Here is a 142,977-nt window from a genome sequence, read left to right as displayed (position 1 = left end):
GGTGTTCTATATTTTAGGGAGAGGGTTGAGGGATCTGGGAGCACTGCTGGGAAGGTCTAATTTTGATTGCAAGTGGTTTGAAGAAAATCCGTGGTGGAAAACAGGGGTTTGGGTCTAGTTGAGGGGTGCGTTTTGGCACGATTTTAACTTAGGCCTCTGCGAGATAGCAGTATTGCATGTTTTTGGGGGGCTGTTTGGGGTGTTCTAGATTTTTGGGGGTGGGCTTAGGGGTTTGGGAGGCACAGTGGGAAGGTCTAATTTTGAATGCAGGCGGTTTGAAGAAAATCCATGGTGGAAAAGGGGTGTTTTTGGGGGCCTAGTTTCAGAGTGCGTTTTGGCACGATTTTAACTTAGGCCTCTGCGAGATAGCAGTATTGCATGTTTTTGGGGGGCTGTTTGGGGTGTTCTAGATTTTTGGGGGTGGGCTTAGGGGTCTGGGAGCACTGCTGGGAAGGTCTAATTTTGATTGCAAGTGGTTTGAAGAAAATCCATGGTGCAAAAGGGGGGTTTGGGCCTAGTTTCAGAGTGTGTGTTGGCACGATTTTAACCTAGGCCTCTGCAAGGTAGCAGTATTGCATGTTTTTGAGGGGCTGTTTGGGGGTGTTCTATATTTTTGGGAGTGGGTTGAGGGCTCTAGGAGCACTGCTGGGAAGGTCTAATTTTGATTGCAAGTGGTTTGAAGAAAATCCATGGTGGAAAAGGGGTGTTTTGGGCCTAGTTTCTTAAGTGCGTTTTGACTCGATTTTAACTTTGGCCTCTGCGAGGTAGCAGTATTGCAGGTTTTTGGAGGGTTGTTTGGAGGTGTTCTATATTTTTGGGAGTGGGTTGAGGGGTCTGGGAGCACTGCTGTGAAGGTCTAATTTTGATTGCAATTGGTTTGAAGAAAATCCATGGTGGAAAAGGGGTGTTTTTGGGGGCCTAGTTAAAGAGTGCGTTTTGGCACGGTTTTAACTTAGGCCTCTGCGAGGTAGCAGTATTGCATGTTTTTGTGGGGCTGTTTGGGGGGTGTTCTAGATTTTTGGGGGTGGGTTTAGGGGTCTGGGATCACTGCTGGGAAGGTCTAATTTTGTTTGCAAGTGGTTTGAAGAAAATCCATGGTGGAAAAGGGGTGTTTTTTAGCGGTATCGCATGTTTTTGGGGGGCGGTTTGGGGGTGTTCTAGATTTTTGGGAGTGGGTTGAGGGGTTTGGGAGCACTGCTGGGAAGGTCTAATTTTGATTGCAAGTGGTTTAAAGAAAATCCTTGGTGGAAAAGGGGGGTTTGGGCCTAGTTTCAGATTGCGCTTTGGCACGATTTTAACTTAGGCCTCTGCAAGGTAGCAGTATTGCATGTTTTTGGGGGCTGTTTGGGGGTGTTCTAGATTTTTGGGGATAGGTTTAGGGATTCGGGAGGCACAGTCGAAGGTCTAATTTTGGTTGCAAGCGGTTTGAAGAAAATCCATTGCGGAAAAGGGGAGTTTTTTAGAAGTATTGCATGTTTTTGGGGGGCTGTTTTGGGGTGTTCTATATTTTTGGGAGTTGGTTTAGGGGTCTGGGAGCACTGATGGGAAGGTCTAATTTTGATTGCAAGTGGTTTGAAGAAAATCTATGCTGGAAAAGGGGTGTTTTGGGCCTAGTTTCAGAGTGCGTTTTGGCACGATTTTAACTTAGGCCTCTGCAAGGTAGCAGTATTGCATGTTTTTGGGTGGCTGTTTGGGGTGTTCTATATTTTAGGGAGAGGGTTGAGGGATCTGGGAGCACTGCTGGGAAGGTCTAATTTTGATTGCAAGTGGTTTGAAGAAAATCCGTGGTGGAAAACAGGGGTTTGGGTCTAGTTGAGGGGTGCGTTTTGGCACGATTTTAACTTAGGCCTCTGCAAGGTAGTAGTATTGCATGTTTTTGGGGGGCTGTTTGGGGGTGTTCTAGATTTTTGGGGAAGGGTTTAGGGGTTTGGGAGGCACAGTGGGAAGGTCTAATTTTGATTGCAAGCGGTTTGAAGAAAATCCATGGTGGAAAAGGGGTGTTTTTGGGGGCCTAGATTCAGAGTGCGTTTTGGCATGATTTTAACTTAGGCCTCTGCGAGATAGCAGTATTGCATGTTTTTGGGGGGCTGTTTGGGGTGTTCTAGATTTTTGCGGGTGGGTTTAGGGGTCTGGGAGCACTGCTGGGAAGGTCTAATTTTGATTGCAAGTGGTTTGAAGAAAATCCATGGTGCAAAAGGGGGGTTTGGGCCTAGTTTCTGAGTGTGTTTTGGCACGATTTTAACTTAGGCCTCTGCAAGGTAGCAGTATTGCATGTTTTTGAGGGGCTGTTTGGGGGTGTTCTATATTTTTGGGAGTGGGATGAGGGCTCTAGGAGCACTGCTGGGAAGGTTTAATTTTGATTGCAAGTGGTTTGAAGAAAATCCATGGTGGAAAAGGGGTGTTTTGGGCCTAGTTTCAAAGTGCGTTTTGACACAATTTTAACTTAGGCCTCTGCGAGGTAGCAGTATTGCATGTTTTTGGGGGGCTGATTGGGGGTGTTCTATATTTTTGGGAGTGGGTTGAGGGGTCTGGGAGCACTGCTGGGTAGGTTTAATTTTGATTGCAAGTGGTTTGAAGAAAATCCTTGGTGGAAAATAGAGGTTTGGGTCTAGTTTCAGAGTGCGTTTTGGCACGATTTTAACGTAGGCCTCTGCAAGGTAGTAGTAGTGCATGTTTTGGGGGGCTGTTTGGGGGTGTTCTAGATTTTTGGGGAAGGGTTTAGGGGTTTGGGAGGCACAGTGGGAAGGTCTAATTTTGAATGCAGGCGGTTTGAAGAAAATCCATGGTGGAAAAGGGGTGTTTTTGGGGGCCTAGTTTCAGAGTGCGTTTTGGCACGATTTTAACTTAGGCCTCTGCGAGATAGCAGTATTGCATGTTTTTGGGGGGCTGTTTGGGGTGTTCTAGATTTTTGGGGGTGGGCTTAGGGGTCTGGGAGCACTGCTGGGAAGGTCTAATTTTGATTGCAAGTGGTTTGAAGAAAATCCATGGTGCAAAAGGGGGGTTTGGGCCTAGTTTCAAAGTGTGTTTTGGCACGATTTTAACCTAGGCCTCTGCAAGGTAGCAGTATTGCATGTTTTTGAGGGGCTGTTTGGGGGTGTTCTATATTTTTGGGAGTGGGTTGAGGGCTCTAGGAGCACTGCTGGGAAGGTCTAATTTTGATTGCAAGTGGTTTGAAGAAAATCAATGGTGGAAAAGGGGTGTTTTGGGCCTAGTTTCTTAAGTGCGTTTTGACTCGATTTTAACTTTGGCCTCTGCGAGGTAGCAGTATTGCAGGTTTTTGGAGGGTTGTTTGGAGGTGTTCTATATTTTTGGGAGTGGGTTGAGGGGTCTGGGAGCACTGCTGTGAAGGTCTAATTTTGATTGCAATTGGTTTGAAGAAAATCCATGGTGGAAAAGGGGTGTTTTTGGGGGCCTAGTTAAAGAGTGCGTTTTGGCACAGTTTTAACTTAGGCCTCTGCGAGGTAGCAGTATTGCATGTTTTTGTGGGGCTGTTTGGGGGGTGTTCTAGATTTTTGGGGGTGGGTTTAGGGGTCTGGGATCACTGCTGGGAAGGTCTAATTTTGATTGCAAGTGGTTTGAAGAAAATCCATGGTGGAAAAGGGGTGTTTTTTAGCGGTATCGCATGTTTTTGGGGGGCGGTTTGGGGGTGTTCTAGATTTTTGGGAGTGGGTTGAGGGGTTTGGGAGCACTGCTGGGAAGGTCTAATTTTGATTGCAAGTGGTTTAAAGAAAATCCTTGGTGGAAAAGGGGGGTTTGGGCCTAGTTTCAGATTGCGCTTTGGCACGATTTTAACTTAGGCCTCTGCAAGGTAGCAGTATTGCATGTTTTTGGGGGCTGTTTGGGGGTGTTCTAGATTTTTGGGGATAGGTTTAGGGATTCGGGAGGCACAGTCGAAGGTCTAATTTTGGTTGCAAGCGGTTTGAAGAAAATCCATTGCGGAAAAGGGGAGTTTTTTAGAAGTATTGCATGTTTTTGGGGGGCTGTTTTGGGGTGTTCTATATTTTTGGGAGTTGGTTTAGGGGTCTGGGAGCACTGATGGGAAGGTCTAATTTTGATTGCAAGTGGTTTGAAGAAAATCTATGCTGGAAAAGGGGTGTTTTGGGCCTAGTTTCAGAGTGCGTTTTGGCACGATTTTAACTTAGGCCTCTGCAAGGTAGCAGTATTGCATGTTTTTGGGTGGCTGTTTGGGGTGTTCTATATTTTAGGGAGAGGGTTGAGGGATCTGGGAGCACTGCTGGGAAGGTCTAATTTTGATTGCAAGTGGTTTGAAGAAAATCCGTGGTGGAAAACAGGGGTTTGGGTCTAGTTGAGGGGTGCGTTTTGGCACGATTTTAACTTAGGCCTCTGCGAGATAGCAGTATTGCATGTTTTTGGGGGGCTGTTTGGGGTGTTCTAGATTTTTGGGGGTGGGCTTAGGGGTTTGGGAGGCACAGTGGGAAGGTCTAATTTTGAATGCAGGCGGTTTGAAGAAAATCCATGGTGGAAAAGGGGTGTTTTTGGGGGCCTAGTTTCAGAGTGCGTTTTGGCACGATTTTAACTTAGGCCTCTGCGAGATAGCAGTATTGCATGTTTTTGGGGGGCTGTTTGGGGTGTTCTAGATTTTTGGGGGTGGGCTTAGGGGTCTGGGAGCACTGCTGGGAAGGTCTAATTTTGATTGCAAGTGGTTTGAAGAAAATCCATGGTGCAAAAGGGGGGTTTGGGCCTAGTTTCAGAGTGTGTGTTGGCACGATTTTAACCTAGGCCTCTGCAAGGTAGCAGTATTGCATGTTTTTGAGGGGCTGTTTGGGGGTGTTCTATATTTTTGGGAGTGGGTTGAGGGCTCTAGGAGCACTGCTGGGAAGGTCTAATTTTGATTGCAAGTGGTTTGAAGAAAATCCATGGTGGAAAAGGGGTGTTTTGGGCCTAGTTTCTTAAGTGCGTTTTGACTCGATTTTAACTTTGGCCTCTGCGAGGTAGCAGTATTGCAGGTTTTTGGGGAGTTGTTTGGAGGTGTTCTATATTTTTGGGAGTGGGTTGAGGGGTCTGGGAGCACTGCTGTGAAGGTCTAATTTTGATTGCAATTGGTTTGAAGAAAATCCATGGTGGAAAAGGGGTGTTTTTGGGGGCCTAGTTTAAGAGTGCGTTTTGGCACGGTTTTAACTTAGGCCTCTGCGAGGTAGCAGTATTGCATGTTTTTGTGGGGCTGTTTGGGGGGTGTTCTAGATTTTTGGGGGTGGGTTTAGGGGTCTGGGATCACTGCTGGGAAGGTCTAATTTTGATTGCAAGTGGTTTGAAGAAAATCCATGGTGGAAAAGGGGTGTTTTTTAGCGGTATCGCATGTTTTTGGGGGGCGGTTTGGGGGTGTTCTAGATTTTTGGGAGTGGGTTGAGGGGTTTGGGAGCACTGCTGGGAAGGTCTAATTTTGATTGCAAGTGGTTTAAAGAAAATCCTTGGTGGAAAAGGGGGGTTTGGGCCTAGTTTCAGATTGCGCTTTGGCACGATTTTAACTTAGGCCTCTGCAAGGTAGCAGTATTGCATGTTTTTGGGGGCTGTTTGGGGGTGTTCTAGATTTTTGGGGATAGGTTTAGGGATTCGGGAGGCACAGTCGAAGGTCTAATTTTGGTTGCAAGCGGTTTGAAGAAAATACATTGCGGAAAAGGGAAGTTTTTTAGAAGTATTGCATGTTTTTGGGGGGCTGTTTTGGGGTGTTCTATATTTTTGGGGATAGGTTTAGGGATTCGGGAGGCACAGTCGAAGGTCTAATTTTGGTTGCAAGCGGTTTGAAGAAAATCCATTGCGGAAAAGGGGAGTTTTTTAGAAGTATTGCATGTTTTTGGGGGGCTGTTTTGGGGTGTTCTATATTTTTGGGAGTTGGTCTGGGAGCACTGATGGGAAGGTCTAATTTTGATTGCAAGTGGTTTGAAGAAAATCCATGGTGGAAAAGGGGTGTTTTGGGCCTAGTTTCAAAGTGCGTTTTGACACAATTTTAACTTAGGACTCTGCGAGGTAGCAGTATTGCATGTTTTTGGGGGGCTGATTGGGGGTGTTCTATATTTTTGGGAGTGGGTTGAGGGGTCTGGGAGCACTGCTGGGTAGGTTTAATTTTGATTGCAAGTGGTTTGAAGAAAATCCATGGTGAAGAAAGGGGTGTTTTGGGCCTAGTTTCAGAGTGTGTTTTGGCACGTTTTTAACTTAGGCCTCAACAAGGTAGCAGTATTGCATGTTTTTGGGGACTGTTTGGGGGTGTTCTAGATTTTTGGGGATGGGTTTAGGGGTTTGGAAGGCACAGTGGGAAGGTCTCATTTTGGTTGCAAGCTGTTTGAAGAAAATCCATGGTGGAAAAGGGGAGTTTTTTAGAGGTATTACATGTTTTTGGGGGGGCTGTTTTGGGGTGTCCTATATTTTTGGGAGTGTGTTTAGGGGTCTGGGAGCACTGATGGGAAGGTCTAATTTTGATTGCAAGTGGTTTGAAGAAAATCCATGCTAGAAAAGGGGTGTTTTGGGCCTAGTTTCAGAGTGTGTTTTGGCACGATTTTAACTTAGGCCTCTGCAAGGTAGCAGTATTGCATGTTTTTGGGTGGCTGTTTGGGGGTGTTCTATATTTTTGGGAGAGGGTTGAGGGATCTGGGAGCACTGCTGGGAAGGTCTATTTTTGATTGCAAGTGGTTTGAAGAAAATCCATGGTGGAAAAGAGCGGTTTGGGTCTAGTTTCAGAGTGCGTTTTGGCACAATTTTAACGTAGGCCTCTGCAAGGTAGTAGTATTGCATGTTTTTGGGGGGCTGTTTGGGGGTGTTCTAGATTTTTGGGGAAGGGTTTAGGGGTTTGGGAGGCACAGTGGGAAGGTCTAATTTTGATTGCAAGCGGTTTGAAGAAAATCCATGGTGGAAAAGGGATGTTTTTGGGGGCCTAGTTTCAGAGTGCCTTTTGGCACGATTTTAACTTAGGCCTCTGCGAGATAGCAGTATTGCATGTTTTTGGGGGGCTGTTTGGGGTGTTCTAGATTTTTGGGGGTGGGCTTAGGGGTCTGGGAGTACTGCTGGGAAGGTCTAATTTTGATTGCAAGTGGTTTGAAGAAAATCCATGGTGCAAAAGGGGGGTTTGGGCCTAGTTTCAGAGTATGTTTTGGCACAATTTTAACCTAGGCCTCTGCAAGGTAGCAGTATTGCATGTTTTTGAGGGGCTGTTAGGGGGTGTTCTATATTTTTGGGAGTGGGTTAAGGGATCTGGGAGCACTGCTGGGAAGGTCTAATTTTGATTGCAAGTGGTTTGAAGAAAATCCTTGGTGGAAAATAGAGGTTTGGGTCTAGTTTCAGAGTGCGTTTTGGCACGATTTTAACGTAGGCCTCTGCAAGGAATTAGTAGTGCATGTTTTGGGGGGCTGTTTGGGGGTGTTCTAGATTTTTGGGGAAGGGTTTAGGGGTTTGGGAGGCACAGTGGGAAGGTCTAATTTTGAATGCAGGCGGTTTGAAGAAAATCCATGGTGGAAAAGGGGTGTTTTTGGGGGCCTAGTTTCAGAGTGCGTTTTGGCACGATTTTAACTTAGGCCTCTGCGAGATAGCAGTATTGCATGTTTTTGGGGGGCTGTTTGGGGTGTTCTAGATTTTTGGGGGTGGGCTTAGGGGTCTGGGAGCACTGCTGGGAAGGTCTAATTTTGATTGCAAGTGGTTTGAAGAAAATCCATGGTGCAAAAGGGGGGTTTGGGCCTAGTTTCAGAGTGTGTTTTGGCACGAATTCAACCTAGGCCTCTGCAAGGTAGCAGTATTGCATGTTTTTGAGGGGCTGTTTGGGGGTGTTCTATATTTTTGGGAGTGGGTTGAGGGCTCTAGGAGCACTGCTGGGAAGGTCTAATTTTGATTGCAAGTGGTTTGAAGAAAATCCATGGTGGAAAAGGGGTGTTTTGGGCCTAGTTTCTTAAGTGCGTTTTGACTCGATTTTAACTTTGGCCTCTGCGAGGTAGCAGTATTGCAGGTTTTTGGAGGGTTGTTTGGAGGTGTTCTATATTTTTGGGAGTGGGTTGAGGGGTCTGGGAGCACTGCTGTGAAGGTCTAATTTTGATTGCAATTGGTTTGAAGAAAATCCATGGTGGAAAAGGGGTGTTTTTGGGGGCCTAGGTAAAGAGTGCGTTTTGGCACGGTTTTAACTTAGGCCTCTGCGAGGTAGCAGTATTGCATGTTTTTGTGGGGCTGTTTGGGGGGTGTTCTAGATTTTTGGGGGTGGGTTTAGGGGTCTGGGATCACTGCTGGGAAGGTCTAATTTTGATTGCAAGTGGTTTGAAGAAAATCCATGGTGGAAAAGGGGTGTTTTTTAGCGGTATCGCATGTTTTTGGGGGGCGGTTTGGGGGTGTTCTAGATTTTTGGGAGTGGGTTGAGGGGTTTGGGAGCACTGCTGGGAAGGTCTAATTTTGATTGCAAGTGGTTTAAAGAAAATCCTTGGTGGAAAAGGGGGGTTTGGGCCTAGTTTCAGATTGCGCTTTGGCACGATTTTAACTTAGGCCTCTGCAAGGTAGCAGTATTGCATGTTTTTGGGGGCTGTTTGGGGGTGTTCTAGATTTTTGGGGATAGGTTTAGGGATTCGGGAGGCACAGTCGAAGGTCTAATTTTGGTTGCAAGCGGTTTGAAGAAAATCCATTGCGGAAAAGGGGAGTTTTTTAGAAGTATTGCATGTTTTTGGGGGGCTGTTTTGGGGTGTTCTATATTTTTGGGAGTTGGTTTAGGGGTCTGGGAGCACTGATGGGAAGGTCTAATTTTGATTGCAAGTGGTTTGAAGAAAATCTATGCTGGAAAAGGGGTGTTTTGGGCCTAGTTTCAGAGTGCGTTTTGGCACGATTTTAACTTAGGCCTCTGCAAGGTAGCAGTATTGCATGTTTTTGGGTGGCTGTTTGGGGTGTTCTATATTTTAGGGAGAGGGTTGAGGGATCTGGGAGCACTGCTGGGAAGGTCTAATTTTGATTGCAAGTGGTTTGAAGAAAATCCGTGGTGGAAAACAGCGGTTTGGGTCTAGTTGAGGGGTGCGTTTTGGCACGATTTTATCTTAGGCCTCTGCAAGGTAGTAGTATTGCATGTTTTTGGGGGGCTGTTTGGGGGTGTTCTAGATTTTTGGGGAAGGGTTTAGGGGTTTGGGAGGCACAGTGGGAAGGTCTAATTTTGATTGCAAGCGGTTTGAAGAAAATCCATGGTGGAAAAGGGGTGTTTTTGGGGGCCTAGATTCAGAGTGCGTTTTGGCACGATTTTAACTTAGGCCTCTGCGAGATAGCAGTATTGCATGTTTTTGGGGGGCTGTTTGGGGTGTTCTAGATTTTTGTGGGTGGGTTTAGGGGTCTGGGAGCACTGCTGGGAAGGTCTAATTTTGATTGCAAGTGGTTTGAAGAAAATCCATGGTGCAAAAGGGGGGTTTGGGCCTAGTTTCTGAGTGTGTTTTGGCACGATTTTAACTTAGGCCTCTGCAAGGTAGCAGTATTGCATGTTTTTGAGGGGCTGTTTGGGGGTGTTCTATATTTTTGGGAGTGGGATGAGGGCTCTAGGAGCACTGCTGGGAAGGTTTAATTTTGATTGCAAGTGGTTTGAAGAAAATCCATGGTGGAAAAGGGGTGTTTTGGGCCTAGTTTCAAAGTGCGTTTTGACACAATTTTAACTTAGGCCTCTGCGAGGTAGCAGTATTGCATGTTTTTGGGGGGCTGATTGGGGGTGTTCTATATTTTTGGGAGTGGGTTCAGGGGTCTGGGAGCACTGCTGGGTAGGTTTAATTTTGATTGCAAGTGGTTTGAAGAAAATCCTTGGTGGAAAATAGAGGTTTGGGTCTAGTTTCAGAGTGCGTTTTGGCACGATTTTAACGTAGGCCTCTGCAAGGTAGTAGTAGTGCATGTTTTGGGGGGCTGTTTGGGGGTGTTCTAGATTTTTGGGGAAGGGTTTAGGGGTTTGGGAGGCACAGTGGGAAGGTCTAATTTTGAATGCAGGCGGTTTGAAGAAAATCCATGGTGGAAAAGGGGTGTTTTTGGGGGCCTAGTTTCAGAGTGCGTTTTGGCACGATTTTAACTTAGGCCTCTGCGAGATAGCAGTATTGCATGTTTTTGGGGGGCTGTTTGGGGTGTTCTAGATTTTTGGGGGTGGGCTTAGGGGTCTGGGAGCACTGCTGGGAAGGTCTAATTTTGATTGCAAGTGGTTTGAAGAAAATCCATGGTGCAAAAGGGGGGTTTGGGCCTAGTTTCAGAGTGTGTTTTGGCACGATTTTAACCTAGGCCTCTGCAAGGTAGCAGTATTGCATGTTTTTGAGGGGCTGTTTGGGGGTGTTCTATATTTTTGGGAGTGGGTTGAGGGCTCTAGGAGCACTGCTGGGAAGGTCTAATTTTGATTGCAAGTGGTTTGAAGAAAATCCATGGTGGAAAAGGGGTGTTTTGGGCCTAGTTTCTTAAGTGCGTTTTGACTCGATTTTAACTTTGGCCTCTGCGAGGTAGCAGTATTGCAGGTTTTTGGAGGGTTGTTTGGAGGTGTTCTATATTTTTGGGAGTGGGTTGAGGGGTCTGGGAGCACTGCTGTGAAGGTCTAATTTTGATTGCAATTGGTTTGAAGAAAATCCATGGTGGAAAAGGGGTGTTTTTGGGGGCCTAGTTAAAGAGTGCGTTTTGGCACGGTTTTAACTTAGGCCTCTGCGAGGTAGCAGTATTGCATGTTTTTGTGGGGCTGTTTGGGGGGTGTTCTAGATTTTTGGGGGTGGGTTTAGGGGTCTGGGATCACTGCTGGGAAGGTCTAATTTTGATTGCAAGTGGTTTGAAGAAAATCCATGGTGGAAAAGTGGTGTTTTTTAGCGGTATCGCATGTTTTTGGGGGGCGGTTTGGGGGTGTTCTAGATTTTTGGGAGTGGGTTGAGGGGTTTGGGAGCACTGCTGGGAAGGTCTAATTTTGATTGCAAGTGGTTTAAAGAAAATCCTTGGTGGAAAAGAGGGGTTTGGGCCTAGTTTCAGATTGCGCTTTGGCACGATTTTAACTTAGGCCTCTGCAAGGTAGCAGTATTGCATGTTTTTTGGGGCTGTTTGGGGGTGTTCTAGATTTTTGGGGATAGGTTTAGGGATTCGGGAGGCACAGTCGAAGGTCTAATTTTGGTTGCAAGCGGTTTGAAGAAAATCCATTGCGGAAAAGGGGAGTTTTTTAGAAGTATTGCATGTTTTTGGGGGGCTGTTTTGGGGTGTTCTATATTTTTGGGAGTTGGTTTAGGGGTCTGGGAGCACTGATGGGAAGGTCTAATTTTGATTGCAAGTGGTTTGAAGAAAATCTATGCTGGAAAAGGGGTGTTTTGGGCCTAGTTTCAGAGTGCGTTTTGGCACGATTTTAACTTAGGCCTCTGCAAGGTAGCAGTATTGCATGTTTTTGGGTGGCTGTTTGGGGTGTTCTATATTTTAGGGAGAGGGTTGAGGGATCTGGGAGCACTGCTGGGAAGGTCTAATTTTGATTGCAAGTGGTTTGAAGAAAATCCGTGGTGGAAAACAGGGGTTTGGGTCTAGTTGAGGGGTGCGTTTTGGCACGATTTTAACTTAGGCCTCTGCAAGGTAGTAGTATTGCATGTTTTTGGGGGGCTGTTTGGGGGTGTTCTAGATTTTTGGGGAAGGGTTTAGGGGTTTGGGAGGCACAGTGGGAAGGTCTAATTTTGATTGCATGCGGTTTGAAGAAAATCCATGGTGGAAAAGGGGTGTTTTTGGGGGCCTAGTTTCAGAGTGCGTTTTGGCACGATTTTAACTTAGGCCTCTGCGAGATAGCAGTATTACATGTTTTTGGGGGGCTGTTTGGGGTGTTCTAGATTTTTGCGGGTGGGTTTAGGGGTCTGGGAGCACTGCTGGGAAGGTCTAATTTTGATTGCAAGTGGTTTGAAGAAAATCCATGGTGCAAAAGGGGGGTTTGGGCCTAGTTTCTGAGTGTGTTTTGGCACGATTTTAACTTAGGCCTCTGCAAGGTAGCAGTATTGCATGTTTTTGAGGGGCTGTTTGGGGGTGTTCTATATTTTTGTGAGTGGGATGAGGGCTCTAGGACCACTGCTGGGAAGGTTTAATTTTGATTGCAAGTGGTTTGAAGAAAATCCAAGGTGGAAAAGGGGTGTTTTGGGCCTAGTTTCAAAGTGCGTTTTGACACAATTTTAACTTAGGCCTCTGCGAGGTAGCAGTATTGCATGTTTTTGGGGGGCTGATTGGGGGTGTTCTATATTTTTGGGAGTGGGTTGAGGGGTCTGGGAGCACTGCTGGGTAGGTTTAATTTTGATTGCAAGTGGTTTGAAGAAAATCCATGGTGAAGAAAGGGGTGTTTTGGGCCTAGTTTCGGAGTGTGTTTTGGCACGTTTTTAACTTAGGCCTCAACAAGGTAGCAGTATTGCATGTTTTTGGGGGCTGTTTGGGGGTGTTCTAGATTTTTGGGGATGGGTTTAGGGGTTTGGAAGGCACAGTGGGAAGGTCTCATTTTGGTTGCAAGCGGTTTGAAGAAAATCCATGGTGGAAAAGGGGAGTTTTTTAGAGGTATTACATGTTTTTGGGGGGCTGTTTTGGGGTGTCCTATATTTTTGGGAGTGTGTTTAGGGGTCTGGGAGCACTGATGGGAAGGTCTAATTTTGATTGCAAGTGGTTTGAAGAAAATCCATGCTAGAAAAGGGGTGTTTTGGGCCTAGTTTCAGAGTGCGTTTTGGCACGATTTTAACTTAGGCCTCTGCAAGGTAGCAGTATTGCATGTTTTTGGGTGGCTGTTTGGGGGTGTTTTATATTTTTGGGAGAGGGTTGAGGGATCTGGGAGCACTGCTGGGAAGGTCTAATTTTGATTGCAAGTGGTTTGAAGAAAATCCATGGTGGAAAAGGGGTGTTTTTTAGCGGTATCACATGTTTTTGGGGGGCGGTTTGGGGGTGTTCTAGATTTTTGGGGATGGGTTTAGGGGTTCGGGAGGCACAGTGGAAGGTCTAATTTTGGTTGCAAGCGGTTTGAAGAAAATCCATTGCGGAAAAGGGGAGTTTTTTAGAGGTATTGCATGTTTTTGGGGGGCTGTTTTGGGGTGTTCTATATTTTTGGGAGTGGGTTTAGGGGTCTGGGAGCACTGATGGGAAGGTCTAATTTTGATTGCAAGTGGTTTGAAGAAAATCCATGCTGGAAAAGGGGTGTTTTGGGCCTAGTTTCAGAGTGCGTTTTGGCATGATTTTAACTTAGGCCTCTGCAAGGTAGCAGTATTGCATGTTTTTGGGTGGCTGTTTGGGGGTGTTCTATATTTTTGGGAGAGGGTTGAGGGATCTGGGAGCACTGCTGGGAAGGTCTAATTTTGATTGCAAGTGGTTTGAAGAAAATCCATGGTGGAAAAGAGGGGTTTGGGTCTAGTTTCAGAGTGCGTTTTGGCACGATTTTAACTTAGGCCTCTGCAAGGTAGTAGTATTGCATGTTTTTGGGGGGCTGTCTGGGGGTGTTCTATATTTTTTTGCGGAAGGGTTTAGGGGTTCGGGAGGCACAGTGGGAAGGTCTAATTTTGATTGCAAGCGGTTTGAAGAAAATCCATGGTGGAAAAGTGGTGTTTTTGGGGGCCTAGTTTCAGAGTGTGTTTTGGCACGATTTTAACTTGGGCCTCTGCAAGATAGCAGTATTGCATGTTTTTGGCGGGCTGTTTGGGGTGTTCTAGATTTTTGGGGGTGGGTTTAGGGGTCTGGGAGCACTGCTGGGAAGGTCTAATTTTGATTGCAAGTGGTTTGAAGAAAATCCATGGTGCAAAAGGGGGGTTTGGGCCTAGTTTCGGAGTGTTTTGGCACGATTTTAACTTAGGCCTCTGCGAGGTATCAGTATTGCATGTTTTTGGGGGGTTGTTTGGGGGTGTTCTATATTTTTGGGAGTGGGTTGAGGGGTCTGGGAGCACTGCTGGGAAGGTCTAATTTTGATTGCAATTGGTTTAAAGAAAATCCTTGGTGGAAAAGGGGGGTTTGGGCCTAGTTTCAGATTGTGCTTTGGCACGATTTTAACTTAGGCCTCAGCAAGGTAGCAGTATTGCATGTTTTTGGGGGCTGTTTGGCGGTGTTCTAGATTTTTGGGGATGGGTTAAGGGGTTTGGGAGGCACAGTGGGAAGGTCTAATTTTGGTTGCAAGCGGTTTGAAGAAAATCCATGGTGGAAAAGGGGAGTTTTTTAGAGGTATTGCATGTTTTTGGGGGGCTGTTTTGGGGTGTCCTATATTTTTGGGAGTAGGTTTAGGGGTCTGGGAGCACTGATGGGAAGGTCTAATTTTGATTGCAAGTGGTTTGAAGAAAATCCTTGGTGGAAAAGGGGGGTTTGGGCCTAGTTTCAGATTGTGCTTTGGCACGATTTTAACTTAGGCCTCTGCAAGGTAGCAGTATTGCATCTTTTTGGGTGGCTGTTTGGGGATGTTCTAGATTTTTGGGGAAGGGTTTAGGGGTTTGGAGGCACAGTGGGAAGTTCTAATTTTGATTGCAAGCGGTTTGAAGAAAATCCATGGTGGAAAAGCGGTGTTTTTGGGGGCCTAGTTTCAGAGTGTGATTTGGTACGATTTTAACTTAGGCCTCAGCAAGGTAGCAGTATTGCATGTTTGTGAGGGGCTGTTTGGGGGTGTTCTATATTTTTGGAAGTGGGTTGAGGGGTCTGGGAGCACTGCTGGGAAGGTCTAATTGTGATTGCGAGTGGTTTGAAGAAAATCCATGGTGGAAAAGGGGTGTTTTTGGGGCCTATTTTCAGAGTGAGTTTTGGCACGTTTTTAACTTAGGCCTCTGAGAGGTAGCAGTATAGCATGTTTTTGGGGGGCTGTTTGGGGGTGTTCTAGATTTTTGGGGGTGGGTTTATGGGTCTGGGAGCACTGCTGGGAAGGTCTAATTTTGATTGCAAGTGGTTTGAAGAAAATCCATGCTGGAAAAGGGGGGTTTAGGCCTATTTTCAGAGTGCGCTTTGGCACGATTTTAACTTAGGCCTCTGCAAGGTAGCAGTATTGCATGTTTTTGGGGGGCTGTTTGGGGGTGTTCTTTATTTTTGGGAGCGAGTTGAGGGGTCTGGGAGCACTGCTGGGAAGGTCTAATTTTGATTGCAAGTGGTTTAAAGAAAATCCTTGGTGGAAAAGGGGGGTTTGGGCCTAGTTTCATATTGCGCTTTGGCACGATTTTAACTTAGGCCTCAGCAAGATAGCAGTAATGCATGTTTTTGGGGGCTGTTTCGGTGTGTTCTAGATTTTTGGGGATGGGTTTAGGGGTTTGGGAGGCACAGTGGGAAGGTCTCATTTTGGTTGCAAGCGGTTTGAAGAAAATCCATGGTGGAAAAGGGGTGTTTTGGGCCTGGTTTCCGAGTGCGTTTTGGCACGATTTTAACTTAGGCCTCTTCAAGGTAGCAGTATTGCAGGTTTTTGGTGGGTTGTTTGGGGGTGTTCTATATTTTTGGGAGTGGGTTGAGGGGTCTGGGAGCACTGCTGGGAAGGTCTAATTTTGATTGCAAGTGGTTTGAAGAAAATCCATGGTGGAAAAGGGGTGTTTTGGGCCTGGTTTCCGAGTGCGTTTTGGCACGATTTTAACTTAGGCCTCTGCAAGGTAGCAGTATTGCAGGTTTTTGTGGGGTTGTTTGGGGGTGTTCTATATTTTTGGGAGTGGGTTGAGGGGTCTGGGAGCACTGCTGGGAAGGTCTAATTTTGATTGCAAGTGGTTTAAAGAAAATCCTTGGTGGAAAAGGGGGGTTTGGGCCTAGTTTCATATTGCGCTTTGGCACGATTTTAACTAAGGCCTCAGCAAGGTAGCAGTAATGCATGTTTTTGGGGGCTGTTTCGGTGTGTTCTAGATTTTTGGGGATGGGTTTAGGGGTTTGGGAGGCACAGTGGGAAGGTCTCATTTTGGTTGCAAGCGGTTTGAAGAAAATCCATGGTGGAAAAGGGGAGTTTTTTAGAGGTATTGCATGTTTTTGGGTGGCTGTTTGGGGGTATTCTATATTTTTGGGAGAGGGTTGAGGGATCTGGGAGCACTGCTGGGAAGTTCTAATTTTGATTGCAAGTGGTTTGAAGAAAATCCATGCTGGAAAAGGGGTGTTTTGGGCCTAGTTTCAGAGTGCGTTTTGGCGCGATTTTAACTTATGCCTCTGCAAGGTAGCAGTATTGCATGTTTTTGGGTGGCTGTTTGGGGGTGTTCTATATTTTTGGGAGAGGGTTGAGGGATCTGGGAGCACTGCTGGGAAGGTCTAATTTTGATTGCAAGTGGTTTGAAGAAAATCCATGGTGGAAAAGAGCGGTTTGGGTCTAGTTTCAGAGTGCGTTTTGGCACGATTTTAACGTAGGCCTCTGCAAGGTAGTAGTATTGCATGTTTTTGGGGGGCTGTTTGGGGGTGTTCTAGATTTTTGGGGAAGGGTTTAGGGGTTTGGGAGGCACAGTGGGAAGGTCTAATTTTGATTGCAAGCGGTTTGAAGAAAATCCATGGTGGAAAAGGGGTGTTTCTGGGGGCCTAGTTTCAGAGTGCGTTTTGGCACGATTTTAAATTAGGCCTCTGCGAGATAGCAGTATTGCATGTTTTTGGGGGGCTGTTTGGGGTGTTCTAGATTTTTGGGGGTGGGCTTAGGGGTCTGGGAGCACTGCTGGGAAGGTCTAATTTTGAATGCAAGTGGTTTGAAGAAAATCCATGGTGCAAAAGGGGGGTTTGGGCCTAGTTTCAGAGTGTGTTTTGGCACGATTTTAACCTAGGCCTCTGCAAGGTTGCAGTATTGCATGTTTTTGAGGGGCTGTTTGGGGGTGTTCTATATTTTTGGGAGTAGGATGAGGGCTCTAGGAGCACTGCTGGGAAGGTCTAATTTTGATTGCAAGTGGTTTGAAGAAAATCCATGGTGGAAAAGGGGTGTTTTGGGCCTAGTTTCTTAGTGCGTTTTGACACGATTTTAACTTAGGCCTCTGCGAGGTAGCAGTATTGCAGGTTTTTGGGGGGTTGTTTTGGGGGTGTTCTATATTTTTGGGAGTGGGTTGAGGGGTCTGGGAGCACTACTGGGAAGGTCTAATTTTGATTGAAAGGGGTTTAAAGAAAATCCTTGGTGGAAAAGGGGGGTTTGGGCCTAGTTTCATATTGCGCTTTGGCACGATTTTAACTTAGGCCTCAGCAAGGTAGCAGTAATGCATGTTTTTGGGGGCTATTTGGGGGTGTTCTAGATTTTTGGGGATGGGTTTAGGGGTTTGGGAGGCACAGTGGGAAGGTCTCATTTTGGTTGCAAGCGGTTTGAAGAAAATCCATGGTGGAAAAGGGGAGTTTTTTAGAGGTATTGCATGTTTTTGGGTGGCTGTTTGGGGGTGTTCTATATTTTTGGGAGAGGGTTGAGGGATCTGGGAGCACTGCTGGGAAGGTCTAATTTTGATTGCAAGTGGTTTGAAGAAAATCCATGGTGGAAAAGGGGTGTTTTTTAGCGGTATCGCATGTTTTTGGGGGGCGGTTTGGGGGTGTTCTAGATTTTTGGGAGTGGGTTTAGGGGTCTGGGAGCACTGCTGGGAAGGTCTAATTTTGATTGCAAGTGGTTTAAAGAAAATCCTTGGTGGAAAAGGGGGGTTTGGGCCTAGTTTCAGATTGCGCTTTGGCACGATTTTAACTTAGGCCTCTGCAAGGTAGCAGTATTGCATGTTTTTGGGGGCTGTTTGGGGGTGTTCTAGATTTTTGGGGATAGGTTTAGGGGTTCGGGAGGCACAGTGGGAAGGTCTAATTTTGATTGCAAGCGGTTTGAGGAAAATCCATGGTGGAAAAGGGGAGTTTTTTAGAGGTATTGCATGTTTTTGGGGGGCTGTTCTATATTTTTGGGAGTGGGTTTAGGGGTCTGGGAGCACTGATGGGAAGGTCTAATTTTGATTGCAAGTTGTTTGAAGAAAATCCATGCTGGAAAAGGGGTGTTATGGGCCTAGTTTCAGAGTGCGTTTTGGCACGATTTTAACTTAAGCCTCTGCAAGGTAGCAGTATTGCATGTTTTTGGGTGGCTGTTTGGGGGTGTTCTATATTTTTGGGAGAGGGTTGAGGGATCTGGGAGCACTGCTGGGAAGGTCTATTTTTGATTGCAAGTGGTTTGAAGAAAATCCATGGTGGAAAAGAGCGGTTTGGGTCTAGTTTCAGAGTGCGTTTTGGCACAATTTTAACGTAGGCCTCTGCAAGGTAGTAGTATTGCATGTTTTTGGGGGGCTGTTTGGGGGTGTTCTAGATTTTTGGGGAAGGGTTTAGGGGTTTGGTAGGCACAGTGGGAAGGTCTAATTTTGATTGCAAGCGGTTTGAAGAAAATCCATGGTGGAAAAGGGATGTTTTTGGGGGCCTAGTTTCAGAGTGCGTTTTGGCACGATTTTAACTTAGGCCTCTGCGAGATAGCAGTATTGCATGTTTTTGGGGGGCTGTTTGGGGTGTTCTAGATTTTTGGGGGTGGGCTTAGGGGTCTGGGAGTACTGCTGGGAAGGTCTAATTTTGATTGCAAGTGGTTTGAAGAAAATCCATGGTGCAAAAGGGGGGTTTGGGCCTAGTTTCAGAGTGTGTTTTGGCACAATTTTAACCTAGTCCTCTGCAAGGTAGCAGTATTGCATGTTTTTGAGGGGCTGTTTGCGGGTGTTCTATATTTTTGGGAGTGGGTTGAGGGCTCTAGGAGCACTGCTGGGAAGGTCTAATTTTGATTGCAAGTGGTTTGAAGAAAATCCATGGTGGAAAAGGGGTGTTTTGGGCCTAGTTTCTAAGTGAATTTTGACTCGATTTTAACTTTGGCCTCTGCGAGGTAGCAGTATTGCAGGTTTTTGGGGGGTTGTTTGGAGGTGTTCTATATTTTTGGGAGTGGGTTGAGGGGTCTGGGAGCACTGCTGTGAAGGTCTAATTTTGATTGCAAGTGGTTTGAAGAAAATCCATGCTGGAAAAGGGGTGTTTTGGGCCTAGTTTCAGAGTGCGTTTTGGCACGATTTTAACTTAGGCCTCTGCAAGGTAGCAGTATTGCATGTTTTTGGGTGGCTGTTTGGGGTGTTCTATATTTTAGGGAGAGGGTTGAGGGATCTGGGAGCACTGCTGGGAAGGTCTAATTTTGATTGCAAGTGGTTTGAAGAAAATCCATGGTGGAAAAGAGGGGTTTGGGTCTAGTTTCAGAGTGCGTTTTGGCACGATTTTAACTTAGGCCTCTGCAAGGTAGTAGTATTGCATGTTTTTGGGGGGCTGTTTGGGGGTGTTCTAGATTTTTGGGGAAGGGTTTAGGGGTTTGGGAGGCACAGTGGGAAGGTCTAATTTTGATTGCAAGCGGTTTGAAGAAAATCCATGGTGGAAAAGGGGTGTTTTTGGGGGCCTAGTTTCAGAGTGCGTTTTGGCACGATTTTAACTTAGGCCTCTGCGAGATAGCAGTATTGCATGTTTTTGGGGGGCTGTTTGGGGTGTTCTAGATTTTTGCGGGTGGGTTTAGGGGTCTGGGAGCACTGCTGGGAAGGTCTAATTTTGATTGCAAGTGGTTTGAAGAAAATCCATGGTGCAAAAGGGGGGTTTGGGCCTAGTTTCTGAGTGTGTTTTGGCACGATTTTAACTTAGGCCTCTGCAAGGTAGCAGTATTGCATGTTTTTGAGGGGCTGTTTGGGGGTGTTCTATATTTTTGGGAGTGGGATGAGGGCTCTAGGACCACTGCTGGGAAGGTTTAATTTTGATTGCAAGTGGTTTGAAGAAAATCCATGGTGGAAAAGGGGCGTTTTGGGCCTAGTTTCAAAGTGCGTTTTGACACAATTTTAACTTAGGCCTCTGCGAGGTAGCAGTATTGCATGTTTTTGGGGGGCTGATTGGGGGTGTTCTATATTTTTGGGCGTGGGTTGAGGGGTCTGGGAGCACTGCTGGGTAGGTTTAATTTTGATTGCAAGTGGTTTGAAGAAAATCCATGGTGAAGAAAGGGGTGTTTTGGGCCTAGTTTCGGAGTGTGTTTTGGCACGTTTTTAACTTAGGCCTCAACAAGGTAGCAGTATTGCATGTTTTTGGGGACTGTTTGGGGGTGTTCTAGATTTTTGGGGATGGGTTTAGGGGTTTGGAAGGCACAGTGGGAAGGTCTCATTTTGGTTGCAAGCGGTTTGAAGAAAATCCATGGTGGAAAAGGGGAGGTTTTTTAGAGGTATTACATGTTTTTGGGGGGGCTGTTTTGGGGTGTCCTATATTTTTGGGAGTGTGTTTAGGGGTCTGGGAGCACTGATGGGAAGGTCTAATTTTGATTGCAAGTGGTTTGAAGAAAATCCATGCTAGGAAAGGGGTGTTTTGGGCCTAGTTTCAGAGTGCGTTTTGGCACGATTTTAACTTAGGCCTCTGCAAGGTAGCAGTATTGCATGTTTTTGGGTGGCTGTTTGGGGGTGTTTTATATTTTTGGGAGAGGGTTGTGGGATCTGGGAGCACTGCTGGGAAGGTCTAATTTTGATTGCAAGTGGTTTGAAGAAAATCCATGGTGGAAAAGGGGTGTTTTTTAGCGGTATCACATGTTTTTGGGGGGCGGTTTGGGGGTGTTCTAGATTTTTGGGGATGGGTTTAGGGGTTCGGGAGGCAGAGTGGGAAGGTCTAATTTTGATTGCAAGCGGTTTGAAGAAAATCCATGGTGGAAAAGGGGTGTTTTTGGGGGCCTAGTTTCAGAGTGCGTTTTGGCACGATTTTAACTTAGGCCTCTGCGAGATAGCAGTATTGCATGTTTTTGGGGGGCTGTTTGGGGTGTTCTAGATTTTTGCGGGTGGGTTTAGGGGTCTGGGAGCACTGCTGGGAAGGTCTAATTTTGATTGCAAGTGGTTTGAAGAAAATCCATGGTGCAAAAGGGGGGTTTGGGCCTAGTTTCTGAGTGTGTTTTGGCACGATTTTAACTTAGGCCTCTGCAAGGTAGCAGTATTGCATGTTTTTGAGGGGCTGTTTGGGGGTGTTCTATATTTTTGGGAGTGGGATGAGGGCTCTAGGACCACTGCTGGGAAGGTTTAATTTTGATTGCAAGTGGTTTGAAGAAAATCCATGGTGGAAAAGGGGTGTTTTGGGCCTAGTTTCAGAGTGCGTTTTGGCATGATTTTAACTTAGGCCTCTGCAAGGTAGCAGTATTGCATGTTTTTGGGGGGCTGTCTGGGGGTGTTCTAGATTTTTGGGGAAGGGTTTAGGGGTTCGGGAGGCACAGTGGGAAGGTCTAATTTTGATTGCAAGCGGTTTGAAGAAAATCCATGGTGGAAAAGGGGTGTTTTTGGGGGCCTAGTTTCAGAGTGTGTTTTGGCACGATTTTAACTTGGGCCTCTGCAAGATAGCAGTATTGCATGTTTTTGGCGGGCTGTTTGGGGTGTTCTAGATTTTTGGGGGTGGGTTTAGGGGTCTGGGAGCACTGCTGGGAAGGTCTAATTTTGATTGCAAGTGGTTTGAAGAAAATCCATGGTGCAAAAGGGTGGTTTGGGCCTAGTTTCGGAGTGTTTTGGCACGATTTTAACTTAGGCCTCTGCGAGGTAGCAGTATTGCATGTTTTTGGGGGGTTGTTTGGGGGTGTTCTATATTTTTGGGAGTGGGTTGAGGGGTCTGGGAGCACTGCTGGGAAGGTCTAATTTTGATTGCAATTGGTTTAAAGAAAATCCTTGGTGGAAAAGGGGGGTTTGGGCCTAGTTTCAGATTGTGCTTTGGCACGATTTTAACTTAGGCCTCAGCAAGGTAGCAGTATTGCATGTTTTGGGGGGCTGTTTGGCGGTGTTCTAGATTTTTGGGGATGGGTTAAGGGGTTTGGGAGGCACAGTGGGAAGGTCTAATTTTGGTTGCAAGCGGTTTGAAGAAAATCCATGGTGGAAAAGGGGAGTTTTTTAGAGGTATTGCATGTTTTTGGGGGGCTGTTTTGGGGTGTCCTATATTTTTGGGAGTAGGTTTAGGGGTCTGGGAGCACTGATGGGAAGGTCTAATTTTGATTGCAAGTGGTTTGAAGAAAATCCATGCTGGAAAAGGGGTGTTTTGGGCCTAGTTTCAGAGTGCCTTTTGGCACGATTTTAACTTAGGCCTCTGCAAGGTAGCAGTATTGCATCTTTTTGGGTGGCTGTTTGGGGATGTTCTAGATTTTTGGGGAAGGGTTTAGGGGTTTGGAGGCACAGTGGGAAGTTCTAATTTTGATTGCAAGCGGTTTGAAGAAAATCCATGGTGGAAAAGGGGGGTTTTTGGGGGCCTAGTTTCAGAGTGTGTTTTGGTACGATTTTAACTTAGGCCTCTGCAAGGTAGCAGTATTGCATGTTTGTGAGGGGCTGTTTGGGGGTGTTCTATATTTTTGGAAGTGGGTTGAGGGGTCTGGGAGCACTGCTGGGTAGGTTTAATTTTGATTGCAAGTGGTTTGAAGAAAATCCATGGTGAAGAAAGGGGTGTTTTGGGCCTAGTTTCGGAGTGTGTTTTGGCACGGTTTTAACTTAGGCCTCAACAAGGTAGCAGTATTGCATGTTTGTGAGGGGCTGTTTGGGGGTGTTCTATATTTTTGGAAGTGGGTTGAGGGGTCTGGGAGCACTGCTGGGAAGGTCTAATTTTGATTGCAAGTGGTTTGAAGAAAATCCATGCTGGAAAAGGGGGGTTTAGGCCTATTTTCAGAGTGCGCTTTGGCACGATTTTAACTTAGGCCTCTGCAAGGTAGCAGTATTGCATGTTTTTGGGGGGCTGTTTGGGGGTGTTCTTTATTTTTGGGAGCGAGTTGAGGGCTCTAGGAGCACTGCTGGGAAGGTCTAATTTTGATTGCAAGTGGTTTGAAGAAAATCCATGGTGGAAAAGGGGTGTTTTGGGCCTGGTTTCTGAGTGCGTTTTGGCACGATTTTAACTTAGGCCTCTGCAAGGTAGCAGTATTGCAGGTTTTTGGGGGGTTGTTTGGGGGTGTTCTATATTTTTGGGAGTGGGTTGAGGGGTCTGGGAGCACTGCTGGGAAGGTCTAATTTTGATTGCAAGCGGTTTAAAGAAAATCCTTGGTGGAAAAGGGGGGTTTGGGCCTAGTTTCATATTGCGCTTTGGCACGATTTTAACTTAGGCCTCAGCAAGGTAGCAGTAATGCATGTTTTTGGGGGCTGTTTCGGTGTGTTCTAGATTTTTGGGGATGGGTTTAGGGGTTTGGGAGGCACAGTGGGAAGTTCTCATTTTGGTTGCAAGCGGTTTGAAGAAAATCCATGGTGGAAAAGGGGGGTTTTTGGGGGCCTAGTTTCAGAGTGTGTTTTGGTACGATTTTAACTTAGGCCTCTGCAAGGTAGCAGTATTGCATCTTTTTGGGTGGCTGTTTGGGGATGTTCTAGATTTTTGGGGAAGGGTTTAGGGGTTTGGAGGCACAGTGGGAAGTTCTAATTTTGATTGCAAGCGGTTTGAAGAAAATCCATGGTGGAAAAGGGGGGTTTTTGGGGGCCTAGTTTCAGAGTGTGTTTTGGTACGATTTTAACTTAGGCCTCTGCAAGGTAGCAGTATTGCATGTTTGTGAGGGGCTGTTTGGGGGTGTTCTATATTTTTGGAAGTGGGTTGAGGGGTCTGGGAGCACTGCTGGGTAGGTTTAATTTTGATTGCAAGTGGTTTGAAGAAAATCCATGGTGAAGAAAGGGGTGTTTTGGGCCTAGTTTCGGAGTGTGTTTTGGCACGGTTTTAACTTAGGCCTCAACAAGGTAGCAGTATTGCATGTTTGTGAGGGGCTGTTTGGGGGTGTTCTATATTTTTGGAAGTGGGTTGAGGGGTCTGGGAGCACTGCTGGGAAGGTCTAATTTTGATTGCAAGTGGTTTGAAGAAAATCCATGCTGGAAAAGGGGGGTTTAGGCCTATTTTCAGAGTGCGCTTTGGCACGATTTTAACTTAGGCCTCTGCAAGGTAGCAGTATTGCATGTTTTTGGGGGGCTGTTTGGGGGTGTTCTTTATTTTTGGGAGCGAGTTGAGGGCTCTAGGAGCACTGCTGGGAAGGTCTAATTTTGATTGCAAGTGGTTTGAAGAAAATCCATGGTGGAAAAGGGGTGTTTTGGGCCTGGTTTCTGAGTGCGTTTTGGCACGATTTTAACTTAGGCCTCTGCAAGGTAGCAGTATTGCAGGTTTTTGGGGGGTTGTTTGGGGGTGTTCTATATTTTTGGGAGTGGGTTGAGGGGTCTGGGAGCACTGCTGGGAAGGTCTAATTTTGATTGCAAGCGGTTTAAAGAAAATCCTTGGTGGAAAAGGGGGGTTTGGGCCTAGTTTCATATTGCGCTTTGGCACGATTTTAACTTAGGCCTCAGCAAGGTAGCAGTAATGCATGTTTTTGGGGGCTGTTTCGGTGTGTTCTAGATTTTTGGGGATGGGTTTAGGGGTTTGGGAGGCACAGTGGGAAGTTCTCATTTTGGTTGCAAGCGGTTTGAAGAAAATCCATGGTGGAAAAGGGGAATTTTTTAGAGGTATTGCATGTTTTTGGGTGGCTGTTTGGGGGTGTTCTATATTTTTGGGAGAGGGTTGAGGGATCTGGGAGCACTGCTGGGAAGTTCTAATTTTGATTGCAAGTGGTTTGAAGAAAATCCATGGTGGAAAAGGGGTGTTTTTTAGCGGTATCGTATGTTTTTGGGGGGCGGTTTGGGGGTGTTCTAGATTTTTGGGAGTGGGTTTAGGGGTCTGGGAGCACTGCTGGGAAGGTCTAATTTTGATTGCAAGTGGTTTAAAGAAAATCCTTGGTGGAATAGGGGGGTTTGGGCCTAGTTTCAGATTGCGCTTTGGCACGATTTTAACTTAGGCCTCTGCAAGGTAGCAGTATTGCATGTTTTTGGGGGCTGTTTGGGGGTGTTCTAGATTTTTGGGGATAGGTTTAGGGGTTCGGGAGGCACAGTGGAAGGTCTAATTTTGGTTGCAAGCGGTTTGAAGAAAATCCATTGCGGAAAAGGGGAGTTTTTTAGAAGTATTGCATGTTTTTGGGGGGCTGTTTTGGGGTGTTCTATATTTTTGGGAGTTGGTTTAGGGGTCTGGGAGCACTGATGGGAAGGTCTAATTTTGATTGCAAGTGGTTTGAAGAAAATCCATGCTGGAAAAGGGGTGTTTTGGGCCTAGTTTCAGAGTGCGTTTTGGCACGATTTTAACTTAGGCCTCTGCAAGGTAGCAGTATTGCATGTTTTTGGGTGACTGTTTGGGGGTGTTCTATATTTTAGGGAGAGGGTTGAGGGATCTGGGAGCACTGCTGGGAAGGTACAATTTTGATTGCAAGTGGTTTAAAGAAAATCCTTGGTGGAAAAGGGGGGTTTGGGCCTAGTTTCATATTGCGCTTTGGCACGATTTTAACTTAGGCCTCAGCAAGGTAGTAGTAATGCATGTTTTTGGGAGCTGTTTCGGGGTGTTCTAGATTTTTGGGGATGGGTTTAGGGGTTTGGGAGGCACAGTGGGAAGGTCTCATTTTGGTTACAAGCGGTTTGAAGAAAATCCATGGTGGAAAAGGGGAGTTTTTTAGAGGTATTGCATGTTTTTGGGTGGCTGTTTGGGGGTGTTCTATATTTTTGGGAGAGGGTTGAGGGATCTGGGAGCACTGCTGGGAAGGTCTAATTTTGATTGCAAGTGGTTTGAAGAAAATCCATGGTGGAAAAGGGGTGTTTTTTAGCGGTATCGCATGTTTTTGGGGGGCGGTTTGGGGGTGTTCTAGATTTTTGGGAGTGGGTTTAGGGGTCTGGGAGCACTGCTGGGAAGGTCTAATTTTGATTGCAAGTGGTTTGAAGAAAATCCATGCTGGAAAAGGGGTGTTTTGGGCCTAGTTTCAGAGTGCGTTTTGGCACGATTTTAACTTAGGCCTCTGCAAGGTAGCAGTAGTGCATATTTTTGGGTGGCTGTTTGGGGATTTTCTATATATTTTTTTGGGAGAGGTTTGAGGGATCTGGGAGCACTGCTGGGAAGGTCTAATTTTGATTGCAAGTGGTTTGAAGAAAATCCATGGTGGAAAAGGGGTGTTTTTTAGCGGTATCACATGTTTTTGGGGGGGCGGTTTGGGGGTGTTCTAGATTTTTGGGGATGGGTTTAGGGGTTCGGGAGGCACAGTGGAAGGTCTAATTTTGGTTGCAAGCGGTTTGAAGAAAATCCATTGCGGAAAAGGGGAGTTTTTTTAGAGGTATTGCATGTTTTTGGGGGGCTGTTTTGGGGTGTTCTATATTTTTGGGAGTGGGTTTAGGGGTCTGGGAGCACTGATGGGAAGGTCTAATTTTGATTGCAAGTGGTTTGAAGAAAATCCATGCTGGAAAAGGGGTGTTTTGGGCCTAGTTTCAGAGTGCGTTTTGGCATGATTTTAACTTAGGCCTCTGCAAGGTAGCAGTATTGCATCTTTTTGGGTGGCTGTTTGGGGATGTTCTAGATTTTTGGGGAAGGGTTTAGGGGTTTGGAGGCACAGTGGGAAGTTCTAATTTTGATTGCAAGCGGTTTGAAGAAATTCCATGGTGGAAAAGGGGTGTATTTGGGGGCCTAGTTTCAGAGTGTGTTTTGGTACGATTTAAATTAGGCCTCTGCAAGGTAGCAGTATTGCATGTTTTTGAGGGGCTGTTTGGGGGTGTTCTATATTTTTGGGAGTGGGTTGAGGGGTCTGGAAGCACTGCTGGGAAGGTCTAATTGTGATTGCGAGTGGTTTGAAGAAAATCCATGGTAAAAAGGGGTGTTTTGGGTCTAGTTTCAGAGTGTGTTTTGGCATGATTTTAACTTAGGCCTCTGCGAAGTAGCAGTATTGCATGTTTTTGGAGGGCTGTTTAGGGGTGTTCTATATTTTTGGGAGTGGGTTGAGGGGTCTGGGAGCACTGCTGTGAAGGTCTAATTTTGATTGCAGGTGGTTTGAAGAAAATCCATGGTGGAAAAGGGGTGTTTTGGGCATAGTTTCGGAGTGTGTTTTGGCACGATTTTAACTTAGGCCTCTGCGAGGTAGCAGTATTGCATGTATTTGGGGGGCTGTTTGGGGGTGTTCTATATTTTTGGGAGTGGGTTGAGGGGTCTGGGAGCACTGCTGGGAAGGTCTAATTTTGATTGCAAGTGGTTTGAAGAAAATCCATAGTGGAAAATGGGTGTTTTTGGGGGCCTAGTTTCAGAGTGCGTTTTGGCACAGTTTTAACTTAGGCCTCTGCGAGGTAGCAGTATTGCATGTTTTTGGGGGCTGTTTGGGGGGTGTTCTAGATTCTTGGGGGTGGGTTTAGGGGTCTGGGAGCACTGCTGGGAAGGTCTAATTTTGATCGCAAGTGGTTTAAAGAAAATCCTTGGTGGAAAAGGGGGGTTTGGGCTTAGTTTCAGATTGTGCTTTGGCACGATTTTAACTTAGGCCTCAGCAAGGTAGCAGTATTGCATGTTTTTGGGGGCTGTTTGGCGGTGTTCTAGATTTTTTGGATGGGTTAAGGGGTTTGGGAGGCACAGTGGGAAGGTCTAATTTTGGTTGCAAGCGGTTTGAAGAAAATCCATGGTGGAAAAGGGGAGTTTTTTAGAGGTATTGCATGTTTTTGGGGGGCATTTTTGGGGTGTCCTATATTTTTGGGAGTAGGTTTAGGGGTCTGGGAGCACTGATGGGAAGGTCTAATTTTGATTGCAAGTGGTGTGAAGAAAATCCATGCTGGAAAAGGGGTGTTTTGGGCCTAGTTTCAGAGTGCGTTTTGGCACGATTTTAACTTAGGCCTCTGCAAGGTAGCAGTATTGCATCTTTTTGGGTGGCTGTTTGGGGATGTTCTAGATTTTTGGGGAAGGGTTTAGGGGTTTGGAGGCACAGTGGGAAGTTCTAATTTTGATTGCAAGTGGTTTGAAGAAAATCCATGGTGGAAAAGGGGTGTTTTTGGGGGCCTAGTTTCAGAGTGTGTTTTGGTACGATTTTAACTTAGGCCTCTGCAAGGTAGCAGTATTGCATGTTTTTGCGGGGCTGTTTGGGGGTGTTCTATATTTTTGGGAGTGGGTTGAGGGGTCTGGGAGCACTGCTGGGACGGTCTAATTTTGATTGCAGGTGGTTTGAAGAAAATCCATGGTGGAAAAGGGGTGTTTTAGGGGCCTATTTTCAGAGTGCGTTTTGGCACGTTTTTAACTTAGGCCTCTGAGAGGTAGCAGTATAGCATGTTTTTGGGGGGCTGTTTGGGGGTGTTCTAGATTTTTGGGGGTGGGTTTATGGGTCTGGGAGCACTGCTGGGAAGGTCTAATTTTGATTGCAAGTGGTTTGAAGAAAATCCATGCTGGAAAAGGGGGGTTTAGGCCGAGTTTCAGAGTGCGCTTTGGCATGATTTTAACTTAGGCCTCTGCAAGGTAGCAGTATTGCATGTTTTTGGGGGGCTGTTTGGGGGTGTTTTTTATTTTTGGGAGTGAGTTGAAGGCTCTAGGAGCACTGCTGGGAAGGTCTCATTTTGATTGCAAGTGGCTTGAAGAAAATCCATGGTGGAAAAGGGGTGTTTTGGGCCTGGTTTCCGAGTGCGTTTTGGCACGATTTTATCTTAGGCCTCTGCGAGGTAGCAGTATTGCATGTTTTTAGGGTGCTGTTTGGGGATGTTCTATATTTTTGGGAGTGGGTTGAGGGGTCTGGGAGCACTGCTGGGTAGGTCTAATTTTGATTGCAAGTGGTTTGAAGAAAATCCATGGTGGAAAAGGGGTGTTTTGGGCATAGTTTCGGAGTGTGTTTTGGCACGATTTTAACTTAGGCCTCTGCGAGGTATTAGTATTGCATGTATTTGGGGGCTGTTTGGGGGTGTTCTATATTTTTGGGAGTGGGTTGAGGGGTCTGGGAGCACTGCTGGGAAGGTCTAATTTTGATTGCAAGTGGTTTGAAGAAAATCCATGGTGGAAAAGGGGTGTTTTTGGGGGCCTAGTTTCAGAGTGCGTTTTGGCAAGGTTTTAACTTAGGCCTCTGCGAGGTAGCAGTATTGCATGTTTTTGGGGGGCTGTTTGAGGGTGTTCTAGATTTTTGGGGGTGGGTTTAGGGGTCTGAGAGCAATGCCGGGAAGGTCTAATTTTGATTGCAAGTGGTTTAAAGAAAATCCATGGTGGAAAAGGGGAGTTTTGGCCTAGTTTCAGAGTGCGCTTTGGCACGATTTTAACTTAGGCCTCTGCAAGGTAGCAGTATTGCATTTTGGGGAGGGGCTATTTAGGGGTGTTCTAGATTTTTGGGGATGGGTTTAGGGGTTTGGGAGGCACAGTGGGAAGGTCCAATTTTGATTGTAAGCGGTTTGAAGAAAATCCATGGTGCAAAAGGGGTGTTTTTTAGCGATATTGCATGTTTTTGGGGGGTGGTTTGGGGGTGTTCTATATTTTTGAGCGTGGGTTTAGGGGACTGGAAGCACTGCCGGGAAGGTTTAATTTTGATTGCAAGTGGTTTAAAGAAAATCCATGGTGGAAAAGGGGAGTTTTGGCCTAGTTTCAGAGTGCGTTTTGGCACGATTTTAACTTAGGCCTCTGCAAGGTAGCAGTATTGCATTTTGGGGAGGGGCAATTTAGGGGCGTTCTACATTTTTGGGGGTGGGTTTAGGGGTTTGGGAGCACTGCCGGGAAGGTCTAATTTTGATTGCAAGTGGTTTGAAGAAAATCCATTGTGAAAAAGGGGGGTTTGGGCCTAGTTTCAGAGTGCGCTTTGGCACGATTTTAACTTAGGCCTCTGCAAGGTAGCAGTATTGCATTTTTTGGGGGGCTGTTTAGGGGTGTTCTAGTTTTTTGGGGATGGGTTTAGGGGTTTAGGAGGCATAGTGGGAAGGTCTAATTTTTATTGCAAGCGGTTTGAAGAAAATCCATGGTGGAAAAGGGGTGTTTTTTAGCAGTATTGCATGTTTTTGGCGGGCTGTTTGGGAGTGTTCTATATTTTTGGGAGTGGGTTTAGGGGACTGGAAGCACTGATGGGAAGGTCTAATTTTGATTGTAGGTGGTTTGAAGAAAATCAATGGTGCAAAAGGGGGGGATTGGGCCAAATTTCAGTGTGCGTTTTGTCACGATTTTAACTTAGGCCTCTGCAAGATAGCAGTATTGCATGTTTTTGGGGGGCTGTTTGGGGGTGTTCTTTATTTTGGGGAGTGGGTTGAGGGGTCTGGGAGCACTGCTGGGAAGGTCTAATTTTGATTGCAAGTGGTTTGAAGAAAATCCATGGTGGAAAAGGGGTGTTTTGGGCCTAGATTCAGAGTGCGTTTTGGCACGATTTTAACTTAGACCTCTGCGAGGTATCAGTATTGCATGTTTTTTGGGGGGCTGTTTGGGGGTGTTCTAGATTTTTGGGGATGGGTTTAGGGGTTTGGGAGGCACAGTGGGAAGGTCTAATTTTGATTGCAAGCGGTTTGAAGAAAATCCATGGTGGAAAAGGGGTGTTTTTTAGCAGTATTGCATGTTTTTGGGGGGCTGTTTGGGGGTGTTCTATATTTTTGGGAGAGGGTTGAGGGATCTGGGAGCACTGCTGGGAAGGTCTAATTTTGATTGCAAGTGGTTTGAAGAAAATCCATGGTGGAAAAGGGGTGTTTTTTAGCGGTATCGCATGTTTTTGGGGGGCGGTTTGGGGGTGTTCTAGATTTTTGGGAGTGGGTTTAGGGGTCTGGGAGCACTGCTGGGAAGGTCTAATTTTGATTGCAAGTGGTTTAAAGAAAATCCTTGGTGGAAAAGGGGGGTTTGGGCCTAGTTTCATATTGCGCTTTGGCACGATTTTAACTTAGGCCTCAGCAAGGTAGTAGTAATGCATGTTTTTGGGAGCTGTTTCGGGGTGTTCTAGATTTTTGGGGATGGGTTTAGGGGTTTGGGAGGCACAGTGGGAAGGTCTCATTTTGGTTACAAGCGGTTTGAAGAAAATCCATGGTGGAAAAGGGGAGTTTTTTAGAGGTATTGCATGTTTTTGGGTGGCTGTTTGGGGGTGTTCTATATTTTTGGGAGAGGGTTGAGGGATCTGGGAGCACTGCTGGGAAGGTCTAATTTTGATTGCAAGTGGTTTGAAGAAAATCCATGGTGGAAAAGGGGTGTTTTTTAGCGGTATCGCATGTTTTTGGGGGGCGGTTTGGGGGTGTTCTAGATTTTTGGGAGTGGGTTTAGGGGTCTGGGAGCACTGCTGGGAAGGTCTAATTTTGATTGCAAGTGGTTTGAAGAAAATCCATGCTGGAAAAGGGGTGTTTTGGGCCTAGTTTCAGAGTGCGTTTTGGCACGATTTTAACTTAGGCCTCTGCAAGGTAGCAGTAGTGCATGTTTTTGGGTGGCTGTTTGGGGATTTTCTATATATTTTTTTGGGAGAGGTTTGAGGGATCTGGGAGCACTGCTGGGAAGGTCTAATTTTGATTGCAAGTGGTTTGAAGAAAATCCATGGTGGAAAAGGGGTGTTTTTTAGCGGTATCACATGTTTTTGGGGGGGCGGTTTGGGGGTGTTCTAGATTTTTGGGGATGGGTTTAGGGGTTCGGGAGGCACAGTGGAAGGTCTAATTTTGGTTGCAAGCGGTTTGAAGAAAATCCATTGCGGAAAAGGGGAGTTTTTTTAGAGGTATTGCATGTTTTTGGGGGGCTGTTTTGGGGTGTTCTATATTTTTGGGAGTGGGTTTAGGGGTCTGGGAGCACTGATGGGAAGGTCTAATTTTGATTGCAAGTGGTTTGAAGAAAATCCATGCTGGAAAAGGGGTGTTTTGGGCCTAGTTTCAGAGTGCGTTTTGGCATGATTTTAACTTAGGCCTCTGCAAGGTAGCAGTATTGCATCTTTTTGGGTGGCTGTTTGGGGATGTTCTAGATTTTTGGGGAAGGGTTTAGGGGTTTGGAGGCACAGTGGGAAGTTCTAATTTTGATTGCAAGCGGTTTGAAGAAATTCCATGGTGGAAAAGGGGTGTATTTGGGGGCCTAGTTTCAGAGTGTGTTTTGGTACGATTTAAATTAGGCCTCTGCAAGGTAGCAGTATTGCATGTTTTTGAGGGGCTGTTTGGGGGTGTTCTATATTTTTGGGAGTGGGTTGAGGGGTCTGGAAGCACTGCTGGGAAGGTCTAATTGTGATTGCGAGTGGTTTGAAGAAAATCCATGGTAAAAAGGGGTGTTTTGGGTCTAGTTTCAGAGTGTGTTTTGGCATGATTTTAACTTAGGCCTCTGCGAAGTAGCAGTATTGCATGTTTTTGGAGGGCTGTTTAGGGGTGTTCTATATTTTTGGGAGTGGGTTGAGGGGTCTGGGAGCACTGCTGTGAAGGTCTAATTTTGATTGCAGGTGGTTTGAAGAAAATCCATGGTGGAAAAGGGGTGTTTTGGGCATAGTTTCGGAGTGTGTTTTGGCACGATTTTAACTTAGGCCTCTGCGAGGTAGCAGTATTGCATGTATTTGGGGGGCTGTTTGGGGGTGTTCTATATTTTTGGGAGTGGGTTGAGGGGTCTGGGAGCACTGCTGGGAAGGTCTAATTTTGATTGCAAGTGGTTTGAAGAAAATCCATAGTGGAAAATGGGTGTTTTTGGGGGCCTAGTTTCAGAGTGCGTTTTGGCACAGTTTTAACTTAGGCCTCTGCGAGGTAGCAGTATTGCATGTTTTTGGGGGCTGTTTGGGGGGTGTTCTAGATTCTTGGGGGTGGGTTTAGGGGTCTGGGAGCACTGCTGGGAAGGTCTAATTTTGATCGCAAGTGGTTTAAAGAAAATCCTTGGTGGAAAAGGGGGGTTTGGGCTTAGTTTCAGATTGTGCTTTGGCACGATTTTAACTTAGGCCTCAGCAAGGTAGCAGTATTGCATGTTTTTGGGGGCTGTTTGGCGGTGTTCTAGATTTTTTGGATGGGTTAAGGGGTTTGGGAGGCACAGTGGGAAGGTCTAATTTTGGTTGCAAGCGGTTTGAAGAAAATCCATGGTGGAAAAGGGGAGTTTTTTAGAGGTATTGCATGTTTTTGGGGGGCATTTTTGGGGTGTCCTATATTTTTGGGAGTAGGTTTAGGGGTCTGGGAGCACTGATGGGAAGGTCTAATTTTGATTGCAAGTGGTGTGAAGAAAATCCATGCTGGAAAAGGGGTGTTTTGGGCCTAGTTTCAGAGTGCGTTTTGGCACGATTTTAACTTAGGCCTCTGCAAGGTAGCAGTATTGCATCTTTTTGGGTGGCTGTTTGGGGATGTTCTAGATTTTTGGGGAAGGGTTTAGGGGTTTGGAGGCACAGTGGGAAGTTCTAATTTTGATTGCAAGTGGTTTGAAGAAAATCCATGGTGGAAAAGGGGTGTTTTTGGGGGCCTAGTTTCAGAGTGTGTTTTGGTACGATTTTAACTTAGGCCTCTGCAAGGTAGCAGTATTGCATGTTTTTGCGGGGCTGTTTGGGGGTGTTCTATATTTTTGGGAGTGGGTTGAGGGGTCTGGGAGCACTGCTGGGACGGTCTAATTTTGATTGCAGGTGGTTTGAAGAAAATCCATGGTGGAAAAGGGGTGTTTTAGGGGCCTATTTTCAGAGTGCGTTTTGGCACGTTTTTAACTTAGGCCTCTGAGAGGTAGCAGTATAGCATGTTTTTGGGGGGCTGTTTGGGGGTGTTCTAGATTTTTGGGGGTGGGTTTATGGGTCTGGGAGCACTGCTGGGAAGGTCTAATTTTGATTGCAAGTGGTTTGAAGAAAATCCATGCTGGAAAAGGGGGGTTTAGGCCGAGTTTCAGAGTGCGCTTTGGCATGATTTTAACTTAGGCCTCTGCAAGGTAGCAGTATTGCATGTTTTTGGGGGGCTGTTTGGGGGTGTTTTTTATTTTTGGGAGTGAGTTGAAGGCTCTAGGAGCACTGCTGGGAAGGTCTCATTTTGATTGCAAGTGGCTTGAAGAAAATCCATGGTGGAAAAGGGGTGTTTTGGGCCTGGTTTCCGAGTGCGTTTTGGCACGATTTTATCTTAGGCCTCTGCGAGGTAGCAGTATTGCATGTTTTTAGGGTGCTGTTTGGGGATGTTCTATATTTTTGGGAGTGGGTTGAGGGGTCTGGGAGCACTGCTGGGTAGGTCTAATTTTGATTGCAAGTGGTTTGAAGAAAATCCATGGTGGAAAAGGGGTGTTTTGGGCATAGTTTCGGAGTGTGTTTTGGCACGATTTTAACTTAGGCCTCTGCGAGGTATTAGTATTGCATGTATTTGGGGGCTGTTTGGGGGTGTTCTATATTTTTGGGAGTGGGTTGAGGGGTCTGGGAGCACTGCTGGGAAGGTCTAATTTTGATTGCAAGTGGTTTGAAGAAAATCCATGGTGGAAAAGGGGTGTTTTTGGGGGCCTAGTTTCAGAGTGCGTTTTGGCAAGGTTTTAACTTAGGCCTCTGCGAGGTAGCAGTATTGCATGTTTTTGGGGGGCTGTTTGAGGGTGTTCTAGATTTTTGGGGGTGGGTTTAGGGGTCTGAGAGCAATGCCGGGAAGGTCTAATTTTGATTGCAAGTGGTTTAAAGAAAATCCATGGTGGAAAAGGGGAGTTTTGGCCTAGTTTCAGAGTGCGCTTTGGCACGATTTTAACTTAGGCCTCTGCAAGGTAGCAGTATTGCATTTTGGGGAGGGGCTATTTAGGGGTGTTCTAGATTTTTGGGGATGGGTTTAGGGGTTTGGGAGGCACAGTGGGAAGGTCCAATTTTGATTGTAAGCGGTTTGAAGAAAATCCATGGTGCAAAAGGGGTGTTTTTTAGCGATATTGCATGTTTTTGGGGGGTGGTTTGGGGGTGTCTATATTTTTGAGCGTGGGTTTAGGGGACTGGAAGCACTGCCGGGAAGGTTTAATTTTGATTGCAAGTGGTTTAAAGAAAATCCATGGTGGAAAAGGGGAGTTTTGGCCTAGTTTCAGAGTGCGTTTTGGCACGATTTTAACTTAGGCCTCTGCAAGGTAGCAGTATTGCATTTTGGGGAGGGGCAATTTAGGGGCGTTCTACATTTTTGGGGGTGGGTTTAGGGGTTTGGGAGCACTGCCGGGAAGGTCTAATTTTGATTGCAAGTGGTTTGAAGAAAATCCATTGTGAAAAAGGGGGGTTTGGGCCTAGTTTCAGAGTGCGCTTTGGCACGATTTTAACTTAGGCCTCTGCAAGGTAGCAGTATTGCATTTTTTGGGGGGCTGTTTAGGGGTGTTCTAGTTTTTTGGGGATGGGTTTAGGGGTTTAGGAGGCATAGTGGGAAGGTCTAATTTTTATTGCAAGCGGTTTGAAGAAAATCCATGGTGGAAAAGGGGTGTTTTTTAGCAGTATTGCATGTTTTTGGCGGGCTGTTTGGGAGTGTTCTATATTTTTGGGAGTGGGTTTAGGGGACTGGAAGCACTGATGGGAAGGTCTAATTTTGATTGTAGGTGGTTTGAAGAAAATCAATGGTGCAAAAGGGGGGGATTGGGCCAAATTTCAGTGTGCGTTTTGTCACGATTTTAACTTAGGCCTCTGCAAGATAGCAGTATTGCATGTTTTTGGGGGGCTGTTTGGGGGTGTTCTTTATTTTGGGGAGTGGGTTGAGGGGTCTGGGAGCACTGCTGGGAAGGTCTAATTTTGATTGCAAGTGGTTTGAAGAAAATCCATGGTGGAAAAGGGGTGTTTTGGGCCTAGATTCAGAGTGCGTTTTGGCACGATTTTAACTTAGACCTCTGCGAGGTATCAGTATTGCATGTTTTTTGGGGGGCTGTTTGGGGGTGTTCTAGATTTTTGGGGATGGGTTTAGGGGTTTGGGAGGCACAGTGGGAAGGTCTAATTTTGATTGCAAGCGGTTTGAAGAAAATCCATGGTGGAAAAGGGGTGTTTTTTAGCAGTATTGCATGTTTTTGGGGGGCTGTTTGGGGGTGTTCTAGATTTTTGGGGAGGGGTTTACGGGTTTGGGAGGCACAGTGGGAAGGTCTAATTTTGAATGCAAGCGGTTTGAAGAAAATCCATGGTGGAAAACGGGTGTGTTTTAGCAGTATTGCCTGTTTTTGGGGGGCTGTTTGGGGGTGTTCTAGATTTTTGGGAGTGGGTTTAGGGGTCTGGGAGCACTGCTGCGAAGGTCTAATTTTGATTGCAGGTGGTTTGAAGAAAATCTATGGTGCAAAAGGGGGGGGTAGGGCCAAATTTCAGAGTGCGTTTTGGCACGATTTTAACTTAGGCCTCTGCAAGATAGCAGTATTGCATGTTTTTGGGGGGCTGTTTGGGGGTGTTCTATATTTTCGGGAGTGGGTTGAGGGGTCTGGGAGCACTGCTGGGAAGGTCTAATTTTGATTGCAAGTGGTTTGAAGAAAATCCATGGTGGAAAAGGGGTGTTTTGGGTCTAGATTCAGAGTGCGTTTTGGCACGATTTTAACTTAGACCTCTGCGAGGTATCAGTATTGCATGTTTTTGGGGGGCAGTTTGGGGGTGTTCTAGATTTTTAGGGATGGGTTTAGGGGTTTGGGAGGCACAGTGGGAAGGTCTAATTTTGATTGCAAGCGGTTTGAAGAAAATCCATGGTGGAAAAGGGGTGTATTTTAGCAGTATTGCATGTTTTTGAGGGGCTGTTTGGGGGTGTTCTAGATTTTAGGGGGTGGGTTTAGGGGACTGGAAGCACTGATGGGAAGGTCTAATTTTGATTGCAGGTGGTTTGAAGAAAATCAATGGTGCAAAAGGGGGGGATTGGGCCAAATTTCAGAGTGCGTTTTGGCACGATTTTAACTTAGGCCTCTGCAAGATAGCAGTATTGCATGTTTTTGGGGGGCTGTTTGGGGGTGTTCTATATTTTTGGGAGTGGGTTGAGGGGTCTGGGAGCACTGCTGGGAAGGTCTAATTTTGATTGCAAGTGGTTTGAAGAAAATCCATGGTGGAAAAGGGGTGTTTTGGGCCTAGATTCAGAGTGCGTTTGGCACGATTTTAACTTAGACCTCTGCGAGGTATCAGTATTGCATGTTTTTGGGAGGCTGTTTGGGGGTGTTCTAGATTTTTGGGGATGGGTTTAGGGGTTTGGGAGGCACAGTGGGAAGGTCTAATTTTGATTGCAAGCAGTTTGAAGAAAATCCATGCTGGAAAAGGGGTGTTTTTGGGGGCCTAGTTTCAGAGTGCGTTTTGGCACGATTTTAACTTAGGCCTATGCAAGATAGCAGTATTGCATGTTTTTGGGGTGCTGTTTGGGGGTGTTCTAGATTTTTGGGGGTGGGTTTAGGGGTTTTTGAGCACTGCTGGGAAGGTCTAATTTTGATTACAAGTAGGTTTGAAGAAAATCCATGGTGGAAAAGGGGGGTTGGGCCTAGTTTCAGAGTGCGCTTTGGCACAATTTTAACTTAGGTCTCTGCAAGGTAGCAGTATTGCATGTTTTTGGGGGGCTGTTTGGGGGTGTTCTATATTTTTGGGAGTGGGTTGAGGGCTCTAGGAGCACTGCTGGGAAGGTCTAATTTTGATTGCAAGTTGTTTGAAGAAAATCCATGGTGGAAAAGGGGAGTTTTGGGCCTAGTTTCAAAGTGCTTTTTGGCACGATTTTAACTTAGGCCTCTGCGAGGTAGCAGTATTGCATGTCTTTGGGGGGCTGTTTGGGGGTGTTCTATATTTTTGGGAGTGGGTTGAGGGGTCTGGGAGCACTGTTGGGAAGGGCTAATTTTGATTGCAAGTGGTTTGAAGAAAATCCATGGTGGAAAAGGGGTGTTATTGGGGGCCTAGTTTCAGAGTGCGTTTTGGCACGGTTTTAACTTAGGCATCTGCGAGGTAGCAGTATTGCATGTTTTGGGGGCCTGTTTTGGGGTGTTCTAGATTTTTGGGGGTGGGTTTAGGGGTCTGGGAGTACTGCTGGGAAGGTCTAATTTTGATTGCAAGTGTTTTGAAGAAAATCCATGGTGGAAAAGGGCAGTGTGGGCCTAGTTTCAGATTGCGCTTTGGCATGATTTTAACTTAGGCCTCTGCAAGGTAGCAGTATTGCATGTTTTTGGGGGCTGTTTGGGGGTGTTCTAGATTTTTGGGATGGGTTTATGGGTTTGGTAGGCACAGTTTGAAGGTCTAATTTTGATTGCAAGCGGTTTGAAGGAAATCCATGGTGGAAAAGGGGAGTTTTTTAGAGGTATTGCATGTTTTTGGGGTGCTGTTTGGGGGTGTTCTTGATTTTTGGGGATGGGTTTAGGGGTTTGGGAGGCATAGTGGGAAGGTCTAATTTTGATTGCAAGCGGTTTGAAGAAAATCCATGGTGGAAAAGGGGTGTTTTTTAGCAGTATTGCATGTTTTTGGGGGGCTGTTTGGGGGTGTTCTATATTTTCGGGAGTGGGTTTAGGGGACTGGAAGCACTGATGGGAAGGTCTAATTTTGATTGCAGGTGGTTTGAAGAAAATCCAAGGTGCAAAAGGGTGGTTTGGGCCTAGTTTCAGATTGCGTTTTGGCTCGATTTTAACTTAGGCCTCTGCAAGGTAGCAGTATTGCATGTTTTTGGGTGGCTGTTTGGGGGTGTTCTAGATTTACGGGGATGGGTTTAGGGGTTTGGGAGGGACAGTGGGAAGGTCTAATTGTGATTGCAAGTGGTTTGAAGAAAATCCATGGTGGAAAAGGGGTGTTTTTGGGGGCCTTGTTTCAGACTGCGTTTTGGCACGATTTTAACTTAGGCCTCTGCGAGATAGCAGTATTGCATGTTTTTGGGGGCTGTTTGGGGTGTTCTAGATTTTTGGGGTTGTGGTTAGGGGTCTGGGAGCACTGCTGGGAAGGTCTAATTCTGATTGCAAGTGTTTTGAAGAAAATCCACTGTGGAAAAGGGGGGTTTGAGCCTAGTTTCAGATTGCGCTTTGGCACGATTATAACTTAGGCCTCTGCAAGGTAGCAGTATTGCATGTTTTTGGGGGCTGTTTGGGGTGTTCTAGATTTTTGGGGATGGGTTTAGGGGTTTGGCAGGCACAGTTTGAAGGTCTAATTTTGATTGCAAGCGGTTTGAAGACAATCCATGGTGGAAAAGGGGAGTTTTTTAGAGGTATTGCATGTTTTTGGGGTGCTGTTTGGGGGTGTTCTTGATTTTTGGGAATGGGTTTAGGGGTTTTGGAGCACTGATGGGAAGGTCTAGTTTTGATAGCAAGTGGTTTGAAGAAAATCCATGCTGGAAAAGGGGTGTTTTGGGCCTAGTTTCAGAGTGCGTTTTGGCACGATTTTAACTTAGGCCTCTGCGAGGTAGCAGTATTGCATGTCTTTGGGGGGCTGTTTGGGGGTGTTCTATATTTTTGGGAGTGGGTTGAGGGGTCTGGGAGCACTGCTGGGAAGGTCTAATTTTGATTGCAAGTGGTTTGAAGAAAATCCATGCTGGAAAAGGGGTGTTTTGGGCCTAGATTCAGAGTGCGTTTTGGCACGATTTTAACTTAGACCTCTGCGAGGTATCAGTATTGCATGTTTTTGGGGGCAGTTTGGGGGTGTTCTAGATTTTTAGGGATGGGTTTAGGGGTTTGGGAGGCACAGTGGGAAGGTCTAATTTTGATTGCAAGCGGTTTGAAGAAAATCCATGGTGGAAAAGGGGTGTTTTTTAGCAGTATTGCATGTTTTTGGGGGGCTGTTTGGGGGTGTTCTAGATTTTTGGGAGTGGGTTTGTAGTGTAGTTCCTATTATCCCAATAGGCTCTGCGCATTGGAATAATACCTTCAATAGTATAGGCCTAGACCAGACGTTAACTAGGTCTTCTATTGTCGATATTAGACTTAAAGTTTTGGGTTTGCCAGCTAGCTCAGAGTTCACTAGAAACTTTCTCGAATAGGCAAGGAGGAGTTGAACCTCCCTGGATAGACAAGAAGGGATTTAGTTTCTGACAACCATAGAACATGACAACTTTGCTCTCCCCTAATCAAGAGTGTATCTCTAGAGTCGTATGAAAAGGAAGAGACGGACGTGTTCAATAAAAGATGTTATTTATTGATCAGTCTCTTTTCTCATACAAGAGAAATGGATCGATATTATCGCAATACTTATGGTTAAGTAAAGTGCATACAATAAAAGCAGAAGTATAAAATAATACTGTAAAAACATTTATATGGTTTCTAAGCCATAAGGTAGTTTAAAATGGATAAAATAGATACATACATATATATATTTGACTAATCGTACTCAACTGGTGTTTCTAACTACGCCTACCCCGGTGTACCTGACCTAAGCCTAATACGTGGGCGGGAATAGAAAGTAGCAGTTTAAGTTAAGTTTGTTTTGCCAAGTGACTGACTCAAGAATTCTCTGCAAGGGGTTATTCAGTTCTGTACCTGGAATCTAGGATGAATGAGGGATGGTATCTCTCGTCTCTGGTCTCGATATTCCAGGCTGCCTGCGAGGGCTACCCGGAAGCGCCGGAGCTGGATTTCTCGGTAGGAGAAAGCAGCGTCTCGTTCTCAGCGCGTCAGGAAGGCGGGGCTGCGCCAGCGGGGTCTGCTCTGCTCTGGGCTTCGGCAAGTCTGGCTGCTCCGATCTCGTCACCACCGCGTGTGTTTGCTTAAGGCAATACCGGTAATATTTATACCTGTAAGGTGCCGAGATTGACATAAGGATGGACATAGATACGTCAATAAGGATGTCATACGACTTGGTCGTTAGCACATTCTTTTGCTGAAGTTCTCGATGAAATCAAAACAATGGCCGCAGGGTTTTTCCCAGGTTGTCATAGGTTTGATTTGTTTTGAGAACTCCGTATGCCTTATCAGGGGCTGGAGGAATATCGCTTGTCTAATTAGATGGCAAGCGTTATGACCTAATCAGATAACACGTTCCTGTGCCGTAGTGTGGCTTAATCAGATAACGGTTTCTGCATCATGGGATGGCTGCTAGTTAACTTGTTAACCAGAACAGGGTCAGGAATAGGGGGCTCGATACAGAACCTATAGGAATACATCACAGGTTTAGGGATCTGGGAGCACTGCTGCGAAGGTCTAATTCTGATTGCAAGTGGTTTGAAGAAAAGCCAAGGTGCAAAAGGGTGGTTTGGGCCTAGTTTCAGATTGCGTTTTGGCTCGATTTTAACTTAGGCCTCTGCAAGGTAGCAGTATTGCAAGTTTTTGGGTGGCTGTTTGGGGGAGTTCTAGATTTTCGGGGATGGGTTTAGGGGTTTGGGAGGGACAGTGGGAAGGTCTAATTGTGATTGCAAGTGGTTTGAAGAAAATCCATGGTGGAAAAGGGGTGTTTTTGGGGGCCTTGTTTCAGACTGCGTTTTGGCACGATTTTAACTTAGGCCTCTGCGAGATAGCAGTATTGCATGTTTTTGGGGGCTGTTTGGGGGTGTTCTAGATTTTTGGGGGTGTGGTTAGGGGTCTGGGAGCACTGCTGGGAAGGTCTAATTCTGATTGCAAGTGTTTTGAAGAAAATCCACTGTGGAAAAGGGGGGTTTGAGCCTAGTTTCAGATTGCGCTTTGGCACGATTATAACTTAGGCCTCTGCAAGGTAGCAGTATTGCATGTTTTTGGGGGCTGTTTGGGGTGTTCTAGATTTTTGGGGATGGGTTTAGGGGTTTGGCAGGCACAGTTTGAAGGTCTAATTTTGATTGCAAGAGGTTTGAAGAAAATCCATGGTGGAAAAGGGGAGTTTTGTAGAGGTATTGCATGTTTTTGGGGTGCTGTTTGGGGGTGTTCTTGATTTTTGGGAATGGGTTTAGGGGTTTGGGAGCACTGATGGGAAGGTCTAGTTTTGATAGCAAGTGGTTTGAAGAAAATCCATGCTGGAAAAGGGGTGTTTTGGGCCTAGTTTCAGAGTGCGTTTTGGCACGATTTTAACTTAGGCCTCTGCGAGGTAGCAGTATTGCATGTCTTTGGGGGGCTGTTTGGGGGTCTTCTATATTTTTGGGAGTGGGTTGAGGGGTCTGGGAGCACTGCTGGGAAGGGCTAATTTTGATTGCAAGTGGTTTGAAGAAAATCCATGGTGGAAAAGGGGTGTTTTGGGCCTAGATTCAGAGTCCGTTTTGGCACGATTTTAACTTAGACCTCTGCGAGGTATCAGTATTGCATGTTTTTGGGAGGCTGTTTGGGGGGTGTTCTATATTTTTGAGGATGGGTTTAGGGGATTGGGAGGCACAGTGGGAAGGTCTAATTTTGATTGCAAGCGGTTTGAAGAAAATCCATGGTGGAAAAGGGGTGTTTTTTAGCAGTATTGCATGTTTTTGGGGGGCTGTTTGGGGGTGTTCTAGATTTTTGGGGATGGGTTTACGGGTTTGGGAGGCACAGTGGGAAGGTCTAATTTTGAATGCAAGCGGTTTGAAGAAAATCCATGGTGGAAAAGGGGTGTATTTTAGCAGTATTGCATGTTTTTGGGGGGCTGTTTGGGGGTGTTCTAGATTTTTGGGAGTGGGTTTAGGGATCTGGGAGCACTGCTGCGAAGGTCTAATTCTGATTGCAAGTGGTTTGAAGAAAATCCAAGGTGCAAAAGGGTGGTTTGGGCCTAGTTTCAGATTGCGTTTTGGCACGATTTTAACTTAGGCCTCTGCAAGGTAGCAGTATTGCATGTTTTTGGGTGGCTGTTTGGAGGTGTTCTAGATTTTTGGGGATGGGTTTAGGGGTTTGGCAGGCACAGTTTGAAGGTCTAATTTTGATTGCAAGCGGTTTGAAGAAAATCCATGGTGGAAAAGGGGAGTTTTTTAGAGGTATTGCATGTTTTTGGGGTGCTGTTTGGGGGTGTTCTTGATTTTTGGGGATGGGTTTAGGGGTTTGGGAGGCATAGTGGGAAGGTCTAATTTTGATTGCAAGCGGTTTGAAGAAAATCCATGGTGGAAAAGGGGTGTTTTTTAGCAGTATTGCATGTCTTTGGGGGGCTGTTTGGGGGTGTTCTATATTTTTGGGAGTGAGTTTAGGGGACTGGAAGCACTGATGGGAAGGTCTAATTTTGAATGCAAGTGGTTTGAAGAAAATCCATGGTGAAAAAGGGGGGGTTGGGCCTAATTTCAGAGTGCGTTTTGGCACGATTTGAACTTAGGCCTCTGCAAGATAGCAGTATTGCATGTTTTTGGGGGGCTGTTTGGGGGTGTTCTATATTTTTGGGAGTGGGTTGAAGAGTCTGGGAACACTGCTGGGAAGATCTAATTTTGATTGCAAGTGGTTTGAAGAAAATCCATGCTGGAAAAGGGGTGTTTTGGGCCTTGTTTCCGAGTGCGTTTTGGCACAATTTTATATTAGGCCTCTGCGAGGTAGCAGTATTGCATGTTTTTGGGGTGCTGTTTGGGTGTGTTCTATATTTTTGGGAATGGGTTGAGGGGTCTGGGAGCACTGCTGGGTAGGTCTAATTTTGATTGCAAGTAGTTTGAAGAAAATCCATGGTGGAAAAGGGGTGTCTTTGGGGGCCTAGTTTCAGAGTGTGTTTTGGCAAGGTTTTAACTTAGGCCTCTGCGAGGTAGCAGTATTGCATGTTTTTGGGGGCTGTTTGAGGGTGTTCTAGATTTTTGGGGGTGGGTTTATGGGTCTGGGAGCACCGCCGGGAAGGTCTAATTTTGATTGCAAGTGGTTTGAAGAAAATCCATGGTGGAAAAGGGGGGTTTGGGCCTAGTTTCAGAGTGCGCTTTGGCACGATTTTAACTTAGGCCTCTGCAAGGTAGCAGTATTGCATTTTTTGGGGGGGCTGTTTAGGGGAGTTCTAGATTTTTGGGGATGGGTTTAGGGGTTTAGGAGGCATAGTGGGAAGGTCTAATTTTGATTGCAAGCGGTTTGAAGAAAATCCATGGTGGAAAAGGGGTGTTTTTTAGCAGTATTGCACGTTTTTGGGGGGCTGTTTGGGGGTGTTCTATATTTTTGGGAGTGGGTTTAGGGGACTGGAAGCACTGATGGGAAGGTCTAATTTTGATTGCAGGTGGTTTGAAGAAAATCCATGGTGCAAAAGGGGGGGTAGGGCCAAATTTCAGAGTGCGTTTTGGCACGATTTTAACTTAGGCCTCTGCAAGATAGCAGTATTGCATGTTTTTGGGGGGCTGTTTGGGGGTGTTCTATATTTTTGGGAGTGGGTTGAGGGGTCAAGGAGCACTGCTGGGAAGGTCTAATTTTGATTGCAAGTGGTTTGAAGAAAACCCATGGTGGAAAAGGGGTGTTTTGGGCCTAGATTCAGAGTGCGTTTTGGCACGATTTTAACTCAGACCTCTGCGAGGTATCAGTATTGCATATTTTTGGGAGGCTGTTTGGGGGTGTTCTATATTTTTGAGGATGGGTTTAGGGGATTGGGAGGCACAGTGGGAAGGTCTCATTTTGATTGCAAGCGGTTTGAAGAAAATCCATGGTGGAAAAGGGGTGTTTTTTAGCAGTATTGCATGTTTTTGGGGGGCTGTTTGGGGGTGTTCTAGATTTTTGGGGATGGGTTTACTCGTTTGGGAGGCACAGTGGGAAGGTCTAATTTTGAATGCAAGCGGTTTGAAGAAAATCCATGGTGGAAAAGGGGTGTATTTTAGCAGTATTGCATGTTTTTGGGGGGCTGTTTGGGGGTGTTCTATATTTTTGGGAGTGGGTTTAGGGGTCTGGGAGCACTGCTGCGAAGGTCTAATTCTGATTGCAAGTGGTTTGAAGAAAATCCAAGGTGCAAAAGGGTGGTTTGGGCCTAGTTTCAGATTGCGTTTTGGCACGATTTTAACTTAGGCCTTTGCAAGGTAGCAGTATTGCATGTTTTTGGGGGGCTTTTTGGGGGTGTTCTAGATTTTTGGGGATGGGTTTAGGGGTTTGGGAGGGACAGTGGGAAGGTCTAATTGTGATTGCAAGCGGTGTGAAGAAAATCCATGGTGGAAAAGGGGTGTTTTTGGGGGCCTTGTTTCAGACTGCGTTTTGGCACGATTTTAACTTAGGCCTCTGCGAGATAGCAGTATTGCATGTTTTTGGGGGCTGTTTGGGGGTGTTCTAGATTTTTGGGGGTGTGGTTAGGGGTCTGGGAGCACTACTGGGAAGGTCTAATTCTTATTGCAAGTGTTTTGAAGAAAATCCACTGTGGAAAAGGGGGGTTTGAGCCTAGTTTCAGATTGCGCTTTGGCACGATTATAACTTAGGCCTCTGCAAGGTAGCAGTTTTGCATGTTTTTGGGGGCTGTTTGGGGTGTTCTAGATTTTTGGGGATGGGTTTAGGGGTTTGGCAGGCACAGTTTGAAGGTCTAATTTTGATTGCAAGAGGTTTGAAGAAAATCCATGGTGGAAAAGGGGAGTTTTGTAGAGGTATTGCATGTTTTTGGGGTGCTGTTTGGGGGTGTTCTTGATTTTTGGGAATGGGTTTAGGGGTTTGGGAGCACTGATGGGAAGGTCTAGTTTTGATAGCAAGTGGTTTGAAGAAAATCCATGCTGGAAAAGGGGTGTTTTGGGCCTAGTTTCAGAGTGCGTTTTGGCACGATTTTAACTTAGGCCTCTGCGAGGTAGCAGTATTGCATGTCTTTGGGGGGCTGTTTGGGGGTCTTCTATATTTTTGGGAGTGGGTTGAGGGGTCTGGGAGCACTGCTGGGAAGGGCTAATTTTGATTGCAAGTGGTTTGAAGAAAATCCATGGTGGAAAAGGGGTGTTTTGGGCCTAGATTCAGAGTCCGTTTTGGCACGATTTTAACTTAGACCTTTGCGAGGTATCAGTATTGCATGTTTTTGGGAGGCTGTTTGGGGGTGTTCTATATTTTTGAGGATGGGTTTAGGGGATTGGGAGGCACAGTGGGAAGGTCTAATTTTGATTGCAAGCGGTTTGAAGAAAATCCATGGTGGAAAAGGGGTGTTTTTTAGCAGTATTGCATGTTTTTGGGGTGCTGTTTGGGGGTGTTCTAGATTTTTGGGGATGGGTTTACGGGTTTGGGAGGCACAGTGGGAAGGTCTAATTTTGAATGCAAGCGGTTTGAAGAAAATCCATGGTGGAAAAGGGGTGTATTTTAGCAGTATTGCATGTTTTTGGGGGGCTGTTTGGGGGTGTTCTAGATTTTTGGGAGTGGGTTTAGGGATCTGGGAGCACTGCTGCGAAGGTCTAATTCTGATTGCAAGTGGTTTGAAGAAAATCCAAGGTGCAAAAGGGTGGTTTGGGCCTAGATTCAGATTGCGTTTTGGCACGATTTTAACTTAGGCCTCTGCAAGGTAGCAGTATTGCATGTTTTTGGGTGGCTGTTTGGAGGTGTTCTAGATTTTTGGGGATGGGTTTAGGTGTTTGGCAGGCACAGTTTGAAGGTCTAATTTTGATTGCAAGCGGTTTGAAGAAAATCCATGGTGGAAAAGGGGAGTTTTTTAGAGGTATTGCATGTTTTTGGGGTGCTGTTTGGGGGTGTTCTTGATTTTTGGGGATGGGTTTAGGGGTTTGGGAGGCATAGTGGGAAGGTCTCATTTTGATTGCAAGCGGTTTGAAGAAAATCCATGGTGGAAAAGGGGTGTTTTTTAGCAGTATTGCATGTCTTTGGGGGGCTGTTTGGGGGTGTTCTATATTTTTGGGAGTGAGTTTAGGGGACTGGAAGCACTGATGGGAAGGTCTAATTTTGAATGCAAGTGGTTTGAAGAAAATCCATGGTGCAAAAGGGGGGGTTGGGCCTAATTTCAGAGTGCGTTTTGGCACGATTTGAACTTAGGCCTCTGCAAGATAGCAGTATTGCATGTTTTTGGGGGGCTGTTTGGGGGTGTTCTATATTTTTGGGAGTGGGTTGAAGAGTCTGGGAACACTGCTGGGAAGGTCTAATTTTGATTGCAAGTGGTTTGAAGAAAATCCATGCTGGAAAAGGGGTGTTTTGGGCCTTGTTTCCGAGTGCGTTTTGGCACAATTTTATCTTAGGCCTCTGCGAGGTAGCAGTATTGCATGTTTTTGGGGTGCTGTTTGGGTGTGTTCTATATTTTTGGGAATGGGTTGAGGGGTCTGGGAGCACTGCTGGGTAGGTCTAATTTTGATTGCAAGTAGTTTGAAGAAAATCCATGGTGGAAAAGGGGTGTCTTTGGGGGCCTAGTTTCAGAGTGTGTTTTGGCAAGGTTTTAACTTAGGCCTCTGCGAGGTAGCAGTATTGCATGTTTTTGGGGGGCTGTTTGGGGGTGTTCTATATTTTTGGGAGTGGGTTTAGGGGACTGGAAGCACTGATGGGAAGGTCTAATTTTGATTGCAAGTGGTTTGAAGAAAATCCATGGTGCAAAAGGGGGAGTTGGGCCTAATTTCAGAGTGCGTTTTGGCACGATTTGAACTTAGGCCTCTGCAAGATAGCAGTATTGCATGTTTTTGGGGGGCTGTTTGGGGGTGTTCTATATTTTTGGGAGTGGGTTGAAGGGTCTGGGAACACTGCTGGGAATATCTAATTTTGATTGCAAGTGGTTTGAAGAAAATCCATGGTGGAAAAGGGGTGTTTTGGGCCTAGTTTCCGAGTGCGTTTTGGCACAATTTTATCTTAGGCCTCTGCTAGGTAGCAGTATTGCATGTTTTTGGGGTGCTGTTTGGGTGTTCTATATTTTTGGGAGTGGGTTGAGGGGTCTGGGAGCACTGCTGGATAGGTCTAATTTTGATTGCAAGTAGTTTGAAGAAAATCCATGGTGGAAAAGGGGTGTCTTTGTGGGCCTAGTTTCAGAGTGTGTTTTGGCAAGGTTTTAACTTAGGCCTCTGCGAGGTAGCAGTATTGCATGTTTTTGGGGGGCTGTTTGAGGGTGTTCTAGATTTTTGGGGGTGGGTTTAGGGGTCTGGGAGCACTGCCGGGAAGGTCTAATTTTGATTGCAAGTGGTTTGAAGAAAATCCATGGTGGAAAAGGGGGGTTTGGGCTTAGTTTCAGAGTGCGCTTTGGCAAGATTTTAACTTAGGCCTCTGCAAGGTAGCAGTATTGCATTTTTTGGGGGGCTGTTTAGGGGTGTTCTAGATTTTTGGGGATGGGTTTAGGGGTTTAGGAGGCATAGTGGGAAGGTCTAATTTTGATTGCAAGCGGTTTGAAGAAAATCCATGGTGGAAAAGGGGTGTTTTTTAGCAGTATTGCATGTTTTTGGGGGGCTGTTTGGGGGTGTTCTATATTTTTGGGAGTTGGTTTAGGGGACTGGAAGCACTGATGGGGAAGGTCTAATGTTGATTGCAGGTGGTTTGAAGAAAATCCATGGTGCAAAAGGGGGGGGTTGGGCCAAATTTCAGAGTGCATTTTGGCACGATGTTAACTTAGGCCTCTGCAAGATAGCAGTATTGCATGTTTTTGGGGGGCTGTTTGGGGGTGTTCTATATTTTTGGGAGTTGGTTGAGGGGTCTGGGAGCACTGCTGGGAAGGTCTAATTTTGATTGCAAGTGGTTTGAAGAAAATCCATGGTGGAAAAGGGGTGTTTTGGGCCTAGATTCAGAGTGCGTTTTGGCACGATTTTAACTTAGACCTCTGTGAGGCATCAGTATTGCATGTTTTTGGGGGGCTATTTGGGGGTGTTCTAGATTTTTGGGGATGGGTTTACGGGTTTGGGAGTCACAGTGGGAAGGTCTAATTTTGAATGCAAGCGGTTTGAAGAAAATCCATGGTGGAAAAGGGGTGTATTTTAGCAGTATTGCATGTTTTTGGGGGGCTGTTTGGGGGTGTTCTAGATTTTTGGGAGTGGGTTTAGGAGTCTGGGAGCACTGCTGCGAAGGTCTAATTCTGATTGTAAGTGGTTTGAAGAAAATCCAAGGTGCAAAAGGGTGGTTTGGGCCTAGTTTCAGATTGCGTTTTGGCACGATTTTAACTTAGGTATCTGCAAGGTAGCAGCATTGCATGTTTTTGGGGGGCTGTTTGGTGGTGTTCTAGATTTTTGGGGATGGGTTTAGGGGTTTGGGAGGGACAGTGGGAAGGTCTAATTGTGATTGCAAGCGGTTTGAAGAAAATCCATGGTGGAAAAGGGGTGTTTTTGGGGACCTTGTTTCAGACTGCGTTTTGGCACGATTTTAACTTAGGCCTCTGCAAGGTAGCATTATTGCATGTTTTTGGGGGGCTGTTTGGGGGTGTTCTATATTTTTGGGAGTGGGTTGAGGGGTTTGGCAGGCACAGTTTGAAGGTCTAATTTTGATTGCAAGCGGTTTGAAGAAAATCCATGGTGGAAAAGGGGAGTTTTTTAGAGGTATTGCATGTTTTTGGGGTGCTGTTTGGGGGTGTTGTAGATTTTTGGGGATGGGTTTAGGGGTCTGGGAGCACTGATGGGAAGGTCTAGTTTTGATAGCAAGTGGTTTGAACAAAATCCATGCTGGAAAAGGGGTGTTTTGGGCCTAGTTTCAGAGTGCGTTTTGGCACGATTTTAACTTAGGCCTCTGCAAGGTAGGAGTATTGCATGTTTTTGGGTGGCTGTTTGGGGGTGTTCAACATTTTTCGAGTGGGTTGAGGGATCTGGGAGCACTGCTGGGAAGGTCTAATTTTGATTGCTAGTGGTGTGAAGAAAATCCATGGTGGAAAAATGGGGTTTGGGCCTAGTTTCAGAGTGCCTCTGCAAGGTAGGAGTATTGCATGTTTTTGGTGGGCTGTTTGGGGGTGTTCTAGATTTTTGGGGATGGGTTTAGGGGTTTGGGAAGCACAGTGGGAAAGTCTAATTTTGATTGCAAGCGGTTTGAAGAAAATCCATGCTGGAAAAGGGGTGTTTTTGGGGGCCTAGTTTCAGAGTGCGTTTTGGCACGATTTTAACTTAGGCCTCTGCGAGATAGCAGTATTGCATGTTTTTGGGGGGCTGTTTGGGGGTGTTCTATATTTTTGGGGATGGGTTTAGGGGTCTGGGAGCACTGCTGTGAAGGGTCTAATTTTGATTGCAAGTGGTTTGAAGAAAATCCATGGTGCAAAAGGGGGGTTTGGCCCTAGTTTCAGAGTGTGTTTTGGCACGATTGTAACTTAGGCCTCTGCAAGGTAGCATTATTGCATGGTTTTGGAGGGCTGTTTGGGGGTGTTCTATATTTTTGGGAGTGGGTTGAGGGCTCTAGGAGCGCTGCTGGGAAGGTCTAATTTTGATTGCAAGTGGTTTGAAGAAAATCCATGGTGGAGAAGGGGAGTTTTGGGCCTAGTTTCAAAGTGCGTTTTGGCACGATTTTAACTTAGGCCTCTGCGAGGTAGCAGTATTGCATGTCTTTGGGGGGCTGTTTGGGGGTGTTCTATATTTTTGGGAGTGGGTTTAGGGGTCTGGGAGCACTGATGGGACAGTCTAGTTTTGATAGCAAGTGGTTTGAAGAAAATCCATGCTGGAAAAGGGGTGTTTTGGGAACAGTTTCAGAGTGCGTTTTGGCACGATTTTAACTTAGGCCTCTGCAAGAAAAGAGTATTGCATGTTTTTGGGTGGCTGTTTGGGGGTGTTCAAAATTTTTCGAGTGGGTTGAGGGATCTGGGAGCACTGCTGGGAAGGTCTAATTTTGATTGCTAGTGGTTTGAAGAAAATCCATGGTGGAAAAGGGGGTTTTGGGCCTAGTTTCAGAGTGCGTTTTACCACGATTTTAACTTAGGCCTCTGCAAGGTAGCAGTATTGCATGTTTTTGGTGGGCTGTTTGGGGGTGTTCTAGATTTTTGGGGATGGGTTTAGGGGTTTGGGAGGCACAGTGGGAAAGTCTAATTTTGATTGCAAGCGGTTTGAAGAAAATCCATGCTGGAAAAGGGGTGTTTTTGGGGGCCTAGTTTCAGAGTGCGTTTTGGCACGATTTTAACTTAGGCCTCTGCGAGATAGCAGTATTGCATGTTTTTGGGGGGCTGTTTGGGGGTGTTCTAGATTTTTGGGGATGGGTTAAGGGGTCTGGGAGCACTGCTGGGAAGGTCTAATTTTGATTACAAGTAGGTTTGAAGAAAATCCATGGTGGAAAAGGGGGGTTGGGCCTAGTTTCAGAGTTCGCTTTGGCACGATTTTAACTTAGGCCTCTACAAGGTATCAGTATTGCATGTTTTTGGGGGGCTGTTTGGGGGTGTTCTAGATTTTTGGGGATGGGTTTAGGGGCTTGGGAGGCACAGTGGGAAGGTCTAATTTTGATGGTAAGCGGTTTGAAGAAAATCCATGGTGGAAAAGGGGTGTTTGGTCCTAGTTTCAGAGTGTGTTTTGGCACAATTTTAACTTAGGCCTCTGCAAGGTAGGAGTATTGCATGTTTTTAGGGGGCTGTTTGGGGGTGTTCTATATTTTTGGGAGTGGGTTGAGGGCTCTTGGAGAACTGCTGGGAAGGTCTAATTTTGATTGCAAGTGGTTTGAAGAAAATCCATGGTGGAAAAGGGGTGTTTTTGGGGGCCTAGTTTCAGAGTGCGTTTTGGCACGGTTTTAACTTAGGCCTCTGCGAGGTAGCAGTATTGCATGTTTTGGGGGGGCTGTTTTGGGGTGTTCTAGATTTTTGGGGGTGGGTTTAGGGGTCTGGGAGCACTGCTGGGAAGGCCTAATTTTGATTGCAAGAGGTTTAAAGAAAATCCTTGGTGGAAAAGGGGGGTTGGGGCCTAGTTTTAGAGTGCGCTTTGGCACGATTTTAACTTAGGCCTCTGCATGGTAGCAGTATTGCATTTTTTGGGGGGGCTGTTTAGGGGTGTTCTAGATTTTTGGGGATAAGTTTAGGGGTTTGGGAGGCATAGTGGGAAGGTCTAATTTTGATTGCAAGCGGTTTGGAGAAAATCCATGGTGGAAAAGAGGTGTTTTTTAGCAGTATTGCATGTTTTTGGGGGGCTGTTTGGGGGTGTTCTAGATTTTTGGGAGTGGGTTTAGGGGTCTGGGAGCACTGCTGCGAAGGGCTAATTCTGATTGCAAGTAGTTTGAAGAAAATCCAATGTGCAAAAGGGTGGTTTGAGCCTAGTTTCAGAGTGCGTTTTGGCACGATTTTAACTTAGGCCTCTGCAAGGTAGCAGTATTGCATGTTTTTGGGGGGCTGTTTGGGGGTGTTCTATATTTTTGGGAGTGGGTTGAGGGGTCTGGGAGCACTGCTGGGAAGGTCTAATTTTGATTGCAAGTGGTTTGAAGAAAATCCATGGTGGAAAAGGGGTGTTTTGGGCCTAGATTCAGAGTGCGTTTTGGCACGATTTTAACTTAGACCTCTGCGAGGTATCAGTATTGCATGTTTTTGGGGGGCTGTTTGGGGGTGTTCTAGATGTTTGGGGATGGGTTTAGGGGTTTGGGAGGCACAGTGGGAAGGTCTAATTTTGATTGCAAGCGGTTTGTAGAAAATCCATGGTGGAAAAGGGGTGTTTTTTTAGCAGTATTGCATGTTTTTGGGGGGCTGTTTGGGGGTGTTCTAGATTTTTGGGGATGGGTTTATGGATTTGAGAGGCACAGTGGGAAGGTCTAATTTTGAATGCAAGCGGTTTGAAGAAAATCCATGGTGGAAAGGGGTGTATTTTAGCAGTATTGCATGTTTTTGGGGGGTTGTTTGGGGGTGTTCTAGATTTTTGGGAGTGGGTTTAGGGGTCAAGGAGCACTGCTGCGAAGGTCTAATTCTGATTGCAAGTGGTTTGAAGAATATCCAAGGTGCAAAAGGGTGGTTTGGGCCTAGTTTCAGATTGTGTTTTGGCACGATTTTAACTTAGGCCTCTGCAGGGTAGCAGTATTGCATGTTTTTGCGGGGCTGTTTGGGGGTGTTCCAGATTTTTGGGGATGGGTTTAGGGGTTTGGGAGGGACAGTGGGAAGGTCCAATTTTGATTGCAAGCGGTTTGAAGAAAATCCAAGGTGGAAAAGGGGTGTTTTTGGGGGCCTTGTTTCAGACTGCATTTTGGCACGATTTTAACTTAGGCCTCTGTGAGATAGCAGTATTGCATGTTTTTGGGGGCTGTATGGGGGTGTTCTAGATTTTTGGGGATGGGTTTAGGGGTTTGGCAGGCACAGGTTGAAGGTCTAATTTTGATTGCAAGCGGTTTGAAGAAAATCCATTGTGGAAAAGGGGAGTTTTTTAGAGGTTTTGCATGTTTTAGGGGGGCAGTTTGGGGGTGTTCTATATTTTTGGGAGTGGGTTTAGGGGTCTGGGAGCACTGATGGGACAGTCTAGTTTTGATAGCAAGTGGTTTGAAGAAAATCCATGCTGGAAAAGGGGTGTTTTGGGAACAGTTTCAGAGTGCGTTTTGGCACGATTTTAACTTAGGCCTCTGCAAGGTTAGAGTATTGCATGTTTTTGGGTGGCTGTTTGGGGGTGTTCAAAATTTTTCGAGTGGGTTGAGGGATCTGGGAGCACTGCTGGGAAGGTCTAATTTTGATTGCTAGTGGTTTGAAGAAAATCCATGGTGGAAAAGGGGGGTTTGGGCCTAGTTTCAGAGTGCGTTTTACCACGATTTTAACTTAGGCCTCTGCAAGGTTGCAGTATTGCATGTTTTTGGTGGGCTGTTTGTGGGTGTTCTAGATTTTTGGGGATGGGTTTAGGGGTTTGGGAGGCACAGTGGGAAAGTCTAATTTTGATTGCAAGCGGTTTGCAGAAAATCCATGCTGGAAAAGGGGTGTTTTTGGGGGCCTAGTTTCAGAGTGCGGTTTGGCACGATTTTAACTTAGGCCTCTGCGAGATAGCAGTATTGCATGTTTTTGGGGGGCTGTTTGGGGGTGTTCTAGATTTTTGGGGATGGGTTAAGGGGTCTGGGAGCACTGCTGGGAAGGTCTAATTTTGATTACAAGTAGGTTTGAAGAAAATCCATGGTAGAAAAGGGGGGTTGGGCCTAGTTTCAGAGTGCGCTTTGGCACGATTTTAACTTAGGTCTCTACAAGGTATCAGTATTGCATGTTTTTGGGGGGCTGTTTGGGGGTGTTCTAGATTTTTGGGGATGGGTTTAGGGGTTTGGGAGGCACAGTGGGAAGGTCTAATTTTGATGGTAAGCGGTTTGAAGAAAATCCATGGTGGAAAAGGGGTGTTTGGTCCTAGTTTCAGAGTGTGTTTTGGCACAATTTTAACTTAGGCCTTTGCAAGGTAGGAGTATTGCATGTTTTTAGGGGGCTGTTTGGGGGTGTTCTATATTTTTGGGAGTGGGTTGAGGGCTCTTGGAGAACTGCTGGGAAGGTCTAATTTTGATTGCAAGTGGTTTGAAGAAAATCCATGGTGGAAAAGGGGTGTTTTTGGGGGCCTAGTTTCAGAGTGCGTTTTGGCACGGTTTTAACTTAGGCCTCTGCGAGGTAGCAGTATTGCATGTTTTGGGGGGGCTGTTTTGGGGTGTTCTAGATTTTTGGGGGTGGGTTTAGGGTTCTGGGAGCACTGCTGGGAAGGCCTAATTTTGATTGCAAGTGGTTTAAAGAAAATCCTTGGTGGAAAAGGGGGGTTGGGGCCTAGTTTTAGAGTGCGCTTTGGCACAATTTTAACTTAGGCCTCTGCAAGGTAGCAGTATTGCATTTTTTGGGGGGGCTGTTTAGGGGTGTTCTAGATTTTTGGGGATGAGTTTAGGGGTTTGGGAGGCATAGTGGGAAGGTCTAATTTTGATTGCAAGCGGTTTGAAGAAAATCCATGGTGGAAAAGGGGTGTTTTTTAGCAGTATTGCATGTTTTTGGGGGGCTGTCTAGGGGTGGTCTAGTTTTTTGGGAGTGGGTTGAGGGGTCTGGGAGCACTGCTGGGTAGGTCTAATTTTTATTGCAAGTGGTTTGAAGAAAATCAATGGTGGAAAAGGGGTGTTTTGGGCATAGTTTCGGAGTGTGTTTTGACACGATTTTAACTTAGGCCTCTGCGAGGTTGCAGTATTGCATGTATTTGGGGGGCTGTTTTGGGGGTGTTCTATATTTTTGGGAGTGGGTTGAGGGGTCTGGGAGCACTGCTGGGTAGGTCTAATTTTGATTGCAAGTGGTTTGAAGAAAATCCATGGTGCAAAAGGGGGGGTTGGGCCTAATTTCAGAGTGCGTTTTGGCACGATTTTAACTTAGGCCTCTGCAAGATAGCAGTATTGCATGTTTTTGGGGGGCTGTTTGGGGGTGTTCTATATTTTTGGGAGTGGGTTGAAGGGTTTGGGAACACTGCTGGGAAGGTCTAATTGTGATTGCAAGTGGTTTGAAGAAAATCCATGGTGGAAAAGCGGTGTTTTGGGCCTAGTTTCCGATTGCATTTTGGCACGATTTTATCTTAGGCCTCTGTGAGGTAGCAGTATTGCATGTTTTTGGGGTGCTGTTTGGGTGTGTTCTATACTTTTGGGAGTGGGTTGAGGGGTCTGGGAGCACTGCTGGGTAGGTCTAATTTTGATTGCAAGTGGTTTGAAGAAAATCCATGGTGTAAAAGGGGTGTTTTGGGGGGCCTAGTTTCAGAGTGCGTTTTGGCAAGGTTTTAACTTAGGCCTCTGCGAGGTAGCAGTATTGCATGTTTTTGGGGGACTGTTTGAGGGTGTTCTAGATTTTTGGGGGTGGGTTTAGGGGTCTGGGAGCACTGCCGGGAAGGTCTAATTTTGATTGCAAGTGGTTTGAAGAAAATCCATGGTGGAAAAGGGGGGTTTGGGCCTAGTTTCAGAGTGCGCTTTGGCACGATTTTAACTTAGGCCTCTGCAGGGTAGCAGTATTGCATTTTTTGGGGGGCTGTTTAGGGGTGTTCTAGATTTTTGGGGACGGGTTTAGGGGTTTGGGAAGCATAGTGGGAAGGTCTAATTTTGATTGTAAGCGGTTTGAAGAAAATCCATGGTGTAAAAGGGGTGTTTTTTTAGCGGTATTGCATGATTTTGGGGGGTGGTTTGGGGGTGTTCTAGAATTTGGGGAGTGGGTTTAGGGATCTGGGAGCACTGCTGGGAAGGTCTAATTTTGATTGCAAGTGGTTTGAAGAAAATCCATGGTGCAAAAGGGGGGGGTTGTGATAAAGATCAATTCAAAATGGTCAGGCGATTTAGTTGATGTTTCCTAGGTTAAATTTGCCCGGCGTAAAAACGCCTCTAATACCATACGAAGTTATCCAATAAAGAGGCAGGCGCTGGAGACAGGAAGACAGGAAACAAGTTTTATTCCGACGGATTGGAACACGTCAGATCGGACAACAAGGTATCGTCTCGAGGTGCTCTCCCAGCCTCTCTGGGGCCTGGTCTTTTATACACTGGTTTAAGACATGTGAACGTTCTTTATTACAACAAAGACATTGTGAAGTATGAGGATGACATCCCCGGCACCCCCCCAGTTCCGGCCCACTCCAACACATGACAACAGTAGAGGCCCTTACCCCTCATACAATGTGAGGGGGCCTTCACGTAGCTGAGTGTTCTGCCGATTCCTTTGGAATGTGTGCGCCTGATCGAATCTCAGGGGTTGGGGAGGTCATGATCAATAGTGGCTCCTTTCAAGAGAGGCGAGTGCATACAGTAGTGGGTAATAAACTGTATCCACAGCACCAAGACAGCCCGAATCGCTTCTACAGATGACAACCGCACCCTACTCGACAGATGAGAATCAGCCGCCCTCATCTTGCTTGACCTATCCTCGACCTTCAACACTGTCTTCCAACAAACTCTCATCAATCACCCACGCTAGATCGGTATCACAGACGATGAGCTGAGATGGATGCCATCCTTTCTCACGGGACGCACCCAGAGACTCTGCCTCCCTCCCTTTACATAACAAACCAAATACATCATCTGCAGCGTTCCCCAAGGCTCATCCCTCAGTCCAACCCTGTTCAATGTCTACATCACAACACTCGCAGACATAGATCGCACAACATCATCTCCTACGCTGAAGACACAGCTCTCGGCTGACCCGGCCTAAATAAAGACCAACTTCCACAACTGCATGTTGAACTTTTCAGACTGCATGAAGATCAACTGCTTCAAGCTCAACATGGACAAGACTGAAGTCCTGATCTTCGGCAAAACACATTGCCCTCTGGAACAGCTCCTGTTGGCCGTCAGAATATGGACCCACTCCCATGCCAATAAAACCACGTCTGAAACCTTGGCATCCTCCTCGAGAGTGAATGCTCCATGAAAAATCAGGTCAACGCCGTCTCCTCAGCCTGGTTCCACTGGCTCTGCATGCTCTGCAAAATCTTCAAGTGTCTCCCCATCAGCACAAGGAAAACGGTAACACAAGCCTTCATCATCAGCTGATTGGACTATGACAACGTACTGTATGTAGGCCCCCCCACTGAACTCATGCAAAGACTCCAGACGATCCAGAACACAGCCGCCAGACTGATCCTCAACCTGACCAAAACAACACACATCACCCTGATAAAGATCAATTCAAAAATGGTCAGGCGATTCAGTTGAGGTTTCCTAAGTTAAATTTGCCCAGCGTAAAACGCCTCTAATACCATACGAAGTTATCCAATAAAGAGGCAGGCGCTGGAGACAGGAAGACAGGAAACAAGTTTTATTCCGACGGATCAGAACACGTCAGATCGGACAACAAGGTATCGTCTCGAGGTGCTCTCTCAGCCTCTCTGGGGCCTGGTCTTTTATACACTGGTTTAAGACATGTGGACGTTCTTTATTACAACAAAGACATTGTGAAGTATGAGGATGACATCCCCGGCACCCCCCAGTTCCGGCCCATTTCAACACTTGACAACAGTAGAGGCCCTTACCCCTCATACCATGGGAGGGGGCTATCACGCAGCTGAGTGTTCTGCCGATTCCTTTGGAATGTGTGCGCCTGATCGAATCTCAGGGGTGGGGAGGTCATGATCAATAGTGGCTCCTTTCAAGAGAGGCGAGTGCATACAGTAGTGGGCAATAAACTGTATCCTCAGGCTAAGGGATGACCATCGGTTCGTACAGACAATCGGGCTCAGAGGAAGGGGTCATCAAAGGAGAGATAGTCATGAAAGGAAGGATCGGTGTGGACAATCGAGCGTGGTGGAAGGGTTTATCCACAGAGGGGTATTCATGGAAGGAGAGGAGGTGCTGGTCAGGCGCGGGGTGTGATTCATTCATGAAAGCGTCATGCAGAAGGAGAAGGGTTCATGACTTGTGCATGTGAGAGCGGGGGCGGTCAGGGTGCATGGGGGATGCTTGCAGGGTCAGGGAAGTGTGCTGACGGGTGATCGTGAACAGGGAGACCATGGTACCTAAAATGGCTGTCGTGTATGTTCATACGTGAGTCTGCAAGATGGCGTAGATGATGTTCAATACACGAACTAAAATTCCACAGTCCTCCCTTTTAACATGTCTCGCCAGCTTGTCAGTTCGGATCGATCCCCATGAGACCTCGCACCTCTATCTCGTATAGGGGACTCATGTGCTCACTTTTAAAGTCCAAAGTCTTAGGGCACATACAGTTGGAAACGAGTGAACACAGAGGTGGCAAACATTGAATACCCAAGCAACACCCACATAGCATCATGATTGGTATTAATATAAACGTAAACAATCTCCATCCCCAGTCCTTTAAAGTGTCCCAGAACCAGCCTCCAAGCGACCATCCTTCCTGCTCCTGGTGAACCTCCGAGGACAGTCTGTGGAGGTGCTCGATTGCTTTGTAGACTGAAGGTGAGTTATCTGGCACGTAGGTGCAACAGCTGGAGCCGATGATGCGGCATGCACCTCCACGGTCGGCCAGAACAACATCTAGAACAAGGCGGTTTTGGAGAGCCACCAGGCGGACTGCCTGAAGCTCAGCCGTGTTGTTAGCAAGGATGCCAGCCGTGATGTTAATGGTTGTTTCTACTGCCTGAGTTAGGTGTCGGATAGCACGGCTGTTTGCCATTGGTCCCCACAGAGGAACAAGTCCCTTTGCTGCATCCAGGAACTGTGCTCCGGTGGAGTCGGCTTGTTCAACATCTCCGGCGCGCTTTTGCCGGTGGTGGTAGGGTGAGGCCACATACGTGGGAGGAAGAATGAAGGCGATGTAGCACGTACCTCTCCAACCTTTCGGGAGCCAGGTGTAAGCTTTGGTGCCACAAACAAAGTACATATTCGGAGAAGCAACAAAGGAAGGAGGATCAACTGAGACCAATGTTCTGGTGATGCGGCAGGAGCTGTGACCCACCAGCTGCGTTCCCTGGCCTTCAAGACACACAAGTCCTGTGACATTGATGACAGACAGAGCCACGGTCAGGGTGGCAGCTGTTTGCTTCCGCAGGTGGGAGAAGGTGGGTCTGGCTGGATTGTGGAGTATTTGCATTTCGACTCTTTCTTTAGCAGGAATGTTCATAAGGAAGGCGGAACCTGAGACCGCAGGACAAATGGGGGCAGACGTTCTTCCTGTTTTGTTCAGCCAGAACCCATAGTAGAAGTGTGACACTGTCTGACCAGAAGCGGCGTTGTCCTTGTTGCTCTCCTGCAAGAGGATCAACCAGGCGAGGCAGGAGCCGTGAACTGAGAAAGGAGAAGGGATGAAAGGTATAGAGTGTTCAGTGGCATGCGGGAGCAACCCGCAGATCCAGCAGTTCGTGGCATTTGTAGCAAGGTTGTGCTGGTGCAGCAGTTGCACGAAGGAATTGTTCCAGAACTCCTTACGCCTTTCTCGGAGCTGAGGTGAAAGGGTGATCAAATGATGCTCTTTCACGGTGATTGGCTGTACAGTGGCCAGCAATGTCTGGTGAGCGGGTGTGCTGTCCTCCAAGATCCAGAAGGAAGTCATGAGGAGGAGGCAAAAGAGGAAGACAATGAAGATAGCGATTGTCTTTGATTTGTGCAAATTATCAGTCTTTGGGTTCCTGTAGTGGGTATTTCCTGTTGCTTCCGACGTCTTCTTATCTGGCGCTTCCATCATCTTCTTATCTGGCGCTTCCATCATCTTCATCTTCAAGGTGCTCGGTAGTGGGCAGAACCACAGACTTTGTTTAGCTTCTCTCCGGGTAACCCTTGGTTGCTTTGGGTCACCGTTCTGAGATTTTTAACTTAGTCAGTGGCCTACTTAGCCGAAGCTCCCTCCTTTCGACGCAGGAAATACCCTTCTCGGGATGGCACAGTGGGATCAGAGTGTTTTGCAAGTTCAAGTGCCTCGGTATCAGGATAACAGTTCAGTGATGGTTGGTCTTTGTTCAGGAGCTCCTCTTGGGTGCTGGCGTTGTCTGTCGTAGCCAGGGTCGAGGAAACCTTCTTGCAGTGGTGTGCGTGCAGCCAGTGCTTCTTCCCCTCCACTCGAAGAGCCGTCCGAGTGGTGATCAGTACTTGCCAGGGGCCCGTCCACCGGGGTTCCAGACTCTTCGCCCGTTGAAAATTCCGGACTAGGACGTACTCTCCCGGTTGGATATCGTGACCGGGACCCCTGGAAGCATCGGGGATGGCCTGCTGCACCTGTTGATGAATGACAGACAATGTTTTAGTCAACTTGTATAAATAATCTGACAGCAGGACGTCGGGGACGTCGTGAATGGAGGTCGGCTTGGGGGCAGTCCAGAGGTTCATTGGTCGCCCAAACACAACCTCGTAGGGGGTCAGGTGGTGCTTAGTGGGAGTGGAGCGCATCGATAGCAATGCCAGTGGGAGGGCATCTGGCCACTTAAGTCCTGTGGTGGCCACTATCTTTGACAGTTTCAGTTTCAGTGTAGCGTTGTGTCGCTCAACCAGGCCAGCGGATTGGGGGTGGAAGACTGCATGTAATCTCTGTTTTACCCCCAACCCCTTCAGAATCAGTTGGATAACTTCAGCTATGAAGTGGGGGCCATTGTCGCTCCATAAAATTCGACAAAGGCCGTAGCGAGGGAAAAACTCTTTCAGTAGTACTTTGGCAGTAGTCATGGCAGTGTTATCTCGGGTCGGATAGGCTTCCACCCATTTGCTGAAGGCACATACAATGACTAATACGTACTTCAAGCCTTGGCACCTCTCTAACTGGATGTAATCCATCTGGAGGACCTCAAAGGGGTGGTCGGGGATCTCAAACCCTCCCCGGGGTACCACAGTTCCTTTCCCGGGGTTGTGTTGTAAGCAGATAAGGCACTGCTGGACTAGGCGTTTGGCCGAGTCGGGGATCTTGCTGTTGTGCCAGACTTTGGAAATGAGTTCAATCATGGGGGCAGAGCCTATGTGTGCAGGGGAGTGTGCCATTGTCAGTATGGGGATCAAGTATGTATCAGGCAGCAACCATTTGTTCGTGTCTTTTGTCCGCCAGCAGCCTTCATCGTCCCTTAGACCCACCCGCGCCCACTCAGTCAGTTCGTGTGGTGTGCTGGCCGATTGGATGTCCCTGATTGTTTCCCTAGCGTCGGTCCATTTTTCTGCTTGTGACCTGGTCACATACATGCGTGTCGTTGTCCTATTCTCAGCTGTGGTTCGGGCAGTGATGTCGGCTAGTGCGTTTCCCTGTCCGACTAAATCTGTCACCTTCTTGTGTGCCTGGCACTTGATCACTGCTAATTGTTTGGGAGATGAACTGCTTCAATTAGGGCGGAGACTAGATCTCCATGAAGGATGGGCGTGCCGTGGGACGTCAGGAATCCCCTTTCCCTCCACAAGAGCCCAAAATGATGAACCACCCCGAAGGCATACTGGCTGTCCGTGTAAATGTTTTGCCGTGGTTCCCGCCGCTAGGATACATGCTCGTGTGAGGGCAATTAGCTCTGCTGCCTGTGCGGATCGTTGTGTGATGCGAGCTGTTTCAACTACTGTTCGAGCTGTCGTCACCGCATAGGCAGCAGAAGTGGTGCCGTCTGGGAGTTTGATACAAGAGCCATCTACCCATAGTTCCCCGTCAGGGTCTGTAAAAGCAACGTCTCGGAGGTCAATTCTACTCCTGGTCTGTTCGTCCGTGAGGGTCACACAGTCGCGTATAGGGGGCACATCGGGGTCATTTTCACGCGAGAGCAACAGTGTAGCAGGATTCAATGTCGTACATCTCTTCAGGGTGATGTGGGGTGCAAGTAGAGTCAATTCGTACCCTGTCAGTCGTGCACTGGTCAGGTGTTGAGTCTTGGTCTGGTTCAAAAGGGTGTCAACTGCATGGGGTACTAATACCATGAGAGAGTTCGAAAGTACAATTCCCTCACTCTGGCGGATAGAGACAGCAGCAGCGGCTACTGCTCGAAGGCAGGCAGGTAGAGCTCTGGCGACTGGATCAAGAGTGGCAGAAAAATAGGCACACGGGCGTTGTTTGGTGCCGATGGACTGAGTTAGAACAGACAATGCGCATCCCTCCCTTTCGTGAGTGAAGAGGGAGAAGGGCTTGGAGTAATCTGGTGTTCCTAGAACGGGTGCCGAGCAAAGGGCATCCCGCAACTCCTTAAAGGATGCTTGGCATTCGGGAGTCCAAGGGAGTGGGAAAGGGACATCCTTGGCCAACAGGGAAAGTAGGGGTTTTATGATGAGACTGAAATTTGGTAACCACTGTCGGCAAAAAGAGGTAAGGCCCACCAATGAACGGACTTGCTTCTGTGTTTTTGGGATGGGGGTGTCTAGGATGGTCTGGATTCGGTCAGGTGTAAGTTTCCTCCCTTCTTTGGACAGGAGATGGCCTAGGTAGGTCACTTGAGGTTGACAGAACTGCAGTTTCTTTTTGGAGACTTTGTGGCCATTCTCCGCAAGAAAGTGCAAGAGTTGGATAGTGGCTGTGATGGCAAGCGGAGTGGTGTCGGCCGCCAAAAGGATATCATCGACATATTGGATCAACACCACTCCATCTGGTAACTGGACGGCGTCCAGCTGTCTTTTGAGGGCCTGGCTGTAAATGCTGGGACTTTCAGTGTAGCCCTGGGGAGCTCTACAAAATCGGTATGAACGATTTTTTAAAGTGAAGCCGAAGAGATAGCGGCTGTCTGGATGGATGGGGATAGAGAAAAATGCATTTTTAAGATCAATAACGGTGAAGGTGGTGGCGGTGGACGGGATGAGAGTCAGAATGGTGGCGATGTCTGAGACTACGGGGTACTGTGGTACCACCACTTTGTTGACTTCTCGCAGGTCGATGATGAAGCGGTACGCTTTCTCATCTCCCTCACCTTGCTTCTTAACAATGGGTAGGATAGGGCTATTACAGACATTACTAACCACTTCCTCTACCACTCCTGCATCTACCAAGGACTGAATAATCGCTACCAATGCCTTCTCGCCTTCGGGCGATATCCGGTACTGTGGGAGTTTCGGGAGTATTGCATCTGGTCGAACAGTTATGTGTACAGGATCGATCATCATTCGTCCTACATCCGAGTCGTTTCTGGCCCATAGGTACAGGGGTAGGGTATCGAGCGAGGATAGGTCAGCATCTGTTATGGTGTACATATGTCTTGCGGGGTAGGGTCTGGACATGCTCGGGTTGTCGTACAGGATGACTCGGATTCCATCCGGGGAACACCTAATAGTAGCTCGGAAATGTTTCAGTTAATCAATACCCATAATGGAGTCAGGGGAGTTGGAGGAGAGCAGAAATGTTGTGTCAGTGGGGTTGTCTCCTAGGTCAAAGGAGATAGGTACGGACAGGGGGTTGGTGGAGGGCGTTCCATCGAAACCTACCGATGTAATATGTGAGCCAGACAAGGGTGCCCTTGGAATCAGTCGCTTTGATAATACACTACGTGTCGCTCCAGTGTCTACCAAGAATGGAGACTTTGTACCCAGGACCTTAGCAGTGACGTAAGGACCTTGCTGGTCAACACAGAGCTCGACTGGATCCTTCCCTTGCCCCTGGCAGTCCTATGCAGAGTCGTGAGCATTGTTGCAGTCGGACTGCTGGCACTGATTCTGTCGGGGGCGGTCAAATGTGTTTGGTCTGCCAGGTCGGTCATTGATGGTGTCGTGGGCCTGCCCTCGCCCCTGCCCTCCAGTTTTGGGGCCATTTGTTATGTCCCTTGTGTAAAATAGGAATCAACAATTTGAAGATGAAAAGTAGTGGTTTATTAGAAGAAAGATCCCAGCCACAGGTGAGCATCCAGCCAGCATCAAGGTATGACAGCAACTGCTTCTAGGTTAAAGTATAACATTCCATATGAGGTTCCAGTGCTCCATGACATCAGCGCAGCTATGTCATGAAGGACACAGAGAACCACGATGCCACACATCTCCCTTCTTAACAATAGTAACAAAATTACAAAAGGAAATGAGTTAACATTAAGGCATAAATCAGTAATGAAATTGGAGGAGAAAAAGAGTTAATATAAAAGCATAAATCACACAGTCACATAGTCTCTTAAATACTCAGGAGAATGAGACACCCTTGCAGACTTGCGAAGAAGTGAAGAGGGTTCACCTCTAGGAATTTGGCAATGAGAACTGCAAGAAGCCTCCACAAGATCATTACTAACCACCACCACCCTGTTCAAATTCCAAACACGATGATCTGCAGTCTTGATGGCGTTCTTAAAAACTTTAATGACCCGAATGGGTTTCTTAAAGGTAGCCTTATTGTTTTTACAGGGATTTTTAATGAGTACCCAATCTCCCACTTTAACTGGCGTGATCTTTACAGAATTTCTTGCATCAAAATTCCTTTTTCTATTCTCAACTCTAGAAGATTCACGCAACATCCAGTCATCACGAACATCATGAGGACATGGTTGTAGATCATTGACCCATGCAGGTACCACAAGGGTATTGGGAATGCGTGATCTAAAAAGTTCAAACGGAGTCTTCCCAGTAACAGCATGGGGAGATATCCTGTAAACCTTAACTTTCTTAAAGACATCTGTTCTCCAATCTGTACCAGCAGACTTGGCCATTCTGATGGTTTCTTTGAGAACACGGTTGAATCTCTCAACCATACCATTGGTTTCTGGGTGGTACAAAGAGGACTTTTTGTGTTTTACACCTTGCTCTAACAGAAATTGCTCCATCTCGTTAGATACTAATTGGGGACCATTATCCGTGAGAATGGTGTTGGGAATGCCCTCCCTTGCGAAAAGTTTAGTTAAAAAGGCCACCACATGTTTAGTCTCGATGCCACGAGTAATGGCAATTTCTGGCCATCTGGAAAAGAAGTCAACAAGGACCAGAACATACCACTCACAACCAGCAGACACAATGGGCCCCAAAATATCCAAACCAACTTCTTTCCAGGGTGCACTCGGTCTGTCTCTGATCACCATAGGTTGAACCTTAGGTTTTGCTACCTTCTCACTAAGGGCACAGTCAATGCAATCCCTAACTTTACGTTCCACTTCTAAATCCATATTAGGCCACCAATATGACCTCCTCAATATCTCTTTGGTTTTAGAGACTCCTAAATGGCCAATATGTGCTAAAGACATAAGCTCATCCCGAAGAGCTAGAGGTGGAACCAATCTAGTTCCCCTAAAAAGTAAGCCATCCTGTTCTGAAAGCTGATCTTTGACATGCCAAAATTTCTCGAGGCCTTCATTAGATTTGGGTTTGACTTTCCATCCTGTCGTTAATAGTTTAAGAACTTCCACGAGAACCAAATCTTCCTGAACCATTTTCAACCACCTCACCTTATCAATGACAGCCTCCTCTACAACACAAATCATCTCATGGTCTTCATCACAATCTTCCTCATCATTAGTCTCAGAACTAGGAACAAGGCGGGATAAGGCATCTGCTACCTTGTTTTCCACCCCAGGTAGATATTTTACTTCAAAATCATAATCTTGCAACCCAACTACCCATTTAGTGATCCTTCCAGACACAGCATCAATTCCTTTCTTTTTTAAAAATTCACAAAGCGGCTTGTGATCCGTCCTAACCTCAAAGGTGGTTCCCCATAATAGATTTTTAAGCTTCTTGACTGACCAGTAAACAGCGAGAGCTTCACGCTCAATAACTGAGTATCGAGTTTCAGCTCCCTTTAAACTCCTTGACAAGAAAAGAATGACCCTCTCGGTGCCCTCAAACTTCTGTACCAGTACCGCACCTAAACCCTTCAAACTTGCATCAGTAATCAAAATAGATCTCTCAGAAGGATCAAAACTGCTCAGTTTAGGGGCAGAAGCTAACTTCTTCTTGATGACTTCAAATTCATGTTGACATTTTTCTCCCCAAACAAAATCCACTCCTTTCTTCAACAAATATCTCATGTTAGCACACAAAGAGGCAAAATCTTTCACAAACTTACTATAATATTCTGCGAGTCCCAAAAAACTCATTAATTCTTCCTTATTCTGTGGGGAAGACAACTTAGAAATGGTAGAGATTAAGTTTTCCTTAGGTAAAATTCCTCTTTCAGTAATTGTGTGACCTAGATAGTCAATGGAAGTCTTCCTAAACTTGCATTTCTCAATCTTAACAGTTAAACCTGCAGTACATAGTCTTTCTAAGACTGCAAAAAGCCTCAAATCATGCTGCGAATTATCCACGCCAAACACAAGAATATCATCTTGGTATACTCTGACACCTTGTAGACCTTTTAAGACCTTTTCCAATGCCCTTTGGAAAACCGATGCGGCTGACACTAAACCAAATGGTAGTCTGACAAACCTAAAAGTGCCATAAGGTGTTACAAAAGAGGTTAAATTTTTCGAATCTTCCTCCAACCTAATCTGATGGTATGCGGACCGTAGATCAATGGTGCTAAAAATCTTAGCACCCTTGAGTAGCATAAGCATGTCAGCAATCTTGGGTAAAGGGTAATGATCAGTGACCACACACTTGTTGAGCTCCCTTAAATCAACACAGAGACGAAGAGAGTTGTCCGATTTTTTAGCTGCAACAATCGGGGCAACCCATTCCGTCCCCTCTACTGTTTCAATAATGCCTCCTTTGACAAGCTTCTCAAGTTCAGCTTTAACTTGCTCTCTGACAGCCACAGGTACATTTCGTACTTTGCAGCAAACAGGTACAGCACTTTTTTTTAAAATGATACGATGACAATAATCATTCAGGCACCCCAAGTCTTCAGAAAATACTTTGGGAAACCTCATTTTCAACTCAGTGGTGAAATCTTGAGAAACCAGAGAAATAGTATGGGAGGTAGAGGGAAAAGGCTCTTTTAACACAATAGGAGGAGTCGAATTTGGATCAAGCATAACCCCCAAATCCTTGAGGGCAAACCAACTTATTATGCTATCTCCCTTTTGAGAAACATGAATTTTTGCTCTGGTCAACCTATTCTTATAATTGATCACTCCTTCACACACCCCAAGTAGCTTAATGGGTTGTCCCGCATAGCCGAAAGGTCTTATGTCAGGGCGAGACAACTCAAGTTTTTGGCCTAACTTATTCAAGAAAAAATCTTTTGCAACAATAGTGATTTTTGCTCCAGAATCAAACAAAACTTTTGTGGGGAAACCTTCTATTAAAATTTCGTCAGAAGGTGAATTCTTTGCTTCTTCAGCACTTACAGTCTGTATACAAATTTGGCCACAATCTAGATTTTCATCAGAATTACATTCATTTTCAAAGTCATAAAATATCTCACTCACTCTACCTTTGTAGTTTCCCCCGTTACAACATGAGGTAACATGTCCCTTCCTTTTACATTTACCACAATATGCCTTCCAACCTTGACATTGTCTATCCGTAGCAAAATGTCCCATTTTACCACACCTATAACACCTTACTTGGGAGAAATCAAGACTGTTCTCCTTCTTTTTATAGGGAATTTTGCTTGTACCATTTTCATTTCTAGACTCTTTCTGGTGATTTTCGCCTACTGTAGGAGTAGATTTTACAACACTCACTGTGTCTTTAGTAATTTTGTTCTCCCCATTTTTTTTTATAACTTCTACACACTTGATAGAATGTTCTATCCTCTTAGCAATAGTAAGAACTTCCTCTAAAGAGGGTTCGTCCTTTTGCCACAATTCTTCTCTCACCTTTTCAATATAGCATCCGAGCATGAACTGATCTCTTATGTGTTCATCAAGACTTGCACCAAATTTACACGAAGAAGCCAGCTTTCTTAAAGCTGTAATATAATTCTCAATTGTCTCTTCTTCCAATTGTGTTCTCCGACCAAAATGATATCTTTCTAAAATTGTACTGACTCTAGGAAGATAATGTTCATCTAATTTATCAATACAAATTTCATATTCATTTAAAGTACCATTATCAAGGTCAGGCAAATGATCGAATACCTCTTGTCCTTCTGCCCCCAAACAGTGTAACAGTAGAGCGGTCTTTCTTTCAGCACTCAAGCTAGATCCACACACTCTGGCATACCTTTCAAACACTTTACGCCATTTTTTCCATCTGATAGGTGGATCTCCAGGTGAGGATAAGAAGAAGGGGGGGGCAGTTACATTTTGCATATTGCTGTTACTAACAAGCAGAAAACAAGAGCGAAAAAAAACAAATTAAAACAGGAAAAAGAAAATTAAATGTCAAATATGTGTGTGTGTCACAGTGAGTGCACACAAAACAACAAAATCGTAGGTGCAAAGTCTAGTGTGTGTGTCACAGTAGCCGGACACACAAAAACAGATTCAAGTGAGAGTCTCCAAAAGGTAGAGAAACGGTTGAAGTAGTCAAAACAGTACCTTTGTATTGTCCATTGAAACTGTGGCAAAGCTTGTAAAAACAAGAGACTTCAGGGTGATTTGGAAGAATTAGCGATGATTAGCGGTAATCGGAGTCATGAAACGCGATGAAAACGCACTCTGAAATGAAAACCAGGAAGTTGACCAATTCAAGATGGCGCCCACGTCAGCGTGACTCCCAGCGTACCTTGCGGCACGTTTGCGTGCTTCCCAGCAAGCTTTGCGAACAGCCGTGAAGACGACCAAAGCTGGTGTGTTTATTTTCAAGGCTTCAAGGTTCTGAAATGCTGCTAGGCAATGGCGTTAGCGTTCTCCAAAGGATGTAGCTCGCGAGGAGTCGGCAGGTAGGGCCCTTTTTAAAAGATGCAGATCGCAAAGTAGAACGAGTGCACTTCTTCCAATAGTTAAATAAAGCGCAAAACGTCTGATAAAGCGATCGCAAAGGTGCAACAGGAACAGTAAAGATCAAATCGCTAAAATTGAAAACAAAAGTTCTGTTTCCCTTTTATATAAAAAATTGTTTCTTCTTACCCTGAAAAGACGAAAATGAAGTTCTTTTTGAAGTCCAAAGTCAGTGAAGTATTTCCTAATCTTCAAAGTTGAATGCCACGTAGTATCTCATTTAAATTGTTTAGAAAAGTCCACAAGTTTCCAAGGGAATAATCGTTTTTTTTTTTTTTATTTATTTTTTTTTTATTTTTTTTTAGAGATAGGTGTTGAGATCTTATCTTCTTCCCATCCTGCGTCGCCAAATGTAAAATAGGAATCAACAATTTGAAGATGAAAAGTAGTGGTTTATTAGAAGAAAGATCCCAGCCACAGGTGAGCATCCAGCCAGCATCAAGGTATGACAGCAACTGCTTCTAGGTTAAAGTATAACATTCCATATGAGGTTTCAGTGCTCCATGACATCAGCGCAGCTATGTCATGAAGGACACAGAGAACCACGATGCCACACCTTGTCTCTTTATTTTTAATCATTTCCCGAAGGGCCGAGCATTGGGACTTCCAATGTCCAAATTCTTTGCAAAATGCACACTGGTTCTCATCGAGGTCGGTTCGTGGAGCACCGGGTGTGGGGTTGCGGTCTCTAAGGGGCGGATTCCTAGGGGCATTCGACTGGTAGTTTCCCCTATACCGTTCCCTTCCTGTAGTCACTCCATGTAATTGAGCAATCATCACTCGTTCCTTTAAGTCCTTTTTCTTTCTCTGAGTCGCCCTCTCGTTCTCATTCTTTTGGTGTTCATAATACTGAGCCATCTGAAGGATAGCTGCAGGTTTGGAGGCTCCCCAACTACTCTCACTCGTCTGTAACTTTTGGGAGACCTCTTGCGATAGCCCCTTTACGTAGTTTTGCACGAATAGGTGTTGTCCGGTTGCGGTGGTCATGTCTTGGCCACTGTAGTCGGAGAACACCGTTTCAAATCGGGAGAAATATTCTGATACGTCTTCCTGGGGTTTCCGACGGCAAGCCGTGACTATCGACCAGTCTACCTTTCTCTCTGGGATCAATGTCTTTAACTTCTGCACTATTTTGTCCGGGAGTTCCAGTATGTCTTTTACAGGTTTCTTACCGGGCTCTCGCTGCCTATCTAGTTCACCGAGTTGATTCCAGGTATGTCCAAACAGATCTGTGTGGTTGGCCTTCCGGATTTGCTTCCACACGTCAGCCGGCAGACATAACCCAAAAAACAAATCAATGTCCGCTAGAGTCATTATGGTTGTGCCCAGGGCTGTACTTAGTTCGGTATAAAATGCTGTCGGGTTCTTTCTTAAATCGGGCAGGGTTTGCCTAAAGGTTAAAATATCTTGCCGATTCCCATGGTTGGTAAACCCAATTATACACAACCCTTCCCTTTGCATCTGCGTGGTTGATATCATCGTTTGTTCCCTGACCTCTTGGGGGAACCCAGTAGGGGGCGGCTTCTCTGATAGGCATCATAGTGTTGGCTGCTTCTAATGAAGGCTCAATCGTCTCAGGGACTGTGATCTTGACCTCTGGTTTCTGTTCCGCGAGGTGGCGGAAGACCTCAAGCGTTTGCATGAAGAGGTCCGTCACATCGCTCTCAGTCCCATCTCCAACATCGACCCTTCTATATAGAGTTGTCAGTTTTGCTGGACCCTTATTCTGGTACCTATCTTCATATGCGTTCAGGGTGTGGTAGCTGAACCGTAAAATAAAATGCCGTCTGTGACTACCGGCATGTGAGTTGTACATATTCATCGTATATTCTTCGCTCTCCTTCCGTTCTACCAATGTTTTTGCTATCTTGTCGATTCCATCCTGCTCATCTTTGCTCAACCTATTTGGTCTGGCTGTTAGCTGTTTGCCAGTCTTGAGTTCATCTGGTGTTGTTACCAATGCGGCCGGTGCGAAGGCCTTAAGAGTCGGGGCACTAGCGCTAGGGTTACCCTCGACTGCACTCTGAACTAGTGAGTGTTGTGCTAGAGGCTGGCAGGGAGCATAAGGAGGGGGCATGTAGATAATTGGAGGACCGAGCAGTAACTCGTCATTTGCCCGCTGTTTGGAGGGCATCTCCGGGTAGAGCGTAGGGGGGGTCCTGACAGGGCATTGGCCTGCCAGTCCTGATTCTTGTGTTTGTTTAACTTCCTCTCTTCTTCTTATTTCTTCATCTAGTTCTTTTGCGGCCAGATGGGCTGCTTTTCGTAACTCTCTCACTATTTTTGCTTCTTCTCTTTTCCTTCGCTGTTCTGCTTCTTTGCGCCACATGCCAATACTATCGAGCATAGTGGGCGTTGCCCTATTTATTTTTACTACAAGGGGTGGTGATGGACAGAGTCTCTGAATTAAGCAGAGTACTCTCACCCAGTCAAGAGATCAGGGCTAGATCCAACACCGTTTTTTAGCTCATTGCACCATCCCAGTTTCAGAACCTGGCTGCATGCAAATTAGTCTGTCCCTGGCCCAGTGCATCATGGGAACAGGGCAGACCAGACTACAAAAGCCAATTCTTACACTGGGAAGGAAACAAGCTTCCGGGGACCGGTTTCTGCCATTTCAGGCGTCTTCGGCCCGGCTTGCTTGAATCCTGATGGTGCAATGAGCAAGGGACTCACATCTGAGTATACCCTTCCACGCTTAGGGTGGACAAAATGATTTACAACAAGGGGTGGTGATGGACAGAGTCTCTGAATTAAGCAGAGTACTCTCACCCAGTCAAGAGATCAGGGCTAGATCCAACACCGTTTTTTAGCTCATTGCACCATCCCAGTTTCAGAACCTGGCTGTATGCAAATTAGTCTGTCCCTGGCCCAGTGCATCATGGGAACAGGGCAGACCAGACTACAAAAGCCAATTCTTACACTGGGAAGGAAACAAGCTTCCGGGGACCGGTTTCTGCCATTTCAGGCATCTTCGGCCCGGCTTGCTTGAATCCTGATGGTGCAATGAGCAAGGGACTCACATCTGAGTATACCCTTCCACGCTTAGGGTGGACAAAATTATTTACAACAAGGGGTGGTGATGGACAGAGTCTCTGAATTAAGCAGAGTACTCTCACCCAGTCAAGAGATCAGGGCTAGATCCAACACCGTTTTTTAGCTCATTGCACCATCCCAGTTTCAGAACCTGGCTGTATGCAAATTAGTCTGTCCCTGGCCCAGTGCATCATGGGAACAGGGCAGACCAGACTACAAAAGCCAATTCTTACACTGGGAAGGAAACAAGCTTCCGGGGACCGGTTTCTGCCATTTCAGGCGTCTTCGGCCCGGCTTGCTTGAATCCTGATGGTGCAATGAGCAAGGGACTCACATCTGAGTATACCCTTCCACGCTTAGGGTGGACAAAATTATTTACAACAAGGGGTGGTGATGGACAGAGTCTCTGAATTAAGCAGAGTACTCTCACCCAGTCAAGAGATCAGGGCTAGATCCAACACCGTTTTTTAGCTCATTGCACCATCCCAGTTTCAGAACCTGGCTGTATGCAAATTAGTCTGTCCCTTGCCCAGTGCATCATGGGAACAGGGCAGACCAGACTACAAAAGCCAATTCTTACACTGGGAAGGAAACAAGCTTCCGGGGACCGGTTTCTGCCATTTCAGGCGTCTTCGGCCCGGCTTGCTTGAATCCTGATGGTGCAATGAGCAAGGGACTCACATCTGAGTATACCCTTCCACGCTTAGGGTGGACAAAATTATTTACAACAAGGGGTGGTGATGGACAGAGTCTCTGAATTAAGCAGAGTACTCTCACCCAGTCAAGAGATCAGGGCTAGATCCAACACCGTTTTTTAGCTCATTGCACCATCCCAGTTTCAGAACCTGGCTGTATGCAAATTAGTCTGTCCCTGGCCCAGTGCATCATGGGAACAGGGCAGACCAGACTACAAAAGCCAATTCTTACACTGGGAAGGAAACAAGCTTCCGGGGACCGGTTTCTGCCATTCAGGCGTCTTCGGCCCGGCTTGCTTGAATCCTGATGGTGCAATGAGCAAGGGACTCACATCTGAGTATACCCTTCCACGCTTAGGGTGGACAAAATTATTTACAACAAGGGGTGGTGATGGACAGAGTCTCTGAACTAAGCAGAGTACTCTCACCCAGTCAAGAGATCAGGGCTAGATCCAACACCGTTTTTTAGCTCATTGCACCATCCCAGTTTCAGAACCTGGCTGTATGCAAATTAGTCTGTCCCTGGCCCAGTGCATCATGGGAACAGGGCAGACCAGACTACAAAAGCCAATTCTTACACTGGGAAGGAAACAAGCTTCCGGGGACCGGTTTCTGCCATTTCAGGCGTCTTCGGCCCGGCTTGCTTGAATCCTGATGGTGCAATGAGCAAGGGACTCACATCTGAGTATACCCTTCCACGCTTAGGGTGGACAAAATTATTTACAACAAGGGGTGGTGATGGACAGAGTCTCTGAATTAAGCAGAGTACTCTCACCCAGTCAAGAGATCAGGGCTAGATCCAACACCGTTTTTTAGCTCATTGCACCATCCCAGTTTCAGAACCTGGCTGTATGCAAATTAGTCTGTCCCTGGCCCAGTGCATCATGGGAACAGGGCAGACCAGACTACAAAAGCCAATTCTTACACTGGGAAGGAAACAAGCTTCCGGGGACCGGTTTCTGCCATTTCAGGCGTCTTCGGCCCGGCTTGCTTGAATCCTGATGGTGCAATGAGCAAGGGACTCACATCTGAGTATACCCTTCCACGCTTAGGGTGGACAAAATTATTTACAACAAGGGGTGGTGATGGACAGAGTCTCTGAATTAAGCAGAGTACTCTCACCCAGTCAAGAGATCAGGGCTAGATCCAACACCGTTTTTTAGCTCATTGCACCATCCCAGTTTCAGAACCTGGCTGTATGCAAATTAGTCTGTCCCTGGCCCAGTGCATCATGGGAACAGGGCAGACCAGACTACAAAAGCCAATTCTTACACTGGGAAGAAAAAAAAAAAAACTTCCGGGGACCGGTTTCTGCCATTTCAGGCGTCTTCGGCCCGGCTTGCTTGAATCCTGATGGTGCAATGAGCAAGGGACTCACATCTGAGTATACCCTTCCACGCTTAGGGTGGACAAAATTATTTACAACAAGGGGTGGTGATGGACAGAGTCTCTGAATTAAGCAGAGTACTCTCACCCAGTCAAGAGATCAGGGCTAGATCCAACACCGTTTTTTAGTTCATTGCACCATCCCAGTTTCAGAACCTGGCTGTATGCAAATTAGTCTGTCCCTGGCCCAGTGCATCATGGGAACAGGGCAGACCAGACTACAAAAGCCAATTCTTACACTGGGAAGGAAACAAGCTTCCGGGGACCGGTTTCTGCCATTTCAGGCGTCTTCGGCCCGGCTTGCTTGAATCCTGATGGTGCAATGAGCAAGGGACTCACATCTGAGTATACCCTTCCACGCTTAGGGTGGACAAAATTATTTACAACAAGGGGTGGTGATGGACAGAGTCTCTGAATTAAGCAGAGTACTCTCACCCAGTCAAGAGATCAGGGCTAGATCCAACACCGTTTTTTAGCTCATTGCACCATCCCAGTTTCAGAACCTGGCTGTATGCAAATTAGTCTGTCCCTGGCCCAGTGCATCATGGGAACAGGGCAGACCAGACTACAAAATCCAATTCTTACACTGGGAAGGAAACAAGCTTCCGGGGACCGGTTTCTGCCATTTCAGGCGTCTTCGGCCCGGCTTGCTTGAATCCTGATGGTGCAATGAGCAAGGGACTCACATCTGAGTATACCCTTCCACGCTTAGGGTGGCCAAAATTATTTACAACAAGGGGTGGTGATGGACAGAGTCTCTGAATTAAGCAGAGTACTCTCACCCAATCAAGAGATCAGGGCTAGATCCAACACCGTTTTTTAGCTCATTGCACCATCCCAGTTTCAGAACCTGGCTGTATGCAAATTAGTCTGTCCCTGGCACAGTGCATCATGGGAACAGGGCAGACCAGACTACAAAAGCCAATTCTTACACTGGGAAGGAAACAAGCCGAAGACGGCTGTAATGCCTGAAACCGGTCCCCGGAAGCTTGTTTCCTTTCCAGTGAAGAATTGGCTTGGTAGTTTGGTCTGCCCTGTTCCCATGATGCACTGGGCCAGGGACAGACTAATTTGCATATAGCCAGGTTCTGAACTGGGATGGTGCAGTGAGCTAAAAAACGGTGATGGATCAAGCCCTGATCTGTTGACTGGGTAGGAGTGTTCTGATTAACTCAGATACTCTGTCGATCACCACCCCCTTTTTGTAATTATTTTAGCCACCATGAGTGTGGAAGGGTATGCTCAGACATGAGTCCCTTGCTCATTGCACCATCAGGATTCAAGCAAGCCGGGCCGAAGACGGCTGTAATGCCAGAAACCGGTCCCCGGAAGCTTGTTTCCTTTCCAGTGAAGAATTGGCTTGGTAGTTTGGTCTGCCCTGTTCCCATGATGCACTGGGCCAGGGACAGACTAATTTGCATATAGCCAGGTTCTGAACTGGGATGGTGCAGTGAGCTAAAAAACGGTGATGGATCAAGCCCTGATCTGTTGACTGGGTAGGAGTGTTCTGATTAACTCAGATACTCTGTCCATCACCACCCCCTTTTTGTAATTATTTTGGCCACCATGAGTGTGGAAGGGTATGCTCAGACATGAGTCCCTTGCTCATTGCACCATCAGGATTCAAGCAAGCCGGGCCGAAGACGGCTGTAATGCCAGAAACCGGTCCCCGGAAGCTTGTTTCCTTTCCAGTGAAGAATTGGCTTGGTAGTTTGGTCTGCCCTGTTCCCATGATGCACTGGGCCAGGGACAGACTAATTTGCATATAGCCAGGTTCTGAACTGGGATGGTGCAGTGAGCTAAAAAACGGTGATGGATCAAGCCCTGATCTGTTGACTGGGTAGGAGTGTTCTGATTAACTCAGATACTCTGTCCATCACCACCCCCTTTTTGTAATTATTTTGGCCACCATGAGTGTGGAAGGGTATGCTCAGACATGAGTCCCTTGCTCATTGCACCATCAGGATTCAAGCAAGCCGGGCCGAAGACAGCTGTAATGCCAGAAACCGGTCCCCGGAAGCTTGTTTCCTTTCCAGTGAAGAATTGGCTTGGTAGTTTGGTCTGCCCTGTTCCCATGATGCACTGGGCCAGGGACAGACTAATTTGCATATAGCCAGGTTCTGAACTGGGATGGTGCAGTGAGCTAAAAAACGGTGATGGATCAAGCCCTGATCTGTTGACTGGGTAGGAGTGTTCTGATTAACTCAGATACTCTGTCCATCACCACCCCCTTTTTGTAATTATTTTGGCCACCATGAGTGTGGAAGGGTATGCTCAGACATGAGTCCCTTGCTCATTGCACCATCAGGATTCAAGCAAGCCGGGCCGAAGACGGCTGTAATGCCAGAAACCGGTCCCCGGAAGCTTGTTTCCTTTCCAGTGAAGAATTGGCTTGGTAGTTTGGTCTGCCCTGTTCCCATGATGCACTGGGCCAGGGACAGACTAATTTGCATATAGCCAGGTTCTGAACTGGGATGGTGCAGTGAGCTAAAAAACGGTGATGGATCAAGCCCTGATCTGTTGACTGGGTAGGAGTGTTCTGATTAACTCAGATACTCTGTCCATCACCACCCCCTTTTTGTAATTATTTATTTTTACAGCTGCTTCTAACGTTTTTATTTTATTTTCATCAAAAGAACCTATCAGTGGCCACTGACTTTCGGGATTCTTTTTTGTATATTTATGCCATAACTTACTATAAGCTATAGCGACTAGTCCTTGCTTAGTAAACATGTCCTTATTAGGGGTGCCTTCCAATGGAGCTGGATGGTTCATCTCTAATAAGCGGTCCGGGTTGACCCAACTACTAACCAATGGGGAGAAGATAGGCATGACGGATTACAATGGGGGGCAAAAGCCTGCACTACCTATCTTTTCACTATTTGCAAAGACTGGACAGAATATTCTATTCTACGCTGTTTGCAAACAGAGAATACCTCCAGAAGGAACCAATTCCAAACAGTCAATGTTTGGATAAACAATCAATCAATGAGGAATAAAATAGGCACGACGGTTTACAATGGGGGCAAAAGCCTGCGTTACCTACCCTTCACTTTCTACAAAGGGAGAGAGAATATTCCTATTCTTCCCCGTTTGTAAGCAGAGAAGATCCTTGAGAGAACCAACTTCGAACAACTCAATGCTCGATTCAAACAATCAATCAATGGGGAGAAAAATAGGCACGGCAGATTACAATGGGGGACAAAAGTCCGCGTTACCTATCCTTCACTATCTGCAAAGACTAAACAGAGTATGGCGACTCTGTGCTTGTTTGCAAATAGAGAATCTCTCAGAGACAATAAAGTGAGTAATACTAGTATTTTCAAACAATCAAACAATCAATTTCGCAATTTGTCGTATGTCACGACCTAACCCGGACCGCGTGGACAGTTTCTCGTCTTCCGCTTCCAGCGCCCGATCGTCCTCTATTCTCTGTTGCTATCGCGGCACTCCTGGTGGTTCCCAGTCAGGACCGTAGATCACTCGGGAGAGGTCTGCTCGGAATCAGTGAAGTCCAGATGATCGGCTGTCAGACGAGGGTCTATCGGACAGGAGCTCTCCCGATCGTTGCAGTCGTTCACTCTGTCGTCGGGACCTCTCCCACTGGATCCACGTGTCGCTGATGGGCCCCTCGTTTGGGACGCCAATTGATAAAGATCAATTCAAAAATGGTCAGGCGATTCAGTTGAGGTTTCCTAAGTTAAATTTGCCCGGCGTAAAACGCCTCTAATACCATACGAAGTTATCCAATAAAGAGGCAGGCGCTGGAGACAGGAAGACAGGAAACAAGTTTTATTCCGACGGATCAGAACACGTCAGATCGGACAACAAGGTATCGTCTCGAGGTGCTCTCTCAGCCTCTCTGGGGCCTGGTCTTTTATACACTGGTTTAAGACATGTGGACGTTCTTTATTACAACAAAGACATTGTGAAGTAGGAGGATGACATCCCCGGCACCCCCCCAGTTCCGGCCCATTTCAACACATGACAACAGTAGAGGCCCTTACCACTCATACCATGGGAGGGGGCTATCACGCAGCTGAGTGTTCTGCCGATTCCTTTGGAATGTGTGCGCCTGATCGAATCTCAGGGGTGGGGAGGTCATGATCAATAGTGGCTCCTTTCAAGAGAGGCGAGTGCATACAGTAGTGGGCAATAAACTGTATCCTCAGGCTAAGGGATGACCATCGGTTCGTACAGACAATCGGGCTCAGAGGAAGGGGTCATCAAAGGAGAGATAGTCATGAAAGGAAGGATCGGTGTGGACAATCGAGCGTGGTGGAAGGGTTTATCCACAGAGGGGTATTCATGGAAGGAGAGGAGGTGCTGGTCAGGCGCGGGGTGTGATTCATTCATGAAAGCGTCATGCAGAAGGAGAAGGGTTCATGACTTGTGCATGTGAGAGCGGGGGCGGTCAGGGTGCATGGGGGATGCTTGCAGGGTCAGGGAAGTGTGCTGACGGGTGATCGTGAACAGGGAGACCATGGTACCTAAAATGGCTGTCGTGTATGTTCATACGTGAGTCTGCAAGATGGCGTAGATGATGTTCAATACACGAACTAAAATTCCACAACCCAGCACCTGAAAGGCCTCCACTGGCTCTTGATTCAGAAGAGATTGCTTTTCAAGCTCCTGACCCACACCCACGGCTACGAAGCCCGCCACGACCAGGACCCAAATAAATAAAACACTGCCTGCACTTCCACTGACACACCAGGAAACACTCCATTCCACAAACCTTACCCTGGCACAAGTCCCTCGAACATGCTGCTGCCGAACTGAAGGACAGTCCTTCTCCCACCTCGCCGCCAAAGCCTGGAACCCCCTACCCCTCCTCCTCCGCACCGCCCTCACTAATCGACTTCAGGAAGGGGCTGAAGACCTGGCTCTTCAGCTGAGATCTGCAGCAAACATCTGGATACCCTTCTGGGTGACAAGTTGCGCTCTGCAAGTACAACCTGATTGATTGATTGGTTGATTAATTAATTGATTGATCGATTAGGGAATTGGTTTTATTCACAACAGTTTCACAGCTGCTGTGCACTTTTTTAGTCAGGACTGCTTTTGGTTCCTGGAACTTACTACTGCATGAGAGACATCTGACAAGGCAGACATACTAGAACGCTGTCTCTCGGGCGAATACATCTCAGCACAGATACCATTAATACTGAGAAGGGCACGTGCACACAGCACCATTAACAATGCTTTAAATTTAAATTCGTCACATTTTACTCAAAATTCAGTGTCTGGAATTGACGGTAAACCTGAATTGTTGGTATATATTTTATACCACGCTGCAAACATTTACGGCTCTGTAAAGTGCAAGGCTGCTACTGTGTCACATTAGGCGTGACTCATAATCTGCTTTGTGAAAACTCCAACCTCGCTTCTTATCAAGGCATTATTCATGGTTTTTATTAGGTAAGATGTTATCGCTTTTATTTAGAGACTTGCCTTCGGCGTCCCCCTCGCAGTTTATGTACACATTTGCTGTAAAGTCTGTAATCTGCATTGCCAGCCACAACACATACGGCGAATTTCTCAGCAATGATAACAGCTCGTTGGGCGGAAATGCCAGGTACTGTCTGCACAATTTTTATTTGCAGTCCTGATTATCAAGATTAAATAAACGCGTGTGTTCTTTTATTAGGCTATGGCACGCTGCAGTTCATCACAGTTCTCAATTATAGGAAGCTGGAAGCTATAATGCTTGCAGATTTAATAATTAATTAAAACAACGATTCCCTTCTCGATTTGGCAGTAAAGACGATCTGATTGGATCATAAATGTTCAGTGTCTTTCAAGGGTGTACGTGAGGACGTCAATGAGGACCAACAGATCCCCAGAACCAGCATCAAAATAATACAACATGAAAATGAGCATTCCAGCTGCGCAGATGCTCCTATCATCACTAACATCAACCGCTGCAAGGCCGGCTCTTTCTCCAGCGTTCCTGGTGGGTAGACACCGGGCGCAGTTTCAGAGAGGAATTCCTTCCCGACAGCTCTGATTTATTGTACTGCTGGGGTTTTCATATCAGAACACATCAATAGGCTGCACGAGTTCTTTCAAGGCCGGCAAAGCTTGAGAGGGATTGCGAAAGCTTGGCGAGCCCTTCGAACGTTGGACTGTATTTTATTTTTAGGTCTCGACCTGCGAAAGCTGTGCATGCGCAGTCTTGCTGGCGACATTTTATGATTTTAGGTGACTTTCACTAGTGGGCTTTGAAGCCCGCTCCTCTTTTACATTGGCTGGCGACACCATTTAGGGTAAACGGTAGCCAGCCATTGGAAAAGAGCTTACAGTGACGTACTCTTTTCTCTTTTAGAGCCATCCCACTTGGACGGGCTGCCCTGACTTACTGCTCGCGTAAAAGGTTTGTTATCTTCTTTATGGGGTGAAACCGATGGCCCCATAAAGAAGATAATAAACCTTTTACGCCAGCAGGGCAGTCCGTCCAAGTGGGACGGCTCCAAAAGAGAAAAGTCTCTGTCGAGGACAGGCACGCGCATCAAACTCCATCCTGGGCGTCGTAGTCGACATTCTCCCACGTTAAATAATTATAAACTATTGCTTCAAAACTATACATGAATCCAGAACTGTAAATTCTGCCCTTGCTTTAATTTAAATAGTAACGGCGTTTCGCCAATACTGCCGCCCTGCCTTTTACAGCTCCTTGAAGTCTTCTGTGGCCCCGCTCTGCCTCTCTCTGGTGCCGGACGCGCTCGTGCTCGGGAACTATCAGATTAAACTTGTAGCGAGTGAGGGTACACAAAGGGGTCGGGCGGGCAGCAGGAACCGGCACCCGAGCGCACACGCCGGCACCGCAGCGCACAGAGGGGGGGAAAGAAGCCCGGGCCACGAGGGGCTGGAGCCCCGCGGCAAACAGCAACATGGAGCGCCACGGAGGTGGCACAGGAGCTGCGACAGCAGGAAGTGAGCGCTCAGGCAGGAGCCGTTGCACCGAGCCACACACACACTGACCGGCGCCTGGTGAGTGCTGGGAGGCCCCACGAGGCACGGGAGACGGGTGGCAGGTGGGGGGGATCCAACGAGGCCAGCTCGATGGTGAGGGAGTTGTCAGGGGGCGCCAAGGCACACCTCGGGGTCAAGGGATGTCAGGGGCATGAGCGGCGGCAGAGCAGGCACTTCGTGGGTGGCACCACCTGGAGCTGCCATTGCTCTTCTCTGTGACCTACTTGAGCCCTTGTGAATTATCCATCGGCTGTGTCTGCTCTCGGGTTACCTCCTGGAGGGAGGCGAACCCGTGGTGCGGGCTGCCAGTATACCTATACATCCTTTGTTAAGGGGCCCTACGTGCTGCCTTAGTTGTTTTGTTAAATACAAGCAGAGGAAAGTTGTACTTGAGGGCCACGGACTCGGATGGGGACCCCAAGAGCCTGATGGGGGCTCCCCACATGGTCTCTGTTGTTGTGGAACAAGTTGAGCATAGCTGCGGTAAGTGCGGGCTATTATTCCCCCTGTGATGTACCGCTTGGCTCCGATCCGGTGGTTGCCTGGGGGGAGGAACTTTAGGTGGTCCTGTGTGCCCTGGGGCCCCTGACTGTGATGCGGCGGAGGTTATATCTTCAGGCCGAGTGGGTGGCTTGGGCCACCTCATAGTGGACTGCTTTGTCCGGTGGCAGAGTCAAAACAAAAAGAGCAACGCATGTGGATGGCCAGCGGCATGATGAGCTAAGGCCCCAAAGGGAGGAGACTGATTAATAAATCCAACTATGCTACGGGCTGAAATGAAAGCGCTGGTGATTTATAATGGTACGGCATTGCAGTACGCATGCAGGTTTTCTTTTCTGTTCGGTCACTTATGTAGGTTAGCAAGTATGTAATGTGTCCTTTGTGTGTATTAGGGGGTGCAGGTTGTCCCTTTCCTGGTTGGAGCTCCGTCTTGTTGGGAGGTGCCATCGGGTGGTGGACTGCCTCTTTGGCATAAGGCTGAAGTGTAGATGCCAGGTCTGTGTGTGTGTGTGTGTGTGTGGCTGTGTGTGTGTGTGTGTGTGTGTGTGTGGCTCTGTGTGTGTGAGTGTGTCTGTGTGGCGCTGTGTGTGTGTGGCTCAGTGTGTGTGTGGCTCAGTGTGTGTGTGGCTCTGTGTGTGTGTGTGTGTGTGTGGCTCTTTGTGTGTGGCTTTGTGTGCATGTGTGTGGCTCTGTGTGTGTCTGTGTGTGTGTGTGTGGCTGCGTGTGTGTGGCTGTGTATGTGTGGCTCTGTGTGTGTATGGCTCTGTGTATGTGTGGCTCTGTGTGTGTGTGGGTCTGTGTGTGTGTGTGTGTGTGGTTCTGTGTATGTGTGTGTGGCTCTGTGTGTGTGTGTGGCTGTGTGTGTGTGTGTCTTTGTGTGTGTGTGTGTGTGGCTCTGTGTGTGCAAATGCAATAGGTCTTGCATTTGCGAGAGATTAAGCTATTGGCATTGTAAATGACAATGCCATCAATTTATCTGTTTTCAAAACCAACCCATAAATAAAAAGTTTGTCATTTACAATGCCAATAGCTCTAACTTGTTCGAAGCATTATAAATGCGTGTTCCTCAAGATGTTGCCGGGGCAAGAGGATTGTAGAGTGGAACGAGAAGGAATCACTCAGCAGTCACCTGCAAGCCTTGCCGTTAGTCTGATACTTGAAATGTGACGTAGCTCTTCACTTTCCTGGCTCTACTGTCTCCAAGATATTAAGCTGCACTTGATGAGTTCACAATTCTTACATTACATTCAGCACCCTTGTGTACCTACTGGATTGGTACTGCGTGCACTTGCGCATTGGACAAAGGGCCAGTGTTTTTTCCCTTTCTCAGTCCACAGAGGGCACTGGACAGGAAGGGTAAAGCAGCCTTGCTTGGGGGCCGTGTGATATGGCCGTTTGGAGATTATCAGCTGCGGCCTCTCCTTGACCCCCTGCCCGGCAATCACATTGATGGTGGGCAGGGGACGGGGTGATTGTGTGCCAGAATTGGCCTCCCAGGGGGCCAGGTGTTTCTCAGGCCATTGAGCCATTTTCACCTCGACCTCCCTGTCGCCCACGCAGCTCAGAAACAGTGTTTCCATTTGACACCTCGCCCACATCCGTTCTCATTTAGGGCTTAGTGGGCGTGGAAGAATGAGTCTCACTGTGGGGGCCAAGTGATGTTGTGAACTCCCACCATCTTCACCTCGAATGTGGGCCATTTTTTTTGGCAAAGCCCGGGCCAAATTGTGATCTCAATCTGACCCTGAGAGTCTCAGCTCCTCTAAATGAACAGCGAGGCACCCTGCATCTGCCCCAAACCTTGTACATGGTGATGGATTGTGCCACATCCAATGACCATGTGTGGTAATCTTCTGCTTGATGTAGACTGCGCCTCTCCTCTACTCTGAACAGCAGCGCAGGCTCCAGTAGGGGATCAACCTTAGACATCCGTCAACCAGGCATGCGCGCTGCGCTCTCCACCAGCTGCGGGCTCTGACACACCTCAGGGCTCAGTGGCCAATGTCAGAATAACAGCCCCACTCTAGTCATCACAATCCACACCAATTCTCTTTCCACACAAGCCAAGTTTTAAGGTCAGCAGTTCTACCTAACTACTCCTTATGTGTAACATGCAACCTGTTCACTAATACATTTAGGCACATCGTTAAGAGAAATATGCAGTGCCTATTTTACCTGGTGGTTGCCGTTGGGGCCACCGGCCCTCAATTTTGGGACCGTGGGGCCCACTGCACACATTTTTGGGGACTGGCATTTATTTTTTGCTCACCCAATATTTCCAGAGAGCAAGAGAGGGAAAATGCACAAGGGAGAAAGAAGGAGCAGTGGCAGCTTCTCTGCTAAGGCGGAGGAGCGTTGCCCCACTGCGTTGCAGCAGTGAACTAAAGGAAAAATAAAATGATATTAACGTGATGTTATTATCATTTTATTTGTTCCTGCTGCAGTAGCATGGTGGAGGGGGGCGTGCTTTGCTCACAGAGCGGGGCAGTGAAGGGGTGGTGGGCACAATGAAGTGCATATGACGCTTTGGTTGGCTGTCTCGGGCCGGCCAAACAGTCATGCGCACTTGCATGTTCTCCATTCAGGCTGCATTACTGCCTCGGTGCAGAACATGCCCAGGCCGAATTACGACACTCAGACCAATCACACTGCTACATTGCAGCCTTGTGATTTGCTCTGGGGAGCCTGGCTGCTTCTTGTTTGGCCAACGGAGGAGAGATAATGTGGGACAGAGCTGCGAGGAGGTAGGTATATTTTTCTTTTTTTACAGCTCCTTACCCCCTCTCCCCCGGCACCCTAGATCTGTGCCGGCCGCCACTGAGAATGAGAAAGAGAAAGACAGAAAAAACTTTATAAATGGAGAATGCAAGAAAAAAATAAAGGGGCAAAGAGTATCTGGATGTGAGTTAAAGAGGCCTGAGATTATTCCAGATTATGCAGCCTCGGTATTCTGTGCTCTGGTACCCGCAGCGAGCTTATGAGCAAAGCTTTAGTCAACGACACTTATTCTTCAACATATTAAGCACTGGACATAGAAAAGCAAACAACGGCTGACCAAGTGACCAAGGTGGTGCTCTTTAATTCCACTTGTTTCTTATATTGCAGTTAGTTGCAGCTATTCCCAGCATTTGCTGTTGATGGATGCCAATGTTGCAAGGAAGTTCATGAGTAAGGTAGGTGCACTCTGATAGAAGTCGATCAAACGAGACAAATATAGTCTATCAATCCTCTTTTTATTTAAAGTTGTTATTTAAAAACTGACACACACCCAATGACTTTCCGTTTCCTGATGCCAAAGGAACTTCGTCAGGGCTGTAACAATTATAACAAAAATAACATAAATAAAAATATAAAACATCACATGACAAATAACATATTAACATCAAAAGAGACGACCCATAATTGATACAGAAGATTATAACAAAATTTGGGAAATAGGAATGCCACCACAATACAAAAGAATGCTCCATGTGCCAGCAGGGGCATGGTGGAGGCAATGCAGCATGGTGTGCTGGTGATTCCAGTGAACTAGGATGTCTGCTGCACCCACTGCCCAAAGCCATAGCTAAGGATGGCTATAGCCCCTCTGCAGTGATTTGATACTCCTTTGCTATGTCTGTAAACTAGCATTCTTCATCGATGAACATAGGCTGGCAGAAGCACTTGAAGCTTTCCAGCAGGGTTCCCCAAAGTTAGTCCTGGAGGATGTTCTCATTTAGATAAATGTAGTTATCTTAAAAATTCTGGCATGAATGCGGTCCTCCAGGACTGACTTTGCAGAACCATGCTTTACAGGGAGCAATATTTGACAAAGAGAAGTCACTGGTAGAACCCACAGTCAAAGGTGAAGGTATATGGGCACGGCTGGACTGAGAACTGAAACTGGCCCTGGCAAAAAGCTCAGCTGCCCCCTGGGGGGCGGGGGAGAGGTGGTTGGGTGAGCTGTTTAGCCACTTTTGATTTGGCCGCTTTTATTACAGTGGAGCGATATTGCAGCTATGCTCCAAAACTGGGCCAGGCAACAAAACAGGCCCACAGGGGTCCAAAACCGGCCCCCACCCTTGCAGCCTGCTGGGCAATGCCCGATGCCCGCTACGGCCAGTTCGGCCCTGTATATGGGATGTCTATGGGCAGAGGTGGGTAATGCTCTAGACTTTTAAACTTTCTTCAGGCAGTAGGGCCTGAGTGAGTTTCTTCCTAATATACAGTGAGGGCCCCCTGTGAAATGTATACAGCAATGGACTAGTTACAGGCAGCCAGTTTAGAAAATCTAATGAAGTCCACCCATGAGTAACAACGTAGCAATCCATATGAATACACTGATTGCTGGCAGTCAGAGATTAAGATTTGAGCAGTCCAGCTAGGAATGACAGAGGAGGAACTCACAGGAGGGACCTGATTACAGGCTGCTTTGGAAAATATTTCAAAGTCCATTCAAAAGCAACAGAGGCACAACCCACAGGAATGCACTGGTTACAAGCATCCGGTATATATGCGTCATGAAATCCACTCAATAGCAATATCATGGCAGCCAACAGGACTGCACTAGTTAAAGTCCGCCAGTAGAAATATTACATTTTTGTTGAGTCTACACAAGAGAGACAGTGGGCCACAAAGGGGCATCAGAGGAGTAAACCAACAGAATGCACTGACTACAAGCAGCCACAGCAAATGATTTGTGGAGTCCACCCAGGAGTAAAAGAGAAGCAACCCACAAACACATAGTTGGTTTAGGGAGCCAGGGTACATGCTCTTAGAAGCCACTCAGGAGTGAGAGTAAAGTAACTAATATAAATGCAATGGTATAAATGCATCCATAGTAACTTCTCTTAGCTGTGCAAACAGTAATAACAGAGGCCAACTCATTAAAAGCAGAGAAATCTGAAGGAATGCATTAGTTATAGACAGAGGCAGCAAAGGAGCAACCCAAATACATTGTCCATTTACAGGCAGTCTCTGTGAAGTTCACCCAGGAGTGACAGAGAAGGAACTTATAAAAATGCACAGATCACAAGCAGCAAGGACATATTCTCTGAGGAATCTACTCAGTAGCCAAAGAGGAGGGCATCCTACATGCAGCAACAGAAAAGCAACTTAAGAATTGTTCAGGTCGGGGGAGGAGCTTCGCGCGATTCCAAGATGGACGCGTGAGCTAAGAGCTCCCGGGACCCCTTCCACCTCCGGCGACTATCCTGTCATCTATCCTGATTCTGCCGATGGATGTTTTTCATTGACGCCCTGCTGATGCCAGCGCTCTTTTCGTGACTTGTTTTGGCCGTCGCACGCTGAACTTACTGCGACCTGAACTTTGAGGCCTACCACGTATGCCAACCGGGGCTCAAGTCCCCGAGGTACCCAGGTGGCAATCGAACAACAACGGCTGGTAGGCCACGCCCTCTGCCCTTGGTGTGCGTTCGGTTTCGTTTCTGCTCCTTGTGCCAGCCCACTTCCCGATCGGGGTTCTTACTCTGCAACTGCCAGCCTAGTGCTTGTGCTGTGCCCTTATTCACTCGCAACTTGGTGCCTGCCACGACGGAGGTTGTTTTGCCCGAGTTTCGCACTTCCAGTTGGAGTTACTCCCCGGTCATGACGGGCAGGACAGTTGTCGAGAGACGCGGCGCACGAGGTTCGTCCCGAGGGGGGGCCACCCACTCTCAGACTATTGATCGCTTTACTCGACCTAAGGGCTCCCCGGGCGGATCGAGTGGTGCCCTGGAGGAAACTGGGGACGGTGCTCCTGATGACGAGGAGCCTACTCTGAAAGACGTGATGGGCGCCATTGCGAGTATTCAATCCAGTATGGGCCAGCAGTATGAAACCCTGGCTGCTAAAATAGACACAGTGGCGGTTGATGTTTCCCTCATCAGAGCGGACCTTGGGAAAACAAACGAGCGTGTCAAGTCTCTTGATCTTAAGACCGCTAGTCTGACCACGGATGTCTCGGACCTCCAGACCACGGTCCGTAATCTTCGGACCACTTGTGACCTATTTGCCAATCGGTTGGAGGATTTTGAGGGCCGGGCCAGGCGCAACAACGTCCGCATCGTTGGTGTCCCGGAGACTTCTGCTGATATGCCTGTTGATATCCTGGTGGAGGACCTTGTGTTGAAGCATCTTGCGGCGAAGGGCCTAAGTAAATTTTTTGCGGTCGAAAGGGCCCATCGTGTTCCGGGAGGCAAGTCGAAGCTGGGTGCCGCTCCACGGCCTATTATAGCTAGACTATTTAACTTTCGCGATAGAGACGCTATCCTGCAAGCATCGCGAACCACTGGGCCCATTAAATTTGAGAACGCTTCGATTAGTTTCTATCCAGACTTCACGCAAGCGGTCCAGAAACAGAGGATGGGCTTTACGGGCGTTAAGAGGCGCCTCAGGGACTTGGGACTGAAATATGCCATGCTTTTCCCGGCTCGCCTGAGAATCGAACATGCTGAGCGTGCCTTTTTCTTCGACCGCCCTGAGGTGGTGAGTGACTGGTTGGACACTTTACCGAGGCGTACCGAAGGCCCGGAAGACTCGAGAGGAGCCGAGGGGGGAGTGGAGGACCAGGAGCAGTGAGTCTACGTTGGCAAGCCGGAATACATCGCAGGGGCTGTTGGACTGTGTTTTGAGTATTATGCGAATGCCTGGGGGTGTGGGGGGGTCTGAGGGATCTTCCTCCTCTGGGGATTTTTTTCTCTCTTTCTGTAGGTTAGTTTAATGGGGCGACAGGCACACTGCAAGTTGGGGTGGCTTTTGGGTCTACCGCAGGGGTGCAGGGTGGGGGGTTTGTTCCTATTGGGTTCCCTGGGGGTGGGGGGGGGCTTTTTCTTCTTGTTTGTTTCGAGGCTGTGCTCTGTTTATCACTTGCTTTCACTTGACTGTTTCGAGGTGGGGAGTGCGGTCGGTTTGCTTCAGGGATGGGGGGTAGGGGGCTCAGGGTTTTGAGCTGGAATGTTAATGGTCTTGGGGACAGGATAAAACGTGGGATTGTGCTGCAATATTTGAAGAGGTGCTCCCCGGATGTGGTCCTGCTTCAGGAGACCCATTTGGTGGGCAACACGTGCCACGCTTTGCACAGGAGAGGCTATCGTTTGGTGGCGCACTCCGGCTTCACCTCGGGATCGAGAGGGGCTGGTATCCGGGTCAGGCATTCCCTTCCCTTGGAGGTGGATACCACACTGTTAGATGACAGGGGCCGCTATGCTGGCATTACCGGGAGATGGGAGGGGAAATTGATCTCCATACTGTCTATTTATGTTCCGCCTGGACTACAGTCTACTACGTTCGCTGACTTGGGCGAGGTCATTCTGGGCTTGCCCGAAGGCTTGCTTGTGCTGGGCGGAGACTTCAATTCAGTGGTAAATGGTGAGAGTGATCGTAGCCCCCCCCCGGCTCCTCCCTGCATCGCAGTTGTGGTTGGGGAAATTCCTTGATGCCTTTGGGTTGGCCGATTGTTGGAGGCAGCTGCACCCTGGCCAACTTCAGTATACCTTTCATTCGGGGGCTCACGGAAGTCTCTCGAGACTTGATTATATTGTTGTGCCTATGGTGCAGTTGGCCTCGGTGCGTGAAATCAGGCACTTGGCTAGGGGAATCTCGGACCATTCCCCGATATGGTTTCATTTAGACGTTTGTTTGGGAACGGGGGGCCGTATCGCCCCGATCAATCCGTGGCATTTCCAGAACCCTAGACTCAGATCCGAGGTGGTCAAATGTGTGGACTATTATTTTGCAGAAAATGAGGGATCTGTCTCCTCCCCTGTTTCATTGTGGGAGGCCTATAAGACGGTGATCCGAGGTCAGACCTTGTCCCTTGTGGCCGATGAGAAACGGCGCAACCAAGAGGAGGTGGTGAGTTTGGAATCTGAGATTGCGGTGCTTGAGGGGCGATTGGAGGCTGGAGTGACGCCTGAGATTCTGCATGTTTTGGCTCTTAAGCAAACTGAATACAGGGCACTTGTGACTGCTGCTGCTGAGGCGATGCATTGCGTGCAGCAGGGGCGACTTTATGATGTGGGTGATAAGGCCGGGAAGTTGATTGCGTGGCTGGACAAGAGAGACAGATTGAATCGTGTGGTGCCAGTGATTGAGAGAGATGATGGAGTGCGAGTCGTGGACCCGGTGGAGATAGTTGAGGTGTTTGCTCAGCATTTTCGGGTCGTATATGCCCCGGTCTCGGGCCTCCCGGAGGAGGACTCGTGCTTGTTACTTCGCGACCTTGCGCTGCCCAGTCTCTCGGAGTCTGACGGGGTGTTAATGGAGGCTGATTTTTCCGCTGATGAGGTTGCGCTTGCCATTCGCTCCCTTCGTTCGGGGAAGGCTTCGGGCCCTAATGGTATACCGGTTGAGTTGTATAAGTTGTGTCCAGCCAAAATGGCGCCGTATTTGCTGCGCATGTTCGCGGCCTCGCGAGATCTTGGCTCCCTTCCTAGGGACCAGAGGCTGGCTTCCATCGTGGTCATTCATAAAGATGGTAAGCCCCGCGAGCGTTGCTCCTCGTATCGTCCAATCTCCCTTCTGAACGCTGAACCAAAGATATTGGCAAAAATGCTGGCTAATCGACTGGTCACGGTGATCAGCGGACTGATTCATCCAGATCAGTCCGGTTTTATCCCCCAGCGCAATACTGCTCTCAATCTTCGCCGTCTGCATGCCGTCATCGCAAGGGCGGGATCTCTTCGTGAGCCGGCCATCTTGGTTTCTCTCGATGCTTCGATGGCCTTTGACACGGTTGAGTGGCCGTATTTGTGGGCCACCCTCGCCAAGTTCGGTTTTGGACCCAAATTCATCACCTGGGTTAAACTCCTGTATGAACAGCCGCTTGCGCAGGTGGTGGTTAATGGCAGAGCCTCGGCGCCTTTCGCCCTCGGGCGTGGCACGAGGCAGGGCTGTCCTTTGTCGCCGTTGTTGTTTGCGCCTGCGCTTGAACCGCTGGCCGCCTGGCTTCGGTGGGAACCCTCTCTAAACGGTATTCGTTGGTCTCCGGATTTTGAGGACCGAGTCTCCCTCTATGCCGATGACATCCTGTTATATCTGACGTCCCCCCGCCAATCGCTGGGAGTTCTCATTGACGTATTGCGCTCTTTTGGCCGCAACTCCGGGCTGGTTATCAATTGGTCTAAATCCTGTATTTTTCCGCTTACTAGTGACCCTCTTTCTCTGCCCCGAATATGTCCGATCCCGGTCTGCACTGATGGTTTTAAATATTTAGGGATTTATATTTCACTTGACCCTGTGCTGCGTTATGATCGGAATTTGCTGCCTCCGCTCGCTCGGCTCCGGTCGGATGTTGCGGCGTGGTGTAATCTGCCCCTATCCCCCTTGGGACGTGCGGCATTGTTCAAAATGATGTCCCTCCCCCGGTTCTTGTATGCCGTCCAAAACACGCTAGATTTGGTGCCGGCTAACTATTTTCGTGAAATAGAGTCCCTCCAGAGGAAGCTGGTGTGGGCTGGTCGGCCCCGTATAGCATTGGCCAAACTCACGCTACCCTGGTATGACGGGGGCATCGCGTTACCCGACATACGACGATACTATTGGGCATCCCAGTTGAGTGCCGTGAACCATGCTATGTATGGTCCTGTCCCGAATCCGGCTTTTGAAATGGACCGCTGGCTTTTACCTGGGGGGGATTACTATAGGGCATTTTATTCTAGGAATGCTAGGAGGAACTTGACGGGTCCCACGGCAGTGGCGGTGCGGGTTTGGAGCAGCGCGACCGCGGCTACAGGGTGGACAGATAGGCTTACCGGGGCGACCCCTTTATTTGCTGCGGAGAGGCTGGGTGAACTATGGACATCAAAGGGGTTCGATAGATGGGATCTCATCGGGATTAGTAAATTGAGCGATCTTTGGGTTAAAGATAGAGTGAAGACCTTTGCGGAACTACAGCAGGAGTATGGTCTGCACGACTCGGAATTTTTTCGATATCTTCAGGTTCGCCACGCCGTTGGGTCGGTTTTTCCGGCCGGTTCTGATATTCCGGAGAGTTCCCCCCTGAAGGATAGAATGCTGGACGGTCATGTTCCAGACAGCACTATTTCTCTTATTTATAAAAAGCTCATTAATGTTCGGTCGGACTTGCTGGTCCATTTGCGTGGCGCCTGGACTGCCGATGGGCTGGAGCTAGACGATGAAGATTGGCAGGCTGCGGTGTCCTCTCCTAAAGAGGTTGCGATTCCGGCGCGCTTGCGACTTGTTCAGCTGAAGGTCCTGCACCGTGTCTATGTCACTGGTCCTCGACTGATGCGTATGGGTTTTTCTGATGATGGACTGTGTCGGCGGGGTTGTGGTATGCTTGCTACTTTCCTTCATATTGTATGGGAGTGCCCGGTGGTTGAGTCCTTCTGGAGGGGAGTGCATGACGTGATGAATGAAGTCATGAATGTTCGACTGATACCTGAACCTAGGCGCTGTCTCTTGAATGTGTGGGAACCGACCGACTGTAATGTTGCTCAGACTCAATGGGTGACCCTAGGCAACATGATCGCAAAGAGGGACATTGCGCAGTTATGGGGGTCTCAGAGGGCTCCCTTGGTCTCCGGATGGGAAGACAACATGGACTGGTGCATGTTCAGAGAGAAAATTGTCTACATTTCCTGTGGCAGGCCCCAAAAGTGGGGTAGAATATGGAACCAGTGGAATGCATTCCGTGGGGACATCTGTGAACCCCCCTTCGTAGATCCCCCTGGTACTCCTTGTTCCCCTTGACTGTACACTCCGGCTCTCACATGTACAGATTTATCGATATTTTCACCGGCTCTGGGCTCCCGTTCCATCCCTCCCTCCCTTTCTTTTTCCTGTCCTGAACCTTCTCCTGTCTCCCTTATTGATTTCTGACCGCCTCCTCCTGTCACACACGAAACGACCATAATGATCGGAGTGCAGCCTTGTTTCTTTTGTTGTTTGAATGTTATAAAATGAAACCGCTCGTATCCTGTCGTTTGGAACTCAACGATCTTCTTACCATGGCTGCCGGACCCCTGGTTGTCGGCTGACGAGCTGTGTATTATGTTATACCTTGTGACGTTTTCCTGGCCGGCCCGAAGGGTTGTAGGCGAGAATCTGTACTTCCATAATTTTGCTAATAAAGGTTTTTTCAAAAAAAAAAAAAAAAAAAAAAGAAAGAATTGTTCAGGTCAATTGCAGCCATTGTGTCTGCTCTAGAGATTCAACCCTGCAGCAATCAAAACACACCTAAATGATTGGATTGGGTTACAGGTGTAGAAAGGTAGGGCCGAATTCGACCAAGAACCCTTCAGTATTTGCCCGGCGTTAGCCGCCTCTCGTACCATTCGAGATTACCAAAAAAGAGGCAGGCGCTGGAGACAGAAGGCAGGAAACAGGAGTTTATTCCGACGGAGCAGAACACGTCAAATCAGACAACAGGGTATCTTCTCGAGGTGCTCTAGACGCATCCTTGAGGCCTGGCCTCTTATACACAGGTTTATTGCTTTATTACATAAAACACATTCTTGTCAATACTTTGATGTACGGAAAGGCATCCTCGGAATCCCCGCTCCAAACCCGTTCCCACACATATTTACAATAGAGTTCCCACCTCAACCTCAGCATGTGGTGGTTGTCGCGCAGATGGACATTCCGCTGGGAACGGGAAAGTGAGCGATCGGTCGGATCTGGAGGCGTGAGGGTATTGATTAACCACCGCTCCTTTGATGTGAGGCGAGGTCCTACTGTAGGGGGCAATAAACTGCATCTGTCGGGCTAGGTGATGGCCTGGGATCAGGCTGGACAATCGGGCAGGGAGGAAGAGGTTATCTAAAGGGCCTGTTCTTTGAATGAGATGAAAGAGCGAGGGGGTTCAGCACAGGATGTGGCTCGGAGACAGGGTCGCGCTAGAGGTGCGCTTATGGCCCAAGCAGGAGAAACCGGGGGCTGTCGGGGCGCGGGGGAATGCTTGCGAGGCTGGGGAGTGAGGGGGAGGGACGCGCAGGCTATTGGCAGTGGGCAGAGAGGTCGTGACACACAAAATGGCTGCCACCTACGTTCGCGATGGGGCCTAAAAGGGACAAGATGGCGTGGCTACTGTTTCATGATTGTAGCTTTACTTTCAACAGTGGCTGTGGTGAACATAAATGAACGCCGCTTATGTATACCTAATTTTAGTCATTTTCCACAGTCCCCAGTTTTTATCATAAGTTAGTTCATTCCTGTTCATATCATAGGTGAGGATGTACAAGCTGACATTAGTTATACAATTCGTTTTGGTAGCCCATACGCATTACAGGCAAATGGATATAATTCTGTTATCAACGTAGACAGACTCGTACATAACCATGTGTAGCCAATGTGTAGCCAATGTGATGGGCGGGGGGAGGCAGTGAATACAGGATTGCATTAGTTGTGTCATACATTAGACCTGGAGATGGGGACATTACTTAAATGATGCAGGGGATTTTGTTCGAATACAGACATGAGGCCATACAAACGTTCTGGCCAAATAAGGGATCTAAGTACATTTCTTGAGGTCTGGACTCCATGGGGATCAAAACTAGACAGCATGTTCATGTGCATAACTGGTGTTCTACAATCATCAGGGTACAGAGTTAACGCCTTCTTAGTTATCCTTATACAGTTGAAAAGTGACCGATGTAAGGTTACGAAAAGCTCAATCGGGTGTTAATCAATACAAAGTGGTTGGGAGAGGAATCCAACTTAATACAAAGGATAGTCAAGGGGTGGCAATGTTCAAAAAGGGTTCGTCTTTCCAGTGTCTTTTTACAGCGAGCCATCACTGGTAGCCTCTCATTGTTTTTCTTCTTTCGTTGGCACTGTTGAGCACCGGCGGTGAAGCTATGTGTCCAGCTCTACTTCAGATCTCGCGTTGCAGGGTGTGGCCATTCTTTGCTCTTGGACCACAGTCCTGTGTTTGTCCTGTTCCCTAACTAATCTATCATAGGTACCTTAGGCGGGGTACCCGCATTCCGTTCTTCCTTCGTGACAAACCCTATTCTATCTTTTGTGCTGTCTTTCTTCTCAGAGTCAAGTTCAAAAATTCCATATGAAAAAAAGGGGGGGGCTGATGGGGGCGTGCTTTGGGAGGCCGAGGGAAGAGAGGGTGGTGTGGGATCAGATCTGAGGCGGACCAAGGAGGGCAGAAATTTCAAGCAAGTGGGCCCATCAATCGGGCACAATGGGCTGGGACTTTCGGCACGAGCCCATCAACGCGCAGGGGCTTCTGGGCGGCCCTTCTTTCCTTCACTTTCCACGCTGAGAACGGTGCCTTGTTCCGCAACTCTTTGCTCTGTGGCTCCACCTTGGTCGAGGTCATAGATATTCCCAGCTCTGCAGCCAGGCTGTGCGTCACATCCGGCCTCTCTCCTCCTGACGACTGCACGTTATCCTTAAATGAGTATAAAAAAACACAAGTTTTTAGAGAACCGGCAGGGGAAGACGTTTACACACTTTAATTTCTCTCCCGACCCCAAGTAGTTGGGGAAACGTTCATTGGTCACAATAGGGTGGATGCTTAGTAATCCTTACATCGGTGTATTTTGTTAACTCATGCGTCATTGTTGTAGCGCAGGTCGGCAAGCATTATTTTTTTTTATTTATTTTTTTTAATTTTTTTTTATTTTCAAACAACATGTCTGTCTGGCGTTTTACTCTTGTTATTATTTGCAAACGTGGCAAGAAGTCTGATATCTAAAAATTACATAGTTTATTGAATTCGAACCGGCTCCTTCAGTAGAGACTCGCGTTTGTCTAAAACAAATCCTGTTGAGCTATAAGTTTCTTCAAGGTCTGTTAATTTATAAAAGGTGTGAAATGCTATTATCATGGGCTTACAGCTACAGTCTTTAAGATTTTCTGGGACGGCTGGTACAGAACTGGGACCATTCTGGAGAAACAGGGACATGTCGGACATTCTATTTTTGTGCAATGGGCGGTGGTAATCCGAACGATGAGGGTGGTGTTACCAAAGTACTTAAAACAAAAGCCACTGACATATAGTTCCCTTTTAAGGGTCAGATTAGGGGACATCAGTCGTCTTACCTGTCCTTTCTTTCTCAGCCAATTAAGTTTCATCATTTTGCAGAAAGGAGAAGCAGTAATATGGCAAAATACGATCGTTTGTTTCTGTCAATTTGTTCAAACACTGTCGTGTCTAGAGCCAATTATACCTGTACCGGCGAGGTACAGTGTCGCCATTTATTCAAAAGGGAGCGAGGGAGCCCTCAGAGGGAGAGAGCGTTGTGCGTACCAAATAGGCTATTAGTACACGTACAACATAAAAAGAGAGAGAGAGACGTGTATAATAATAGGCTATTCAGTGCACACACATATAGATCAGTACGGGTCAGTTTCGCGTACAAAACACAAGCTGAGGGAAAACATAAATTCATAGTTTACGATACACAAATGCTAGATAGGGTGCGACAGTACATACATCAAGTACGAAAACTTAAGATAAAACAGAGGGCTATTTTTGGCGAAAGAGCCTTTTCATGCGTGTCGCATATTTTCAGTACTCCGTTTAATTCATTTGGGGGTCGAGCTCTTCGTTCTCCTTCCTTCCTAATAGCGGATCATTTCTGTTGGTAACCTCGCTTCAATAAATACTTACTCCTTTTAATTGGTCGGACACTGGTCCAGTCGTGCTTATACTCACGGTGGGGTCTTCCAACATCTAACAAATGACGATCCAAGTTGAGGTAAAGGAGGGGTGTCTGTCGGATGTGCGATGGTGCAATTCTGACTTTTCTATGAGGATGGAAGAAGAGGGGGTGAATCTAAAACATGACAATATCCCTAATTTCTGGGCTGAGGGGGGATTTTGGATGAACCCCAACCCAGGGTATCCTTAACTTTTCTCATCTAGTCCGCACATTAAGTTGACTCACTGGTGCGCGTCATTTAGGGCGTTCATTTGGGATATCGGTTGGGGTTGGGTTTGTCGTACTGAAATAGGCCTTTGAGTTTCTGGCATAGGCCACTCCCCCAGTCGTTAGCTCCAGAGAGAGTCGTTCCTAAGCAAGGAAAGTGCTATATCTTTATTCGTTTTTCACATGCCGGTACCATGTTCGGGCTTAATTTTCCTATCCCATTGACCGTTCGATCAACACCTCAGTCATACAAAAAGCATTCGTTCGTCAACCCAGATGTGCGCCACACATAAGCATTCATACGACACAAATCGGGGCCCACGCGCACATTCACACCATACAATTCTTCTTCTTTCTGCGTGGAACATGGTGCATTCTGGGTCTTTTCCATACTTCAGCTGAAATTCCGATATTAACCTGCAGAGAAAGGAAAAAAGGGGGGGGGGGACAGCGTTCAAAGCACATCAGCGCGCAAAAACACGAAAATGTTTTTACCTACCACGTACCTAACTTATCTTCTTTGGGATGCAGTACCTCGCCTCTCGGCCTTGAAGCCCAGAGGAACTGGTCTATTGTTCTATTCATAGATATATCTAAATATCAGGATCTTTTACCTATTGTTTATGCTGCAGAAATGTAAAACACGACAGATCCTGACTATTCCTTTCGCATTATTTCTATGTACCATGTCTTTCTAATTTTTCATGACCAAAATTGCTTCATTTATCTTGTCCCTTTCTTTATTCGAGAACCTACCAATCTAAGTGACTGTTATGAGGCTAGTTCCATATATTTATTTGTGAGGATGTCAGCATTCAAATACGGGCCTCCAACCATGTAGGCCAGCCACGGGCCAGACGGGAAACGCATGAGCATGAGGTAAGGAGACATTACACTGTAGTATAGAAGTGAGCAAAGGACGAGCCATTTAATTGAAAAACTAAACGCGACTAACGGTTGCAGGACCGGTGAATGTTTATTTAATAGTTGGAAATATAACAGGATCAGTTACAATAAAATCGTCCATACGTACACCAAGGGCATGTATCATCAGTAACATCATTTCGGAGCTTTAATAATACAAAAATGACAAAGAAAGCACATCGATAGGGTTGTTCGTATGTCCAGTCCGCATTCTTTCCCGCCCGCCACGTGTACAAAGACTGCATACATATCCCATAACATCAAGGTTTAGGCAACTAGAACGTCATAAGGAATTGCGAGTCCCGCCCATACTGGCGCCATTTTGGTCGAGGCCGGGCGGGCCCAGAGCATAGTCCAAATGCCTCCAATAACAAGTGGTCGGACCAGAATCCCTTTCGGTAGTTGAAAAGATTCCGTTAGTGCCAGCAGAGAGGGCAGGCGGCGTGGACTGCAGCTTAAAGGCGAGGAAGGCAAAATCTTCCCTACCGGGTCACGCTGAGGTCCCACCGGAGCTGATCGAGTTGGCAGTCTACAGTGTCTCTTAGTAATTCGGACAAAGACCGGTGTCAGCATGAGAGCACCACCATCTTGTGACGACGTTGTGGCCACTCCGGAGAGCGGGACAGCAGGTGTATCCCTCCACAGATACGTTGAATCAGTCTTTCCTTCGACACCAGATGTGGATAAGGTGGCGGTCGCCCGGGGCAGTGGCATATCCATGGGGGATAGTCGAGCAACAGTGGCGGTTGCCCCCACCGGAAGCCTGCGGGAGTCGAGGGCCAGTGACTTTCGTAGAATTTTTAAAACTGAGAGGGCGTCTTCAAGAGTGGGGCTCATGCTCGAGCAGGCAAGCATCCGAGTTCCAAGGTAGCCCAGAGTCATTCTAATGGACCAGGCCCAAATCCGGGGTGTCGGCCGCCATTTTGAGCGTTCCGCAGCAGCAGCCGCTCTTCACCCCGTCCACCGGAGCGGGTCCCCCGGTCATCCAACCGAGTGGAACGCCAATGGCAGTCCTGGTGCAGCCGTCCGGCAGGTGAAACGTTAAGGGTCGCCCCACTGCAGCTGGCCGGCGAGTGAAAAGCTAAAGGTCGCCCCACTGCAGCTGGCCGGCGAGTGAAACGCTAAAGGTCGCCCCACTGCAGCTGGCCGGCGAGTGAAGCGCTAAGGGTCGCCCCACTGCAGCTGGCCGGCGAGTGAAGCGCTAAGGGTCGCCCCACTGCAGCTGAGGAACCTCCCCCCTGGGGAGGTGGGGGAGGCCCGTTCGCGTCGCCTCCCCCCCAGGGCACCCCACGCCATCTCTTGGCGCAGCATTATAGGATGGCTGGACCAGGCCTTGGCGCGTTGGGTAGCCTCCGGCCTATTCGCTCAACGGGCCGCCACCGACGCTACCTCGCCGGCTGATGGCTTTTGTAGACTTTTTTATAGCCCAAAGCCTACTAAAAAGTAGCTCAAAGTAGCCCAACATTGAAGGCGGGACAGGAACAGCGTTAAGCAGACGGCGAATGCATTCGGGTTTGTTGTTGCAGCCGTCTGCCATGTAAATAGTTGTTTAATAAAAAAGTGTTAAATAGTTGTTTAATAAAAAAGTTATAACATGTTACTTTGCTGGGGTGTTGAATATATTTATAATATTTGCATTGGGTTTGTCGTTATTTGGGCGAGCTCTATTCTTCTCACTAGTTTCATATTTCTCATGAGGGGTTGTTCCTAATGTTTCTATTTTAGCGAGGTCAAAAAGAGATCCCATCAGTGGCCTACTGATTTTGCTCGATTCCTTGTTTTTCCTAACGATTTTTATGTTATTGCTTGCTAGCACGATACAGCGGCTAATCCGCATTTTTTTTTTATATATTCATGTCCTTTTTATTAGGGGCATCTTCCGGTGGAGCCGGATGATCTACCTCTAATAAACGGTCCGGGCTGAACCAACTACCAACAAACGGGGCAAAGATAGGCATGACGGGTTACAAAGGGGACAAAAGTCTGCACTACCTATCCTTCACTATCCGCAAAGACTAAATAGAGTATTGCGACCCTGTGCTTATTTGTGAATAGAGAATAACCCAAAGAGAACCAATTCCGAACGGTCAATGTTCGGACAAACAATCAATCAAATGAGGGATAAAAATAGGCACGACGGATTACAATGGGGGCAAAAGCCTGCGTTACCTATCCTTCACTATCCGCAAAGACTAAACAGAGTATTGCGACCCTGTTCTTATTTGTGAATAGAGAATGATCCAAAGAGAACCAATTCCACAACAGTAAATTCTTGGATAACAATCAATCAAATGGAGAGGGAAGTAGGCACGACGGATTACAAAGGGGGGCAAAGGCCTGCGTTACCTACCCTTCACTATCTGCAAAGACTAAACAGAGTATGGCGACTCTGTGCTTGTTTGCAAATAGAGAATCTCTCAGAAACAATCAAATGAGTAATACTAGTATTTTCAAACAATCAAACAATCAATTCGCAATTCGTCGTGTTTACACGACCTTACCCGGACCGCATGGACAGTTTCTCGTCTTCCGCTTCCAGCGCCTGATCATCCTCTATTCTCCGTAATTGCTGTGGCACTCCTGATGGTTCCCAGTCAGGACCGTAGATCACTCGAGAGAGGTCTGCTCAGAACCAGTGAAGTTCGGATGATCGGCTGCCAGACGAGGGTCTATCGGGCAGGTGCACTTCCCGATCGTTGCAGTCGTTCACTCTGTCGTTGGGACCTCTCCACTGGATCCACGTGTCACTGATGGGCCCCACGTTTGGGACGCCAATTGTAGAAAGGTAGGGCCGAATTCGACCAAGAACCCTTCAGTATTTGCCCGGCGTTAGCCCCCTCTCATACCATTCGAGATTACCAAAAAAGAGGCAGGCGCTGGAGACAGAAGGCAGGAAACAGGAGTTTATTCAGACGGAGCAGAGCACGTCAAATCAGACAACAGGGTATCTTCTCGAGGTGCTCTAGACGCATCCTTGAGGCCTGGCCTCTTATACACAGGTTTATTGCTTTATTACATAAAACACATTCTTGTCAATACTTTGATGTACGGAAAGGCATCCTCGGAATCCCCGCTCCAAACCCGTTCCCACACATATTTACAGTAGAGTTCCCACCTCAACCTCAGCATGTGGTGGTTGTCGCGCAGATGGACATTCCGCTGGGAACGGGAAAGTGAGCGATCGGTCGGATCTGGAGGCGTGAGGGTATTGATTAACCACCGCTCCTTTGATGTGAGGCGAGGTCCTACTGTAGGGGGCAATAAACTGCATCTGTCGGGCTAGGTGATGGCCTGGGATCAGGCTGGACAATCGGGCAGGGAGGAAGAGGTTATCTAAAGGGCCTGTTCTTTGAATGAGATGAAAGAGCGAGGGGGTTCAGCACGGGATGTGGCTCGGAGGCAGGGTCGCGCTAGAGGTGCGCTTATGGCCCAAGCAGGAGAAACCGGGGGCTGTCGGTCGCGGGGGAATGCTTGCGAGGCTGGGGAGTGAGGGGGAGAGACGCGCAGGCTATTGGCAGGGGGCAGAGAGGTCGTGACACACAAAATGGCTGCCACCTACGTTCGCGATGGGGCCTAAAAGGAACAAGATGGCGTGGCTACTGTTTCATGATTGTCGCTTTACTTTCAACAGTGGCTGTGGTGAACATAAATGAACGCTGCTTATGTATACCTAATTTTAGTCATTTTCCACACAGGCAGCCATGGTGTGTAATCTGTTGAGATAAAGCCACGAGGAATACTGTGAAACAAACACAGGGTATCTGGGGAACTCTGGAGTAACTGTACATTTTAGAAGGGTATTGCTATGGAAGGAATATAATTAATAGGTCAAAAGAATTAAAAGAAAGAGGGAGTTTAGAAGAGTATAAAGGAGCAAGGGTTCTGTCCAAGCCTGGATTAAGGGTATGAGGAGAGGGGGAAGAAGATAAAGCACAGGTGACAGAGAGTTGATGGTGCGTGGCCCTTGGCAATGAAACACACAGCGGTGGCGGGGCTAAGGCGGAGGTGCGCCGCCCCACTGCTTTTCAGCAGTGCAAAAAAGGAAAAATAAAATGACAATAAGTATTATTGTCATTTTATTTTTCCCTGCTGAGTCAGTTTGCGGAGTGGGCGGGGATGCTCACAGAACAGGGGAATGGGCGGTTGGGGCACTTTCTAAGTGCACATGGCGGTTTGGCTGGGCGGCTTGGTCTTGCCAAACTGTCATGCGCACGTTGCATGTTCTTCACTAAACTGTATTACAGCCTGGGTGGAGAAAATGCACAGGCTCATAGTCCCCGTCTGAGCGCCGAACCATGGTGTGCAGACAAATCACGACGCTGCTGTCATGGTGAGAGCAGTGTGGTGATTGGCTTCCATTCTGGGACTTGTCGAGAAGAGAAGAGGAGGAGACGAGGGGATGAAGAGGTATGTCTATTTATTTTCTTCACATCCCACCCCATCCCCTGCCACTCCTGATCCATGCCAGCAGCCATTGGAAACATAGATATACCTATGGATTTAAATCCACAAACGATACTCTCCCATCAATTGCAATTTCTGTTTATGTTTTAAAATTTAAATAGTTCGCCACACACAAAGGGTGTTGGGTCTAATGAAGTGCCCGTTGCTTGGTTGGAATGCAGGGAAAGGAGGCGCAGTGCTTGCCTCTCCTCATTGAGGTGGTGAAAGATTGCATTTGGTATGAGAAAAAGAAGCCAGACGTAGCAAGATGGAGGGAGAGAGGACAAAGCACACACACAGCACAATGGTTTTTAAGAGTTTTATTAAGGTTTATGACACGTTATATAAAGTAAATTTGACAATTCAACAATTTCATCATAAAAGGCAAATAGATTAGCAATGCTTTTCTAAAAAAAGAAAACGAGAAAAACACATTCATGAAATTTACCATCTACCTATTAAAGTGCCTTCAGTTCTATTGTTGAAAAATAAAAGTCTGCGCTCTGAAAATCTAGGCAACATCAACGAGAAGAGACACTTATGCAATGTTATCACCTCTATTTGTGCAAAGAGACCAAAACATAGTCTTTGGGCTGAGTTTTAACCTCCCATGGAAGTGCAAATTTGCAGTGCAAGTGGTTCTAGTTGCTTCATGAGATCCAAAAGGAGCTGTGCTGGTCCTCAAAAAAAGGTTAAAAAGATGAAGTGTACGTGTCAACGGGTTGTCTGGATGCTGTTGGTCAGGTAACGACCTACAGTGGGGCATCCATTTTGTTGGATGTAATTCCATCACACACCCTAGCAGGTGTCATGCTTCATCATCTGGGCTGCTCCTCGTTGGGTCAGCGGTGCAATACCCAATGGGCGACACCTCAAAGAGGGGCACTTTGGCGGAGATCTTTCATCCAACAGCAGTAGAGTGAAGTGCGGGTGTGGGGCCAGAAATGTGTAGACGTTTTATGTGAGTTAAAATAAAGCTGGGAATACCAGTGCAAATTTATTCTGGACGTCTCCTGCTCTAGTTAAAAAGGACAAGCTTAACTGATGCTTGATGGGTAATAATGTGCCCTACAAGGTTCTCAGTTAGTGTGTGAAGTGGTTGACATGTTTCTCGCGTCAATGTAGATTCACTCTTGATTCTTCAGGACCTAAGAAAAAAGGAAATTATCCTAAAAAACTGTCTATGCATTGTGAATCTCACAAGATATCCAGTGTGTTGTACTAAAACTAGAATAACAACAAGAAAATGGTGTCTTGTGTCGATGTGTTCCTGATTGATGCTGGAACTGCCTGGAGGAGAGACAAAAAGGCATATCACAGCAGGTATCAAAATAACAGACAAAAAGTGACAATGTACATCCTCTAGGATTACTATAAACACATTTACTAGTGTCTACGCTAAAAAACAATTAAAACCAATGTGGACATGCCATGTCCGTGGGCAAACGGTGGTGAGCATGCCCATGTGTGATAGATGCAGAGGCAATAAAAAGATATGGTTTGGTCCATGGACTCACCTAATGTGTGTAGTTTCCACGTATCATCAATTCCCGGCGGACTGTACACCGGGTTCAAACTGCCATAAAGTGTGGCTAGGTATCGGAGGTAAGGGTAAAATATGAAGGCCACTTCTTGCCAGTGTACTCTCATTCATTATATACTTAAACCAATCATGGCTGTACCTCGCAATAATATGAAAACCACTTTTTAATTGTACTCTCATTCATCATGCACTTAGTCCAATCATGGCTATACCTCGCACCAATACCCCATAAAACCAAGTTAAATAATGTTGACCGTCTGCCATCCTTTCAAGAGGTGTTTGCTAAAGATGTGGTTGATAACAGGTCCTGTCAACTTGCATCGATCTTTGTGGAGTACCTTGTAAGTTAATATGGGGCTAGTGTATTAGATTCGCCCTAAATGGCAAACACCTCAGTTAGGCTCCAGATGTAATATTCATTATGAAACCTAGGGAGATTCTAAAAACATTTGGGTAGGAACTACATCTGTGCGCACTGTCCGGTTCTCTATGAGAGGACCCTGGGGTAAGAGTGTCAGAGGGTCATGGCCCCATGATCCAAGTATCGGGCATCTTTCATCATCAATACCAGAGTGAAGGTGCTGCCTCTATGTGATGGTAACAGCGTTCATGTGAGGGTAAAGTGGAATTTATGGGCTATGTAACACTTCCCATTTTGTAAATATTTCTCATAATCCAAACGCGTGAGGGACGTAAATGCCCCCTCCACCGGTCTGCAGTGAGCGGCGGATGCTCATCGTATACCCGCGCCGCCCTCGATGAGTAGATCAAGCCCTGCCGTATCTAGTATCTGGCGCTTGCATCCGTGAAGTATCATGTGGTGCAAGCGTCCGGTGTAGATAACGTAAGTTGAGTGCCTAACTCTCCATGTTACAGAAGCTAGCAGAGTAAAAGGACAGACAATATCCCTGGTGGAGCATACTCACAATTGAACTGCCGCGTGTCCCTCGTCTCGACCTACCCTTAGCCACCGGGTCTGGGAGGTACTGAGACACTGCACCGCCATTGCTAAAACCTGAATGTTGGGTCATGTGACCATGGTAGGCTGCCTCACGTGATGTTAGGATGTGAGTTTATGGCGGCCATTTGTAAAGGGCAAAGGATAGCTGTTAGTGCTCAAATCAGGTTCTGAGTGCTTCCCAAAGGGAGTTTGATAAACAACCCTAAACCGGGGCTAAGGTTATTAAAGACAGGTTTAAAGGTTCATAGTGGCATTTTGGCGGCCATTTGTAAGTGGTAAAAACAGAGGGGAAAAAAAGGTTTGATACTGTGACGCTAGTATGGGACGATGGTGCTAATGTCAAGCCCCACGTTTGTTACCTCAAAGTTCATAGGGTATGTGGCCACGCCATGCGGCGAATGTAAATGCATACATTATGTATTTTAGCTTTGTGAATCCGTTGGTCAGTCCTATATATAACTCGTGCACGTAGTTGAGTGATTGGCCAATGGCTGTAATAGGGTTATCAAGGTGCTGGTTGAACAGGTGAACGCCGGTGTTCTAAGGCTATGTTTTAAGGCCCTGGTGTCAACGGCTGATCATATGATTTTGTACAGAATGAGATCCAATTCATAGATATGTTCCTTTTAACCAGTTTCCCTGGACAAGACTCACTGTATACCTCATATCCCTTATTGCTATCTAAGGTTAGTAGCCCATCCCAGAGAGGGCTGGAAAGTCATTCTTGGTATTTAAAGGCACGGTCTATCAAATATGACCATCCTGCTGTGAAAGGGACCGTGCTCGTACAAAATGTCCACTAGTGGGTTATGTCTAGGGCCTCAGGGTCTACCAAATAGCACTCCATGGAATATCTTCATTGAGTCCCAAACTGTCAGTTGCAAAGCGATGTATCCATCTTTACTCTTTGTAAAAGAGGTTCTGTTTTGAATCTAGATCCTGCTTCCAGGACTAGCCACCTCAGTGAATCAGCAGTGTGATTTTGTTCTAGGTAGTGTCTACACATCTTTGTGTTCCTTTTCTTGCAGCGAAAGCTGCTACGATGTTCAGAGATGCATGTCTTAATGGGGCGTGTGGTCATAACCACGATGTACAATTCACAAGGGCAAATCAGGGGATAGATGCAATTTGTACTATTGCAGTTTGTATGACCCCTCATCTCCCAAGAGAATGAATCTGTCAACCTGATTGTTTTGTGTATAGTCGTGAAGGTGCAGGCACTACATGACCCACACGGGTAATGTCCTTTCACTGCGGGTAGTTGCCATAGGGTGGTTTGCCTGTTTTGGACCGTTTTCTCTCTTTTAGGCCTGGTTTGGATCAATATGTCTTTTAGGTTTTTAGACCGTTTGAACGCAAACCGTGGTTGTTCAACAGTGAACATTCCTGTGTTAAGAATTTGCAAGTGGCGTTTAAGGATTCTTGTTAATTTGTTTGATGCTGGCGTGAATGTGGTCACACAAGTCATAGGTACTGCCACTGTTGGACTTTCAACCTTCCGTTCTAGGAGGCCATCCCTGTGGTTATAACGGGCTCTTTTTTTGGTACGAGAAATTACTCTCCGTGGGTAACCTCTATCTATCAGGTTCTTGGATAGAATTTTGGATTGGGTTTGGTATTCTTCTATAGTGCTGCAATTTCTCCTTGCTCTCAAGAACTAACCAAAGGGTACATTTGTTCGTAAGGCCTTTGGATGGTGGCTTGTGAAGTGCAGGAGACTGTTGCGGTCAGTGCTCTTTCTGAACATTGTGGTTTGCAATTGCCCACCTTCAATCATGATGGTGAGGTCTAAAAAGGCTATTCGTGATGGTGAAGCCGTTATTGTGAAGTTGAGGTAGGGATTCAACGTATTGATCCAGGTAAATAATTCTTCATAAGACTCCTTGTTGCCTGCCCAGAAGATCAGAATATCGTCAATAACTTGTTTCCACAACCTTATGTTATTCTGGTAGGGGTTGGTATGGTTGTGGGTGTGAAGATCTTCAAATTCATCCATGTATAGGCAGGCCACACTTGGGGTAAATGTACTCCCCATAGAGGTGCCCTGCATGTGATGGTAGTACTGGCCTCTGAATTCAAAATAATTCTCTGTTAGTGCTAGAGTAGCGCAGTCCACCACGAATGCTGGTGGTGTACATGAATCCCAGTCTGAGGCATTCAGTACTTCCTCAATCACACCCAGTGTGGCCCTCTGAGGAATATTAGTGTAGAGGGCCTCTACATCTAGGGTGATGAGGAAGTTGATCTGTTCAATGTTCATCCATCAGACGTAGAACATCCGTGGTGTCTTGGATGTATGAGGGGGTGTTCTTTACAAGTGGTTGCAAAAAGTGATTGCAGAATTGCGATAGTGGTTCAATCACTGACTCGATCCCTGACACAATAGGACGGCCAGGCACAGGGGTGGTCTCCTTGTGTATCTTCGGGAGTACGTAAAAGTATGGTACTCTCGGGTCTTTTTTGACTAGGAAGTCTGCCTCCCTTTTGCTAACCCACCCCTGGCATTCAGCCGATTCCACCATGCCCGAGATAGTGTTTTTGAGTTGGTCAGTCGGGTTTGCAGGGATAGGTGTATAGTAGCGTCTGTCGCTCAGTTATCTGAGACATTCCTTGTCATAGTCAGAGGTTGACATAATGACTGTTGCGCCCCCTTTGTCAGCTTGTTTGACCGTGATTGTAGGGTCATTTGCTAATGATTCTAAAGACTGCATTCAGCCTTCGAGATATGGGTGTGGCTTCTGGCTCTTGTCATTGCTTTGACATCCTTGAGTACCGCCTGCTCATAAGTCAGTATCTCGTTAGGAACCATCCCACTGTGGGGTGTAAAGGTAGAAGGATTGTAGAGTCCTGAATCTTCGGTTGGTTCGTAAGTTCTACCCTCAAAAAAGGCTTTGAGCCTGATTTTGCTGAAGAATTTCTGTAGTTCACATGTTTGTTGGAAGCCATCAATCATAGGAGTGGGAACAAATCCCAGTCCTTTCTGGAGTACCGTCCTTCATCCTTGGTAAGCTGGCGTGTTGATAAGTTCACTACCAAGCTTACTTCCTGTTGGTTTTGCTCCTGGTGTCCATTCCCTGTGCTGGGGATTCCTCCCACTGCACTCTCTTGTCCTGCTTGTTGTCTCTTTTTCGCCCACGCCCTTGCCCTCTGCCCCAGCCTCTGCCTACAAAAGGCTGGTTGGTACCTTGTGGGGCATATTGTGGCCATGGGCGTAGGAAGTGTGGGGGACGCAGGGGATCTATCCCCCCCAGATTTTAAAGTGGGGGGGACACGGGGGACAAGCATGGGGGGAACGAGGGGACAAAAGAATTTCCCCTCACCCTTCTGTTATTCACCGGGCCATTAGCGCGCGAAAGCGCTACCTAATGGCCCTGCACTTACCTGCCAGGAGTCAAAGAGGCCACCCGCCCTCTGCCCTTTGTTATGCTGCAAGAAGGCTCGGCGTCCTAAGGGCAGAGAAGACAAGCACAGTGTCAACTTCTCCTGATATGCCTCTGGCAGCGGCCCTCCTCCCCTCTCTTTCTTTTTCCTCTATCTCGTTCTGTCTCTGTCTCCCTCCTAGTTAAGTTCTGATTTCAAGAGACAGCTCTTACGTTCTCTCTCTTGCCTCTCCTTGTCTTTATTTGTTTCCTTGTGAAATGGATCCAAAATAGGAAGAACACTTTGGAATTATAAAACGATCAGCAAATGAGGACATTTCCAGCCAAAGAAAAACCTCGGGAGGAGAGAAAACATTATTGAATACCTAAATAAAGCGATACAGAGTGGTCAGCAGACAGGCCAGATTGTTATTTACACCCACACACATTAGCACAATTTTACAGAGTTTGCCAGTGAAAGTGCCACTTTCTTTTTTTCTTCTTTCTTTGAACAACATTGTTTTTCCAGGGTGGGGAAGTGCTACATTCCTAAAGGGACTGCAATACCTGGTTTAGTAGAGTAGAAACATTTAATATGATCGTTTTCAACTGTTTTAATTATTTTAGCTTATAAAATGTGTACTGCGGCTCTTTCTTCGGGGATGTGGTGTTTTTAAACCAAACTGCTTACATTTTGAAAGGATGTAAGCAATGGACATTGAAAAAGGTCCCTTCCTGCCTGGTCCTGTAGCCATGTCCTGAATTTTACAGGAAAAATCACTTACTGATTTCTGAATAATGAGTTTAAAACTGCTAAGGTAACCATGTTGGTCCTGAATACATTTCACATGCTTTGCTTACTCTTGCATTCCTTATGAGTGTTTGCTTTTTCCAGGGTGTTATTCGTTTTTTTCAGGCAGCATTTTACTGTTGTCTAGAGCATAATTTGAATTTAGTCACAGCACAATTGAGTTGAAGCTTAAGGTAGTGCAAGTTTCTCTCAGTGGGGCAGTATGGTGTTCAGTGTGGGAGAGGATGTGGCACTCTGGCCAGAGCTGCTGAATTTGGAACTTGAGCACCATTTTCAGCCTTCATGACCAGTCCACCAGACCACACTCCTGACAGAGCTCATTCTGATGCTACACCTTAGAAGGCCCGATAGACCTTAGAAGCCCTGGTGTCTTAGCACCCGCAGGTGGACCCTAACGGCAGCAAGTGTGAGTTAACCTTGAAGGCCTGTCCACCACAGTCCACCACAGTTCACCTCCAGTCTTGCGAGCAGGCATACAAAGAAGCACACCCTAGACACACCATCAACAGTGACTGTCACTGAGGTCACAAGATCCTTGAGGCCAGTCCACCGCACCCATTGGTACCTCCATTGGCCTTTTTCAGCAGTAGTGGTGCAACTCACCAGGGATCAACAATGAAGGATTTGCATGCACACCAAACTTAGGGATCAGCAATGATGGATTTGCATGCACACCAAACTTAGGGGGTGATTATAACGTCACCCCGTCAGTGGCATTTCCACCACCATCGGTGACTGCATTACTGCCAGCCATATTACAATGGCGGGTGGTTCCCTGGCGGTCGGAAAGACCCCAGCCACACATCCAACTGGCGCCTTGAGCCCGCCAGTGCGGCGGAAGGGCTTGTGGTTCCTACAATGCTGGTGGTGCCTACCAGCCACCACAGTATGGATTACGATACCCTTTACCTGCCAGCCTATCCATGGCGGTTCACCCCACATGGAAAAGTTGGTGGATAAGGACATTGGGGGCCCGTAGCAGGCCCCTGTCCCCCCAGGCCCCAGACATGGGACTCGGGGTGGTATCTAAGATGCCCCCCTACTTATCACTGCACCATGTGGCAGGCACCTCATTGTGCCTGCCACGTAGTGCAGTGATATATGTAACATGTCCTTTTTAGGTCTCGCACCAGCGCTCTTCATGCCTTTTCTAAACAGTCGATAACTTATGGGAGCCATCTCTCCACTGGGATTGGCTTGTCTCCAGAATGTGTAGTGCGTCGTGGTGCGTCGTGGTGGACATTTCTCTGAGTCAGACAGAGGCTTAATGTTAAACTGTGCTTATCTGAAGCCACGCCTCCCCCACCCAAAGTATGCATATCAACAAAAGATGGAGGAGTCTATACCCACTCCCACGTGCACTCTACCCCCAGTGGATTGATTTGTGAGTGTGATAACCCGACAGATGGGTTGGGTGAAAGGCCCATCCTTACACAATCCAAGCTCATTCCCTTCACTAGCATCACCGTTTTATAGTTCATCGACAGCTGTGCCTGGCACATACCGAGGAATGTGCAGGAGGGAAGGTTGAAATGTGTGCACGCTGAGGGATACTGTCCCCCCTCCCTTTGAAAAGCTGGTATGTGGGATGGAGTAGCCCACATACTTATTCAACACAATTCAACAAAATTCAGAAACTTAAGTGCACCTATAACTATTTTTGACATGACATTAAAAAATATTTCACACAACAGGTTCACACAGATGCACAAAAAGTCCAAGATACTGCTTTGTGTGATTTTTCTTGTGATTTGTAGAGCCACTGTTTTATTCTTCAGATTTAAAAAGTTTGCATGTCATAATGTGTGGTGACAGCCAACACAGATGTCATTGCACACTCCACTTTCTCAAGGCTACAGAATATGACAATTGGCTTCTCAATTGGAGATTGATTCCTGGATTGACATGGCTCGCCATTTATTACAAGGCACCCTTTATGTTTCAAACTTTGATAAGTACTGCGCTGTCAAAAGGCTTGTGATGGTGGGCGATTAACATGGTTGATTGTTCAGGCATATGGCTGTAATGTTCATCGGATTTTAAAGTAATCCCTATTGACAAGGCTTGCAAAAGGCAGTGTGACCACTGATTAGGTGTCGTGCGCGAACATTTTCAATGAATGAATCAGTGTCCAATAGGAAGACCATTAGTATTTTCTGTAGCCTTGGTACAGTGGAATATTCTGCGAAACACGGGTTGGCAGTTACCAAAAAATGTGACACAGGAATGGTTTTCCTCTGAAGCTGAATGCTGGAACACTGCAAATCATGAGAAAAGCATGCAAGACAACCTATTGTACTTTTTGTGTATCTGTTTGAAATTATTGCTTTTCATATTTATTGATGTCACACCAAATGTAATAAGGGCACATTTGGTATAGATACACATAACTTCGCTGAATTTTGTCAAAAAAGTGTGTCAGGAAGATACTTGACATTTGCCCCCACATGCATCAAGCATTTTTGTAGTCGCAAAGGTGCGATTCCTTAAAATCGGCCGTTTGCGAATGCAACAGTGCTTTTTGGGATGCATGAAGCAATTTTAGAATTCGTAACATTTTTGCTAGTTCTAAAATTGCGGGTGCTTTTAAGAAGTCGCAGATGTGCGATTTCTTAAAAGCAATGCATCATTACTTTTCAAAGTGTAAATTCGCAATTAGGGTGCCAAATTTACCGAGTGGTTGAACCACTCGGTAAATTTGGAAAAAGTGTTTCAAATGCTGAAAATGTTTTTTTTTCAACATTCATGTTTCACACACACATGTCCTTAGGACATGTGTGTGTGAAACATGATGCGAAAAATACATTTCAGGGGTGCATGGGGGGGGTCCTTTGGACCCCCCCCCTGCACCCATGAAATTTTCAAAGTGCCACTCGCAATTTGCTAATGCCTTCCCATTGACTCCTATGGGCCTTTTGGCCCATAGGAATCAATGGGAATTGCGAAAATTAACTTAAGAATTCGGTATTTATTTGGGATTCAGTAAAAATTGCGATTTTTACCGAATCACAAATGAATACCGAAAATAATGATGCATACCATTTTGCACTTCTTAATTTGCGATTCCTTATTTTTCGCAAATTAAGAAGTGCAAAATGTCTCAATGATGCATGTGGGGGTTGGTGTGTAGGAGCAGCACAGGGCCATCAAACTCAAACAAACCCACTAGCCCCATGAGCTAGCCAGGTTCTGAAAGGTTGCAAGTGATGGAGTAGCGTCATCCAAGCCCAAGCATTGCTCTGAGAGGCTGGTAGGACATTGTCAAAGTCAGTGCAACACCTGAAAGACGCTTATGAAATGAAGGCTAGTCAGTCACAAGCAACATGTGCCTCTGAAAGGCCTGTAACAGCCCAGTCTTTTGCTTGGAGGACAGTAGAGATGGGGCACAGTTTTTTTCTGGAAGGCTTGAAATCCCTCAAAAGTTTCAGTCATATATCAAGTTAAAGTAGGAGGACCTTTTCTACGGTTTGGTGGAACTGTAGTTATTTGCAATCTTGGACTCAATTAATTGCATAGATCAGAGAAGGAGAGGAGAGAAGAGAAGAGGACCTGAGAACTTAATCACACTTTCCCGGGTCAATTTAAAATTGCTTGCAAGAATAACGTGAGGCATAGACTATGGAAGGAAAGCAATGAAAGCGAAGCAGAGAATACTATTAAGATGCAATGCTATTGTCTCTTTCAATGTCTTGGCAACATCACATTGAGAGCAGCTATCAACCAGATTTTTAACACAGAAGTTCACTTTAGTCATGTGTATTAATTCATTGCTGTTTTTGAGCACATGCATGTTGGTAGCAGCGGAGTGCCACAACGTACATGAAGATGCAAAGTCTTCAAGAGTGATCAAGAACCTGAAGATCTACTTCAGCATGTGTGGGGCGGGATTACTACTTTATTGTGCACCCTGCGACACCAGGAAAGGACCCATTGGAGTGACTCACTCAAGTGCCGTCACTGGACCTGGACACGGCGCTATCCATCAATCTGTTGACTCAATAACTTCCAGCCACCTTTAAGAGCTGCTTTGGCTGACTCATCAGTTCTAAGCAGCTACTTAGGCCTTCGCACAGAATCAAGGTGTTTGCAAGGCGCCATCTTTTTGGGCAGGTCCTTGTAGCATTGAGCCTGCTCCACAAAGTCATGGTCAGATCACCTCCATTAAGAACACAGAGCCCAGCAGCTGGGGGTCCTCGTAGTCATAGGTCTAATCTTTGCTTTCGGGGTCGTAGCAGAGTAGGAAACTTCAGATGTTTCCACTTTTCTCAATGCAAGTTTAAAGAGCTAAAGAGTGTTAGAGGAAGCAAGATGGCGGCTGCTACTGCAGCCGTGTGAGGAGCTGTGGTGTTCTCCGCCTGATGTCCGACTCGACCTGGAGTTAACCGGCGTTTGTTTTACTGCTGCGGGCTAGAAATCTTATCCAAGTATTCGGGATAAGCTGCGACGTTGTGTGGGGTTACCTGGCCGTTGGATTGATTCTGAACTCTGGCGTTTCTGGAGAGCGAGACCGGCTTGGTCGGCGTTTCCACACTGCTGCTGCTTGGCTGCCGCTTGGCTGGTGCGGCGGTTGGACGCTGCCGACGCTGCCAACTGCCACTTGCCACGGGTGAAGGCGGGATCCGTGACGCTTCATTTGTGGATTATTGCTGCTGCGGAGGTTGGTGTGGTGCGGTGGTTGGATCCTAGTTGTCCCGGGCGGAGACGCAATTCATGGCGTTTCTGCAGGAGAGGCGGGGGCACCGGCAAGGACAGGACCGGGGAGCTGAGCTGAGAGCTCTCTTTGTCTATCACCGCAACATTGTAGCAGCGTGTAAGGGATTGTTGAAATTGCCGAGTATCACATCTGGGGTCCCATCCAACTTAAACGGTGAGCTGTTTCATTCAGTGTTGAGTCTGGATACAGTGTGGCGTTTATATATATGAAGCTGCAGGTGAGAGCTGCAATATTTGATAAAGGCGTGTGGAGAGCACATTAAAAAAAAAAAAAAAAAGGAGCCAAAGTGAAAGAAGATTGAAGACTCTGTGTTTGATCTAATACAATAATTGAAATCCTGAGTCTCTGTTCTGGAGGCTTTTGAACCTTTTGAGTTTGATAAACTACTATAAACTGATACAGAGTTTTCTCTAACTAGCTACAGAAGGGCTGCATAAAGGGCTGTAGCCCGCTAATATTAACATAACAACTGAAGGTTCAGTTATGGCCCCTAAAGGTAGAGGAACAAAAAAATGCTGCCACCAATGTATTTAACCGTGTAAATACCACGCCAGGAGTTACAGAAAAAATGACAACAGCGTCAATGACAATAACAGAGTCAGAAAATCGGAATTCCCAAGCAAATGGGACTACTAAAGAGCCCATAATACCTGAATTATTTAGAAAAAAAACACACCTAATCCCTCTAAAAACAGTACTAATGTGCAGACCTCCTCCAAAGCTTTACCTGGTGCTATTCCTAAAAATCCTGACGCAACTCATCTAGCTAAATCTCCTGTAAATTTAGCAATGATAACATCTGAACAGGAAGTTGGAACAGGAGCGGGAGTGAGTGACGATGTACTATCCGAACTTTGTCATGCTGTAGAGGAAGTCAGAGTTTTGCCTAGGACGAATGAACAGCACGATGCAGACTCCATTGAATCAGGGGGCCAATTTTTTTCTATGTCTGACGTGTCGATAACATCTGAAGGAGACCTTGATGAGGAGCTACTTAGTGAGGGTCATTTGCTTGTAAAAGACTGGGCCGATGATTGTAATCAAGTTTCAGAAGAAGATTTGTTTGGATCTGATTTGTTATTGAATGAAGGAGCCTCAAATACTGTCCGTAGGGTTATAGAGGCCAAAACAGGTGAAAATATAGGCTCTATAAGTCAACCGCAATGGGAAGGGGCTGGTATGAATGTAGAAACTGATCACGAATCTCCAGAGTTATTGGAGGGAGACGAAGAGGTAACACTAAAGTCAATATATAAATTACAGACGTCAATGTACAGAATGATCATGACACACAGAGAGGAAACTAAAGCAGAGGGGCTTCGCACGCAAGGAGCTGTGCGCAAGCTCCAGAATTTTGTTCGCCGGTTGGCTAAGTCGAGTACGGATACTAATCTGAGAGTACAGGAGACTGGGACCTGCATATCTGCGGTAGAAGATGAATTAACTTTACAAAAAACCTCAATCAAAGATCTCGCTAGCATTAGACAAGATGTTGATTGTAAATTAACCGATCTGGAAAATCGCGCACGGCGTAACAACTTACGTATATTGGGAGTGGCAGAAAAATCAGAAGGAAAGGATGTACGACGTTTTGTTGTAGAGATGTTTTCGGATGCCTTTCAGGATCTTAAAGGATGGGACTGGGCTAAAGAAGTCATAAGAGCCCATCGCTTCCCTTTCAACCAAAAACATGACCAGGAGGGGGGAAACAAAAATCCAAGAGCTATTCTTATAAGTTTGCAGAATTATCTACTTCGTGAGATTCTATATGACTTGGCAAGGCCATCTAAAACTAGAAAGGGTCTGGGGCACGAATTTTTGGTTCGACCAGATTTTTGCTCTGCAACAGTGCAACAACGCTGGAGACTTAAACAACTAATGGCACCAATACAATCTAAAGGGGGACAAGTCTTCCTTTTAAATCCAGCTAAGCTCAAAGTTGTGCACAAGGGCAGAACTATCTACTTTGTATCAGAAATTAAAGCACAACAATTTCTAGAGACCATGCAATAATGATTTATAGGATAAAGGTCAAGGATAAGATCTATATGTAGATTGAGTGGGCGGCCCTTCTAGTTGTGCTCTAACTTCATGTCTTTTTTTTCTCTCCTTTTCTCTCTCTGTGCCAGAGGTATATTATGTTTCGGGTCGGGCTGGCCCGGGCGGAACTATCAGCTCATACTTACTTACCATCAATGAGGGCGTTAGCCCTTATGCTTCCGGTGGGGGGGTGTTGGGGAAAGTGTGGGTTGGGGGGGTTGAGTTGGGGGGGTTGTAGATGGGAAAAAAAATTATTTTTTGGGGTGCAAGGTCATACAGCTGAAAGATGTTTTCATTCTAAGTTCATGATACATTTATGGCAGGTGTCTAATTTTTTTCAATTCTCTGTTATTATATGTTTAACTGTGCTAATTTACTAAAAGAATATAATGGCTAAACTGACGATATGTTCTATTAATGTTTGTGGTTTAAATGATAAGAGAAAAAGGGGTATAATGGCTCAGATGTTAAAAACTATGCGGCTGGACGTAGTCTGTCTACAGGAGACTCATATTGCTTGGTCTAACAGAGGGTGGCTAAAAGAGCTAGGGTTGGAAGTCGTAGGGTGCTCTCGTCAGAGCTCTACAATCAGAGGGGTTGCAATTTTAAAGAGATTTGGATTGGGGGAAACTAAAAAAGTGAAAGAAGATCCATTAGGATGATGGGTTATTGCTGAACTTAAATTTGGAGGATTGATTATTACTATATGTTCATTATACGCATCTATAATTGATGACCCCACTGCCCTTAATCACCTAAGTGTGGAGTTAGCTCAATGGTCATCTAATATCATTTTATGTGGAGATTTTAATCTACATTTGGATGAAACATTTGATATCTATGGTAATATCCCATATAAAGGCAGGAAGAAGAAGGTATTCCGGGCACTTAAAGAGATAATTCAAGATTACAGAATGTTAGATGTAAGGTATGAGAAAAGGGGAGGAATGTGTGGATACACTTTTTTTTCTGCCCCGCATCAAAAACTTTTTAGACTGGACTACTTCTTCATAGCTAAGTGTTTATATAATGAACTTTCTCAAGTGGAATATGGGGTGCTACCAAAAGTCATTTCTGATCATAATCCCATAACTTTTAAGTTTGAATTAATCACTCCTTCCACCACTCGACCATGGTCATTTGACCGTAAATTATTGTATGACTCATCCTATGTTGACCATATGAATATCTGGATTCCCGAATTCTTTTCCAATAACAAAGGCTCTGCATCTGCAGAAATAGTCTGGGATGCTTTTAAATGTGGGGTTCGGGGAGAAACTCTGAGCTATTCAATAAGTAAAAAAAAGGAGGGTAGAATGCGAGAAGAATTAGAAATGAAAAATCTAAGGTCGCTAGAAATTCAGCTTATGCAGGTGTGTAGTAAAGGTGCAGCAACTGAAAGCATTATAAAGGAACTAACGATCCTTAAAGTCAAAATTCATCAGGGCATTGCTACAAAGTTTGCTCAACAAGTTTCTGCCTTTAGGACAGAGGTTTACGAAGTTGGAGAAAACTCTGGTAAACATTTGGCTAACAGGGCCAGACAGAAAGCGACATTTGCTAGTATTGATAAAATAAATAACCTGACAGGGATGACTGTTAATAAAATAGAAGACATTCTTAAAGTATTTAGTGACTTCTACTCTAAATTGTATACTGAGGATGTTAGGTTAGATTGTTTAGATCAGATTACTCAGTTTGTTGAATCAGCTTTGAATATCACCTTATCTAGCGAAGAGAAGGAGGGCCCGATTCACAGAACTAACTTAAGACAAAATCCTAAACTTACTACCATTTTCGTATTCACAGAAGGCACTTTATCATTTTGGTATTCACAGAAGACACTTACTCATTTCGGTATTCACAGAAGTTAGGAGTCCTAACTTTAGGACTCCTAAATGCCTTCTGTGAATACCGAAAGTCCTAAAGTTAGGATTTTTCTCAGTTTAGGAGTAGTAAAGTTAGGACTCCTAACTTTAAATGTTAAATGTTATATACTTGTAAAGCGCACAGCTGCCCCAGCAAAGGGGCGTCCCGGCGCTGTATACCGCTGGGGAACCCGTCCTGGTTTTCCCTGTGGGATGGTCCCTACTGGGAATCCCCAAGGTGGAGCCAGGCATCCCCGGCGTTGATGGGGCCGTTGTGAAGATTAGGCAAGCTAATGCCCAGAGTTGCCGAGTGGGACCCCAGGTTAGAGTAGGCACCGAGGCGAGAATTGTCGAGTCTGCTGACCCTGGTCCACGACCCTGCCGCGTCGGGAATTGAACCCTGGTCCCGGGTCGACTTCTGCTCCCGGGTCTGCCGCCTCTAACCCGTGAGCCACAGGACTCCTAAATGCCTTCTGTGAATACCGAAAGTCTTAAAATTAGGATTCTTCTCAATTTAGTAGTAGTAAAGTTAGGACTCCTAACTTTAGGACTCCTAAATGCCTTCTGTGAATACTGTAAGTCTTAAAATTAGGATTTTTCTCAGTTTAGTAGTAGTAAAGTTGAGAAAAATCCAAATTTTGAGACTTTCGGTATTCAGATAAAGCATTTAGGAGTCCAAAAGTTAGGAGTCCTAACTTTACTACTACTAAATTGAGAAAAATCCTAATTTTAAGACTTTCGGTATTCACAGAAGGCATTTAGGAGTCCTAAAGTTAGGACTCCTAACTTTACTACTACTAAATTGAGAAAAATCCTAACTTTAAGACTTTCGGTATTCACAGAAGGCATTTAGGAGTCCTAAAGTTAGGACTCCTAACTTCTGTGAATACCGAAATGAGTAAGTGCCTTCTGTGAATACCAAAATGAGTAAGTGCCTTTTGTGAATACCAAAATGGTAGTAAGTTTAGGATTTTGTCTTAAGTTAGTTCTGTGAATCGGGCCCGGAGAAATTAGATTTACCATTTACTTGGAAAGAAATTGAACTCTCTCTAATGTCCTTAGCCTCAGGAAAAGCAGCGGGCCCTGACGCTATTCCTTTAGAGTTTTTTAAACAGTTTAGGAGGGTCTTAAAAATCGAACTAATGGATTTATGTCTGAGAGCTCAACAAGGCAGTGCCCCTCAACCATGGCATGATTCTATAAATACTGTGTTTCTTAAAAAAGGCAAACCCCCGCTATTACCCTCATCTTTCCGTCCTATATCACTTATAAATGCCGACAGTAAAATGATTTCTAAAATTCTAGCTTTACGATTGTCCAATATTATTTCTCCCTTAGTTTCAATTTATCAACATGGCTTTATCCCTGCTAGAGACACGGCTGACCATATTCGGCGAGTGATCTCGTTTTTGGATTGGTCCCAAGCAACTCGGTCTAATGTTGGACTTGTATTTCTAGATGCTGAAAAAGCTTTTGACCGGGTTGCCTGGGGCTACCTGTGGGACCTTCTATCCAGGAAGAGATTAGGCCCTGGTATTATAAAAGCTTTAAAAACTTTGTACATCGCTCCTAAAGCATATATTTGGATTAATGGGCAAATCTACACTCCCTTCTCAATTACCAATTACAAGGATGTCCCTGTTCCCCTTTACTTTTTGCTTTTTATATTGATCCCCTAATTAACCGTTTTTTCTTGGAGCAGAATATTAAACCTATTCATTTAGCCAATGCTAATTATCGAGTTTTAGCCTATGCTGATGACATAGTGATAACTACTACCGATGTTCAGACAGCCCTACCAGTGATTGACGACATTGCTAAGCAATTTGGGCTTATTTCCGGTTACAAACTTAACCTGGAGAAAACACAAATTCTTTGTTCAGGAGATAATCCACCTTCAAATATGACCACCATCTCTGAGGTCACATACCTAGGAATTAAGATCTCCCTGCCGATAGAGCAGATACCAGAACGCAATATAAACCCCATATTAACTCAAATTAATGCTTCACTGCAGCGCTTAGACCACTTACATTTATCACTTTATGGTAGACTTAACATTTTAAAAATGATGATTTTACCAAAAGTACTCTATTTGTATCGCACAATACCATTAGAATTTCAACCGACTTGCTTTAAAAATCTAGATAGAAGTACTTCTCGGTTTTTATGGGGTTATAAACGTCAAAGGAAAGCATCAAAGAAAATGATACTTAGTAATTAATGTGGCGGATGGAATGTTCCCTATTTTCTTTTTTATTATTTATCTGCCGCATTGCAATATATAAGCCCTTTAATTATGGGAGATAGAGTAGAAGTGCTGAACTGTCAGACCCCGTCAATTTACGAAATGATTATGGGTGAGAAAGCCAAGGGCAGCTTTCTGAGGATTGTAGAACCTAGCTATCATAAAAAAACAAAATATAAGATACTGAAGGCAGCTTTTGGAGTCTGGCAAAAAGTTCGAAAACACATAAAACTATGTAAATTAAACTTTTATACTCCCCTTATATCAAAGGGCCTCTTACCAGAACTTTTTTGCGATTTAACTATGTATAGATGGCAGCAGAAAGGAATACGGTATCTGGGAGATCTATTTAGCAATGACCAAATTGTTTCATTTCAGGATTTAATGAACAATTTTTCTGTGGGACGAAATGACTTTTTTAAATTTCTTCAACTTCGAAGCTTCCTACAGAACCATCCTTCAATTCTCCCAGCCAAAATTCCATTGTTAGAACTTTAGCAAAAAAAGCCCCGTATAGGAATTATTTACTCAATTTTAATTCAGGAATATGGGGATGACCTAGGACAATGTCAGCTGAAATGGGCTAACAGCCTAGGTATACCTGATGTCGATATTTTACTATCGATTAAAATGGCTTCCGATTGTCTAATAACAGGGATGATGAAATCCCAACATTTTATGTGCATTCATAATCTTTATTATACCCCAAGTAAAGTTGCTAAGTGGAGTACGACGACAGGCACGAACTGCAGTCGCTGTGGGCTATTTGCAGCTGATGAATTGCATATGTTTTTATTTTTTGTCCTAAACTTTCTACGTTGTTTCAACATATTGAAATTTTTTTATCTTTGATTGTCAAATGTGAGATTAAGATAACTGCGGAACTGCTGTTGTTGGGCATTGATCACACTGCTATTAGGCCAAGACCAATTTCGTATTTTTAATTTCTTTGTATGGCCGCAGCTAGATCTTGTATTACTAAGGAATGGATTAGTACGGACCCGCCTTCATTCTTTATGTGGCGTGAAAAATTATTGTTTATGTATAATATCGAATCTGCTATATACAAACTAAAGGGGGTTAAAAAAAGAGTTTTGGGGGAGAAAATTTGGGCACCAATTGCCGAATGGATTTAATTTACTATATTGCTCAATTTATATTTGTGCTGTAATTTGTTAAGTACTCTTTGAAGACATTGTGTTACTTTGTTAATTATGTTCTGCTGTATTTCCTTGCAATAAAACAATAAAACTTAAAAAAAAAAAAAAAAGCACGTTTAAAGAGCTTCTTCAGCTGTCAATAGGTGCTCACTCTCCCTCATGGGTGGCAGTGTATATCTATACATGTGCGAAGCGGGTGTAGAACTAGTGCCCAATCACAAGGGAATCCACCCTGGAAATTCACCCTGGAAATTCAGATGGATGTCTGGTCACTTCAAAAGACAACTTCCTAGGCTTCTCCCACAGGACTTAGGAATGGCGAAGTTCGGCTCACATCAACAGGCGAGTGGAAGTGCATGCATCAGTACCATTTGCTCCATCTGTCTGGACTACTATACAGACCCGGTGACCATGCAGCACAACTCGCTCGATGCTGGGCAGGAGTGGCCTCAAACTTCCCCTGACCAGAGTGCCAGAAGGCGTCACCCAAGGGTGCCCTGAGCTCCAACCGGCAGCTGGCCAACATTGTGCAGATTGCCAAGGACTTGTGCTAGCAGGTGGCGCAGCGGAGGGTGGAGAGGGAGTGCATCCGGCAATGCGAGAAGCTGCGGCTCTTCTGTAGGAAGGAGGAGATGGCCATCTATGTGGTGTGCAGAGAGGCCAAGGAGCACCGGTCCCACGAGGTGGTACCCCTGGAAGAGGTGGCCCTGAAATGCAAGGTAAGAGAATATGCACCCAGCTCACGGTGTGCGACAGACACTTGCTCCATTCATCCATCCATATATCCACCCATCCATCGTCCATCCGCCCAACTGTCCATCCATCCATCTATCCACCCACCCACCTGTCCATCAATCCACACACCATCCATTCATCCAACCATCCATTCATCCACCCATCTGTCCATCCTCCCATCCATCCATACACCCATCCATACACTCACCCACGCACCCGCCCACCTGTCCATCCATCCACCCACCTTTCATTCATCCACCCACCCTTCCACGCATCCTCCCATCCATCCACCCACCCATCCATTCATCCACCCACCCATCATCCATTAATCTACCTGTCCACCGATCCATCCATCCATCCCCACCCACCCACCCTTCCTTCCTCCAACCCAAACACCCATCCACACATCCATCTTATTCCATTCGTCCACACATCATCACATTTCATCTATCCATCAGACACCCATTTATTCATAGCCAGCTCCATTCATCTATCCATCACCATATTGTATCAATTCATATATCACTTTATTCCATCCATCCATCCCCACTCATCCACCCATCCATCCATCTTATTCCATTGGTCCACTTGTTTCATCTATCCGCCAGGCACCCATTCATCCATCGCCTTCTTACATTCATCCACCCATCACCCTACTGCATCCATTCATATATCACTTTATTCCGCCCATCCCTCTCTCGGTCATTCAATCATCACCTTGTTTATCTTTGTATCTAGTTGATATTATGTTCGCTGCCATTGTCCGATGATTCATGCTTGCATCGTTCTTTAAATATTAGTTGCTGCAACTATCCGTTAACTAGTACATCATTTATAGATCCTGGGAGGAAAAAAAAGAAGTCAGTCTCTGGGTAACTGGCCGGTGACCTGCAGGTAGGACATAGATTTCTGTAGCTGCCATGTTACCCAATGGTACCTTATTTGTGTCTTCATGCTGCAAAGATTTCGCAGCTGATACTTCTATCTCTGTTTTTAGGCCTCACATACAGCAATTCCCTGTCTGAAGGCCAAAGCCTCTTGTGGACCATACCAACAAGCATTTGCAATGCAATAGGTCTTGCATTATTAAAATTTGAGCTATTGGTGTTGCATTATTATTAGCAATGCCAATAGCTCAAACTTTAATAATGCGAGACCTATTGCATTGCAAATGCTTGTTTACATTGCGGCAGATGATGCAGCCAGCAGTACGTGCTGCAATGTAAAAGATAGGCGCTTGCGAATGCCATAGTGGCGGTCGCATTGTAATGCCTATCGTGAGGCCGCCACCTTGAAGGCCAGCTGTCCCATTCCCCGATTCGATGGCGGACGGACTGAAGTCCGCCTGCCATCGTAGTCAGCCCCTAAGTTTGCAAACTTCATGGTCTCTGCTTCATGCACGAACACATTTAACATGTGCAGCCTGCTTTCGGGCCACTGGAGTTATGCAGCAATGGAGGCCAAAAAGATGTTGCAGTGTTGACTAAATTATGCAACAATAAAAAGGCTGCAGCGTAATACAGTGCATTTTATGATAATTTATTATTTCGACATATTTATACATACTAACACACCCCGCAAAGCTTTTGCCTCATTAGTACCTGTGTAACATACAAATGCATCAGTGGGAAAGGTGACTAGTCAAACTTTCCAAAGGGCCCTACACTTCATAGCAACATAAGTCACATTTCTCTTAGTAATTTTTGATCCGTTTGAGCAACAAAATTGTTTTGGGTCAAATCGTTAGATTATGCAGCAGATGATGTATTATGCTGCAAATATGATACAGCCATAGTTAAGTGGAAACATTTTTTCCACTTAACTTAATTTTGCCCCAGCATTGTAGTTGATCAATTTGCAAGTTCCCCAAACCCAAAAGTCGAGTTTGGGCACAATTTGCATTTTAAAAGCAGTCCTACAACACAAGTCTACTTTTAAACTGACCTCAGGCTTCAGCAGTGCACACATGCAAACGCAGAAAGGGCTCCTGGCCTCAAAACTGCCATACCCTATTATATTATAGGGACTTAAAGGTAGTTCTAATTCCCCTGCCCTATTACGTACTCGGGCCTTATAGGAGAGGTCATGCCAATTATAGGGGTACCCTAACCCATAGTGCACGCTAGTGTATGTAGGTGTTTTCACAGTATCTTTAGGTGTCTCTTTAGGAATAGCACTGGCTCTGTGCCTGTTCAGGCAGAGCCCAGGGTCAGGTACCACCAGTGCCAGTCAGCAAAACGTTGGGGAGTGCCCAGGGCAGAGGATGGCTTTGCAACACTAAAGAAGCACAAACTCAGAATTTAAAACATAACACCGTGGTTGTGGGGTTCTCTTTAATAATCAGAATTGATTTCTATCCTAATGAACCCATTTTCCAACATTAGGATAAGGAAAGACTGGGGAAAAATCATAAAGTTCTAATCTATACCTTGAAGTTTTTTCTGCAGTTCTTTGATGATGGTTAATAGCTCACTCTTCTAAGTTAGGATTTTAAATTATAAACTGCAAATACCAAAATAATCTCTCAGACAAAAGCAGTAACTCACTGACCTATTTACATGATATGCATTTTGTGATCTGCGTGGTACACGTTCTTTGGTGCAGGCACATTACCCCACTGTGGCTACCTTACCAATAGTCAAAACTTCCACTAGACAAACCTCCGATCTCTCTCAATAAAGGTTATTAATCACCAAAGTTATCTTTACATTTTTATTGTTGCCTGAAAAATGCTGGAGACCAGAAATGCAGCAGCAGGTATTTTTCAAACCATAATGCACTTTCAAACACAACGTCCCCACCCTAAGTCCGCGACCTTTGTTTGCTTGGTGCATGAAGATGCAAAATTCATATACATGTTTTTTTAACATTTAGTCTGATTACTATATGAAATAACAAACAAGCATACATGCAAACTGTGACAACATGCCTGCTTTTCTCAAAATGTCACTTCGAAAGTATGCGATTGTATTTGTGTAATGGGCGGTGATGTGTATAGGGTCACTGGGAAGTCCACAAGGTTGTCCCTGTCCCCCCCAGAATTTTTGTGTCTCCTACGCCCCTGATTGTGGCGGGAATTGTGTTCCAAACTGTGGTTGGGGGTAGTTGCTTCATGCCTTCGCATGATTACTTTATTATTGCATGTCGATTTATCTACATCTTTGAAACCACCTTCATGTATTTTCCAAATCTAACTAGTAATCACAGTAAAATAGCTCACGAAGAGCGTATTAGATTGCTTCCCGAAATTGTTGAATTACAAATATTTTAAGGTCAAGGATTAAAGGCTGGAGAGCAGCAAAGGATGAGTGTAAATAACTCTTTTCCGATAAAAACCAAAAAGGCAGGCTGATTTTTTCTTCTTATAACCATGATTGAGTTACCTCTCCTACGTCAAATAATCCAAAACTCAATCTGAATTCTGATGTCCTAAGAAAGGTCAGGATTATCACAGATAATTTGTAGTGTCATTTAGTTTTAAAAGATTCGAAATTCTTTGTTCCTAACATTTATGTTTACTACCTTCTTCAATAGTTAAAGCTTTCATATCAAATGTTGTCCCCCCCCCCAAGGAGATACCATTTGAAGCTCTGTTAAGATGGTATCTATAGCAGTATGCGAGAGGGTGTTTTCCCCATGATCAAAATCCTGGCATAGAAGGAATTTAAAGGAATCTTCATCAGCTTGTTTCCATTTAATTCAATATCTTAATATGGCCACATTTCCTAGGACGGTTTGTCATAATAAATGAAATTCCAATCGAATTTGATCATGACTAGCAGCAATATGACTGAAAGATGCAGGATTGTCGGGTGGAAAGCGCCCATTCAAGGCTCTTGTGGGACACGGAGAGCAGTATTTCAGTTAAATGGACCACAAAGGCATCGGTTCTTTCTTGGAATAAGCAGATTCAGGAATACATCCTCTTCCCTTGTTACCTCCCTGTAGGGATCAATATGTAGTAAATTCAAATAGAAATCCCAGTTTGGCCCTCGTTGCTAGCAGATCGAACAGGAATCTGGTCAGTTTGTTTACATCTAGACTCAAGATTGAGATATACGCCTAATAGTAAAAGTTTTAAAGCATGAAGCAGCTTCCCTGGTAAGTGATACCTGGCCCCAGTAACCAGGAAATCCCTGTATTGTTTTTTCAGTTTTAATATTGAGATTAGTTCTCACAAAGGTAACCAAGCCGCCTCCAGGTCTGCCTCTTACTGTTGGGTTTGAAATATGATATATAAAGGCAAGCATGGTGCATCAAATTTCCATGTCTTCTGAGATCAAATTATAGCGAAAGTGGGTATATAGGCAACTGCATCGTTTTATGCAAACAGATGGTTCCAACCTGCTATATTGCATAATCAGATATTCTCTTAGTCTATGTTTCAGTGTCCTGCAGACATATAATCCATCTCATGATATTCTCTGTAGTGATGTGTTAAATATTTGATGTGGGCGTAGAACATTTATTATGGGGAGGACTTCTGTCAGCCAAGACGAGTCTTGTTCTGCAGTTTGTTCATTTTTAGGGCTCGGACTCCTCCCCCTCGGGGAGGAGTTTCGAGATCCTAATGTTATAAGAAAAAAAAGAAGAAGAAGAAGAAGGGCCTTGGTGAGAGGAATTCCAGACATTCCTTAGCGTTTTCTGTCATCTGGCCAGTGATTCGTCTTCCTTGTGTTTTTGTTTTAATAGGCTTGAAGTGATAGGGTAAATGTAGTTTTGTTCCGCCATTTTGGGCATATTTCGTGCGTGCTTGCGCAAAGAAGTACATAAATTATAATTAGGAGCTGTCAGGGTGCCTCCATTAGTGAATCCAGATGGCCGGGCGCGTTCACAATTCAGCAGCGCTCTGCGCGCAGCTGCTGCATGCCAGGCCGGGAAAGGGCTTCATTAGTTCAAGAACAAGACATGGGCTGTTCTTTTAATCTCAGTTTCATCCACAGATTTATTGGCGTGTGTTTTAAAGAGGCTGAAGGGAAATCCGCCCAGCAGACCGGGGATTCGGCTCCAGTGTTTTACTTCTGTGCAGTGGCTGCTGCAGCCCCTCTGCCTTGTTTATAGCACTGCATTCCGAATATGCAAATGCGCTATTCAGCAGACAGTTTTTATGGCTGAATTTCTGTAGCAACACAGGGGATGCGCGTTTACTGGGGCAGGTTAGCAGTGCATTCCGCAGATAAAATCCGGGTTTCCAACAGCCTGAAGGATCTGCCTGGAAAGCAGTTAATGCTTAACAGTGCTTAATTTGTAAAATAAGAAGTGCCGGTGCTAAAGATTTCTCAGAAGCCTGCGGTCAGTGCTATTAAAGGTCGAGGTGGGGAATACTATGAAAGGAGTGGCGGTGGCTTAAATTCACAAAGTGACAATAACATATTTTTCATCCCTACTTATGTTTCTGTACTTATTTTAATTGTAAACCAGGAAGCCTTAGTTTTAATCTGATCTATGTCCATTTTTCGGGAAGGCAGGGTTTCGGGTTGTAAACTATGTTTTTCGTATCACACTGCCCCTAATGTGATGACGTCGGCGGCGGTTCTCTTTTTGTGTATTTCAAGTTCCTTGTCCACACATTAAAGGTATTTTTTGTCTTTAAGAGTGGATTGGATTTGGGAAATAAGTGTGGAGGAGTCAGAGATTGAAGTTTGGGTGTTGGGACAGTTACAATCACACTAAAGATAATTTAAATGCGAAGAGGTCAGCAGGGGGCAAGAACTGACGTGGCCATGACATTAATAATCAAAGGAAAAGAGTTTGGCTGGGGAAGCCCCCTGCAGTATCTTAGGGGGTGCAAGTGGTGAAAATAGATGGCGAGATGCCTGGCGCCTGAAACATCTGCATCGAAAGTGAAATCACAGCCACCGAGTAAACTCGCACGCCATCGACATGTCAAGGCATGATAAACCCGGAGAAAGGAGGCGGCAGGATCTGAGAGTCCACCGGCCACCCCACCACACCTCGGCTCGTGTGATGACTCCGCAAACAGCTGCTACGAACGTCCGCTGCACTTGAGGCCCCTTGATGTGGTCGACTCTTCTCACGTACATTAGATAATAAAATCAGTGACCATTTACACCCGACTGAACGGTCTCTTGCCACGTCTAAGCAGTTCTTAGTAACACATTTCAATAGCATTCATCTTATCGACCCATGAAGGATAAAAGACTGAGTTGGCCTTCAAGCTATTCAACACTGTCAGTTGCCAGTAGATCTCTGTATCAGGCGCCAAACCGCCCCCCCCCCAGATATCTAACCAGCTAAGTAATGCACGTGTTTTGGGTCCCTATGTTTCGTAGTGTTTTTTTTATTGTTTCCTGGGTGTAGTCTCTTTATTCGCACTTCTGACTGGCCACAAGGAAGCTGATTAAAGTTAAAGTTTGCTAATAAAAACAATGTGTGGCCGTGCTGTTACGTGGGAGAGTGTTCCATCACAGTGCAGCTTTAAAAAAATCCTATAAAAGTCGAAATTTTCATATTGGCTTTGGATATACGCAATTACCTTCTGCCTGCACCCTGCGATGTTACATATACACAGTGTAGCGTGCTACCCATGCAGGCACACACTTCAGCGCCAGACATGGGGATACTAAGCGCTAAATAAATGTCGAAATGCAATGCAATACAATACGATGTATATGTGTGGGCCAGACAGAAGTGGCAATCTGGTTTGCAGGGTGTTTTTTTTTGACTGAATGTTGCGGAGACATGTTTGCCCTAACGCCGCCTCTGGTAGTTCTTGCTAACATTTGGAACATTCTATGGGCTTTGCATTTTCCCTTCGCTCTGCTAAGGTGCTTGTTTCCCTTTATAATTCCAATACTTTTTTTGTTCGAGTCTTTATTCATCCATATGTTACTTTCCAGTGCGAGCCCTTGCCCAGGTGTTTTTGTGGTGTGTCTAAGGGCCGGTTTCTCTTTGCCAGCCTTGACAAGTGTCGAAGGTGTTTCTGGATATTTGCTGGGCCCCATTACCTTGGAGGAGTGTGGCAGGACCGGATGTTAGCTGGGAACACTGGCTGGACCGGTGGCGACTGCAGCCGCGTCTTGAGGACGCGGATTTTATTTACAAACAAGGGGAATATTTTGAACTGCCTTCCTTCCTCAGATTTCCAGTCTGCTCTTGAATGGTTATTAGCATTTTACAATGTTTACCCTACTTATTTTATTGCTATGAGTTTGGAGCACGGCTGAGGTTAAGTTAAACTAAAGGCCCTGCACTGGCCCCTGACGTTTTACAGCCTTCTCCGGGTCGGGCAGTGGCAATTTACTTGCACACGGTACCCACGGGGCACCTGATCATGTGAAAGTTAAATTCCACTTCCCGGGCCAGGGCAGGAAAAAACTGGAAGAACGGCAGGGGCCAGTTCAGGGGCATTAACTTAACCCAGCCGGACATTAGGTGGAGCCGAAGCTACCACGCCGGTAACTGTCACGTCGCGCCACCCACGAGCCTCCACGCCAAAGGGGAAAAAAATTAGCAGAGTTGTTAGTGGGTTATGGCTGCTACTTACATTTACTCGTAGTGGTGGGTGGCCGCCTTGCCTGCATGCCTCTATTCGATAGGCGGCGTAGGCCTGCTGCTTCTGCCTAAACTCGATCTCGGGGCTGGGCTAACCACTGCAACTGCTAGCGACTCGAGGCGTGGTGCGTGCAAGGAGTGGCATCTTGAAAAAAAAATCGACATACGCTGCCTTCCGCACAGCTTCCGCTGCAGACCCCAATCAAAACCCCCCTGTCCAATCAGTGTCCCGCCCACCGGCAGGAGCTGCTGCCTAAACAAAAGCAAGTTCAAAATGCGCATCGTGACCGTCATGACTGAATCACTGTGTGTGTGGATCTGAATATATATATTGGATTCATTCATTGACTTCACCCGCACCGAATACATTATGAGTCTGAATGTCTGGCCAGTGTCTGATGCGCCGAGTCACTGAGGTAAATTAATTTTTTAAAACTGTCTAGTTTACAGCAACGCCACATTCACACTGCCATATGACGTGCTGTCATTTGCAGACAGGTGGTGTTATGTAGACCCGGCCCTGATAAATTAGTGCCGGTGCTAAGCACCGGCACAAATTAAGCACTGATGCTTAACCAGAAAAGGAAGTTTCCTGCATAAGGCGAATTGCTTTGCACCAATCTGCCCGTCTGTCTTTCCGCAGGACTGTTTGTCCGTCCAGACAAGTGTCTGTCTGGTGGAGGGGTAGGTGGTTAGCAAGACCTGCTGTTTTTCAAGGTGCGGGCTGATGAGGGCAATTGAAGCAAGATTGAAGCAGCAAGCACGCACACATGTAACCAAAATATTGTTTTTTTTGTATTGCTGGTCAACATCCCCCTCCGCGGGGCCTGCCCACGGCGGGCTGGCCGAGCATGCTACGCTCAAGTGTAAGTTGATGTCCAACAAAGCAAGACGGAAGTTCAACGCCATATAACAATAGAAATCTGGATATGGCACGAACCACACTTAACCTCCAGGCAAATTAAGTTACCACGCATCAGAAATGTACGTCAGAGGGGTATAGCAAGTAACCCCAGGCAGAACAAGCCGCTCTGAAGTGTCGAAAGACAAGGGCCTTCAATGTTGTGCAACAATAAAATAAGACGTCAACAGTTGTCCCCGTTTTTCACTGTTTCCAAATGTAATAACCGGATAATGGGATGTGCTTAAAACAAGTTTGTTTGGCAGTAAAAACAAAACATATTCTCTGAAAAAATATCTCTGTATTAATTATAATGCATATATATATTGCAACTACAGTAGCTTTTCTTCTCACAGTGGAGGCGTTACTAAACGCAAGTTACTGAAAACAGCGCCTGCAGGTATGTGCAATGAAAGCTGGCACCAGCAGCCGGCTGAGGAATGCAAAATATTGTTTATAATTTTGAAAATGCTCCAGAGAGGGTATATAAAAGCCAGCATGTCACTAATGGATTTTGGTGCACTCTGCGCTCACTGTGAGGAGAAAGACTACACCCGTGTCAATGAGCCCTTAATGCAACATAATTTGGACTAATGAGGGCTTGAAAACCAGGCAAGCCTGTGTGGCATGCTAACATAGAAAACATCCTTCATTCCGCGAGTAATGTTTACAACAGTAATTCAGTTTGTATACAGCGCCTTCTTCTAAAGGCCCGCAGCTTCGCTGTGCTATAGATATAGTAAAAAGACTGCTGATTACCATTACGTGACCAGCTCAGATTCTATCGACTTTATAAGGATAAACCGCAGTGCGAACTTACTGACATTCAACTTGTGACTTGCAGACTGCTCACAATATGAAATACAGTGGATGTGGTGGCGTACAAAATACATTTCACGGAGACTGGTGTAATATGGGAAATATTTCACAGATCCATGTTAAGGTTTCATCGGCATAATTACAGACCCGTACCACTTACTTAGCTTTACCATTGGCAATTGGTTCTTCAACGTTCTATTCATGGAAGGTAAACAAACGGGTGCATTCTCCTTCCAGCCAATGCCACTGTCAGCTGTACTTTGCAGAAAGCGGCTTTAACAAACTCCCTGCTTTTTCTAATATTCTACATACATATCTGCGTAATTATTTTTCTCTCCTTTTATTGCTGCCAGCCAGTAATTAACGTTGTCTTTATAAACCTGTCCTGGCACAATTTAAATGTCTCAAAAATAAATATGTGTAACACGTTCGTATAATATATATATATATATATATATATATATATATATATATATATATATATATATATATATATATATATATATATATCCATGAATTTATTTTAAAAAGCAAAAATCGGTGCAGGTCAAAGTTGTGATTCATAAAAATGTCCTGGTGTAATAACAGAACTTTACTTTTCTTGTAACGTATATTTCTTTTCAATAAAGTGTTCGAACAAATGACACATAAAGCATTGTAGAAGTTCCAAGCTAAAGGTCTTACAATAGCTTGTATATTCCTTTATTTTCTTGTGCGCTCTTGTATTGTAGACATGCTTGGCAATGCTTTGGGGCAAAGAATATCATATATACAAATACGTGTACATCTCATAAACGTGTAAAACTCGCTACAACTGAGGATAAGCTGTTTTTTGCCCAAAAGAAATGGGAGCCTGCATTTTTCCACAACATCCTTTTTCACCATAAACAATGCAAACCCCAAAGCTAGTGTTCACACGCATGATTGTTGCATAGCACCCCCCCCCCCAACTCCAACCCCACAAAACAGTTATAAAAAAATAGCATTTAAACAAAATAGGTCAAACATTTTATTTACACGTTTTGCAAAACATCTGTTCGCCTGTGAAATATACATTCAAAGAACTGGTTCTGCAAATAACCGTGCTGAAAGGCGGAGCAGCAGAAGTAGATTTCCGTTCTTGACTTAAATTCTATTCTTCCGAGCTCTGGGAGAAACCCCGAATGGAATCTAGGTATCCTGCTAGTTGCAGCGTTTGCGCGATGGCAAAAGAGGAAGTGTGCTAAGTTTTATTGTTTTTATTTTTTATAAAGTAAAGAACATTGGTAGGAAAGTTTGTAGAACTCCCCAAGTCTAGCAACTCGGAACACATACTTTGATTATGTCGTTTTTAGAACAGTCTGCCAAAGAAATCATTTCACAACTTGTAAATGCAGTTTGAGAGTTGAGACTGCAGTTTGAGAGTGCAGTTTGAGAGTTGAGAGTGCAGTTTGAGAGTGCAGAGTGCAGTTTGAGAGTGCGGAATCAGAGTGCAGTTTGAGAGTGCAGTTTGAGAGTGCAGTTTGAGAGTGCAGTTTGAGAGTGCAGTTTGAGAGTGCAGTTTGAGTGCAGTTTGAGAGTGCAGAGTGCAGATTGAGAGTGCAGTTTGAGAGTGCAGATTGCAGATTGAGAGTTGAGAGTGCACGTTGAAAGTGCAGTTTGAGATTTGAGAGTGCAGTTTGAGAGTTGAGAGTGCAGTTTGAGAGTTGAGAGTGCAGTTTGAGAGTTGAGAGTGCAGTTTGAGAGTTGAGAGTGCAGTTTCAGATTTGAGAGTGCAGTTTCAGAGTTGAGAGTGCAGACTGAGTGCAGAGTGACAGTGAGTGCAGACTGAGTGCAGAGTGACAGTGAGTGCAGAGTGACAGTGAGTGCAGAGTGACAGTGAGTGCAGAGTGACAGTGAGTGCAGAGTGACAGTGAGTGCAGAGTGAGTGCAGAGTGAGTGCAGAGTGACAGTGAGTGCAGAGTGACAGTGAGTGCAGAGTGACAGTGAGTGCAGAGTGACAGTGAGTGCAGAGTGAGTGCAGAGTGAGTGCAGAGTGAGTGCAGAGTGAGTGCAGAGTGAGTGCAGAGTGAGTGCAGAGTGGCAGTGAGTGCAGAGTGACAGTGAGTGCAGAGTGACAGTAGAGTGCAGAGTGACTGTAGAGTGCAGAGTGACTGTAGAGTGCAGAGTGACTGTAGAGTGCAGAGTGACTGTAGAGTGCAGAGTGGCAGTGAGTGCAGAGTGACAGTGAGTGCAGAGTGACAGTGAGTGCAGAGTGACAGTGAGTGCAGAGTGACAGTGAGTGCAGAGTGGCAGTGAGTGCAGAGTGGCAGTGAGTGCAGAGTGGCAGTGAGTGCAGAGTGACAGTGAGTGCAGAGTGACAGTGAGTGCAGAGTGACAGTGAGTGCAGAGTGACAGTGAGTGCAGAGTGACAGTGAGTGCAGAGTGGCAGTGAGTGCAGAGTGACAGTGAGTGCAGAGTGACAGTGAGTGCAGAGTGACAGTTAGTGCAGAGTGGCAGTGAGGGCAGAGTGGCAGTGAGGGCAGAGTGGCAGTGAGCGCAGAGTGACAGTGAGCGCAGAGTGACAGTAAGCGCAGAGTGACAGTAAGTGCAGAGTGACAGCAGAGTGACAGTGAGTGCAGAGTGGCAGTGAGTGCAGAGTGGCAGTGAGTGCAGAGTGACAGCAGAGTGACAGTGAGTGCAGAGTGACAGCAGAGTGACAGTGAGTGCAGAGTGACAGTGAGTGCAGAGTGACAGTGAGTGCAGAGTGGCAGTGAGTGCAGAGTGGCAGTGAGTGCAGAGTGACAGTGAGTGCAGAGTGACAGTGAGTGCAGAGTGACAGTGAGTGCAGAGTGGCAGTGAGTGCAGAGTGACAGTGAGTGCAGAGTGACAGTGAGTGCAGAGTGACAGTGAGTGCAGAGTGACTGTAGAGTGCAGAGTGACTGTAGAGTGCAGAGTGACTGTAGAGTGCAGAGTGACTGTAGAGTGCAGAGTGACTGTAGAGTGCAGAGTGACAGTGAGTGCAGAGTGACAGTGAGTGCAGAGTGACAGTGAGTGCAGAGTGACAGTGAGTGCAGAGTGACAGTGAGTGCAGAGTGACAGTGAGTGCAGAGTGACAGTGAGTGCAGAGTGACAGTGAGTGCAGAGTGAGTGCAGAGTGAGTGCAGAGTGACAGTGAGTGCAGAGTGACAGTGAGTGCAGAGTGACAGTGAGTGCAGAGTGACAGTGAGTGCAGAGTGACTGTAGAGTGCAGAGTGACTGTAGAGTGCAGAGTGACTGTAGAGTGCAGAGTGACTGTAGAGTGCAGAGTGACAGTGAGTGCAGAGTGACAGTGAGTGCAGAGTGACAGTGAGTGCAGAGTGACAGTGAGTGCAGAGTGACAGTGAGTGCAGAGTGACAGTGAGTGCAGAGTGACAGTGAGTGCAGAGTGACAGTGAGTGCAGAGTGAGTGCAGAGTGAGTGCAGAGTGACAGTGAGTGCAGAGTGACAGTGAGTGCAGAGTGACAGTGAGTGCAGAGTGACAGTGAGTGCAGAGTGACAGTGAGTGCAGAGTGACAGTGAGTGCAGAGTGACAGCAGAGTGACAGTGAGTGCAGAGTGACAGTGAGTGCAGAGTGACAGTGAGTGACAGTGAGTGCAGAGTGACAGTGAGTGCAGAGTGACAGTGAGTGCAGAGTGACAGTGAGTGCAGAGTGACAGTGAGTGCAGAGTGACTGCAGAGACAGTGTGTCAGGGTGCACATTGTGTGAGTGTGCAGAATGAGTGTGCAGGGTAAACAGTGTGTGACTATGCAGGGTGACATTGGGAGTGTGCGGGTGAGCAGTGTGTGAATGTGTAGGGGCAGTGTGTGAGTGTGCAGAAAACACCACACACACACACATACACCACACACACATAACGCACACACAAACCACACACCTCAGTCTCTCAACACCACACACTTGTCACCACTCAACACAACACACTCACCACCACACTCACTCCCCAGGCTCACCCCCACAGACTCACCACCACACACTCACCAGCACACAGAAAACAACACACACAACAACACACCCCCAGCCGTCAATGAATGCTTTCACCATGCACAAACACCAACAACCATCATCCATCTGTGCACGCTTTTACCAAGCACACACCCACCAGCCGTCAGTGCACCCTTCCACCAGGCACACACACCTCCAGCCGGCAGTGCACTTTTCCACCAAGCAATCGCAGTATGGTACACTTTACTTTTAAACATATTCATATAAAGCACAGCATGCCACCATTGGTAAAATTACAATTCAACCAAGATACTTCCACTACACACCACATGCACACACTCCATAACACATGGCAAAAAGACATTGGCATTTACAATGCCATTAGCTCAAACTCAAATAAATCCGAGCCCGATTGCATTTCTAATGCTTGTTTATCCTGCAGTGGTGCTTACCAAGATTATTGATGTTGATTGCAAGATGCTACGACGATTTGGGGCATGTGCTATTTTCGAGTTTCCAGAATTCCAGCCTTCTCAATTTCTGCTATAGATTTTCGTTAATCTTCGATTTACATGCTTATAATTTCTTGGCCGTTTTTCATTTGTCCATTGCTGTGTGGATGGGTAAGCTTGATTGCCCGTAAAAATCAATGGCTATCGCTCTGGTTTGGGGGTATAGATTAGGATACCCTACTCAGTTGTTTTTGAGACAATACATAATCAAGTTCATTATTGTACCCTAATTCCATTTTGGTGGAGTGTTGATTCATCTTGATGAGGAGGGAGAAATGCTATATTTAATCTGGATTGTTCAGAGAACATGTAATGATTTAGCAATATTTTTGAGAAGTTTAGGATATTAGATAATCCTTTTTGATCTTTTGAGCTATACTGTAGGTTTAGTTTTGTAAGCACATGGGGAAGACTTGCTAAAGAGTCACCCAATGCAGTGCAGCAGCCAGAAATGCTGCACTGTGCTGCGTGACAGGGAGGCAGCAGGAGAGCGCCATATCTACAAAGATTTGGTTCTCTCCTCACCTCTTCTTAGCCCAGTATTTTGCTGCGGTGCTCCATACACACACCATTGCACCATAGTGCAAGGGTGTGTGGAGGAGTCTAGCAGAGGTTTCCCTTCCAGTGCAAAATACTATGCCTAGACAACTTTTAACCGCATGCGCGCTGCGGCTATAATCGCGCTGCGCGGCTTTTTTCAAAAAGCCGCGTTACATGACGAGCTCAGCTCGTCATCAGCGTGCGAGCGGCGCAACTGATGACGAGCTGAGCTCGTCATCAGCGCCGAAGTGGTTAAAATGTGTCCTAATTTGTATGTGTGCTGCGCAGTGCATTTTCAAAGTCGGAAATGAAAGGAGAAAGGAAACCATTTCTCCTTTTAAAGCCTGGCTTCAAAAGGCTTTTATTTTTTATGATCAACTCTGTTTTTTATTAGTTTGCAAACAGACAAATCAGCAATGTACATTTGAGACAATCTCATATTGTGATCTTTTGATTATCGCCCTCACCCATCGCACCCGAACCTCTGTGCCCATCAGCGATTCCCATGAGTTCTTCCGTGGATGAGTGGGGAGATACCTGCATAGAGGGAGTCCCTTGGGCTTGATCAAAGTAAGCATGCCGAGAAATTAAAAACCAGTAGAATGCAAAAACTCCCATGAACCCCACCCCCTTTATACCCATCCCACCCTCCCTGAACTGGTGTGCTAAGTTTAGGCCTCCTGGAAGTCTTACATAGGGGTTGTCGTTTAAGAAACGGATCTAGGGACGTCATCCACGGGTTGTGTATCAGTGAGCTGAAGGAGGCAAAGATGAAATGAAATGAAATGAGAATTGCACTTATATAGCGCGTAAAATACCCGGAGGCCTCGCAGCGCTTTGACTGATTACTGTAGCAGGCAATGAGGTGAATCAGTACGCTTTTGCGAATAGGTGGGTTTTCAGAGCTTTCCTGAATGCCATCCGGTTTTTAGATATTTGGGGCATGTCACCTCGTTCATTCCCATCGCCAGGAGAGACAGCATGGGGTGCCAGATTTTCCTAAAAGACTCTGTGGAGTTCGTCAGAGTAGCGTGGATACGTTCCATGCCTATGATGTACCAGAATTTATGTAACCATCCTGTGTGGGTCGGTCGTGTCTTTGTGCCCCATAGTGAAAGGATGTGTTGAACAGCTGCCCCCCGTTTGCTAGGCCCATCTGTTTTCCTTTAATCGATTTTCGCGCGAAAGATTAGTGGATTAGGGAGCCCTAATAATGTGTAGGCAGGGAATCGGGGAATTTCTGTCTCGAATTGCCTGTCTATGTCATCCAGAATAGTATCCCACCCAAAAGTCCATTAGTTCCTTACACTCCCACAATAGATGAGTCAATGTACCTTCTTTATCGCAGCCCCGCCAACAGGCGAGCTGGAGTCAAATGCCAATAAGTGGCCACCTTTACCGCTGCCTCTCTACTAGCTGTGTTGCGAGCTGTATGGTTAGCATGAAAATATATATCTCACCAAACTTTTTCTGTTAGCTCTCTCCCGAGTACCCGAGCCCAGCGTCTCTGCCCCGCTGAGGGCGAGGAAGGAGCTGGTGGACGCAACATGCTATATATCTCTGAAATAATCTTTTTATCGGAAACTTTGGTTATGAGCCATTTCTCGTATGTGGTGAGTTTCCTTTGGACCGACGGCCGTACCTTGGGGTGCAGGAGCCAGTGACGGATTTGGAAATATTGATAATGCTGCGCTGTGCGATGATGGTGTAGGACATTTGCACTTCTGCAAGCAGGAGGAACCTGTCTAGATCGTAGAGGTTCCCCGCTGAGTTGCAGTCCGTAGCCCTCCACTGTGGGAATACCCATTCATCAAGTCCAGGTGGGAAGTCAGGATTGTCGAACAGAGGTGTCACGGGCGAGGGGAAGGACGTAAGTCCCCGGGAAACTGCTACCGAATCCCATACCCTGAGCATCGTCCTAGTGACCGGGGATCTCCCGAGGCTTGGTGGTCTATCAGGCCACTTTAGAAATAGCACTTTCCACAGGGAGAGACCAGCGATCGACCGGTCCTGAAATAGCCACCGTTTTTCAGACTCAGGTCTACTCCACTCCACCAAATGTCAGAACTGTGATGCTCTAAAGTATTCAAGGAAGTTTGGGATGCCCAGCCCTCCCTCATTTGGGGATCTAATGGACAGGTGCCCAAATGAATTGGTGTACCACTCTTTGAATCTTCTGAAGGATCCCTGGTGGGGGCCAAGCCTGTATAGTTTGAAAGATGTACAGGGCTTTGGGTAGAGTATTCATTTTAATGGCTGCAATGTGGCCTAGAAGAGACAAGGAGTGTTTTTGCCATTGTCGAAGGTCCTTCTGAATTTGGGAGAGGAGATTGGTATAGTTCTGTAAAACCGTCTTGGATACGGAAGGGGTTAGGTCTATCCCTAGTTAGGCAAGTGTATCGCGGGACTGCAGTTCCCTGTATCGAGACCTCTCACACTCTTGTTGGTCTGCTCCGCTATCCAGATGTAAGACCATGGATTTCCTGACATTTACTTTGAACCCAGAAACCTGTAAAAAAGCCGGCACCAATCGCTCCGGAGACTCCAGAGTAGCCAGGATATCGTCAGCATATAAGCTAACGGTATGACGTTGCCCTACGAGTGATACCCAGGATGTCGGGGTTATCCCGGATTCTTTGTGCTAGGGGTTCCACATATAGTGCAAAGAGAAGGGGTGACAAAGGGCACCCCTGTCTCGTTTCCCTTTGTATCTCGAAGGGCCGGGACGCCACCCAGTTTACCCGGATGTATGACGTTTCAACGCATGCTTTTACCACGCATGCCTTTACAACACAGGTATTACAACACAAGTCGTTACAACGACTTGCGTTGGGTGGTGCTGGATAATGGAATAGTTTAATTTTCTATTCCAACTCCAGTCCCCGTGAATAGTAGGGAAGGTGTTGGATAGAAAATTAAACTATTCCCTATCCAACAGCGCCCTCCAGCGAAAGTCGTTGTAACGACTTTCGTTGCAATTCCTGCGTTGTAATGGTAGTGCGTGGTAAAAGTTTTGTTGTAAACAATGTTCCCCGTTTACCCTGATGACTGCTATGGGTCAGTCGTAACAGCTCGCTACCCAAGCTCTGAATCTTTCCCCCACACCGAAGTGAATCAGGACTTTATCTAGAAAATCCCAGCTGACTCCGTCAAAGGCCTTTTCGGAGTCGACCGAAAGGAGTAGACCATTCATGTTAGTGCGGTGGGCTTTGTCTATCAAGTGCAGTATGCTCTTAGTGTTGTCGGAGCCTTGACAGTTAGATATGATGCCGGATTTATCTGGTTCATTAATCCCGGGAAGACACGGCCCCAATTTTACAGCGAGGATTCCTGTGAGCAATTTGAGGTCAAGGTTAAGAAGGAAAATCGGGTGATATGCTCCGCCTTGGGTCACATCTTTCCCCGGTTTAGGTACGACAACATTGTCAGCAGTCAACATGTCCGGAGGGATGGTTCCAGGTCCTTGAAAGGAGTTAGAGTTGTGTTAGAATCGGAGCTAATAGTGGGCAGAAGGCCTTACAGAAGCCTGCCGAAAAGCCATCAGGGCCCAGCGACTTCAATGACTTCAGATGAGAGACTGCTCCAATTACTTTTTCAATTCTATTGGGTGCGTCCAAGGTGTCAGCTCCCCAAGTGTTCAGCGCTGTCGTAGCGGCCCCTTTAAGATATGTTTCCCCGTCGTCACCGGGCTGCGTGGCTTTACCATATAGTGTGGCGTATAAGTCCTGAAGGACCTCAGCGATGTCCTTGTCAACCTCAACCCTCTCCCCTTTGCCGTTCTGGAGGGCCTGTATTTTGGCCCTCTGACTGTGGGCTCTAAGTTTGCTGGCTACGAGATGACCCATTTTATTGCCTCCTACATAGTAAGTGTGCTTCAGCCGGAAGGCTGCGTATTCAGCCCGGTCCAGGTCAATTGCCTGTCAATTGTGCTCTAGCTGCTTTTAGTTGACGCCATATCCGGGGTGCGCAAATGCGTTGGTGTATTCTTTCCAATTCCAGCACCCGGGCGATGAGGAGTTCCCTTTTTTGTTTACAGTCTTTGGCTTCAGCCCCGGAAATAGCGATAAGTTTGCCTCTCACAATGGCCTTTAGTGCCCCCAAAGTGCCGACAGAGGTGTGTCTGGGGAGTTGTTTGTTGCAAGGTAGTCAGTGATGCACGTATGTAATTGTTGGGTCACCCCTGGTCTAGAGAGCCAGGTTTCTCTAAGTCTCCACTTACCGGGGGGGTCTATAAGTCTTGGGCATAGAAAGAGTCAGCGTCACTGTATCATGGTATGATAGGGCTGCTGGGATAATGTTCACCGTGTCCACCAATGTGCCTACTTCTCTGGACCCCAGAAGGTGATCTAGTCTGGCATAGGTGTGATGTGCTTGAGAATAAAAGGAAAATTGAGTGAGCTGACGGTGAGCTACCCTCCACATCAGGCCCCTGTCTCCCAGGCATTCCTTCCCTGCCTTGGAGAGTGTCCCTGTTTGACCAAAGCGTTTCCCTGAACGATCTGTCTCCGCGTCCATTACCGAATTTAGATCTCCTCCCACCATTATTCTTCGTTTGTGAGCCCCCAGCATCTTGGACATTGCCGTCTTCAGAAATTGTTCTTGTCCCAAGTTTGGAGCGTAGATAGAGCCCACCGCTAAGGGGATGCCCCCCACCCAAATTGTGTTGGCCAGTAGCTGGCCTTTTATTTCTGCTATTTTGCACCCCACCTTACCTTGAAATGATTTAGCTATGAGGATGGCCACACCTGCCTTCTTATCTGGCGTGGAGGAGTAAAATTGGTGAGGAAAGGCTCGAGACCTCATGCGATGCCAGTCTTTGGGGAGGAGATGAGTCTCCTGTAGTAGACATATGGACGCCCCTGAGTTCTCCAAGTAGGACAGAATGGCCCTCCTTTTAAGAGGAATGTTCAATCCCTTCACATTAAGGGTAAGTAGCTGCAGTGTGGACTCTACCATGGTGGTATTAGCAAAAACAACTGGCTAAGTTGGATGGGTAGGCCCTCTTGTCCACTGACCCCCATAGTTTGGAGAAGGGACTACGATGTGGGGGCTAAAAAGTCATACCAGTATGCTATTAAGTGTTATCACAGGGCCATTCATGTGTCTCTTGCAGCTTACTTTAGCAATGAGATCAAGTCTAGCAAGAATCCAGCCAAAGGTATTTTCAAACTACTTAACGATCTTAAAAACAGGAAAGATCTGTCTATTCCGGTGATCACGTCTGGGCAGCAATGCGAGGACCTGGCTACCCTCTTTGTTAAGAAGGTGGAAACCATTTATAAATCCTTTCCTACATCCTTTACAGATTCTGCTGCCACTCTTGCTCTCCCCCAGCCTCAATCTGACAGCTATTCCTCCTATTTCCCAGGATGAGTTCCTCACGCTGAGCCTGAAGTCTGGCTCCCCTATGGACCCCCTGAGACCTGCCCAAATCAGGGACTCTTTGCCTGCGCTCCTTACACCTCTCTGTCAGGTAATTAATTCCTCCTTTACCACTGCTGTGGTACCTTTGGTAGGGAAGCAAGCCCGGGTATTCCCTTGTTGAAGATGCCCTCACTGGACCCTACCAAACCGAAAAAAATTAGCTCCATATCCCTACTGCCTTGGGCAGCCAAAGTCGCCGAGGCCCACACCAATAACGTCGTTTTGAGCTTTTTGAATAACACTAGCTTCTTGGACCATTCCCAGAATGGTTTCGGCCCTGGCCACAGCACTGAGACTGCACTCTTGGCAGTGACCCAACATCTGCGGACCATTCTGGACGAGGGAAAGACCGCGGCTCTGATACTGCTCTAACTAAGCACCGCTTTTGATACGGTCTCTCACCGGATCCTTGTACATCACTTAGAGGAGGCCGGAGTGGTGGGTTTGGCCCTGAATTGGTTTCGATCTTTTCTGTCTGACAGACATTCCAGGTCACTGCCCCGCTCTTCCTCTCCCAGGTCCATTCCATCAAGCAGGGGGTCCCTCAAGGCTCAGCCTTGAGCCCCGTACTTTTCAATCTGTACATGCAACCCCTGGCTGCGGTAACAAGAGATCATGGTTTGACCATGGTCTTGTATGCCATGATACGCAGCTGGTGGTGGCCCTCTCTGATGATCCCACACGTGGCGCTACCAAATTTAGGAACGGTCTGGCGGCGGTCGCACATTGGATAACCACCAACTGCCTTCAGCTTAATGCTAATAAGTCTGAATTTCTTGTTGGTGGGTAGAGTTAAGGGACTTTGGAGCACGCAATGGTGGCCGGTGACCCTGGGCAGTGCTCCCACCCCGAAGTCGGTGGTGAAAAATCTTGGGGTATGGCTCGATCCCACTCTTGGGTTCCAGGAGTATACTAAAAGGGTGGCAGGCACCTGTTTTGGTATTTTAGGGGACTGAGGCCTATGCTGGGTTTCTTCAATCCCCCCACTCGCCAAGTAATAGACCAAGAGACTATCCTATCTAGGCTTGATTTTTCTAATTCACTCATGCTAGGCGCCAATAAGGCAGAAGTGACTCATCTTCAGCGAGTCCAGATTGCAGCTGCCCGAGTTCTGTTGAGGCTCCCCAGAATGTGTTCCGAGACCGGTGCAATATACCATCTTCATTGGCTGCTGATAGCCAAAAGGATCGAATTCAAAACGCTATGCTTCGCCTTCAAAATATTAAAGCTCTCTTCTCCTGAGATCCTGTCCAATTTCCTGGCCCCATATGTTTCTACCCGTCAGCTACTCTCTGCTGAGCAACACCTGGCTGAGGTCCCTCGTGTGAAGCGCCTTAGAGCGGGTGTCCGGTCTTTCTGGTATCTTGCAGCTAAACTCAGGAACTCCCTCCCTGTTCAGATCCGTCATATGGATTGCTTACTGTCCTTCCTCAAGGCCACCAAAACTCACCTGTTCTCTTTGACTTAACCTCTGCTCCTCCTCTGACACTGCTATCAGCTCCGGGACGCCTCTTTGTTGAGGCTACTGTGCGCTATATAAGAATATTTAACATAACAAACATAACATAACATAGGGTCTCAGCGTTCATCGATTGAGTGTATGCGCCCCCACAGGAAACCTATCCTGTTTAGCACACCGGTTCCCCCACCCATCCCCTCCCCAACCCCAACATCCCCCAACCCACAACAATGAACCCCCAGCCACTCCTCCTTGACCCTTCTCCCCCAACTCCCTTCCGCCCTCTCTAACCCCAACCTGGAGACCCCAAAGTTCTGTTACAGTCCATTGCCCATCGTACCATGATGTGGGCATGTGGTGAGTAGAAAGTTGGGGTTGTTGTGTGGTCCAATCGTCCTGAGCATCCACCCCCGGCCTCCCGGTCCCTGGCAATATCAATGCTAATGAAACCCTGTCATAGGAATCATGGGCGGGCTGTCGGAGTGGCTTCTTTCTGGACTGTTTCAAGAGCTGCCAGTCTTTCTTGTGCTATAGTGTTCGAGTTCCGGCATCTTTCTGAGTTGGGTGAGCATCTACGGCCCACTGTCTGCCATTTATTGTTCAACGAGGTCTGCGTTTGGCTGAGTGGTTCCTCCGGGGCTCGACGTTCCAATCTGAGTAGTGAACAAGTTTCTTGAAGAGATCAGAGCGGATGGAGCTTGCAGTTCAGTTTAAAGGTCAGATGGAAGGGGTGGCCCCAGGAAAACGCCACTCCTTGTTCCTTCAGGTGAGCAGTCACTTCTCGGAAAACCTTACTCTTTTGCAGTGTGATGGAGGCCAGGTCTTGGTACAGGTCCACAGGGTGTCCCTGGTATGTAATGGGTTGTTTCGACCGGGCCTCCTGCAATATTCTTTCGTAGTGAGGAAAGTCTGGCAGGAAGGCAAGGATGTCCGGGGGAGAAGTTGGTGCCCATCTGGCCAGCCCAAAACGGTGTGCTCTATCAATGCGAATTTCAAAGTCTTGGGGCTCCCTCAGAATGTCACGGAACAATCCCTGCAAAAAGTGGGCCACATTCAGCCTCTCCGTTTTCGAGGGGACTCCTCGGACACGGATGTTATTTCATCGTGAATGGTTCCCGAGGTCCTCTGTGTATGCCTGCAGATCCATTTGTTGGTCACGCAGACGGATCACCTGTTGTCGGAGTTATTTGATTTCTTCTCCCTTGGTGGCCTCCCGGTCCTCGATTGCCGCCACTCTCTCTCCGACTGCATCCACATCCCGGCGGATCTCCCGCACTTCGCTCTTCATCTCGTCTTAAGCATTTGGAAGTCCTCTCTGAGAACGTTGAAGAGCGATTCTAGGACAGAGTGTGTAATAGGGACCTCTCCGTCGTCTAGATTTGCAGGTGTTTTCGAACTGGTGGACAGTCTACTTTTTTCTCTCCGGGAGGGGGACCTTTAGTGAGCATGTCTTTCAGAGATCTTTCTCCTTTCTTCATCACCAAGGCCATCACTGGATCGTTCATCAAGGGGGGGCAACCCCAAGATCTTTCACGATGGGGTCGTCTGGATATCACTCCGTGTTCAGCTCTCAGTGCAACAGCCCCCTTGTCGCCCCC

The sequence above is a fragment of the Lissotriton helveticus genome, chromosome 2_1 (assembly GCF_964261635.1).
Source record: "Lissotriton helveticus chromosome 2_1, aLisHel1.1, whole genome shotgun sequence".
Lineage (NCBI taxonomy): Eukaryota > Metazoa > Chordata > Amphibia > Caudata > Salamandridae > Lissotriton > Lissotriton helveticus.
The sequence above is the reverse complement of the archived record's forward strand: the minus strand, read 5'-3'. Positions refer to the sequence as shown.